The following is a 125,179-nucleotide window of genomic DNA, read 5'->3' as shown; positions in this document are numbered from 1 at the left end:
TTATGGTTTTAGACCGACGCATTGGATTTTTTTCTTCAGATGGTTTGAGGAAAACGGCCGTTGTTTGGGTGAGTCTGAGGCGGCTCTTGTTTATTGAGCCTTCATGCAAGGCACGTGGATGGACGGAAGGATGGTGGGGTGTCTGTCCTCCCACAACTAGCCTTCAGTGCAGTACTTGGCCCGGTGAGGTACTTGTCTGGGTGGGGTGCTTGACCTTGAAGGGTGCTTGGCCCTAGTGAGTTATACAGAAGGCAGAGCACGTGCCACCCCCTGATACCGGGACTTTGTGGCTTCACCTGGAGACCGGGAGCAGCTGTGTCATCTGACTATACGCCACTCACCTGGAACTAATAAGAGTTCAGCTCATCTATTTTAATCCTAAGGTTTAACTGGTAATCCCCTGTCTCTTGATTTAAGCAATACTTCCTTGCTCTCAGGGAGTGGGTATCGGCAAGAGAAATGTTCATTATTCCTTTCTAACCTGTTGGAATCTAAGAACAGGGTTGGGGGTGGTCTTGGCTCCACTCCCGGATGCCATAAATTCCTTTCAACAAAAGCATCTGAAGATGGGCCCCCCAGAGGTGGCTCAGGCCACCAAGTCTGGTGACTTGAGTTTTAGGCTCTGAACCCACAATGGTGAAAGGAGAGTCCCGATTCCTGAATGTTGCACATACTCACACACACACACACACTCGTGCATACACAGGGTAAAAATAAGTTACAGAGAACTTAACAATGAACGTTCCCTACGTGTCCCAATGAAGGTGACAATGAGCTGTTTTCATCCTTTTATCTTTGACCTCAGTTTCAAACAGACTTCATCTCAAGAATTTCAAAAGTAGACTGATTTTTAAAAATTATTTATTGTGTGTGCGCATGCACTCACTCATGCATGTATGTGTGCAAAGGTGTGGGCACCCATGACATGGTATGTGTGTGATATCGGAGGGTAGCTTTGTGGAGCCAGCTCTCTCCTACATTCACATGAGTACTAAAGACCAAACTCGGGTTGCTAGCTTGCCAAGCAGGTCTTTTTATCCTGAGACAACACTGTTTTAAAAGCTCATATTCCCAGCTTTGGTCCCACAAGCTAACTGATAAGACCTTTTGGGGAAATGCTAGTTAAACCCAGTGTCCACGGAAAGCTTGCTCATAGGAATGGTTGGTAAGCTGTGTCCTTTTTAGCTGAGCCTCTGTGTCTCACCAGGGTGAGAGTGAGCCTGCCCACTCAGCAGCAGGTGTACCTTGGCAGGCAAGAGGTTGGACAAGTCTAGAGATTACTCAAGGGCCGGTAGCTTATCCTGGGGCTACAAGATAGGAATGAAGTGGATTCCGGAAGTGGGGAAGAGAGACCTGGAAGAAATGACTCCCGAACTGGTCTTACAACGTTATTTCTTCGGTGTGAGTATTTTGTATTGTAGACTGGGGGTGGGGTGTCCATTTCCTGTGTGACCCCTTAGACAAATAACAGAGGTAATAAAACAGCTTATATTGAAGGGCATTTGGGAGTAGATTAAGAGTCCAGGAAAGCCGGGCGTGGTGGCGCACGCCTTTAATCCCAGCACTTGGGAGGCAGAGGCAGGTGGATTTCTGAGTTCGAGGCCAGCCTGGTCTACAGAGTGAGTTCCAGGACAGCCAGAACTACACAGAGAAACCCTGTCTCGAAAAACCAAAAAAAAAAAAAAAAAAAAAAAAAAAGAGTCCAGGAAATAAATCCATCCTGTTCTGGGGCTGGAAAGATGGCTCAGTGCTTAAGAGCACTGACTGTTCTTCCAGAGGTCCAGAGTTCAATCCCCAGCAACCACATGGTGGCTCACAACCATCTGTAATGGAATCCAATGCCCTCTTCTGCTGTGTCGGAAGACAGGGACAGTGTACTTATGTACATTAGGTAAATAAATAATAAAATCCACCCTGCTCTTCTCTCCCTATGCCACAGGGATGTGTCTAGGTTATAGAAGACTGGTCCCTCACCTACTTGTAGAGGATGGAGGAGGTGGGGCAGACGTGGAAACGTTGCCCAAGAATACTGTTGGGGGCCAGGGACAAGAAGAATATTCGGGAGAAGACTTAGGTCTGGGGTAATCTGCAATGCTTCTACACTGTTTCCTGCTAGTGTAGAACCAGATAATTGCTGGCCCCAAGAGGGATCAGTCAAGGACAAGGGGTGGGGGATGGGTTTACCTTCCACAGCAATGCAAATGGCAAGTTGAAGATATCTTGCCCCCCACCCCCAAGGACCTGGTGCTTAACTACCCTTCCCCTAGTGGCACAACTTGTGTGAAGACTGCATAACAATGAGACAGAGGTAGAATGGCTGGCGCCAGGAGATAACACTATTTGCAGGTGTTACCTTGAGGCGCTCATCTGACCAATGGACCTTTGATCTAAGATCTACTATTCAAGGAGAATGGTTTAGCAATGATTCACCTGGAGGGCTATAGGGCTGGCTAACACACAGGTCACTGGGGTCACTCCAAAGTTCTCATTCTTTAAAAGAGGAGACCTGGGGTCCCGCACTGAGAACAGCTCTTTGGAACATACCTTAAAACACATCCAGAGTCCTTCAGGAAGGAAAACACCTGTCTCTCTGTGACAGATCAAGGCTGGAGCCTAGTGCTAATCCTGAGGAGGAGCAGAGATGATACAAACAGTGGGGGATCCTTTGTTGTAGGCCATGCTGGAAGTCTGGAAGTTGGTGTTAGGGTCTCTAGCACTAGCTGCATTCTTTGAGACCTCTGCCAAGTCTGGAGAGCGGTGGGCTGGCTGCACTTCTGCAGGCTCCCTGGAGAGACACAGTGTTCTGGGGCTGAAACTCCTTCAACTGACTCTCCAAGGGTATGAAGCACCCGTGTGGCCCCTGAATATGTTGTTTCTTAGGGCTCAAGTTGAGCAGGAATTAGATGAGGCTGGGAACTCAGAACACCTTGGAGAGAACCCTGGGCCGCTCAGGAATCTGCGTTCTTAAAACAAGTGTCACTCCCAGTCCAGAGAACTCTGCATACTTTAGGAGTGTGGCCACCACCACGCTCCCGCTGGTGGCTGCTGCTACCAGGCCCTAAGGAGTTCTCAGTCTAGTTCCTTCTCTGGTGCGGTTTGTACCCACCAGGAAACTCAGTCATCCCCAGTGTCTAGGGCAGAAGTTTCTTGAAAAGGGCTCTAAGGGAACCAGTTTCTTTGACCTAAGGCATGGATCACTCGCTATACAAGAACTAAGTTAAGTATCAGGTCATAGGGCGGGGCGTGGTGACACACGCCTTTAATCCCAGCACTGGGGAGGCAGAGGCAGGTGGATTTCTGAGTTCGAGGCCAGCCTGGTCTACAAAGTGAGTTCCAGGACAGCCAGGGCTACACAGAGAAACCCTGAACCCCTGTCTTGAAAAACAACAACAACAAAAAAGTATCAGGTCATTCTCTCTTCTTGGCCAACCTTTACCTGATCCTGGTTTATGAAGGTTTCCTGAATCTGCCCCACTCCTGGGAAACTGGATTTACTCCTAGTTGCATTCATGGGACTCTATGCCAGGACCTCAGCCAGGAAGTCACTTCTGCTCTTCTTCTATGAGTGGGAGCCTGGCTTGAATTCTCACCCACTGGTGTCGCCTAAGTGGCAGAGTGCTCACTGCTCCTGTGAGGTGCCAATTGTTCCTCCTGCTGTCAAAGTCATCTCAAGATTCCAATGGGGCTGAGCAACAATTTCACTTTCAGACTCCCAAAGGAATTTTTGAAAAGCTAGGTACTTGTTTTCCATCACAGAGTTGAATAAGCATCTAGTTGGAGGTGGGTTCCAGAGATATTACTGTTTAGTTCCTGAGCCCTCCCCTCCCAAGGGCAGAGGTGCATATTTTACATAACAAAGCAAACCTGGCCTCCAGGTTCCCTCAGCATCCCTCAGGCCCTACCTGGCATACCCTACCCCCAACCCTGAACTTTCCAGCCCAGGGACTGGGCTGCCCTTCTCCCAGATGCTCTTCCTTATAACTTTATATAATCCAGACATCTCTCTCCTCCCCTCCCCTCCCCTCCCCTCCCCTCCCCTCCCCTCCTCTATCCTCTCCTCTCCTCTCCTCTCCTCTCCTCTCTCCTTCTCCTCTTCCCCCTCCTCCTTCCCTTCTCCTTCCACTTCTCTCTCTCCTTCTCTCTTCCTTTCCTCCCCCTCCCCTTCCCCTCCTCTCCTCTTTCCCTTCCCCCTCCTCTCCTTCCCTTCCCCCTCCTCTCCTCCTTCCCTTTCCCCTCCCCTTCCCTCTCTCCTCTTTTCCTTTCCTTCCCTCCCCCTCCTTCTCTCTTCCTTTCCTCCCCTCCCCCTCTCCTCTTCCTCCTCTCCTTTTCCCTTACCTTCTCTCTTCCTTTCCTCCCCTCCCCCTCTTCCTCCCTCTCTCTTCCTCTCCTCTTCTTCCTCTTCCTCTTCACTCTCTGCATATACACCTTTCTCTCTTTCTCTCTCCCTCCCTGACCCCCTCCTTTCCCCATGGTGACTTCCCTGGGCTTGATCATTGGAGCCAGTGAACTCACCTACCCAAGAGTAGCTTCCCAATAAACCTACCTTTAATATAATCTAATCTGGATTGAACTGGCTCATTTTACAGCAGCAGAGAAATAGCCTATCAATTATAATCCACAGATACTCAAGTCCCTATGGACAATGGGGTTGTATTTGTAGATTGCCTTTAACATAATCCTCCCATGAATTTAAAACATAGCTAGGTTACTCATACTAACTAGTGCCATGCCAATACTATGGTGTTAGTAAATAGCTGCTGAAATATAGTTTAGAGGGAAAGGAGAAGAGAATAATGTCTGTGTATATTTAATACCCACTTCTTTCTGAAACAGGGTCTCACTGTAACCCTAACTAGCCTGGAACTTCCTAGGTAGACCAGGCTGGCTCTGAAATCATGGAGATCTGTCTGCTTCTGTCCCCCTTACACAGGGATTAAAGGAATGCACCACCATGCCCAGCTCCCTAAATATTAATCTGTGGTTCGTTGAACCCGTGGATCCAGAGGACTGACTGAACAAGATGTTGACCCTGTTAAGCATTTCATAAAAAGAAACCAGGTAGGGCTGGAGAGATGATGGCTCAGCAGTCAAGAGCTGGACAGAAGACAGGTGGTACACACATTTAATCCCAGAACAGAGGCAGGCAGATATCTTTGTTCCAGACCAGCCTGGTCTACAGAGTGAGTTCCAGGACAGCCAAGGCTACATGGAGAAACACTATCTCAAAAAAAACAAAACAAAACAAAACAAAACAAAAAAACAATAAAATTGAAAGAAAGAAAAGAAGAGAAAGAAAGTTTGGAAGAATAAGTTCAGAATCATATGCCCTCCTTCCTCTTCTGTCTTGCCTCATTACCCTTATGTGATTCAGTAGTATCTGCTTTGACATGAAGATGGGCTATGATGTATTTCTGAGTCACTGGGAAAATCATGGAGAAAATATGCCCTCTAGTCACCAATACTTGCGTGTGGATTTCCTAAGATTAAAAACTTCCTTCATAGCCACAGCAGAATTACCAAGCTTAAGAAACGTAGCATTAGAACACCTCTCTTGGTCAGGGATGAACGCCTGTCCGCCATGGTGAAAATCCTGGGTTTGATCCTCAGCCTGACCAACAAAGTTCTGTATAAAAACTGTCATGGTGTCTGCCATCTGAAGTCCCAGTTCCTTAGGAGGCTGAGGCAGGAGGATCACTTGAGCCAAAGAATCTGAGGTGAGCCTGGGCAAAGTAACAAACAAGACTCTGTCTCAACATAAAGAAAACAAAACAAAACAAAACATTGCTTTTGTTCTTACTCCATAATTGTGTTATGTCTTCAGAAGATTCCAGAACATGGAGCTTTTCTTTGTCTTTGATGAACTTGGCAGTTCTTGAAGATGATAGGCTGGGTATTTGGAGGATGCCCCTTGGTTGGAGTCTGTGAGACATTTCCTAATGATCAGACGCCGATAAACCTTCCTCCCTCAGTGGCACAGGGCAAGGTGGCATCTTTGTGTATCACCTATTGAGTGCCACCTTTGAGCCTTTAATCAAGGCTTTTGAATTTAGGGCCACCTACAAGGTTGGACCTCTGCCCTTAAATATTAAGTACTTCCCATCGGCACCCGGACTAAAGTGACTTTTCTTCCTTTTAGCACTGGTGTCACTAAACTACACATTCCCAGTCCCCAGACATTTGTTTCCTTCCCAGGAAATAGTCCTTAGGAGGGTAGATGGATAAAGATGCTAGGGATAAGAACTTGATTTTTTTGTTGGGGCACTTTCTTTTCTTCTTTTGGGAGGCAGGGTTCCATGTAGCCCAGGGTAGTCTCACAATGTGGCCAAGGTTAGCCTTGAACTCATGATCTTCCTTCATTCACCTCCCTAGTGTTGGAAATACTGGCACGCCACACCACACCCAGTTGCTGGGGTGGAAGTCAAGACCTCCTGCTTGCTGGATACTTTTCCAGCCCCAAGGTTGAGTCTTCTTGGACAGTCTTTGGTGATTGAAGTGGATCCCTATTGCTGTTGTAGGATAGAGAATGAGCCATTATGTCTTTCTATGCTCCATAAAAGAGGTTGTTATCTGCTTGGAATGATAATGACATTATTCAAATGCAGATAAACAGGCTTCCTTGCTATTCATGCTCCAGGGATATTCTTGACCCTCAAGGTACATCACCGGCTTCACACTGGCTATTCTGGCCAGCAAGGTGAATAGTACGTTTGAAGGGAAGGTGAGGGACACCATCTTAGGCTGACTTCTTACTGCCCCTAAGAAATGCAAGACTCCCTTAGCTGAAGACTGCTGTTACCATAGCAACTCATTGCTTGTTTACATACTGCCTTCCCCCAACTAAAAGGAGAACTTGTCAGAATCCACTTCGAATTCAAAGCTCTCTCTGATGATTTGGGTGGCAAGAGTCACCTCAGTAGGCTGGGGTCAGAGTCGGGCTGGGTTTGCTTTGTTAAGGTAAATACTGAGTTTGTGATTTTTTTTTTTTTTTTTTTTTTTGCATTGAGAGCAAAATCTCAGTCTGGTCTGGAACTTTTGGTTCGATTCCCTCAGCCTTCCCCAGTGCTGGGATGATGGCGTTCACTGCAACTGCAGAGCCATAGCTGAGTTCAAATGGACAGACAAGCGATAAGGAGGTGGACGTTTGTTGCAATGCAGAATGAGTGCAGAGAAGGCTCCCTTTAGCGTGTTCATGGGCCATTGATGTGAAGCGATTAAGCTCCGTTGAGCATCTGGATATGAGAGGGTAAGATGGCCCGGGAGGCAGACACTTTGTGGACATTGGTCCTGGCCCTTTTCTCACTTTATTTCTCTGGGTGGGAAGTGGGCTTGTGAAAATGACCACAGCAAGGACTCCTTGTCCCATAGAATGTGCTCCTTGGAGAAGTGAATGCATACTGAAGGCTTGACCAGAGATACTTTATCCTGCCAGCAGCTGTCTGTCAGGAGGACAGCTGAGTGCCTGTGTCACAGACCCCACACCATCCCACCCTGGAGGATTCCCCTCCCCCTCGGTTGCAAATAGCAGCTTGCACATGGATCGGATCACAGGCCCACAGGTGTGGTGCAGTCCCTTTGGTATAGCCTGGACCCTGCTGTTGTTTTAGAACCTCTTTAGTTAAGGGACCAAGTCTGTTTTAATTTTTTTGTTTGTTTTGTTTTTGTTTTTTTGGTTTTTTCGAGACAGGGTTTCTCTGTATAGCCCTGGCTGTCCTGGAACTCACTTTGTAGACCAGGCTGGCCTCAAACTCAGAAATCCACCTGCCTCTGCCTCCCGAGTGCTGGGATTAAAGCCAGGCGCCACCACGCCCGTCCCAAGTCTGTTTTAATCACAGCTCCGGAATCTAACTGGAACACTCAGGCGGTGTCGGCCAAGAGATGGGTTTGGCCACGACAGGAAAACAGGAAAAGGTTTAGAAGTTAACAAAGCTGGAAGAAGACAGCTTTGTGTGAGCAATGCATGCCCCTACCCAGTTGCCTCCAGGCCATAAAGTGAACAAGGCCTCTCTCCTTGCTTTGCTCATCCCCAGGGGGGGTTTCTTGAAATGACCACGAGGCACCAGGAGGGTTCTGGGGAAATGTTATTAGAATGATCTTTCTGTTTTCCTTCCCTGGTGCGGGGAGTGTGGTCACATAGTCATGCCTAGAATAAGGGTAGCATGCACTACACAAACCCCTGGAGTATGCTCAGCAGTGTGCTGGCTCCCAGGACATGTCAGGGAGCAAGACCTTCAGGTTCCTGTTTCTGAGCCCCTTGAATTCCAAAGAGATAGATGATGGGGCAGATAGTCAACAGTGATAATAGAAAGAACAGAAAGGAATGCCAGGAAGAGAAACCTCAATGGGGGATATCAACGTTCTTCGGAGGGCTAACAAACCCTGGGGGAGGTTCTGCCCTCTAAAGGGGCACAGAAGCCGGACTTGTACAGGGCATCCATTTCAGAGTCTCAGCTAACCTGGGCTCACATCTATCCGCTTCCGCTCAGCCCCCCCCCCCCCCCCCCCCCGTCCCCCGTCCCCCGTCCCCCGTCCCCTGTTCTTTTCCCACTTTGGACTTTGATACAGAAACACGAAGCCCTCAGCTATGCTTGATCCTAGGGTGGAGCTTTGCCCCAGACTTGCAGATTTCATTCAGGGTTGCTGTGTGCTGTGGTTTGGAAGTCGTCCCCAAAGGATTCCTGTGTTGAAAAATTAATCTTCTCTTTGAAGTACTGAGAGGATAAGCCACGGGGTTGTGTCATTCAGAGGTGGGACCTTTGGAAGGCAGTTTGTATATGCGTGTCATGGTGGGATCCTGGTGATTTTATAACAAGGAGAGCCCAGACACATTACACACTATCACGAGCACACACATATACCACACAGCACACAGACACAGCACATACATACATACAAACATTCACCACGCAGGTGTGCACACACAGAGAGACATACACAGACGCACACAGAAGCATGTACACAACCACGTGTACACCCCAGAATCACTGTCTTTTTCCAGGTCATATACCTACCCCCTTGGGATTCTGATGTTAAGAAGGCCATCACCAGACACAGCTCTTGATTAAACTTTATTTTCCTGAAGTTTACCTAGGCTGAAGAATTGCCTGTCCTGGTAGTGGAAAGCAGGGGGACACGGTGTTCAAACAGCCTTTCTTAAGAAAGCACCACAGGCTTTGGGGTGTCATGGGGTGAGGTGGAGGGGAGCTGACATGGGGGTGCATTGTGTCTTTCTTGGCAGGTAAATGTCTCTGCTAAGTGTGAAATTCATCTTTGAGTCAGGATTTTTTTTTTTTTTTTAATCAAGGTTGCGTTATCCTTAATGCAATTGGCAAGAGTGACTATAATCTTGGCCTCTTCTGTATCTTGGCTCTGGACTGTAAGAGTTGCTGCTAGCTCCCCAGTGGCCAAAACAGAGAGGATGACAGGAGGCCAGGAGAGGTTGGAGCAGCCTGGCTTCACACAGGAGCAAGCATACAGTGCTGTCCTGCCTAACCTTTTTAATCTTCTCAAATGTCTCAGGACAGGTGTGACAACATGTTATGTTGGACAGGAAATGAAGACAGACTCTCACCAGACAGTCTGCTCCATCAAAATCCACTTGATAAGGAAGGCTGGCTTTGCCAGTGTGGTGTGGGGATGACCTACCAGCTTCTTGAACAAAATCTATGCCTTAATGAATAATGAAGTAAATGTAAGTGGGTGGAAAGATTAAATGAATTAAGTGCATAGGTCTCCTGACACGTTTTATTTTTCCAATTAAACTGTTCAAAGTAGAATAATAACAGTTAATAATTCTTGAAAGTACCCTTAAGATGTTCTTTCTTTTGTAATTTTTAATTTTAAAATTGCAGTTTGTTTATTAAGTCATCTTTCTGCCTATATGCATGAGCCTTGGCACACGTGTGGAGTCAGAGGACTATTTGAGAGAATTGATTCTCTCATTCAACCATGTAGGTCCTGGGGATACCCAATTCAGGCCACCAGGCTTGGCAACAAGAACCTTCACCTGATGAGGCATTTTGCTGGCCTGGGGTGTGCCATCTGGAAACTGAAAACAGCTCAATAACTTAGTAACATCTTTTAATGAAAAACAAGAGGTTTCTAATTCATATAACCCACTTCCAACAAAGGACAGGGGTGTGGGGATGGGAAAAGGAGGGATCAAATAGGGAAAGGACAGAGAGAGAGAGAACTGAGAGAGAACTGGAATGGGGGAGGCATCTCTGGGACGAGCTAGAAACCTAGGATAATTGAAACTCGCAGGAATCTGTAAGAGTGACCCTAGCTAAGACTCCTAGCAATGGGCAGTACTGAACCTGAAATGGCCATTTCCAATAACCAGGCAAGACTTCCTTTTTTTTTTTTTGGTTTTTCGAGACAGGGTTTCTCTGTATAGCTCTGGCTGTCCTGGAACTCACTTTGTAGACCAGGCTGGCCTCGAACTCAGAAATCCGCCTGCCTCTGCCTCCCAAGTGCTGGGATTAAAGGCGTGCGCCACCACGCCCGGCAAGACTTCCTTTTAATGGAACCCAGCCACGGAACTTTGGACTCCCAATTTTCCTGCCTACATACAAGATGTGCAGGGGTAAAGATGGAGTAGAAATGGGTTGAATAGCCAGCCCATGACTGGCCCAGCCTGAGACCCGTGTGACGAGACCACGACACTATTAATGATACTCAGCTGGACTTGCAGACAGTGGTCTAGCATAACTGTCATCAGAGAGGCTTCACCCAGCAACTGATGGAAACTGATGTAGAGACCTGTATACAGTCAAGCCTTAGGCAGACCTTGGGGAATCCTGTGGAAAGCAGGGAAGAAGGATCAAAAGAGCCAGAGCCATCACAAGGAAATCTACAGAAGCGACTGACCTGGGCCCTAAGGGGCTCACAGAGACTGCACTGCCAACCAGAGAGTTATGTATGGGGTGGACCCAAACCCCCTACACAAATGTAAGAGGTGTGCAGCTTGGTCTTCATGTAGGACCTCTAACAGTAGGAGCAGGGTCTCTTTCTCTCCCTCTCTCTCTCTCTTTACAAGATTTATTTATTTATCATATGTAAGTATACTGTAGCTGTCTTCAGACACACCAGAAGAGAACATCAGATCTCAGATGGCTGTGAGCCACCATGTGGTTGCTGGGATTTGAACTCAGGACCTTTGGAAGAGCAATCAGTGCTCTTAACCGCTGAGCCATCTCGCCAGCCCCCCCCCCACTCCCCACCCCCACCCCCGCCCAGGTCTGTCTCTGACTCTGATGCCTGCCTTTGAATCCCTTTCCCCCTAACTGGGATGCCTTATCTCGCCTCAATAGGAGAAGATGCGCCTGGTCCTACTGCAACTTGATATGCCAGGTGGGTTGATATCCATGGGAGGCCTCCCCTTTTCTGAGGAGAAAGGGAAAAGGGATGGATGGGGAAGAGGTGAGGTGAGAGGGAGGAATTGGGAGGACAGGAGAGAAGGGAAGCTTGAATCTGGATGCAAAGTAAATAAATGAATTAATTAAGAAAAAGAAAAGAACAGGAGCTAGAGAGACTGAGAGAGGAGCTCAGTGGTTAAGAGTACTGGCTGGTTTTCCAGAGGACCTGGCTTCAATCCCAGCACCCATTTGGGAGCTCACAAGTGTCTCTATGTCCCAGGGGATCTGGCGCCCTCTTCTGGCCTCTATGGAGTCTGCATGCACTTGGCACACAGACATACAGGCAGACAAAACACTCAAACATATAAAAATGAAAATAATAACGCCAGAAAGAATAGTGTAATTGTCATATGAAATAATCACCTAATGACTTATTACCATATAATCTCTAATAAATATGTGTCTTTGATAAATACAATTCAAAGAAGTGAGATAAGATCCTGTTCATTTCAGTATTCTTCCCCGTCACCCATCTCCCCTGGAGTTCTTGGAATTGAGCCCTGAGCCTGTGTATGTTACTCAGCTGGTTAACATTGGCCTACGTCCACAGCCTACAGTATTCTTTAATTAGCATAGCTCCTCACAAGTTAAGAGTGCACAGAAATAGTGACTTCCACCTTATTCTACTGACAAGTGCCAATCTTCTAATGATGTATGAATATGGGCTGGAGAGATGGCTCATCAGTTAAGCTCTGGATGCTCTTCTTGCAGATCCGAGTTTCATTTCCAGCACTGACATGGTGGCTCACAACTGTCAGTAACTCCACTTCCAGGGGAGCTGATGCACTCTTATGGCCACATTTTCAATAAGTTTTTATTTTGATTATTAGTATTTTATTTCTAGTTATGTGCATATCTGTGTGTATGTATTTATGTGTGTGTGGGTGTGTGTATGACATATGCAGTGGTGCCAGAGGCCAGAAGGCAGTATTGGATCCCCTGGGGCTGGAGCCACAAGTGGTTGTGGGCTGTCCAAAGTGGGTGTGCTGGGGACTGAACTTCGTTCTCTTGGAAGACCAACAAGTGCTCTTGACTGCTAACCCATCTCTCCAGAGTCTGAATTGGTAATTAATTTATTTTTTTGAGATAGGATCTTGTGTAGCCCAGGCTAGCCTTAAACTCACTCTGTAACAGAGGATGACCTTAAACTCCTGGTTCTCTAGTCTCCTGCTCTGGAGTGCTGGGATTCCAGGCAGGTGCCACATCACCTGGTGTGTGCTGTGGATGGCACTGTGGACTTCGTGCAGGCAAGGCCAACATTCGCCTTGTGAGCACTCCTAGGCCTCATTTATTATTATTATTGTTACAGTTGTCAACGTTTTCATTATTGGGTATCTGTTGTATAATAATACATCTAAACATTTTAGCTTAGACTATAAAAATTGCTCATTTCTGTTTTATACATGCTCTCTCGATCTATACTAGCATCATTCATGTAAAGGTTTTTTTGTTTTGTTTTGTTTTTTGTTTTTCGAGACAGGGTTTCTCTGTGTAGCCCTGGCTGTCCTGGAACTCACTTTGTAGACCAGGCTGGCCTTGAACTCAGAAATCTGCCTGCCTCTGCCTCCCGAGTGCTGGGATTAAAGGCGTGTGCCACCACCGCCTTCCTGGCAAGATACCACTCTGTTATGTTTCTTTTTTTTTCAGATTCTCTTGGAAGCATTTGAAAGAGAGATTATTTTGAAGTGTTCACATAAAAGTACATATGTTTATGCTGTGATATATGTATATATTTATGAGTGTGTATAAGTATATAGATAGATTTATTTATTTTTTTATTTACTTAGGAGTACTAGGGATCAAACTTAGGAACTCATAGATGTAGGGCTCGATGCCACTGCTTATTTACTGACGATACTTCTTCGTAAGTTAGCGCTGTCTGAGAAGCAGGCATCTAGAGACATCAGTGATGGATTGCGGATATATAGGAGGACTTGACCCCTGGCTCACCTGTGGTATATCTCCAGGCTGGGAGTTCCATCTCTTCTGCTACTACATTTGTGATGAAGGAGTCCATCTGTCTATCTTTGAGATGGGGTTTCACTTAGCCTAGGCAGGCCTCAAACTCATTATAGAAGGGCCTGACCTTGAACTTCTGACCCTCCTGCCTCCACTTCCTGAGTAGGCACCGGGATCTTAGGTGAGTGCCACTGTAGTGTTTGTGGTGCTGAGGATCGAAGGCTTGTTTTTGTTCCTTGACTTCACAGGGAATAGGCTCCAGCTGCTTAGGCGCTTCTCTGTGTGCAGCAAGCCAGCACTTCAGCTGAACACGGTGTGTTCTCACTGGGTTCCCTTTTCTGAGCACTTCCCTTTGGTTTATGGAAGCCATCTCAGCTCTCAGGGCCTTCACATGCTCTGTCTGCATAGTAATTCTCCTGTCAAGAATCTCGCCCTTAACTTGCTTGTTTGAAATGCCATCAGCATGCTAGCTCCAGGTTTGCCGTGGGCACATTTATGGGGGGTTCCTTTTTGAAGGATTCCCCTGATGCCTAGAGTGTGATCCTCTTGTCTCACATGTGTGTGGCCAGAGGAATAACACCGTGTTTTGAGAACACAAACAGGAGTCTCCTCTTCCTTTGGTGTCTGTCATTTTGCTGCATCGCTGAAAGACAGCTGTCACAGCCTAAAAGCATCTGTAAGGATTTTTTTTTTCCCCCTGAGACAGGGTTTCTCTGTATAGCCCTTGCTGTCCTAGAACTCACTTTGTAGACCAGGCTGTCCTCGAACTCAGAAATCTGCCTGCCTCTGCCTCCTGGGGTCTGTAAGGATTATAAAGTGTGCACAGAGTGTATATAACTTTTAAAAATTACTTTAGGCAAAACAAAACCTGATCTGAGCTGTGGTAGCACACACCTTTAATCCCAGCACTTGGGAGGCAGAGGCAGGCGTATTTCTGAGTTTCAGGCTAGCCGGGTCTACAGAGGGAGTCCAGGACAGCCAGGGATGCACAGAGAAACCCTGTCTTGAACCAAAATCAATCAATCAATCAATCAATCAAACAACATCCCTGAACCTAAAGAATAGTGTGTGTGTGTGTGGAGGGGGGCAACTTTGTGAAGTGAGGAGACTTCAGTGAAGTGTCTCTTCTTTGAAGGGAGACAGGCTCCTTCAGCTGACTGCTGAGGATGAGGAGGGAGACAGGCAGGTGGAAGGCACGTAGGAAGACTCTGAGGCAGGAAGGACAGTTGGATGGTACTGGAGGAGAGCTAAGAGGGGACCCCAGGAGGTGGTGGAGCAGCAGGGAGCTATAGACACCGACTGTGGGGCTTCTGCATGGAAGGGTTTGAAATGGCTTCTTCGGATGTCCCCACCTGTCAGCCACAGCACAGCTTCTGAACCTTGGCACTGCTGATATTTGGAACTCAATAACTTTTTTTATGAAGTCATGCCCTGGACATTATAAGATATTTAGGAACACCCATGGTCTCCATCTACCAGGTACCATTGGCAGACACCCATTTTCCCATGTAATGATAAAACATGAGATTAAGATTTGCTAAAGGTTACCTGGAGGATAAAACACTCCTGTTGACCCTCCTCTTGAAAACCAGTCAGCCAAGCTGTCTCCTTTGAGAGGATTAGCTTGGGAGACATAAGATTATACAGAGAAAGGACTTGGTGCTCAGTGTTTGTCTTTCAAAATGGGCTCCCTAAATCCTCAGCAATAAAACACTCTGAGACAAGCCATGCTGAGAATATCCAATAGCCTTAAGCATCCTTTCTACTGCAATAGCCAAATCTGGCTAACTTGGATCACAGGGATTGTGCTTAGAGAGAATTCATATGTGACATGGGGCTATATGGTGCTGTCTTCTAGGAAGGACGAATGTCTCTGAGACAGATAACAGAGGTGCTCACAGGAGGAGGATGCCTGGTTCTGCCCTGCCCCAGGCCAGGGTGATAGGAAGAAGATATATCTCAAGAACTTGGATCTAAGCAGGCGTCCTGCTTGTAGAGACTCCTACCATGGCCTTGCATGGAGTAATGTGACATCATTCAAGTTCTCAAGTCTTGGGGAGAGCAGCCAGATTCTTGGCCAGAATGTACCGTGAGCAGAGCAGTCGCTAACTCAGTTCCTCTCTCAGTCAGGGTTTCTATTCCTGCACAAACATCATGGCCAAGAAGCAAGTTGGGGAGGAAAGGGTTTATTCAGCTTACAATTTCATACTGCTGTTTATCGCCAAGGAAGTCAGGACTAGAACTCAAACAGGTCAGGATGCAGAGGCCGTGGAGGGATGTTCTTTACTGGCTTGCTTCCTCTGGATTGCTCAGCCTGCTCTCTTATATAACCCAAGACTGCCAGCCCAGAGATGGTCCCACCCATAAGGAGCCTTTCCCCCTTGATCACTTGTATGTGTGTGTGTGTGTGTGTGTGTTCACAGTTACAAGAACACAAGTAATGAGGGAAACTGGCATTGAGGGATGGGGCTGTTGCTGACTGGTTTGTAAGAGGAATATGGAAGTGTCTGGAGCTGAAAATGCCTTACAGTTGGATCTCATGGAGGCATCTCCTCAACTGAAGCTCCTTTCTCTGTGATAATGCCAGCTGTGACAAGTTGACACACAAAACTAGCCAGTACAGTTCCTAACAGAGTTTTTGTTTTCCTTTGAAACTGTGACATAGGCCTTTGTTGTCCACAGTCTCTCCGTGTTCTAGTCTTCCAGACTCCTTTCTGAGCGGCCCGTCAGGCTGTACTTAGCATCTTCTATGTTGTTTCTAACCTACAGCTCCGGACGCTTCCATATTCCTCTTACAAACCAGTCAGCAACAGCCCCATCCCTCAATGCCAGTTTCCCTCATTACTTGTGTTCTTGTAACTGTGAACACACACACACACACACACACACACCACAAGAGTCAGCTTAAGGGAGGAAGGCTTTATTTTGGATTCTAGTTCCAAAGGATCCAGGGTATTGTGGCAGGAAGCATGTTACCAAGAGCAGCATGAAACATTTGGGGTCTCAGAGGTTAAGAGCACTTGTTGGGCTGGTGAGATGGCTCAGTGGGTAAGAGCACCTGACTGCTCTTCCAGACTGCTCTTCCGAAGGTCCGGAGTTCAAATCCCAGCAACCACATGGTGGCTCACAACCATCCGTAACGAGATCTGACTCCCTCTTCTGGAGTGTCTGAAGACAGCTACAGTGTACTTACATATAAATAAATAAATCTTACATATAAATAAATAAATAAATCTTTAAAAAAAAAAAAGCACTTGTTGCTCTTGTAGAGGACCCACATTGGATTCCCAACACCTACATGGTGGTTAACAACTCTTCGTAAATCTAGTTCCAGGGGATCTGATGCACCCTTCTCGATGCAAACATCAAGCAGGCATGACATACATGCAGGCAAAACACACGTTAAAAGATATATATAAATCTAGTAAAAATTCAAAACAAACTTTCAGGGCCTGGCTCTGCTTCTCTAAGCCAGACTCTATCACCTAAAGATTCTATAGCCTTCCCAGATGGTGCCACCAGCTAACAAGCCATTGCTCACACAGGAAGTGTCTGGGGACATCTGGGGATATTTCACAGGCAAAGCATAATAGTCAAGGCCTGTGATCCTCCTGTCTCAGCCTCCTGAGTGCTGGATTCCTGGTACACACCACCACACCTAGATTCTCTCTCCAATCTGTTACTAAGCACATCCACTGTTACAAAAAAATTCTATCTTTCCTTTCTAAACTTTTAATGATTTTTACATTATTATTTATCTAATTTGGGGGCATATGTTTGTGTGAGCAAGCACACAGGCATGCACATAAGCACAGTAGGTAGAGAACAACTCATAGGCATCACTTCTCCCTTCCCATGTGTGTTTGGGACATGGACTCCAGCCATCGGGCTTAGCAGCAAGCTCCTCCTCCACCCACTGAGCCATCTCGCCTGTCCAAGAAATTTCTGGGTTTTGTTGTTGATGTTGTTTTTGTTGTTGTTTGATTTTTTTTTCTTCCTGTGGCTGCCTGGTCAGTTTTTATAAGCTCTTGTTCTCTTGTTTTAATGGCATTTTCTGTAAATGTCACATGCTTGATATTTCATATTCTTATAGTCTCCATGTTGGAAATCTTGAGATTCTCATGGTGTGCTTTGTTCCTTCTATGGCTCCTGCTGGGATGTTCCTTTCTCTGAGTATTTATGGGTTCTTTATCCTGACCTTATTTATGTTGGTGGGACACAATCAGAAGGGTTCTGGAAACTTCTCACAGGAGGGCTTTCTTCCCAGTAGGCTTACACTGTCTTTTCTAAAGAGACCAACACTGTTACCGTACAAGGGCGCTGTCACTGTACCAGGGTACTGACACTGTCACTGTACCAGGATGCTGTCACTGTACCAGGGCACTGTCACTGTACCAGGGTGCTGTCACTGTACCAGGGCGCTGACACTGTATCAGGACGCTGTCACTGTACCAGAGCGCTGACACTGTATCAGGGCGCTGTCACCATACCAGGGCACTGTCACCATACCAGGGCACCATCACTGTACCAGGGCACCGTCACTGTACTAGAACACACTTGAGCTCCCATCAGAGTCACAGCTTCAGGGAAGAGCCTCAGCATTCTCCCACGCTGACAGAGCTTACAGCTTGGCTTAAGGATCCCAGGGTGCTCAGCTCGCTTGCTGCTGTGCTGTCTGAGTCCTTCCACGTGCTGTCAATTCAGTATGCTTCTCCCCTTCTGTGCTGACCTTGGGCATTACCCTTTTCCCAAGACTCGAGAAGCAGGGATGCCTATGGCAAATCCACCGTATTTCCCAAGGAGGAATGCATTGCATTTTCATTCTTTGGAATGAATCAAGGAGAAAGTCTAGCCTGGGCTGTGTGCTGGGGATTGAACCTGGAGCCCCATGCATGCTAGACCAGTACTCTGTCCCTGAACGGCATCCACACACCTGTCCCTGTGTCTTTAATCCCTCTTTCAGGTCTGTCAGGAGTCTAAACTTAACCAGAAATCAAATTCATTTATTTATTTTCTTTTTGATTCGGGGGATAAAACCCACGGCATGGTCCCCTTTTGGATGCTAGGCTAGTACTCTATCCGCATAGTACCTCAGCCCCTAGAACCTAACTTCATTGCTTCTTCGTTTCATTCTCATGCCCCACCATCCCTGGGTTTTAGACATAGTCTAAACCCATGTAGATTAGGTTAGTCTTGCACTCACAGACGTCGGCCTGCCTCTTCCCCTGAGTGCTGGAGCTGAAGGTTTGTGCCATCATGCCCAGATGTTCTCATCTCCATGCTGTGTGGCTGGGTCTCTGTCTGACGGATCTTACTGGTTTCCCATTTACCACAGTGACATGAAGTATCCTCCTAAGAAGGATTAATTTGTATTTGACAAGTGATCCAGTTTAATGAAATCACTAAATAATAATACAGGCTGTCATCAAACACTTCAGGGGCCATTCAAGAACAAGGGATTCAAAAAACAAAACAAAACAAAAAACAACGAGGGATAAGAAATACTGGCCAAATTGGTATCTCTTCAGCTCCTCAGACCTCCATATAAGTTTCTCTCTCCAGCCTGGTCCAGGGCTTCCTTCTTCCTCTGTGTAGAAGGCAAAAGCTTGAAGCCAACTAGTCAATATGATGATATGGCACGCCCTGTACCCTAACTCACTCCAACACTGAAGCAAACTCCTCGAGGACCAAGAAATCCCAAAGCCAGCTGTCCAAAGCACAAACTTCTTATAACTCGTCAATCTGTGATGGTTAAAATTGTCATCTTGACAGGATTGTGACACACCTCTCTCTGGGCATGCCTATAAGGGAGTTTCTAGATTAGGTTGAGGTACAAAGACCCATCCCAACGGCTAAGGGCAATCCCACCATGGACCTTCAAATGAGGTGTCCTGGCCTGCTGAACATAGCTGGCATGGCCAGGTACATTGTGAAAGCCAGGCTGGGCACTAGAGGTAAAATCAAGAGGAGAAGGTGAGTGAGGAACCAGCAATCATCTCTCTGTTTCCTGACTGTGGAGGCAATGTGACCAGCTGCCTCATGCTTCCTTCTTCCTGCCTTCCTCGCCATTGATGGCCTGCACTCTCAAACAGGGGAGCCCAAATGAAGGCTTCCTTCCTGAAGTTGCTTTTTTGGGGTATTTTGTGATAGCATTGAGGAAAGTAAGCACTGCATGCTTCTCTTTTTATTTCTTATTTTATTTACTTATTTGTTTGTTTGTTTATTTTTCAAGACAGGGCTTCTTTGTGTATCTTTGGTTGTCCTGGGACTGGCTCCATAGACCAGGCTGGCCTGGAACTCACAGAGACCTTCCTGCCTCTTGACTCCTGAGTGCTGGATTAAAAACATGTGCCGCCAATGCCCGGCTATAATATATACTCTTAAGCCATGACTTCTAATCTGTTTATTTCCCCCTCTGTCCCCAGAGACACTACTTCCCTCAAGAACCATGCTCAATACACTCCACACAGCTAGTGTTCATGTGGCAACTGGCCTTCAAATGGGGAGTCCTGGTCTGCTGAACACAGCTGGCATGGACAGGGACATCATGAAAGCCAGGCTGGACACTAGGGGTAACAGCAAATGGGCCAAGGCTTGAGAAGAGGTTTTGGGGCTCTCCTGTGTGGCCTGTCCTCGGCCTTTCATCTGTTTGGGTCATAGAGAAACTCTGGAGTTCTGCTTCTTGCGAAGCGCAATGGAAGCCCACCCCATCTCATGAAGGTCGGAGCTGACGTGTGAGCATAGCACTGAGCCTGGGTGGGCCATAGGGGACCACAGTACCCTGAGATCCCCGATGACCCAGAGATCAGCTTGGTTTCCTTACAGAGCCCTTGCCTAGGAAAATCAACGGCAAGGGAAGGGAACTGTCTTCGTGTCTCCTGCTCTTGGCTTTTGGAAATGAATTATTTATATGTAAGATATTGTACCTCCTTTCAAAAGATTTTTTGAGCACAGGTCTCATTATGTTCCTAGCTAGCCTGTAACTCTCTATATAGACCAAGCTGGCTCTAACACACAGAGATCCTCCTGCCTCTGCCTCTGCAGTGTTGGGATTAAAGGCGTGCGTACCCCCAACCCCCTTTTTTTAGTTTTAACTTTCTGAAGCCTGGAAAAAGCATCACAGACCGTAGCTTCTCTCTGGAACTTTCTATATTCCAACAGTTTTACTTATTTGGGTTTCTTTCCTAACTTCCCTCTGCTTCCTTTTAGGTCAATAGCTTTTTTTCAAGTCTTCTATTTCAACAAATATTTATAAAGCAGTCTCTCTCTGGCTGGAGCTTAAGAGGGAGGTGGTGGAGTCAGACTGACCGGCTTCCGGCCCCATGCCGGCCATCTGTTCACTGTGTGACTGTGGACATACTGAAGGAATTTACTAAGACTGACTTGTCATAGCCATTAAGTGGGGATGGCAACACTACTGCCCTAGTTTGGTTTTTGTTGCTGTGATCAACACTGACCAAAACTCACTTGAAGGGGAAGGGTTGACTTGGCTTACAGCTTCCAAACAGTTCCTCCTTGAGGGAAGCCCGGCCAGGAGCTCAAGCCCGGCCAGAACACTGGAGGCAGAGCGGGCAGGGACACCACCTAGAGTGGGCCGGGTCCTCCCACATCAATTAGTAACCAAGTGAATGTCCTCTGATGTGTCCAGAGGCCAAACCGATGGAGGCAATTCTAAATTGAGGTCTCCTTTTCCTCGGTGACTCCAGCTTGTGTCAAGTTGATAAGAACCAACCAGCACAAGTGGCTGGCACAGGGGATGCCAGTGATGGCGCTCTCACCCATGGAGGAATTAGACTGTGGCTTACATGTTAGGAAACAGTGATGGAGGGGGCATAGGAGGGAGGGGATGATGATGCTTCGGTTGTCACACACCACAATGGTGTTCTGGGCACACGGATGCCAGTGAGAAAGGTTTCTTGATATGATGGGAGAGGAATGACCAGAGTAGACCAGTTCAGTGACGGGAGGGAGGAATGGTATCTCCTGGTGGCCATCTTGATGAGCAGATATCTGTGGGCAGGGCAATCCCTGAGAAGGAAGGAAGGAAGGGCCTGGCTCAGATAGTAGGGACATGATCTGGTCCATCCAGTGTACTCTTGGTTTTTTGTTTTTGGTTCGGTTTTTTCGAGACAGGGTTTCTCTGTGTAGCCTTGGCTGTCCTGGAACTCACTCTGTAGGCCAGGCTGGCCTCAAACTCAGAAATCCACCTGCCTTTGCCTCCCAAGTGCTGGGATTAAAGGCGTGTGCCACCACTGCCTGTCTTCATCCAGTGCACTCTGGGCAGAGTGTCTTACCTTCATTGAGCCTTCTCCACTTTGTTCATGAAGGCTGCCTGTCTCCCTTGGCTTCCAAATTTACTTGTGACCAGGTGGCTAAACATATTTATGTCATAGATAACCCCTAAGGAGTCCTTGTGGCCCAACATCTTGCATGACATCCTCTGACACTAATTTCCAGTATTTATTTTGTTGAGGTCCTACTATGTATCTGACACTAATTTCCAGTATTTATTTTGTTGAGGTCCTACTATGTACCTGACACTAATTTTCCAGTATTTATTTTGATGAGGTCCTACTATGTAGCCCTAGCTAGTCTGGTACTTGGTATATAGTCCAGGGTGGCTGTGAATTTATGGCAGTTCCCCCATCTTGTAAGACCTGAAAAGCCTTACGTCCCAGATGTCCCACTCACAGAGACGCAGAGACAGAGATTGATGCAAAAAGCAAGAGGTTTATTAATCTAGCATGCTGGAGTTGTCCTGAGATCGGTATAAAAGTAACCCCGAGTAGCTAAAGCACACACCTTTTATACAAAAATTTTTAGAGCAGTTTTCAGTCACAGTTTTAGAGCTGGCAGTTTATCACTGGTTAACCTTGAATGACATTAAGGGGCAGGCTTTAGGACCGGAGACATTGTGTGAGCTTTTCTAAACAATCAGAGGACTATCTATTGGTGGATAAACTTAGGGACCAGAGACATTGTGTCGGCTTTTCTATACAATTAGAGGACTATCTCTTGGCACACCTTGCAGTGAGGCAAATTCTGGGAAAAGAACATTTACTTAACTTTTTACAACCGTGGTCATTTTGAGCTACCACAAATCTTACAGTCTCAGCCTCTTGAGTGTATATTAGTAGGTTTTGTTGTTATTTTATCTTGTTTTAAAGTTTGAGACAACCTCTGTCTGTTGCTCAGCTTGGTTTTCAACTCGATGGTGATCCTCCTGCCTCAGCCTCCAAAGTACTAGACTAACAGACGTGAGGCACAATGTCTGGCTCATTATATTTTAAAGCCATGGTTTTGTCTTTCCAACCTCCCTGGCTCTGAAGTGGGTGCCTTCCAAAATGGCACCTGATAATCTTCCATGTCCTTGAGGAATGTCATATTGTATCGAGGTGGTCCCCATAGGAACGGTGACTGGTGCATCACATCCAACTGCTTGCCTCTCCTTCCTTCCAGTCTCCTCTCTTCCCTGCTTTTTGTTCCTACCCCCACTCCAGTCCCTCACCACTTGCTCTGGAGACATCAGCCTCCACATATGAGCTATAAGTCCACGTAGCATATAGTTCATGCTACTAGTCCAGAGAATGCGCTTAGCATCCAATCACCTAGCCTCTGAGGAGCTTTGAGCTCACTGGTCCTGTCTGGAATCTTGTCCACATCCTCCCAGGATTCACTGTCCCATCATTACCTAGCTACTCCCTTTCTACTTTCCTACTTTGGACTACGAGGCAATAAGTGTCTATTGTTGGGGCTGCGGACATTGGGGATATAGGAGCATGGTGTATATTGCTCAACTGTATGTCCCAGCTCCCGGGAGGGCTATTGATTGGCCCCCTACAATGGCAAGAACTGCTAGGATCTGAGGTATAACCTCCAGTGGGATCCCACTTTGCTCTTGGAGAAAATAGCAAAGGGCGTTTGAGAAAGTCCAGGTGTGAATCCTGGTCCCACCTCCCGCTACCAAGGGCAAGTCATCTGTCCTCCCTGGTCATTCATCTTCTTCTTTCAGGGAAGGAAGGGTCATATCAGCCCTGTAAAGCCACTGTAAGGTTTCTATGTGTTATAGAGTGAAGAGCACAGGGAACAGTACTGTCACACTTCAGCTAGTGTGTGTGTGTGTGCATGGTTAGATGCACGTTTGGTGTTTATGTGAACATGCTAAGGTCACTGGCCCATCTTGTTTTGTGAGACAGAGTTTCTCACTAGCCTGGAGTTCCTCAACCAGGCTAGGCTGGCTATTCCCCAAAGCACAAAGATCACTTTGTCTCTATCTCCACAGAACTGAGATTGTAAATAACTAGGATTATAATTCCAGGACATCCATCTCAGGACCCCACGCTGGCAAGACAGGCACATTACCCACTGAGCCTTCTCCGAAGCGTTTGCTCTGGCTGTCAACATCAATGTCTAGCGTGAATTATCAATAGGCATTGGGAACCCCCACCCTATCAGTTATTCACGATGTACGATGGTGGACAGGACAGAAGAGAGCCTTCATTTTTGAAAGCTAACTGGCTGGGCTATGTTCATAAAATGAAATATTTAAAAATCTTTGGGAAATCACTCTGGATCTCACTTTAATCTGTGCAAACCACAGGACACCCCAGTGTGTGGCATGGGCACATAGACAACCCTTCTGACTGACTTTGATGGAGGACGTTTGGAATAACACAGTGGTTCTCAGCCTTTCTAAGGCTATGACCATTTAAGATAGTCCCTCATGTTATGGTGACTGTTATATATTCAAGCCACTCAGGGAAAGCTTAGACTCCCTTTGTAAATGTTGTATACTTTTGTAAACTTTGTATACTTTGTAACCTTAGTAAACCCTCAAGGCAAGAAAGGCCTGGGCCTGAGTAGCTTCAGCTGTCAGGCCCCTCCCCCCAGACCTCCCTAACTGTCAGAACTGTGTTTCCAGCCTCTGTAACAGCCACAAAGGTCATCTACAGCCCCCCTCAATGGGACCCTCCCCAGATTATGCTAATTTTGGATGAAAAGTCTGAACAAAAGCCACCAATCCCTGAACAGGAAATCCCACCAAGCCTGAGCTCACCCAAGCTCAGGGCTTGAAATCCCACCAATCCTCACCCTGGAAATCTCCACCCTAGGAAGCTCCCCACCCCCGCAGCCCCCCCCCCCCAAGATCCCCTATGTAAGCGCTTCCCTTTGTCTGATTCCCTGGGCAGCCACTCCTGGATTCATCTCTCCACACCCTGGACCCTCCAATAAATCTCTTTTCTGACATTTACTGACGGGTGTGACTCTCATTGGAAGAAGACAAGAAGCAATGAGGAGACAAAGGAAAGAAGCCAAGAGGAGCAGGGCCGAGACTACTGAGCACCTCAGTTCAGCTGGGGATCCCTCCTCTGGGAGCTACAATGCTGAGGAGGCTTCCTCTCAGAGCCATAAGGTCTCTGGGTTCCCGTGTCCTCAGGATGCCCTTCCCATGGGACACTATCCCACCTCAGAACTGTTTGGTCCCTGGACTTTCAAATCCCAGGATACCTTCTGATTCAAACAGGAAGACCAACAGTGACCTCTTACCATAAAATTATTTTCGCTGGTACTTCATAACTGTGATGTTGCTACTGTTATAAATTATAATGTAAATATCTGATATGCAGGATATCTAACCTGTGACCCCTGTGAAAGGGTCATTTTCTCCCCAAAGGCATTGTGACACATAGGCTGAGAGCCACTGTGATAACAGGTCCTTTTATGAACAGCCCCCCCCCTTTCTCCCAGGAGTGACAAAGCCTGATTATTTTATCAAGAGTCTGCCTCCAGCGATGTATCTCTGACAGACACACTAAGATGCTTGAAAGCAGGCATAACGAACGCTCCAGCATTCAGCTCACTTGGCTAATTTTAAATCTCTGGACGTCTATCGTGTACTTAGCTCTAAATTACATGTTAAATGTGGGTTTTTCTTAGGCCTCATCCATGCAGCAGGTAGGTAAATAAAGTAGGTTTGTGAAGGGGGCCATTAAAAGCTGTTTTAAAAGGCCCCAAGTTCTGTCACTCGACTGGAGTTGCCAGCTGCGTGTCCACGACAGGTCTCTCCCAGCTACTATTCAGGCAGCTGTGGGATTTCAATGCAGCCAAAGGATAAACAGCAGTCAAGACTAATGGAAGCCACCAGCCCTAGAGGCCCTCACCAAGGCTCACCCTTCTCTAGCTTAAAATAACAAACAAAACAAAACAAAAACACGTATACCTTCAAATTCTACTGCTTTTTCTACTTCGGAGGTCGGTGCGTTCGCATTCTGGCCACAAGGGGGCAACACGGACTCGTTCTGCTAGAGGTATTGCGGCCAGGGAAGCCAAAGGCTTGGCACTTTCCTTCCTGTCCCCAGGATGATGCCTGGAGACAGGACAAATATAGCGTAAACAGTAGTCACAGCCTGCAATTTGGGTGCCACAGCCTTGGATGTCAGCTTCTTCTCCTTTTGTGACTTAAAAAAGGGGTGTTTAGAAATAAACTCTCCTTTTTCAGGTCAAGGTCTAGGCTCAGATTTAAATGGCTGCAGCAGAGCCCTGTTTCTTGGCCCGGGCTAACAAATGTCTTAATTTGATGGCAGTGATGTATCACTGTGGTAGACACTGTGTGAGCCACCAAGAAAAGAGATCTTGGGGCTTGGGAGGGGCTGTGGTCCTTTAGGTAGAGATGCAGGATGAGATTGAGTGTGCAGAATAAAGATCCAGATGTCAAGTACTTCGGAGGGGTGGATGGAGGGGAGGAGGGAAGGGATGAAAGAGAGGAGGGTGTGAGTGGGAACCTTAGGGTGGACATCAGGAGCTGTGGACCGTCAAATGTTCTATCTCCCCCTCCCATTCATTAGTTTTTCTCTGCTGAACAAGATATCTGACAAAAATAAGGTAAGGACAGGTTTATTTTGACAGTCCTTCACCGCAGCAGAAGCAGGAAGCAACTTGTTACACTGTGAGGAAGCAGAGAAAGGTGAGTGCTAGGGGTAGGTTAGAATTGCAAGTTCAAGGTCATCCCCACCCACTTATCAGGTTGGAGGTTTACCAGGACTGCAAGAGATCCTGTCTCAAAAACACATACTGAGCCAGGTGTGATGGCACACGCCTTTAATCCCAACACTTGGGAGGCAGAGGCAGGCGGATCTCTGAATTTGAGGCCAGCCTGGTCTACAGAGTGAGTTCCAGGACAGCTAGGGCTACACAGAGAAACTCTGTCTCGTAAAAACAAACAAACAAACAAACAAAAAACCAAAACACATACTGGCTTATTTTCCTGTTCCTGCGATAATACACCTGACAAAAGCGACTTACAGAAGGAAGCGTCTATCTGGGCTCACAGTGGAAGGGCCAGTCACTGACAGCAGGAAGTGCATGATGGCAGGAACCTGAGGCAGCTGGTGGCAACACATCCACAGTAAGGCGGGGGGGGGGGGGGGGGGGGGGAGGAGACAGAGATAGAGAGAGACAGAGAGAGAAAGGGGGACAGAGAAACAGACAGAGACAGACACACAGGAGACAGGAATCAGAGACCAACGGAGACAGAGAGACAAAGGGAGACAGAGAAACAGAGACAGAGAGACAGAGAAAGACCGAGACCAACAGAGGCAGAGAGAGATGCGGTGCAGAAATGTTCTTGAAGACATCTCCAGAGGTTTGTTTCCATGGTGATACAAGTCAACCATCAGTGTTAACCGGCACAGCCTTCCACCACCATTGCTGAGGTCCAAACTACCATCTGCTGACCTGCTTCCCCTGAGAACCCCCTCACCAACAACCAGCCTTTCGCAGAGTCCTTGCACAAACTTCTAGAGATTTGCCTAACTAGAAGAGACAAGAATGAAGAAATGACAGACAGACCGACAGACAGTCAGGAAAGCCTGATAGGCTGAACCCTCTTATAGGAAAAGCCCCACCACCCTGGAAGCGCATAGTGAATAGGGATGTGGGTGTATGGGATACAGGTTTAGTTAATCTTGGTAGGAGCCGTCTCTGTAGGGGAGGGGGGCCATAAATATCTCCGGAGAGAAAGCTATGGTAAACATCTTCTGCACACAATCAGCATTGACACTCAGACCCCCAAGAAAGTTCTGCCATCTCCCTCTGAGCCTTACCCTGGGAAATGGGGAGACACTTCACCATTTTCCCGAGGGTCTGACATGGCCGTATCGACAGCTCTCCCTTTCTCCCTGTCTTCCAGATACTGCCTCATCCGTCTCTCCTCCACACAACACTGATAATATTTCCTGCCCTCTGCCTTCTACACACACTGTCTTTCTGACTCCAGCGCTCTCTGAGCCCTTCCAAGTTTCATTTGTTCCTCTTTCAGGGCTTGCTTCCTCAGCATGCATCCCACATGGTGGCCCCTTGGAGCTCTGGGCTTAGAAGGACTTGGTGCTGGCTTTAACGTTCTCAGTCTTTGTCGTTGTTGTATTTTAAGGTGAGGTTTCACTATGTTTCTCAAGCCGGCCTTGAATTTAAAAGCCTTCTGCTTTCCCTGGGAACTGAGTGCTGGGAACTAAACCGGGGACATCTGCAAGAATACCAAGTGCCAACGGCGCCTCTTCAGTTCCAGTTCACACTGGTTTTTGAACAAAGCTCTGTGTTTTCATTCATTTTGGGGTTACCCTGTGAATTGTGAGACAGGCCCCACCTCTTACCAGGGCATCCAAAGCCTAAGTCTGCAAGGAGCCAGATGTCCCCTCACAGGGGCCTGTCCCCCCACTTATCCAAAGGCATGCAGCAATCCCTCTGGACCACGAATCAATTCCAGAGTCCCCGTAAGCCCATCCCTGCGTGAATGAATACCTTGTCCTTCACCTCTGTCTATTGTTTGTTTCCTGTTCATACCAGTCTGCCCGCAGGTGTGTCCCGTGAGCCACCTGAAACGCGGTCCTGATGTTCCTGGCCCTTCTGAGTTGAGTGAAGAACCCGGGATCAAGAAGAGGGTGGGGCTGGTGTTCTAATCAGCTGGGCCCTAAGGGATCTGGAGAACCCTGGCTGCCCGATACCCTGGACCTGCTTCCCCCGTCCACTGGTATCCAAGCGCGTCATTGTGTACGGGGCTTCCTACCCGACAGCTGCTCTTCTGTCTCTAGTGAGACCCTGTCTCCCTTCAGCTCCACTCATCCTGTGATCTGGGTTTCTCCAAAGGCTTTGAAGTTTGAGGGTTTTGAGGTTTTAAAATAATCTCTTTTGAGGGCTGAAGAGATGGCTCAGTGGTTAAGAGCACTCACCGTTCTTTCAGTGGTCCTGAGTTCAATTCCCAGCAACCACCTGGTGGCTCACAATCATCTGTAAAGGGATCTGATGATTCTAGTTTGTCTGAAGACAGCTGCAGTATACTCATATATATAAAATAAATAAATCTTTTAAAGAAGATCTCTTCTCATCATAAGATAAAGTTGTATACATTTGATTATCTTTTTGTTGCTGTTGTTTTCTTTTTCTTTTTTTTTTTTTAAGATTTATTTATTATATGTAAGTACACTGTAGCTGTCTTCAGACACTCCAGAAGAGGGCGCCAGATCTTGTTACGGATGATTGTGAGCCACCATGTGGTTGCTGGGATTTGAACTCTGGACCTTCGGAAGAGCAGTCGGGTGCTCTTACCCACTGAGCCATCTCACCAGCCCTGTTTTGTTTTTCGAGACAGGTTTTCTCTGTGTAGCCCTGGCTGTCCTAGAACTCACTCTGTAGACCATGCTGGCCTCAAACTCAGAAATCCGCCTGCCTCTGACTCCCAAGTGCTGGGATTAAAGGCCTGCACCACCATGCTCGGCTACATTTGAATTATTTTAAGACACAAAAATCATGGGCTGGAGAGATGGCTCAGTGGCTGAGAGCACTGACTGCTCTTTCAGAGAATTTCAGAGTACCTGGGTTCAAATCCTACCACCCACAAGCCAGCTCATAACTGTGACTCCAGGATCAGGGGATCTGATGCCCTCTTCTGGCCCCCTTGAGCACTGTATGTACATGTGCACTGATATACATGTAAAAATAGTAAAATAATTTTTAAAAGACACAAAACACAGCCACTATAATAAAACTTCATGCAGCTTTATTTCCGTGTTTGTTTGTTTACTTATTTGTTTATTTGTGTGTATTGGTGTCCATGTGCCATAGCATGCTTGTGGAGGTCAAAGGACATCATTCCAAAGTTCGTTCTTTCCTTCTACCCCAGGGTCAGGCTTGGCAGCAAGTGCTGAGATGCCAACCCCTTGGGGAGGGCACTATTGTTTATTTATTTGTTTATTTTGGTTGCTTTTTCGAGACAGTGTTTCTCTGTGTAGCCCTGGCTGTCCTGGAACTCACTCTGTAGACCAGGCTGGCCTCGAACTCAGAAATCTGCCTGCCTCTGCCTCCCAAGTGCTGGGATCAAAGGCTTGCACCACCACACCCGGCTGTTTATTTATCTTTTATTGGTGTTTGTGAATTTGTTCGAAGCAGAGAAGGCTATGTACCCCAGGCTGGACTTGAACTCTTGCCCTTCACACATACCTGGTGTTCTGAACTGGTTTTCATCCTGGGCTGTGGGTGGCCAGCACTAAAACACACGAAAGCCACCTGGAGACAGGCTAGCTCTTTGTCAGGAACACGGCTGGGTAACTGCTTTACCACAGCTACATTTCTGAGTTACCTGGCTTGGTGAGTGTTTTTATCGCTGTCTGCAGCTTTTCGTTCCTCTGCTGGACAAAATAATCGGCAGTTTCTCCTCATCGCTCCCTTCCCCACCCCCCTTCCTCCCTCTCTTCCTCAGCCCTCTTTCCCTCCCTCCTCTCCTATTTCTTTTTTCTTGATTTTTTTTTTTTTCAAACAAGTTTCTCGTGTAACCCAAGCAGCTAAGAATGACTTTGAACTTCTGATCCTCCTGCCTCCATCTCTGGGGTACTGAGATTAGAGTGCATGCCACAAAGCCTATTTCATGCAGTGCTGGGGACTGAACACAGGGCTACATGCATGTTAGGCAAGTATTCTACCATTTCTTTTGAAATAGGTGCACGCATGCGTAAATATGTGTGTGCATACGAGTGTGTGTGTGTGTGTGTGTGTTTAGCTCTGTAATTCACTATTTAGTCCAAGCTGGACTTGGACTCCTGGCAGTTCTTCTATCTCAGACTTCTAAGTCTTGAGGTTATAGATTTGAGCTATACTATCTGCCATCTTTGTTTTCTCTTCCTTCCATCCTCCCTTCATCCCTCCTCCTTCCTCTTTTTCCTCTCTCTCTTCCTTCCTTTCTGTCTCTTCTTTCTCAGCCCCTCTCTTTCTTGGTTTATTTCTGAGACATGCCCTTGTTATTTGCCCAGGCTGGCAGTGAACCCCTAGGTTCCAGTGACCCTCTCCCCTTGGCCTCCCAGTGTCTGGAGCTGCAGACAAGCCCGGCTTTTCCCTGTAGCCCAGCACTAGTTAGTAATCCAGGCAGGACAGCTCTCTCATGTCAGTATTGCTCCATCTGTGTCCCATTACAGGGCTTAGACCTTCCTGGCACGGAAGGCTGTGAAATTCTAGACCTGAACCAGCCGGAGCAATTTGTCTCTGACGTCAGCAGTTGATCCTCCAAAGCCCTGAAACTGGGGAGGAAGCATTTGCATTTTCTCTCCCAGTTGGAGGTGCTGAGAGACATGGTCCTGGGAGCAGAGAGAGGGAATGGGCGCGGTCCAGGGAGGGTGCCCGTGGATGCTGCTGGGGAGGATGCTGCTGGGGAGGTTGCTTGGCTCTCCGTACTTGCCGGTGCATCTCCAGATGAGCATCATCATCAGTGGAGCTCACTGCACAGATGATATTTATGTTTGTGTTTTGCTGATGTGTTGAGACCTCCTCCTCCTCCTCTTCCTTCTTGTAGAGAAACACCACCAACAACAACTTAAGGCTGATTCTGAGACAGAATTCAAATCTTTTTTTCTTTTCTTTTCTTTTCTTTTCTTTTCTTTTCTTTTCTTTTCTTTTCTCTCTTTCTTTCTTTCTTTTTTCTCTTTCTTTCTTTCTTTCTTTCTTTCTTTCTTTCTTTCTTTCTTTCTTTCTTTCTTTCTTTCTTTCTTTCTTTCTTTCTTTCTTTCTTTTTGAGACAGGGTTTCTCTGTGTAGCCCTGGCTATCCTGGAACTCACTCTGTAGACCAGGCTAGCCTTGAACTCAGAAATCCTCCTGCCTCTACCTCCCAAGTGCTGGGAGTGCGCCACCACTTGCCGGCCGAATTCAAATCTTATTGCTTTGTAATGTTCAATTAAAAATGGCACAAGTTGCCGGGCGTGGTGGCGCACGCCTTTAATCCCAGCACTCGGGAGGCAGAGGCAGGTGGATTTCTGAGTTCGAGGCCAGCCTGGTCTACAAAGTGAGTGCCAGGACAGCCAGGGCTACACAGAGAAACCCTGTCTCGAAAAACCAAAAAAAAAAAAAAAAAAAAAAAAAAAAAAGGCACAAGTTTATAATCTTAGCACTCAGGAGGCTTTAGAAGGAGGGTCTAGGATTCAAGCTACCTGCGTTTCATTTTTGTTGTGGTGGTAAAATCTTCAGACAAAGGTGACTTAGGGGAGAAAGGGTTTACTTCAGCTCACAGTTCCAGGGTACAGTCAATCATGGTGGGAAAATAAGGAACTTCAAACAGCTGGGTCATGTTGAAAGGATGATGTAAAAACCCCATTTGTCTTTATTTAAGGACCAAGCCTGATTTTGAAAAGAAGGCTATAAGGCACCAGTCTCAGGAACAGACCATAAAATCCAGAATCAAGGCCATAAAACCCCCACTCAAAGAACAGCCTGGAGATAACCACAAAAATGGGGAAATATCTTATCTCAGAATGGTCCATCTGTGCCTGGCAGCCCTATCTCATCACATGGTTAAATATTCATGACAAAGGAATGCAGAACACTGACCACCTGTGGCCCCCAACCCCCAACCAATGAAATTTTAGATTACCTAATCCTTCTCGAGAGTTACCTGCTTCCCTACAAGAAGGCCTGCATACCTTTGTCTGGGGACCCATTTTGGAGAATGGTTGACCCCCACATGCTTGTTGTTTCTGCAGAATAAACATTCTCTGTCTTTGCATACTGTCTGAGTCTGGGGTCTTCCTTCAGCTGTTTTTGGACCCTTATAATATCACACCCACAGTCAAGAGCAGAAAAAATTTGAATGCATACCACTTACATAATTCAGGACAGCCGGGCGTGGTGGCGCACGCCTTTAATCCCAGCACTCGGGAGGCAGAGGCAGGCGGATTTCGGAGTTCGAGGCCAGCCTGGTCTACAAAGTGAGTGCCAGGACAGCCAGGGCTACACAGAGAAACCCTGTCTCGAAAAACCAAAAAAAAAAAAAAAAAAAAAAAAAAAAACATAATTCAGGACTTCCTACCTAGGGAATGCTGCTACCCACAGTGGGATCGGATCCTCCCACATCAAGTGACTTAACTAAGACATACTCATAGGCCAACACCTCGTGGACAATTCCCTATTGAGATTCCTTTCCCAGGTGGTTGCAGGTTGTGCCAACTTGACAGTTAAAGCTAACCAAATATAACACAAGGCCATCATAGGATATACAGTGAGACCCTGTCTCACAAGGAAAAGGGAGAGGGTTATTATTATTGTGACAATTGATGACTGACTTCCTGAGACACAGAGGCTAGGACTGTATTCCTCTTTGTGACAAATTCTCCTATCCAGCTAATTTGAGACTACCTTATCAACCATCTGTTGAGCCACAGACTCAGCCTGAGCCTCTTAGGAGAACTGAGAGAGACACTGACTTTTGGTGTGGTGTGTACGTGAACCCTCTGTGGGCTCAACAACTCCAAAGAGAGTCAGGCTTGCTCTCATTTAACAAAAACATCAAGTCCTATAGCAGTGGCTCTCAACCTTCCTTTAAAACAAACAAACAAACAAACATTTATTTATTATTATATGTAAGTACACTGTAGCTGTCTTCAGACACACCAGAAGAAAGCATCATATCTCATTACGCATGGTTGTGAGTCACCATGTGGGTGCTGGGATTTGAACTCAGGACCTCCTCCTGCCTCTGCCTCCTTCAGCAAATCCTACTGGTGTGCGCCACCACAACTGGCCTCAACCTTACTAATACTGTGACCTTTTAAATACAATTCCTCATGTTGTGGTGACCCCCCCAACCATAAAAGTATTTTGTTGCTACTTCATAACTATAATTTTGCTACTGTAATAAATTCTTTTAAAAAAAGATTTATTTATTTGTTTTATGTATATGAATACACTGTAGCTGTCTTCAGACACACCAGAAGAGGGCATCAGATCCTATCATTACAGATGATTGTGAAGCACCATGTGGTTGCTGGGAATTGAACTCAGGACCCCTGGAAGAGCAGTCAGTGCTCTTAACCACTGAGTCATCTCTCCAGTCCCTGCAATGAATTCCAACATAAATTTCTGTGTTTTACGATGGTCTTAGGTGACCCCCCTTGGAAAGGTTATTGACCCCCAAGGGGGTCCCAACCGGTAGGTTGAGAACTGCTATTCTAGAGGCTGTTTGAGCTGTGTATTCAGTTCTCCTGTGCTGTAGTGTGGTTACAATGTATCCTCCAGGGGTGCAGGTGTTGGGAGCTTGGTTCCCAGCCTAGTGCTACTGGTGGAGTAGAGGATGTCGTTCAGTTAATAGAGTGCCCAAGGCAAGGGGAAAATATACCACACCTTGAGCCACCCACACCTAAGTCTGAATTCTCACTTTGCCAGTTCTCACTACCATGACTGTGGGGAAGTTTCTTATCTCCCTAAATGTGATCATCACAGTTTAAGATGGAGGTCCTAGCTAGCGCACAGGATTCTCACAGGATTGTGTTTAGAGTGAAGTTAGATGCCCTGCAGATACACCCCCCTGCTGTCCCAAACTTAGAAGCCTGTCAGTCAACACCCATTATCACCGAAACTGTGGTACCACACAGAGAAATACCTCAGCTATTTTCTTGTTTCTTTTTTTTTTCCACATGTGATTTTTTAATATAAGAAAAGTGGTCACTTTCCACTGTAAAAGCAATAATGTTTAAAGGTTTGTTGTGGTCCCAGCTGTAATTTTATTCCATTCAAGAGCCTGAGTGTATTCCGAGGAGCCATTTGAGGGCAAGGGAAATCATGGAGAAAATGATTTGAACTATAAAAGTTCCAATTTTCAGCCAAGATTTTAGGAACTCATCTCAGCAGAGAGGGACAGTCCCCTCGTGTCCCCTCATGTCCCCTCTGTTTGCTCATTCCTTTCATGGCCCGTCTTAGCCATATGATCGAAAGAGTCGGCTTGGACTCCTTCCTGGGTTTCATCAGCAGAAAGCTGCTCTTCAAGGACTGGGTCTTGTTTCAAGGCTGCAATTAAGCCTTCCTATGCCCCTGCCTCCTCCACTGCATATTGTCATTCTGCACAGAGGCCCTCCCGGCCCAATCTTCACACTTCAAGGGATTGAAAGTCACCGCGGCTCTGAGGCAAGTGTCACCCATGGAGAGCTAGCTCCTGAATAACTAATCAGCAGACGGAAATGAAGTATCTCCACACACAACTCATCTTCTGCTTCAACAGGGCTTGCGATTAAGCTGGGGAGGAGGCCTGGATTCACTCGTGCATGCGTGCGTGCGTGCGTGTGTGTGTCTGTGTCTGTGTGTCTGTGTACACTTATCTGCCTTTTGGCATCCTGGTCTGGTAAAGCAGACATTTTTCCTGTTGCCCTGTTAAATATCTGACAGAAGTAACTTAAGGGAGGAGGGATTTATTCTGGCTCACAGTTTGAGGGTATAGTCCATCATACATGTCATAGGGGGAAAGGCATGACAGCAGAAGTCACGGAAAACACAGCAGGGAGTGCTAGCACGCAGCTCAATTTCGCCATTCATTCAGTCCAAGACGCCAGCCCACAGGATGGTGCAGCCCACTTTTTAAGGTGGATCTTCATACCTCAAGGAACCTAATTGAGGAAAGCCTTTACAGGCACGTCCTCATCTAAATCGGTCCCCGTGGGTGTACCTAGCCTGGTGGCTTACCTTATAGATGATTCGAGATCTACAGTCAGCCACAACCAGATATGCTGAAAAATGGGTGTGAAATTGTGTGCCCCACCCCCTTTCCGGGACACCACCCCACCCCCCACCCCCGCACACCTGATTTGTTCCTATCCTTCTTTCGACAAAATCCACCGTCTTTGGAGGTCATTCACTCCCTGAAGATGAGACAGCAGACTTCCTCTCAGACACAGGCACGTCCAAATCCAGCCTCGCTAAGCTGACTCACGTGGCCCTAGCCGAGTGTTTCCACTTTAAGCGCGGTGCTGATTAAGTACAGTTCTGTAGTAATTGCAAGCACTAGCTACTCTTTCGGAGGAAACAAGTTTGGTTCCTATCATCCACGTCAGGCAGGCAGTAACTCTGGTCCCGAGGGATCTGCTATCTTTGGCCTTCATGCGCACCTGCACTGTTGCGCGCACACTGCCCCGGCCCCACAGTTACAATTCAATATTTGGAGAGGGGGGCATTCTATGAGAATAAACTAGCCGGTCAAATCAGGGCTCAGGGGTGTTGAGAAACTTGGACTTGTGCCTATGGCTTAGATCGTCTGTTCATCTTCTCTCCCCCAACACAATGTGTCTATCTGATCTAAAGCTAGTTCAAGGCCTCTGGGCACCCAGGACTCAATAAATGCTTTCTACTTGGCTTGGTGTTTTTTGTTTTTTGTTTTTTGTTTTTGCAAATACATAATTTGCTCATTTGCTGCACCGAGTTCTTTCTTTGAATGGTCTTTGTCTTTTCTGTGTCCCACTTCCCTTCCCTTCTGCCATCTCTGCTTCCTCCATGAAAACCCAACAGCGCCCCATCTTTCTGGGGCAGAGAATAATGGTGGTGTAGGTTTAGGGAGAGAAGAAAGAGATATTGGCATACAAGCAAAACTTAATTTAGTCCAGTCCTCCTGTTACAGTTTGGATATGGTTTGTTCCTCAAGTCCATGTCTCAGTGTAGCTGGGAGCCTCACCAGACAACGTTGGGACCCTCTGGCTTCCAAAATTATGAGTCAAAGAATCCCCATCATTTTCAAAATTACCCAGCTTTATGCACTTTACTCAAGCAACACAAGATAGACCAATGCACCTCTCCTTAGTGCCCCTTTAAGGAATGCACTGTCCCCTTGGCACTAATGAAGGATTTATGGAAAGGAGGCAGTTTTGTTTAAGTGACTTGGAGGGCCTGGGGAAGAGAAAGCAGATGGGGAGGTGCCTCCTGGGCCATCCTTGATTTAAATTTCCAGCACCTCAGACAGAGATCTTACTCTTGTTCCCTCCTCTGCTTTTTCACTTGCTTAATTTTACTATGAATTAGAAGTTAATGAGGGGGAGAATTGTAATGAGCTCTTCTTGGTAGCCCTCCTCTATTTTTTCCATCACCAGCTGGGTGTGTGATTCCATTACAATATGACATTGTCAGGAAGTGGAGTCACGCCCCACAGTGTTTCAGGTGCTAGGTGTGACTCTCAGGTCTCTTGCAGTTCTGATCCACTGGTTATAAATCTGAGGTTTCTGTTTTCCCCCAGATGCAGGTCCTTTAACTATGGGTTTCCCCGGCCTGCAGTATAGTAACGAATAAACCTCTATTTTTGGGGGGGTATTGTGTTAGAGTAACACAATGTCGTTAACTCTGTGATGTGGCCAGCTGATATGGGTCAGTTCACTTGTCCACCCAGCATTATCTATAGCTCTACTTCCAAGGGATCTGACGCCCTCCTCTGGCCTGTGTGGACATTAGGCTCGAAAGTGGCACATAGCCGGGCGTGGTGGCGCACGCCTTTAATCCCAGCACTCGGGAGGCAGAGTCAGGCGGATTTCTGAGTTCGAGGCCAGCCTGGTCTACAAAGTGAGTTCCAGGACAGCCAGGGCTATACAGAGAAACCCTGTCTCGAAAAACCAAAAAAACAAAAAAAAAAAAAAAAAAAAAGAAAGTGGCACATAGACATACATGCAGGCAAAACACCCATATACATAAAATAAAATAAAATTTGAAATAAATAAAAGCCACCTGGATGGTATTCGAGTGCTCTGGTTTTGCTGAGTCAAGGCCAAACAGCAACTGTAGGCTCGTCGTAGGTCATGACTTCAGCAAAAAATTAAATAAATTCGTTTTATGAGAAATAGTTCAGAATACTCAGAATGTGCAGTAAGGAATATTATGCAAGTTATGATTATATTTAAATCACCAACAGTTGTGTATGCATGCATGCACGAAAAGAAAAGCCAGGAAACACTTCTCATCAGCACATTGCTGGTTCTGACCAGGGTTCAGCCCAGTGAGTAATATGCATCCAAGACAAGCTCCCCAATATGACAGTCTCAGTAGAACGACCATAAATCACCACCGGGACATAACAGGGTGCCGCAGCCCCGAGAGTCAAGAGGAGCTGGCAGCCTATGGGGAAAGTAGGTTCTATTTATTTCCATCTGCCAGTGGAAATGAATTCATTTTCACCACTCAAAGGACCAGCCTGCCGTGTGGATGGATGTCTCTGAAAGACTCCAAAACTCCCAAAGGGAGGCACTTACTCAAGCCTCGGGTCAGCCGCGCACCCAAGAAGACACTGAGACCGGTACTTAAGATGTATAGATAGTAAGATTTAATAAAGCAACGACAAGAAAGCAAACAAAACAAACAAAAAGCACATATACCAGATATCTGGGGTCAGACCTCATGCAGCCTGCAAGGTGCAGAGGAGATCCGGCCCCTAGCCCAAATTTTCACAGGCTTTTATAAGAGGAGGGCAAGGGGGGGAGCAGGGCAGGGAAAATACAGTTTTTACGTCACTAAGTGATTCAGCCAAGGGTTTTTCCAAAGTGCTTTTGCAACCGCGTCCCACACTTTGGCCATGTACTTGATTCATTGGAACTGAGGTTTTTACTCACACCCTTATCTCAAAAATGTCCCTGGCACAGTCCTTAGTTGGGAGGGGTAGGACTGGGTTCGTTCCAGGAGACCCTTATCTCAGAAATGTCCCCGGAACAGTTTTCATTTGAGAGGGGGTCTGACTCTGGTGTGAGAGTTCAGAATGTACTCTGGGGTGAGTGTTCTGGTGGTCAGTAATTTTCCTCTTTCATCTCCTCAGATCTCCTTGCCTCTCAGAGATCAGTCTGGGAGTCCAGCTGTTGGAGGTTTCGATGATTAAACAAAACGACTGCTGCTTCTCCGTCAGAGTAGACTGCTGGGAATTCAAGGCAAAATAACTTGACCCCCAAATAACCCACGAGTTGCTTCTCTGAGAGGTACAGCATCTTCCGGTGGGAGAGATCTGATTGGATGTTCATGAAAGCATAGCAGGCTCTCCCCATCCCATAGAGCAACTCCCCCTCAGAACTCTTTATCTTGGCCAGGCAGTGGTGGCATGCCCCTTTAATCCCAGGAGGTAGAGGTAGGCGTATCTCTGACTTCAAGGCCAGCCTGGTGTAAAGGGTGAGTTTTGGGATAGTCAAGGTTACACAGAGGAAACCCTGTCTGGAAATACAAGACTTGTTTTTCTTTTTTCTTTTTTTTTTTTTTTTTTTTTAAGATGTATTTATTTATTATATGTAAGTACACTGTAGCTGTCTTCAGACACTCCAGAAGAGGGCGCCAGATCTCATTACAGATGGTTGTGAGCCACCATGTGGTTGCTGGGATTTGAACTCTGGACCTTTGGAAGAGCAGTCGGGTGCTCTTACCCACTGAGCCATCTCACCAGCCCCAAGACTTGTTTTTCATATTCTCTTATTTATTGTGAATGTGTGTATGTGGGAGTACATGTACCATGGTGAATGTGTGGAGGTCAGAGGACAGCTTGCTTTGAGTTGGTTCTTTCCTACCCAGTGTGTTCCAGGCATCAGTGCTAAGTTATCAGCCTTGGTGGCAGGTCCCTGCTGAGCCATCTCACTGGTCTGAATTATTTTTTTTAAAAAAAGATGTATTTATTTACTGTGTGTATATGTGAGCTTGGAGGTCAGAGGACACGTTGTGGAAATGGGCTCTGGTCTTCTACCATGTGGATTCGGGGATCAAACTCAGATCATCACGGTTGTGGGCAAGTGCCTTTACTCACTGAATCATCTACTGGCTGATCGATTATTCCTTTTGAGGCAGAACTTTCCTGGATCCCTACGTGGTCCTCCGGGCTCTACCCTCTTCAGAGCTGCACTTACAGGTGTTTGCAGGACTACCTGGCTTGTTACATGATGGGTACTCATGAGGCTGAGGGCAGTCTGAGCTCTGTGAGTTCAAGACTAGTGTGGTCTACATAGTGAATTCCAGGACAGCCAGGAATATATAGTGAGGCCCTGGTTTATAAACAATAAGGGGGCTGGACAGGACAGACTCAGTTTCTCCAAGTTGTTCTTTTAAGTTGAAAGGCCACAAAAGTCACTTCACATGGCAGGGAAAGCCCTGAGAAGCCAAACAGCTGCTCTCTGCAGGTGTGTTCAGCCGTGACCTTGACCCTGGTTGCTATCCGACTTAACGTGGTCTAAGGAACCTTCTGGAACTGAACTCAGAGGGAACGCGTGTCCTTTTATGACCACAGTCTGGAGGCTAAAGTGCGATCATGACTTCACCAGCGCAGCCGAGCTGTTCCCTTCACCTTTGAAAGGGAGCTCGGCTTTCCAGAGCCTGAATTCTGCACTTGGGAGAGAGATCAAACTGGGACAATGAGAACCAGGGAACAGGACGGGGAAGGACAGAGAGGCTGAGAGAGCCGAGGCTTTGGACACTGCAGGGAGGTGGGGTCTGGAGCCGGGAACCACTGAGCAGACCCGAGGAAGCTACAGGCAAGAGTGGTGGGGCTGGTTACCTGGGTCTAATGTTGATTCAAGTGTTAGTGACAAACGGCATATATTTTAATGATTTTAGGCTACAGGATGCTATTTCTAGAGTTTGACATCATAGAGACTCTGCCTGAGTTCCCAGACTCTAATCACATTTTCTCTAAGACAGGGGTCTTCGCTGAGCATGCGCAGTGTACCTCACGGGACTCATGGCTTAAGGTTGAAGATGGACATTAGAGCCGACTCGCAGCTCTGTGAGGCCGGAAGAGCACCAAGCATTTAGAGAAGGATGGGGGGGGGGCGGGGGAGCAGGAGAGGCAGGAGGGGGGGTCTTAGGATGGGTACAACATGCACACATACAGGTGCCCAAGGAAGCAAGAAGAATCACCTGATTTGGGTCATGGGAACCAAACTTGAGTCCCTTAAAAGAACAGCTCTTAACTGCAGACCCATGCCCAGGGTTTTGAAGGTTGAACAGGAGCACAGATGGAGAATCTCTTCCAGACAGAGATGTGCTCCAAAGAGAAGGAAACTTTACTCATAATGGCACAGAGAGCCACAACCAATATTTTAAAAGTGCTCAGTTAAATGATAAAAGTGATATTTTCCTGATCATAATGACTATTATTTGTTTGTTTGTTGTTTTGTTTTTTGAGAAAGAGTGTGCTCTGCCTGTCCTGTAACTTCCTGTGTAGACTATGGTTGACTTTGAACTCCCAGACATGCTCCTGCCTCTGCCTCTCGAGTGCTGAGATTAAAGGCCACCACCACCTGGCTGACGCCTAATTTTTTTTACCCTTCATTTTTATTTTATGTGTATGGGTGTTTTGCTTGCATGTATGTTTACCATGTGCGTGCAGTACCCGCAGAGGCCAGAAGAGAGACGTCCAATGCCTTGGAACTGGAATTAAAGATAGTGTGAGCACCATACGGATGCTGGAAATTGAGTGCAGTTCCTCTGGAAGAGCAGCCAGTGCTCTTAACCATTGAAACATCTCTCACATTCTACGATGGCTATTTTACCAAGGAAGTATCCTGTTTTCCTCAGCCTCTGGGGTCTTCATGAATACAGAAAGGATGTCATATGGAATTAAAGCTTCAGGTAAAGTGTCCTTTACTGAGTAATTTTCTGTTCTGTGAACTCCGTGGGATGGCTTTGGGAAATGCATGCAAATGTATGCAAATCACATACGGATTCACATAAAGTCGTCAGTGAGTACCACCTCCGCATTTACTAGAAAGAAATCCCGTGGCTTTGTACCATGCCACTCTCGGTTCTGTCAGGTGTCTAATCTGTCCTCTCTGAAAGACGCACCTGGTAGGGAGAGGTGTGCATGTGGATGTGCGTGGGTCTCAGAGGCAGAGGGGTTGATGATGGTAGCTTCAGAGCTGCTTAGCAGTGAGATAGGTGCGGCAGGTCCAAGACTGTAGGCTTCAGTATTTGTGCCGGTGGGATGGCTCGGTGGGTTAAGGTTCCTGATGACCTTAGTTTCAGTCTTTGGGACCCACATGGTAGAAGGAGAGGATTGACTCCCATGGGCTTTCTTCTGACCTTCACATTCCCACCAGTGTGCTCCCACACTGTCACATGCACACGTCCATACAAAATAAATATATAAAATACAATTAAAATATTCTTTCGGGATGTGAGAGTGATCTGGTTTTGACAGCTGCCACCCTATTAATCACCAGGATTGATTTGGCGGGTCTGGTTGACTAGGTGGGCATCAGTGCTCCCCGCATGCCCCTCCCAAAGGTGAGTTCTCCATGGAAGAGAATAGTCCTTCTCAGTAAAGGAGGGTGGCTTTTTGGTGCAGGGTATACAAGTAGCTGTGCTCCCCAGTTACAGCCTACAAACAAGCTCTTAAGATCCAATGTTAAAAACCTTCAGCCAGACAGGGTGGTGCACAGCTCTAATCCCAGCACTCAGAAGGCAAAGCCAGGCAGATCTCTGAGAGTTTTAGGTCAACCTGGTCTACATAGTGAGTTCTAGGACAGCCAGGGCTACATCCAAGGACCACGACTCAACAACAAAACAAACAAACAAAGGAACAAAACGACTAATAGTTTTTGCATATAAATGTACATCTCAGGTGTATGTTTGTGCATGCCTTTACGTGTGTGTGTGCTTGTGTGTGTGTGTGAGTGTGCATGCATGGACACCTGAGGCCAGCATCAAGTATCTTCCTCATTTTTTTTTACCACCTTACTTTTTGAGGCAGGCTCTCTCACTGAACCCAGAGCACACCAAATGTCTAGGCTAGCTGGCCAATGAACTCCAGGGTCATGCCTGTCTCTTCACCTCTAGCACTAGAGTTACAAGCCCCCACTGTGCTCGGCTTTTAAGTGGTGCTAGGGATTTGAACTTAAGTCTCCCTACTTGCACTTCACCAACTGAGCCATTTCCACAGCCCCAGCTGGGCGGTCTTATACACAGTGAAGGTGAAGGAAAGGTGGAAAGAAAGGATTAGCACAGAGCCACGCAGCAATCTGGGCAGCAGGAACTTTCAAAAGTAATTCAGTCTTCAAGTACTTGGTCCAATTATCATTCTGGACAGCAGGCTCATTTGTTTCTACAAGCATGCACCAGTTCATTCATTTGACAAAGATTCAGAGAGCAAGGGCTCTCCGATCAGCTCTCTGCAGGGTTCCAGGACATAAGGGCAGAGAGGACACTGTTGTTTTTTATTTTTTATTTTTTTGTTCACACTAAAAGGGATCTTTCCTTGCTGCCCTTGCACACAGAGACTTCTTTTTTATCTCAGAGCTTAGCCACCCAGAGCAGGGACAAATGTATCACCCAGAAACACCATGCACAATTCAGGTCTGGCAGCCTAGACAGCAAGAGATACAGAGGAGGGAAGGTCAAAGCCACGCAGAGGAATGCACTGTGCCTCAAGGATGCACAGGAGCCTGCCAGGTGGGTTGGCAGAAGGGATGCTGTGTGCCAGGGCACAGAAGCATAAAGCCACATGGCTGCGTGCTCCAATTGGGAAGCGTGGTCAATGGTGTCAAGATGTACCTCTCCCTGGCACCCCTGGCTCTTACAAATGCCGGTGACATTTATGGGCCCCAGGTGCTTGCTCCTCAATTATGGTAAACAGCTACTCTGTGTCGTTTGTCCTCTGCTGTTGCCTACGCTTGCTTCATCACGTCAAGGAGACTGAGTCACTGGGAACTGGGGCTATCTCTATCATCTTTGTGTCCCCGTCTGCTAGAGATCCAGGACAGAGCCTTCCCTTGGGTTCTCGAGTAGGAGTTTGCAGAAAGTGTAGGAATAGATAAAAATTCTCCCACCTTCATGATAACCCTCTTCATGGAGCACCCCCCCAGTGACCAGCAGTTGAGAGTCTGTGTATTACTATCTCACTTAATCATCACCTGTGAGTCCCATACTGAGTCCCCACTTTACAGAGGAACCGATGACAATCTGGAGGCATGGCCTTGCTTGTAGAATTGAAGCAGCCTAGGAATGCTGACTTTGGGACTGGGAAGATGACTCAGAGGGTAAATTGCTTGCTCTGCAATCATGAGTACCCAAGTTTGTATTTTCGGTACCTACACAATAACCAAATATGGACGCACGTCCCTGTGACCCCAGGATTAGAACTTGGGGTAGAAGCATGGCGAGAGGAAGATTCCAGAGCCATAATGGTCAGCTAGTCCAGTCAGACGATGACCTCCAGCTTGGGTAAGATACCATGTCTCCAAAAACTGTGGTGGAGAGTGATGGAGGAAGATACCGGAAGTCAACCTCCAGCCTCAACACAGTCATGCATGGATCCATGCATGTTTGTACGTGGGTAGCACACATGAAGACAAATGTTGGCTTTGAATGCAGACCAGCTGGTATGAGGGCCAAGGCTTTGAGCTCCGCTTTACCCAAGCTTACCATTCTCATTTCAGTATGCTTTGTAAAACAGTACGGACTTGATTTATTTGTGTGTATGTGTGTGTGTGTGTGTGTTTATGCACTCTGTGCATTCTGTGTCTGTGGAAGCCATAAGAGGCTACCATATTTCCTGGAGTTGGAGGTGATTGTGAGCCATCACATGGGTGCTGAGAATTGAACTGCTGTGAGTGCTCTTGACTGCTGAGTCATCTCTCCAGGAAGTTCTGAGATCCAGCAAAATTCATTGTGACTCCTTTCCTAAACCCAAGAACCCTTTAGGATAGGGTTGTGTCTGCTTCATCTTTGTACCCCACCTAGCAGAACACTCGTTTTCCTAAGAAGCAGAATCCAAAAGGTCTGGATGAATCTGGAAAGTCAAGTTTCTTTAAGTGCAGGTTACAGTGAGAATCAAGCTGGGCAGAGGCTTTGCAAAAGTTTTGTGGAGGGCAGAGTAAGCTGTGGGGCACTGCCTGCTTGTGATGGAACTCTAAGTATATCTGGGGGAACACTAAATTCCCAGGCTACCACTGGAGTACAACTAGGGCGTTGTCACACACACACACACACACACACACACACGCCTGACGTCTTACAGGACCAGAGCAGAGGCTGTGTTGAGAGACAATGCCCTTGCTCTATCCTGAAAGGCTAAGAAGGTGTCTGTATCTAGGTGGGATGCCACGGGAGTGACGGTGAAAACTGGCTAAGAAGCATCATTTGCCGGTTGGCAGATGGTTCAGCGGGTAAGAGCACTGACTGCTCTTCCAAAGGCCCTGAGTTCAAATCCCAGCAACCACGACCATCCGTAATGAGATTTGACGCCCTCTTCTGGAACATCTGAAGACAGCTACAGTGTACTTACATATAATAAATAAATAAATCTTAAAAAAAAAAGAAGCATCATTTGCAGATGACAGCTGATTAATGGTTTAATGGTTTAACCGTTTCTTGAGTGCCTCTCATATGTTGAAGTGGATTCTGGGAACTGAGACCAAGCATCTCTGATGGTTAATAGTGATTGGGATCTGGAGTCACTGAAGAGGCACCTTCTAGGTGGGTTTTTGAGGATGGCTCCAGGAGAGACAAGCCCACCCCCAAGAGTGGGCAGCACTTTCCAGATATAAAAACATCCCAGGAGAAATCAATGCTTACATTTGACTTGGCTTCTTTCTGGTGAGGGAGTTGGTATTGTTGCTGCTGCCGCTCCACCATCATCCATTGCCATCAGAATTGAGCTTCTTTGGCTTCCTAACCTGGACTGACACTAGCAGCTATCCAGGAATCCACCAGACCTTGGGCACTGGTCTTGAACTTGCTGAGACATACAGCCACAAAAGACAGTGATCAGCTTGAAAGTTCTCAGCTTTTCCAGTGTGCAAGCCAGCCAGTTTTGGACCATAAGACCAAACTGTGTAAGCCAGCCTGATAAATTCCCTTTGTAATATACATTCATTCCATTGGTTCTGTTTCTCTAGAGAACCCTGACTGATACAGTGTCCCATTTCCATTTTAATGAGGGACAACCGAGGGAATAAGTAAAGAAACAGGCAAGTGAGCCTTGGTCTGGTGATAATAAGTGTTTTGACAAGAAGACAAGGGACGTTTAGACTGATGGAGAGGCTGGGATGTAGAGGCAGGACTGCAGCGGAGATGATATGTGGACTTAGAAACCCCAAAGGACAGAATGGTACCAATCAACCCAGAAGTTGTGGGCGTGGTGGTGGTGGGAACATGATGGATGGGTCAGGGTGTCTATATAGAGGATACAGCAAGAGCAATGACCTTGCAGCAGAAACCAATAAGAAGTAACATAAACAGAAGGTCAGGCTAACCAGAGGCTGGTGAACTATAGGCCAAGAAAGGGTCACAAGCCCCAGTGGAAAAGATACATCGAGCCAGCTCTGGTGAGATTTTATTCCAAGTGATTGCATTAGTTAGCTACTGCTCTATAACAAACTGCACCACATTCCCATTTAGTAGCTTAAAACTAATCATGGTTTTATATCAATTTCTCTGGGTAAGAAAGAACTTTGGGTTGGCCTGTGGACAGCTTCAAGTTCAACTTGGAAGGCTTTGCTTTAAGCTCCCGGGGATGTTGGCCAGGCTCAATTCCTCGTGGGCCGTTGCTCTGAGGTCACCCTCCAATCATTGCCTTGTGGGCCACTCCAAGCTGGCAGCTGGCTCCATCAAACTGTTCAAGCCAAGAAGGTGACAGTCTGCTGGCAACATGGAAAGGAACCACTTTTGTCACCCAGTCTCAGATGTGACATCCTTCTCCATTTCTGTCATCCGTCTTGCAGAAACAAGCCACAGGTTCCACCCTCACTCAAGGAACACCTGGAGGTATGATCCTGAGAGATCTTAGAAATCTTCCTGTCACACATGGGAACCCACTGGCAGCATCTGAGCAGGGGGTGACATATTCTAATGTATATTTTCAAAGGTCACTTTGGTGTCCTTGACTGTTGGAATCATGAGTTGGGGATTGGGCAAGAGTAGACTTCTGGTGAGAGTTAGCGAGTTGCACAGCTTGGGTAAGGGGATAATGGGGGAGAGGTCTTGCCAGTGGACAGGAGATGAGGACAGGTGGAGAGAAAGTGGGGGTGGAAACACCAGGGCCTGCTGGGACACATCTTGCCCATAGGATGATGATAATGCCTGGGACTCACTCCCCCCCCCCGCCGGAATGATAAGATGCCATTAGTCCCATCCTCCTCCAGTCCTACATGAGGCCACACACTTGATGGATGGTTGGCTGGCATTAGGAGCACTGGACAAGAATAAGGAACATGCATCTCCTTGTGCCAGGCCAATGGACTGATCCCATGTCCTGAGTCTCACACAAATCCTAACTTGCTCCTGTTCAGACTAACCAAGTTGCTGAGCAAAGAGGAGGGATACTGCCCACTTACTGCACAAATCAGTCAGAGCTGGAAAAGTAAGAGAGTGTGTGTGTGTGTGTGTGTGTGTGTGTGTGTGTGTGTGTGTAGAATATCTGCCTCCATTCCCCCCCCTGGAACCTTTGTGAGCAGCATATAGCACTCCCTGGTGGTGGTGGTACAGAAGGACCAGGAGTTGAGTTGAATCCTTTAGTAAGGGACACAGACATCGGGCTGGAGAGATGGCTCAGCAGTTAAGAGCACTGACTGCTCCACTGAAGGTCCTGAGTTCAGATCTCAGCAACCACATGATGGCTCACAACCATCCGTAATGAGATCTGATGCCCTCTTCTGGGGTGTCTGAAGACAGCTACAGTGTCTTATTATAATAAATAAACAAATCTTTGGGCTGGAGGGAGTGGGGCTGGGGAGAGAAGAAGAAAGTGACTGAAGACTTACAATCTTTAACAAAAAAAGAATAAGGGACACAGACATTTGTATCAAGCTGCTTCAGGAAAGGGATAGAGTATGTTCTCATCCCCAGGGGACAAGGGGATGTCCTCATGCCTCCTGCCCTGGCAGCCAGGCAGTGATCAAAAAGTGATTCACACCAGTAATCCAAATGACATCACCAAACACCAGCCACACTTTTTATGATTCCAACATAGCCTTCGACATACTGGCATCATCTTGCTTACGAGTCAAGGCCTGGGACTTTGGCAAATTTAGATGTCAGTCTGTCAACAAAAGGGGAAAGCCTGTCTGTTGGATTGGTTTTGCTCTCAGGATCCTGGCCCACCCTGGACCTCACCTCCAGGCTAGTTGAGAAGGATGGGAAAAGACAAGACAGAACAATGTCCGAATGAAGATTGGGAAGTACAGGGAGGTTTAAGGATCAAGGGGTGGTGGAGGGGAGGCAGGGCAGGGCAGAATAAGACCTTATATTAATTTGTTTTTAAAAATATTTATTTATTTATTATGTGTGTGAGTACACTGTTACTCTCTTCAGACATACCAGAAGAGGGCATCAGATCCCATTACAGATGGTTGTGAGCCACCATGTGGTTGCTAGGAATTGAACTCAGGACCTCTGGAAGAACAGTAAGTGCTCTTAACCATTGAGCCATCTCTCCAGGCCCCTCATACTATTATTTTTTTAAACATATTTATTTGGAGAGCTGGAGTCATGGCTCAGCAGTTAGGAGCACTGGCTGCTCTTCTGGAGGAGCTAGATTTGATTTTCAACACCCACATGATGGTTCACAATCATCTGTAACTTCAGTTCCCAGGGATCCAAGTCCTCTTCTGACCTCCTTAGGCAGTAGGCACACAAACAGTAGACAGACATACTTGCAGGCAAGCCATGTATACACATGAAGTAAAAAAAAAATTAAAAAAAAAAGTTTATTTATTTTATGTATGTGAGTACACTGTTGCTGTCTTCAGACACACCAGAAGAGAGCATTGGATCCTATTACAGATGGTTGTGAGTCACCATGTGGTTGCTGGGAATTGAACTCAAGACCTTTAGAAGAGCAGTGAGTGCTCTTAATCGCTGAGCCATCTCTCTATCTCCAAGGTAAAAATTTTAATGCAAACAACAAGACATTTTTAGATATTAAATTACATTCCTGTATGTGGTGTGGCAGTGTGTATGTGTACAGGTATATGTGTAGGCACACAGGGACCACATTGTACCTGTGTAGATCAGAGGACAACTTGTAGGGGTTGTCCTCTTTCCTTCCACCATTTAGGTCCCAGGGATCGAACTCAGTTCATCTGGCTTGATAGAAACCACCTTTATCCACTGAGCTATGTTAGAGACCTGAACGTTAGGTTTTTTTGTTTTGTTTTGTTTAAAAAACATCCACCAGAACACCTTTGGTAGTTTATATCCCATTTAGAGTCTCTTGAGTAGGAATCTTAGAATGTTTATTAGTCTCTAAGAGTAAACACAGGAATGCTCCTGACAGACACTCTCTGGAAGTTTCTCCAGGCCTCTTTACTTGCATTTTGTCCTCTCTCTAAGAGGTTTGTCCCACGTGGGTCCAGGGAAAGTGGGTGAGTGGCAAAGTGGGAACCCACAGCCCCGGTCTTCTGTTTCCAGCTCTTATCCCTGACTCACGGATGACCTTGCTCAGGTCATGGCTCTGTGTTTCTCTCCAGAGGAAGAAATATCAGAGATGGCAATGCTTATTTTCCCAAGGAACTGGAGTCCTATAGCATGGGGGTGCTTGCTGACTCTCCTGAGCCTCAGCCTTGCCCTGTTGATATTAATTAATAAAAGAACACAAGTCAGATTAGGATCCAAGGGACTTTGGGAGACACTCAAAGCAAGAAGCAAGGAGCTCCTGACAGGGAGATTTGCGGCCGCTCTGAAGAAGCCATGCATGGCTTCTACAACATTTTCCAAGTCACGTTTCCACACAAATAATTTCCCTCATGCCCTCACGCTGTCTGTGCAAGGGCAGAGGAAACATTTCCTCTTAATTTCAGGACAAGGGAGTGACAGCCAAGGAGAGGCATTTCTCAGGTGTTTTGTTTTCAGAAGCCCCTTGTGTGACTTTGCTATCAGGCATGGACCTGTTTTGTGAATTATCATTGGCTAAATACAGTGCTAGATAGAAAGTGACTGTTGTTGTTGATCAATGCCACTTGTGAGTGAATGCCCTGTTTACTCTGGGTGTCCTCCTCCTAGATAAAAGCCCACCTCTTACCAGGCTAAATTTTAACAGACAAGGTCTGGGATATCTTCAAAAAGATGGAGGAACCTGCCCTATGGTTCTGTAGTCAGTGGTAAGACCGGGTCCAGACCTCAGGGAAAGGATTGGGGCTCTGACTCTCAGTGTAGGACTGCAGCTAGCCAGACCCCTTGACAGGAAGACACCTGAACACATTTAAACCTACAGCTCTGCCAGCCCAGAACAGAACCTGAGGCTGAAAGAGAGCAAGAACGTTCTTTTCAGGATGCTTTTGCAGAGTTTAGAGTGGTGGCACATGCTCTTTCTGGCTGCCTTCTCGAATCCTTTACAACATCAATGTAGCTAAGGTACTTTCACCCACCCTAGTCCTTTCTTACCCTATACTGCCTCTTCAAAAGGCAGAGCCCCTGAAACTGGGAATTGCAAGACATTCTGCTGACCTGGAGAGAATCGGAACACAAGACAGGGACTGTAGGTCTAGCTTGGTGGCCAGGGTGTGTGCAAGGGAAGAGCGATTGAGGGGGCCCAACACCCAGCCCCTCCTGGAATTCATGCAAGTTCTTGGGCCTTTGGCTCTGTCCCAAAGGCTCAACTGCCTGATCCCTGGCTCAGAGGCACCAACTGGCTTCCAAACTGGAAAAAGAGGCCATCCAACTCCCTTCCAAACTGGGAAAAAAATACCCAGACTTAGCTCTGAGGCTTCGGAATAGCTGGCTCCACCAATCCCCAGCAGTGCCAGGGGATGGGGCAGGGTCAATGGGGGCCAGTAACTGACAGCTGTTCCGTGGGTTATTTTGGGCCAGGGGCTGAGCTTCTCGGTTCCAGGGTGTTGGGATTAAAATAGCCACCTGCAGGGCGATTTGCCTGTAGCAGTGTAGGGGCTTTTCCAAAAAGCAAACATTCAAAGCCCGGGCGGAGGAGTAGAATACGGGGTTGGCTTGAGGAATGGCAGGGAAGGAATTCTATCACTGTCTAAGACCAACCTCACCTCTGAGGAGCTGGGCTCTAAGCGTTGGCATCTCTCTGACCAGATCACTTTCCTGGGCCATCAAAATGAAGGGTTGATGGGGAAAGAAGGGTTGGTAACTCCTAAACACAGCTTCTGGCCTTCTTCAGTCCTCAAAGGGAGCGGTGAGATGTCCCTACCCTTGCCTTTTCACAGATGGTTCCACAGGAGTTCAGGGGGCGCTTGGAGGCTCTGGTTGCAGGTCACCAAACTGCCCCAGTGCCTCTTGCTTTGGCCTTGCTTTGAACTACAGAAGATCCGTGCTGGGAGGATAATCAGTTCTATCTCCAAGCTCAGGACCAGCATGGAAAACGCTGACTGGCCCTGGCTATCCTTCCAGTCACAGCGGGACCTTGGCAGCCACCCGCCTAGTTCACACCCTCCTCCTGCAGGAGGTGGGGCAAAAGCAGGTGGGAGGAGGGGGTCGAAGGGAAGCCCAACCGTCCTGGAGCCTAGCCAAAGCTCAGCTTCGCAGCCCCAGGCGGGGACTTGACAGCCTGCGGGCTTTGTCCGGGACTTCGAGCTAGAGTGACCTGGGACCCTTTGGCAGAGATGAGGGTGGCGCTCTGGGCGCATGCCCCGGACACGCCCCATGGAAATCGCTCCAGGGATCCGTCACTGAACTTAGTCTTGAGCACCGCTGGCCAGGTCTGTGCGACAGGTCCCACTTCCCTGCCCGAGTGGGGTAGCTCTGGGCTCCCTCCACGATCTCCACCTGTGCTTTTGAATGTTCCAGAGGGTCAGTTTCCTGTGCGGGTAAATTCTGCGCCCAGCACCTCTCATCTTCCTCCTCCCTCCCCGCCTCCTGGACACCCCGGGTCGCTCTGTCCCCGCCGCACTCTCATCGCCCCCGCGCGCCCCGGCGCAGCCTCCCCGCCCCGCGCCGCTGCCCTGGGGCTCTCGGCGCCCCGGAGCCAGGGCCCCGCTGCGTCCTCCTTGCTGCGAGCTGAGTCCTCCGGAGTCCCCTGGGCCATGAGTATCTGCGTTGCCCCCCGCCATCCCACGGGCGCTGCTGCGGCGCTGGGGCTCGGTAGCCTCTTGGTGCTGCTCGGGCCGGGACGCGCGTGCCCCGCGGGCTGTGCTTGCACCGACCCCCATACCGTGGACTGTCGCGATCGCGGGCTGCCCAGCGTGCCCGATCCCTTCCCCCTGGACGTGCGCAAGCTGCTAGTGGCCGGCAACCGCATCCAGCAGATCCCCGAGGACTTCTTCATCTTCCATGGAGATCTGGTGTATCTGGATTTCAGGAACAACTCGCTGCGCTCGCTGGAGGAGGGCACGTTCAGCGGCTCGGGCAAGCTGGCCTTTCTGGACCTGAGCTACAACAACCTCACCCAGCTGGGGGCCGGCGCCTTCCGCTCGGCGGGGAGGCTGGTCAAGCTGAGCCTGGCCAACAACCACCTGGCCGGTGTACATGAGGCTGCCTTCGAGAGCCTGGAGTCCTTGCAGGTGCTGGAACTCAACGACAACAACCTGCGCAGCCTCAACGTGGCGGCTTTGGATGCGCTGCCGGCACTGCGCACTGTGCGCCTGGACGGGAACCCCTGGCTGTGTGACTGTGACTTCGCTCACCTCTTCTCCTGGATTCAGGAGAACGCATCCAAATTGCCCAAAGGTGAGCCAGAGGGTGGCTGGAAGCCAAGGCTGGGTCTGGTAGGGAACGCTGGAGGAGTCCAGCACGGTCAGGATGTGTGAGGCCTCGTTTTGGGGCTCATCAGAAAGTCCCCTGAACGAGAATCCCTGTGGTGTAACTCCATAAGACCAGCTGTCTGAAAGTCTGGGATATGTTGGCAATGAGTGTTAAAAGAGCACACCCGGAACTCTCTCAAGTTTCTCTTTCTTCACTTATTACCCACCTTTTCTCCATCATCATGGTCCACGTCCTTTCTAGGAGCTTTTAGGTCCCAGGACAGGTGGGTGTGAGCAATGTACTGGTCCCTCCTAGTGGGAAACCCCACGTTGTGTGGGACACTATAGCATTTCCAGACCCCAGAGGTGAGAGGAGCTGGCCAGTCCTGAACGCAATCTAGCTGCCACAGATTCCAACCGGGTCCCTCTGTTCCCATCACTCTTTGACTCTTCCGTCCACCCTTGGTGAGAAAAATTGCCGGTGAGGACAAAGGCAGCCAGCCTAGTGTGGAAATGTGGGATAGAAACCTTCCGGGTGGGCACCTCCCCTGTTTTCCTGCTGCCCCTCCTGATGACCCATACAAATACCCAATTGGCTGATGGGAACACAAGGGCACTGGGAACGCAGTACCAAGGAAGTAAAGGCAAAACTGAAAACTCTAACACTCATGGGGTGCGTGCTAGGACTGAAGGCAGGTGATGTCCTTACCTTCCGTGGAGCCCTCATGTCTACTTGTGAGACTGTGAGCACTGGCCTAAATTGACCTCTCAGAAAAAACCCTTAAAGCTTTGGTGAAATTGGTTGCAGTCCAGTATAGCACACATTATAAAAGGTGGCATAGCTATGAACTTTTCGTTATTCCTGCCATCGAGAGCTGAGCAACACTGTTCCTCTATGTATGGAATTCCTGTGCCCACCTGTTAGTTCCGCGGGGTCACAGGCGCACACCCTGAGCCCTGCTGTCATTCCGGAGTGGGCGCTTTCCCTAATGGCTCTACTATGTAACAGTTCCTAAAAGATTTGGTTTGCAAGGTGCAGAGCCTTCCAGGTTTGAAGATGCCCTTGCTCTCCTGCCTGCCTCCCCAGATCTGCCAGGAGATTCTGAGTGACAGAAATGTCCTATGAAAGCCCTCACTGGAGAGCAGGTCACCTTGTCTTTATTGCCCCTGTCTTAGTGGACTGCTTCTCACTTACCTGACTGTGTATCCAGTTTTCCAGTTGGGGGCAGGAGCTTGGGTTCTGTTTTCAGTGCTGTCTTAGGTAACTGGGCCCTTTATGCTTCTGTACCTTGGCTTCTTGTCTCTTGAGTACTTGGGTTGACCTCTAACGCTTCCACAGAGCCTTAGGTCGGAGTTGGAAGTCCTGGGTTTGCATTTTGCTTTTAAGTCCTGGGCATTTAAGGTTTTTGAAGCTTTCCTTTTTTATGTGTTTTCAAGATCAAAACACAGTCATGGAGGTCTAACCCCAGAGCAAGGGGAGTTATTACTCTCCCAGCGACCATCATTCATGGGAGAAAATGGACAGCAGGTGGACATAGGAGACTAGGGAGGATGGATGGAGAGACAGTGAATAGACAGTGAAAGGGTCTTGATAATAGGGCAAGACTGAGAGGAAGACTGGTTTCATCCAGCCGGGAAAGGAAGGTGACAGCTGGAAGGTACTTCCCGGGGCACAGAGCCAAAGGCAGCTCCAGTCTTGATCCAGTTGCTTACAAAGTGTAGCCAGGAGAATGTCCCCAAAGTGAACCAGAAGCAGGGAGGGTGAAGGGACTGGCTCTGGCTGAGAACTGAATGCAAGACTCCAGTTCTGATATGGACTCAGGCTTATAATTCTGGATAAGCCTCTGACACCCCCAAACCTGTTTCCCCGCTTCTGAATTAAAAATGTGGACCTTGTCCTACCACCTGCTGGGAGGGTTAAAAGCAATCTCTCTGATGAAAGGCAAGATGAAGCCCAGGATTCACTGGATGCTCTGGGGGCTTTAATCCCCACCCCCTCCTGAATCACACTTGACAGTTCTTCAAGCTTTAATTGGTACATGGTAATTGTGTACATTAACAGGGCACATAACCTAATATATATATATATATATATATATATATATATATATATATATATATATTGTGTAGCTACACATTAAATAAGAGGAATTTACACTTTGTATCCTATTAACCATTGATTATTTCCTTGTTCTGGCCTCTCTGAGGCAACTCCTGGCCTTAATAAATTATGTATGTTGATATGGGGACTAGAGATGGCTCAGTTTATAAAGAGCTTGCTTGCCACACAAGCATGAGGACCAAGCCCCAAGCATCCTCGTAAAAACCAGGCATGATGGTGTGTGTCTGCAATCTCGGTGCTAGTGTGGTCTGGGTGGAGTCAAATGAATCCTAGGAGCTCACTGGCCACCCAATCTAGCTGTTTTAGGGACCTCCAGGCTCAGTGAGAGACCCTCTCTCAAAAGAGATGGTGCAGGGGACTAGAGAGCTGGCTCAGTGGTTAAGAGAACTTACTGGTCTTGCAGAAGGTCAGAGTTCAGTTCCCAGCCCCCAGGACTCAACTCCTCCTCCAGGGGCTCCAAAGACCTCTTCTTGCCTCCCTGTCTGCTACACTCCTATGGTGCACATAGCATCCCCACAGCAGGCCCCTATACACATAACTAAAAATAAGAACAAAAGAAAATTTAAAGGTTACTTGAAAGATTAGGCGGAGAGCAACTGAGGAAGACAGGTGACCTCTGACCTCCGTCCACATGCACACTGACAGATGTCTATGTGTGTCTGGCTATACATATGCACCACACATAAACACACAATCAATAAGTAAATAATATAAACCACAGCCACTGGTATATTAATTAAATGAATGAATGATTAGTTAAATAATTAAATATAGGCAGGTGCTGTAGAACACTAAGGTTTATTCCTCCTTGGTATCCATTACAAGGATTCCCTACCCCCCCCCCGCCCCCCCCCCCCCCCCCCCCCGTCTGTCTAAATCTCTCGAAGGCTCAGCTTGGGCACTGAAGTATGCTTGCTTGTTTGTGTGTTTGCCACATGCTCTACCACTGTGTGACATCCCCAGTCTAGCATGGCCTTTCTGTAACTCACTCACCTTATCTGTAAATGAAGATGGTACAGTACCCCCTAGGTAGGCTTCCTGGGAGGCTGGGAGGAAACAGCAGGGGCTTTGTGGGACTTTAAGTAGTGGTGGTTTTAAGACTGCCCCTCCCCACCGCCCCCCTGCATTGAAGGCATGTGTGCAGAGAAGCCACACTCACTGCTAAGCAAGGCTGGGTGGAGCCAGGCTGGATGGATCTTCTGGCTCCCAGCTCCATAGCTACGTGGACCACCCACTTGCTGCCCATGAAAATCAGGCTGCTCTGGGATACAAGCTCCAGGCTCTCTAAGCACAATCTTTGCCTCTTCCTGGGGAGGGAGCACCCAGGCCTGAGTAGAGGACAGCTCCCTCCTGCTTACTGTCTGCACCTTTGTACTCTTCTCCATCAGCCAGAGCAGAGCTATCTCCTTGTGACCTTGACTGCCTCAGCCAGGAGCAAAAATGTGTTGTCTGCCAGGTGAGTCTCCAACACAGCGATAGGGAGTATTCAGTCTCAAAGCTAGTCCCCTAGAAAGAAGAGGGAAGGGGAAGGCTAGGCTGAGGCCTGACAAGAAACTACCCTGCAGGAGGGAGGGCTAGGAAAGCCAGTACCTCCAGTGGCCCGTTAGCAGAAAAGCAAAAGAAGCCAGCAAACCAGTCGAGCAAAAATCCTAGGGTGCTCAATTAGTGTTGAATTTCAGATAAATGAGATGTCCTGTTTTAATATAAGTATGCTATTCTTAAAGCTTTGAAGACCAAACATGCAGTACTTATTTAATGCATATTTAGTATATCCATGAAATGTTATTTGTCTTTTTAATTTGAAATGCAGGCCCAATTGGGCATCCTATGTGTTTAAAGATTTAATTTATTTATATGAGCATTTTGTTGCCATCTTCAGACACACCAGAAGAGGGCATTAGATCCCATTACAGATGGTTGTGAGCCACCATTTGGTTGCTGGGAATTGAACTCTGGTCCTCTGGAAGAGCAGTGAGTGCTCTTAACCGCTGAGCCATCTCTCCAGCCCTATATGTGTGTTTTAATGTATACTTTGATGCATAGGTGTCCATATAAATGCCATAGTCTTTTCAGAAGCTGTCCTCTCCTTCCATTATGTGGGCTAAGGACATAGAACTCAGGTTATCAAGCTTGGTGGCAAGTGCCTTTATCCACTAAGGCATCTTGCCAGCCCATGGTTATTTTGTTTGCTTCTGTGATAGGGTTTTGCTGTGCGGCCTAGGTTGGCCTGGAACTCATCATTCTCCTTCCCGAGCCTCCCAAGTTCTAGGGTCACCAGCATTCACTTTCATGCCCAGCTCTGTGGCAGCCCAACCCAGCTGTCTATAGTTATGGAACACTTGGTCACATCTGTCACTTTTACTTAGCTTCTGTGCTTGGTGGACACCCTCCCTCCCTGACAACTTCCCCAAGAAACAAAAGCAGTTCCAGATAGAGCGCTGGCATAGGGCTGAATAGTTAGTGAATAGCTTAGGTAACCTTGCACTCTGAGATGTATCACCCCAGGTCCCATTCTTCTGAGGGGTATGGGAAGGAACAGCATCTTTTCCCCTTCAGTCCTTAGTTCCTGGGTGACATCAGGCTCTTTCCTCCTCCCAGTCCCAGGTTCTGTACCTACTCTGGTGGTTCACCATGCGATTCCAGGCTCTTAGGTAGTGAGGGACAGTGGGTGGCCAGGGCACAGGGCTAATATCTCTTTAATCGGAAAGTACTCTGGACCTGGAAGCCAGATAGACTCTGGAAATCACCCAGGTAATGGGCCAGGGTAGAGAGAGGTGGCGGAATGTCAGGAGGAGACTAGGAAGCATCTTGTAATGACACCTTTGTCACTGTGCTCCTTAAGACTTCCCTTTGTCATGGTGTCCTTCCCGTCAGCCTGGGAGGTGGGCAGCAGCATCTGAGAGCCACCCAGGAGCCTCATGTTGATCTCTAGGTCCCCAGACCTCTTGAGTGAGCACCAGGGAAGTAGTCTATGAACTGTATTTATTGTATGAGCTCCACGTGGGGCTTTCCTGTACACAGAAGCTTGACGACTGCTTGTGGGGAAGCCTTGGCTCTCTGGCTCTGCACCTTGCAGCTGGGTGAATGTCTTACTTATGTTACTATTGCTGTAATGAAACACCATGACCAAAAGCAAAGTGGGGAGGAAAGGGTTTATTTGGCTTAAACTTCATCATCTAAGGAAGTCAGGGAAGGAACCCAGAGGCAGGAACTGATACAGAGGTCATAGAAGGGTGCTGCTAACTGGCTTGATCCTCATGGCTTGCTCAGCCTGCTTTCTTATAGAACCCAGGACCATCAGCCCAGGGATGGCACCACCCACAATGGGCTGGGCCCACCCACATCAATCACGAATTAAGAAAATGCCCTATAGGCATCCCTACAACCTGTTCTTATAGAGGCATTTTCTGAATCGAGGATACCTCCTCTCAGATGATTTTAGCTTGTGTCAAGTTGACATAAAACTATCCGGCACAGTGATATTACCTAAATTGCTGACAGTCTCTAGGCCTAAGATTCTTCTGAAATCAAGAGAGTATAAGTGTGAGACCCGGAAAGCTATTCTCAAGTAAAAAATCGTGACTTAAAAAAAAATGTTTCTATTCATATATTTTCTTTTCCTTTCTTTTCTTTTTATCTCTTTTCTTTTAAGACAAGATCCACTGTGTAACTCTGACTAGCCTGGAACTTGCTATGTAAACCAGGCTGGCCTTGAACTCACAGAGATCCACTTGTCTCTGCCTCTTTGTATATTACTGTGCAAATATTTTCATAACGATGTGCATGCACCGTGTGGACATGTGATCAGCAGCTTGAGATGTCATCATCACAGAAGGCTTCTTCATCAATGGTTCCTAGCCTTGTCCTGGAGCCATAGTGAAAGAGGCTCACAGGGATTGAGAGCAAGACTGTATGCCCAGCTTTGGAGGTGCATGGAACAGGTACAGCCTACACCAGGCCTAAGAGAATCAATGTCTCATCAGGGATGCTGGTTAGGCCAGGCCTCTTCTTGTGTCTTCCCTTTCCAGCCATGGTCTTGGTGTCCTCCAGAGTCACAGCCCTCAGTACCAGAGAGGAGGTGCTTGACTCTGTTGTCCTATGACCTTGACACTTGGAGATGTAGGCTTCGGGAGGGTGGATGTGGCTGAGCTAAGCGTAAGTGCCTTGTCTCTGCCTCCATCCTAGAGATGACACAACAGATCTGTAGGAAGTGTCCTGGCACTTGGGGGCTGGGAGCCCGAGTGGGCACCTCTGTGAGCAGAGTTGTTCCATGATAGAGTGCCGTGGCAGACAGGGTGCTTATCCAGGCCCTGTGTCATACATATCACTTAACCATACTAACTCAGGGCCGGTGGGGGAGGCCATCCTGAGCCCCAGGGACTGCCTCAATTTTCTGATGTCAGCAGGCTTGCCTCAGGCAAATGAATGGGGATTACTGTCATCTGGATTGGAGGAAAAAAAAAAAAAGCTAAAGCCTGCCTGAAGTCATGTGGTTACTTTCTCTTCGACAACTCCAAGGTGACTCTCTATTTTTTTTTCTAAAAATAAAATAAAAGCAGTTTTGTTTTTCTGATTATAAAAGTAACAAGCTTCAGTTATTAGACCTTTGGGAAGTAGATATATGTTACTTGGCCACAATAAAAGTCAAAGACAAACAATCCAACAAAAGCAAGCAACAAAAACAAAAACAAAACAAAGCCAAACAACAGACAAACAACAACAACAACAAAAATCCAGAAGATGGGGAGTTGGCTCAGCAGCTGAGAGCATTGGCTACTCTTGCAGAGGACCTGGGTTAAGTCATGAACAACATGGTGGCGCACAACCATACGTAATTCCAGTTCCAGTGCACCTGATGCCTTCTTCTGATCCCGAAATGCATTGCACATGCTCCATGCACTTGCATACATGTAGGCAAAAACTCACACACATCTTTAAAAAAGGCAACCACCACCACCACAACAAAACAACAAGAATCCTTTTACTATTAAAGTTCTATGTTAAGCCAGGCAGTGGTGGCGCACGCCTTTAATCCCAGCACTTGGGAGGCAGAGGCAGGCAGATTTCTGAGTTCGAAGCCAGCCTGGTCTACAGAGTGAGTTCCAGGACAGCCAAGGCTACACTGAGAAACCCTGTCTTGAAAAAAAAGCAACAAAACAAAACAAAAAAACAAAAGTTCTATGTTAAAAAAATGTTTATCTGGGTATAGTGATACAGGCCTTTAATCCCAGCATTCAAGAGGCAGAGGCAGGCAGATCTCTGAGTTAGAGTCCAGTCTTGTCTACAAAGTGAGTTCCAGGATAGTTAGGACAATACAGAGAAACCATGTCTCAAAAAACAAACAAACAAACAAACAAACAAACAACCCATATATCTAGGGCATTGTGGTATATGGCTTTAATCCCAGAACTCAGGAGGATATATCACACAGGTGGGCATATCTCTGAGATCAAGGCCAGCCTGGAATATAGTGAGTTCCAGGGCAGCCAGAGCTACCCTGTCTCAAAACACCAAAACAAACAAACAAGAAATAAATTAGACACAAAATGATAAATTCTGTGTTGGCTAGTTTTATTTCAATTTGATACAAGGTAGAGTCATTTGAAAGGAGTGAACCTCAGTTGAGGAAATACTTCCATAAGATCAGGCTGTAGGCATTTTTTAAAATTAATGATTAATGGGGAAGGACCCAAGCCATTGTGGCTACCCCTGTGCTGTGGGTCCTGGGTTCTGTATGAAAGAGGCTGGGGAAGCCATGAGAAGCCAGCCGGTAAGCAGCACTCCTTCATGGCCTCTGCATCAGCTCCTGCCTCTAGGTTCCTGCCTTGCTTGAGTTCCTGTCCTGACTTCCTTCAATGATAAACAGTGATGTGGCAGTGTAATCCGTTCCTCCTCAAGTTGCTTTGGTCATGGTGTTTCATCACCGCAATAGTAACTGGAACTAAGCCGACTACTATACAGTTGGCTCCACATCTAAGGAGGACCAGAGTGATGAAACTCACAGAAAGGAAGGAAGATGTGGGGGTTGCCAGGGGCCAGGGAGTGGTCATTTAATGGGGACAATTTCAATTTGAGAGGTATATGAGCTTTGGCTGTGTGGTGCCAGGATGAGCCCTTGACCTGACACCGTGCATACATCCTTCTCTCCATGAAATCAGCTTATTATTTAATCAGACGGAGTGTCTGCCAGCCGAGACAGGGAGGATAATTGGGAATTTTCCCCTGTGTGATGGTGGATATTTAATGAAAGTGGCAGTAGAAGACAAAGGTTAGCACTATAAGAAATTAGAGCCCACACTCCTTGGCACCTGAGAGCAGCAGCAAGCCTCACGGCGCTATGGGCATACCTTCTGATGCAGTGTTCCTCTCTGGCGCAGGATAGTTCCAGCTGAGGCCACAGCACATACACCCTCTCCAGATGTTCAGAGTGATGAAGAATAGGTATCTGGAAAAACACCAAACAGGGTGTCAGAAGTCTTGGGGGTCCAGGCCAGAGTCTATGTGACTGTCCTAGTTAAACATCATGAAGCCAACCTGGGGGAAAAGAGTTTATTTCATCTTACAGGTCAAAGGCAAAGGGAAGTAAGAGGAGAAACTCATCTTATGGGTTGCAGGCCATCGTTGAAGGAAGTCAGAGTAGGAACTCAAGCAGGGTAGGACACAACACAAAAACCATGAAGGAAAGCTACTTACTAGCTTGCTCTCAGGCCCACCTGTGTAGGGACAGTACCACGCGTAGTGGGATGGGTCTTTCATGCCTGTAGGTCAGAAGGGGGCACCAGATCTCATTATAGATGGTTATGAGCCACTATGTGATTGCTGGGAATTGAACTGACGGCCTCTGGAAGAGCAAACAGTACCCTTAATCTCTGAGCCAGCTCTCAAACCCCTGGGCTGGATCTGTTTTTTATTTTTTATTTTTTTATGTTAATTATCCATCAAGAAAATGCTCCTACACAATCCGATGGTGATAATTCTTTAATTGCAGAGCCTGCCCTCAAGATTAGCAGTCACAGTGACCTTAGGCAAGTTGTCTGATTCCCCTTCACCTCTTATCTCTGTTATGAGAGGGAGCTGGGCAAGGAGTGTCTTCTTACACAGCTAACTTTCTACGGTGTGCTGTGTGAGAACAGACAAAGCCTGAAAGCTGAAAGCCTGGCAGTGTGCGTGAAAGGCCTCAAAGTGCTATTTTCCAGCTTCTTGGGGGACTTGAATGTTTTTCAGAGAAATGCAAGGAAGGGCTTTTACTGGTGTGCCCCCTTTCACCCAGCGGGAGGCAAGAGGAAGAAGCAGGTTTGTAGGATGACTTTGTGAGAGAACAGGCTGTAGCTGCCTTCCTCTAAGATGTGGGAGGAGCTCCTGAGAACTGGAGCTGGAGCTCTGAGGTGAGTCAGTTGGATTGGCTTTACCACACTCCTTCCTCAAGCCTACCTTGTCACTAAGGCCTCTGACACTTCTGGAAGACTGACCACAGCCATTTCACAGGTTTTGGCCCCCGATTATACAATAGAGAATGCAGCTCAACCGGTGACCAGAGAGATACAAAATCTATCGGTGACATTCTTCTCTATGGCCTGTCAGGTTGATGACGATAAGTAGGCGACTAGCCCTAGCTGGAGAGATGGCTCAGCTGTTAAGGACAACTGCTGCCAATCCCGATGATCTGGGTTTGATCCCTGGGACCTACGTGGTAGAAGAGAACTGGTTCCTGCCTGCTGTCCTCTGACCTCTGCAAATGCACTGTGGCACACGCCCTTGACGCAAGATACAAAAATAAAGTGCAATAAAAACTCTAATAGGAGATAAAAGAATCCTGGAAACATCTGGGAAACGAGTGAGAAGACCGTGACCTCTCTACCATAAAGTACCTTGCAGCCATTAAATGTGTATTTTTGCGTGTGTCCTCATGTGGTATATATGCATGTGAGTTATATACTCACGTTGCATGAGTCATTGCGGAAAAAGTACATTTGGAGGTCAGAGTACACCTGATGTCATGGTTTACCTATTGCCTTTAGGCAGGGTCCCTCACAGAACCTAGGGCTAGGCTGGAAGCCAGGAAGTCCCAGCCGTTCACCTGACTCTGCCACCCACAGCACTGTGCTTACAGGTGCGCATGTGGCCATGTCTGCCTAAAAAAATTGGTGCTGGGATTACAGGTACATTAACAATCTCGCCTACCTTTATATGTGTGTGTGTGTGTGTGTGTGTGTGTGTGTGTGTATTCTGGAGACTCCAACTTTGGTGGTCATTCTTTCTCAGCAAGCTCATTTAACCATTCCACCATTTTTCTAGTTTCCAAAGTGTATTTTATTCTATAGTACCAACACTCAGAAGTCTGAAGTGGGAGGATGTCTTGAGCCTAGGAGCTTGATAGCAGCCTGGAAAATATAGTGAGACAAATCCATTAAAGTGGTATTTGGTGAATGAAAAGATATTCTCCATGGGTTATCAAACATGGTGCTGGAGGTATTTCTACCAGACAGATTTGTCTAAGGAGATTTGCTAGGTCCATTTAGGAGAGGACCTAGAAAGGTCTAAACTATTGAGCAAACTGTATTTATAAGTTTTTCCATCTGCCTTCCGTTCGTTTATTGCTGTTGTCTCAGTGCGTACGCAGGATTTGCCTTGTAAGCAGAATTAGGAGAGTAGAAACCTATCTTTAACAACAGAAGTGCTTAGGAGAGCTTGTGGCCAATCGCATTGAGCAGCTAGCTCTCTTGAGGTCAGAGCCTGAGAAAGGCCCCCTGGGAGGTCTGCGCCCAGCCTGTTCCTTGGCGAGGGGCCGGGCCAGGCTTGAGAGATTAATCTCAATCTACCATCTGCTGTGTCATTGTCTATTTCTAGGATGGCAGTTTGTCACCCTCGCCACTCAGGTGTCAGCTGTGGGAAGAAGTCATCATTCAGGAGATGGATCCTGGGGGTGTGCGCGGGAGGAGGACCCCAGCCACTCACGGGAGTGAGGCACCCATCCCAGGAGAGAAGCTGGGCCAGAAGATTGGGCTGGCAGATGTGACGAATGGATAGAAGGAAGGGCCACTACAGGGTAGAAACCAGGAGGACACTTAAGCTGCCCACCGGGACGTCACCCCAAGGCGAGGTGATCTTCACAGACACCTTTTCTATGGTCCTCCAGGATGCAGAAGCCTCCAAGCTGGGGGTTTGGCAGGAAATATGAGCAGCCATAGATAATGTGTGGTTGCAGGGCAGGAGCTGTGAGGACAGGGACGAACTCATCTGTGATTTCCACTTTTCACAATCCATCGCAGGGCCACTGAGCACAGGCCAGAGAACCCAACCCTGGCTGAGTAGACAGGAAGGTATCATCAACAGAAGGATGCCAGCTGATCCTCAGAGCTGAAGAAGCAGGCTCAGGAAAGGACAGGGCTGCAGCTCAGCTGCAAGAGTGCTCCCTCGGCACGAAGGAAGCCCAGGGTGCCAACTTTGGCACTGAAAACTAGGTGTGGTTGACACAGGCCATGTAGGTTGAGGCAGGAGGACTGCCTGTTGGAGACCAACTTTGGCTACCTAGTGAAGCTCTATCTCAACAAACAAACAAACAAACAAACAACCCAAAACCTTCAAACAAACAATAATCAGGAGGGGGGAGGTAGTTTTTGGGCAGCAGGAAGGGTTGCTGGACTAAGTGGGCTCTGCTTTCTTTTGAGGTATTGAACTTTAGTGTTGTTTGTGCTGGCACAGAGAGCTGCTAACCCCATTGTGGTCATTCCCTGGTTGCTGAGGGAAGAGTGGCTGTGTGTGCTCATGTGTGCGTTCGTGTGCGTGTTTAAGCCTAAGGATGACCTTGGCTATCACTTCATAGATGGCATCTGTCCTAGTTTCGTTTCTCTTGCTGTGGTAAAATCCTGACTAAAACCAATTTGGGGAAGAAAGGATTTCTTTGGCTGACAGGTTAGATAGAGTCTGTCACCAGGGAAAGCCAAGGCAGGAACTGAAGCAGAGATTTCCGAGGACACTGCTTGCTGGTTTGTTCCCCGTGGCTTGCTCAGCCTGCTTGCTTATACAAGCCAGGACCACCTGCCCAGATGTAGCAACATCCAGAGTGGGCTGGGCCCTACCCCCACCAATCACCAATCAAGAAAATGTTCCACAGACACACCTCAGGTCAATCTGACGGAGACAGTTCCTCAAATGACAATTCCCTTCTTCTAGGCGACTCCAGACTGTATCAGGTTGACAGAAACCTACCAGCACACCATTCATCCTGTCTTCTGAGACAGAGTCTTTCACCAGCCTGGGACTCTCCAAGTAGGGCTGTGGTTGCCAGCACAGAGCACGGTGCATGGCTTTTTAAAAGTGGACTCTGGGTATTGAAATCAGGTCCTAACACTTGCTATCTCCTGAGCTGGCAAGCAGTTTTAAGGAGTTGCGCTAAAGCACACTGTCTTAGTTGGGGTTTTACTGCTGTGAACAGACACCATGACCAAAGCAACTCTTGTAAGGACAACATTTAATTGGGGCTGGCTTACAGGTTCAGAGGTTCAGTTATTATCATCAAGGCAGGAACATGGCAGCATCCAGGCAGGCATGGTACAGGAGGAGCTGAGAGTTCTACATCCTCATCTGAAGGCTGCTAGTGGAAGACTGACTTCCAGGCAGCTAGGATGAGGGTCTTAAAGACCACGCCCAAAACCACACAACTATTCCTATAAGGCCACACCTCCAAATAGTGCCACGCCCTGGGCCAAGCATATTCAAACCATGACAACATGTGTACCTGCATACACACACACACACACACACACACACACACACACACACACACACACACACCACACACTAAAGCCTATCTTTTACACCTACTTCATAAACTGGCCATCCCTGAAATTCTTTTCTGTGTTCAATCAAACACAGAGTCACTGTCTTCAGACAGACCAGAAGAGGGCATCAGATATCATTACAGATAGTTGTGAACCACCATGTGGTTGCTGGGGATTGAACTCGTGACCTCTGGAAGAGCAGTCAGTGCTCTTTAACCGCTGAGCCATCTCTCCAGCCCCCAAACCAGGATTTTTGTTTCAACACAGAAAAGAATTTCAGGGCTGGCCAGATTATGAAGCTGATTTTTTTTTTTTTTTTTGAGACAGGGTTTCTCTGTATAGCCCTGGCTGTCCTGGAACTCACTTTGTAGACCAGGCTGGCATTGAACTCAGAAATCCGCCTGCCTCTGCCTCCTGAGTGCTGGGATTAAAGGCGTGTGCTACCACGCCCGGCATGAAGCTGAATTTATTAAGGATTGTTTAATATAGAGTTAAATGTGAGAGTCAGAAGAGAAGGGGACTCTTAGAAGGACAGACAGACACAGCTGAGAACAAATGTACTTAAAGAGTCCTAGTAAGTATACCCAAGTATGTGTGGGCTTCTCAAGGAAGAGTGGCACCTCTAATTGGTATAAGTCCTGGTTAGATGTCTGTCAACTTGACACAAGCTCGAGCTATCTAGGAAAAGAGAAACCTCAATCCAGAAAATGCTTCTGCCAGATTGGCCTGTGGGCTTGTCTTTGGAGGCATTTTCTTAATTGATGATTGGTGTGGGAGACCCCAGCCTACTGTGGGCAGTACCGCCCCTGGGCTGGTGTCCTAGGCTGCATGTGAAAGCAGGCTGAGCAAGTCATACAAGCCTGTAAACAGCACTCCTCCATGGTCTCTGGTTCAGATCTTGCCTTCATGCTCATGCCTTGAGTTACTGTGCTGGTTTCTTTGATGATGGACTGTAATCTGAAAGCTAAATGAAGCTCAGTCTCCTAAGTCAGTTTTGCTTAATGTTTTGTTACAGCAATAGAGACCATTCTAGTTGGGGCTGGAGAGATAGATGGTTTAATGGTTAAGAGCACACCTGCCCTCGCAGAGGACCTAGGTCTAGTTCCCAGAACCAACATGCTAGCTTACAACCACCATAGCTTCAGTTCCAAGAGATTTCATGCCCTCTTATGGTGGGTATTGCATGTACATGATGCACAAATATAGGCAAAACACATAAAATAAAATTTTAAAAAAATCTAAGAGATAATATATGCTTTTATATTCAAATGGTTGCTTAAATGAGATACTTTGATTTTTTTGCTTGAGACAAAATTTCATATAACCCTCAGTATATGCTGAGACTACAGCTGAGACTAGCCTTGAACCTTGATCCTCATGTGTCCACCTTTCAAGTGCTGAGGATACAAACACACCTGGCTCCTGGGGACACTTCGAATTGCCCCACTGGCTGGGGTCCTGCTGGCATTTCCTGTAAAGAGGATGGGATGTTAATATCCTAAATCACATGGATGGCACAAGCCGAGGACAAGAGTCCCATCGGACATGCCATCAGTCATGTTTGGGATTAGGAGGCAGCTCAGTTGGTAGCGTATTTGTCTAGTATGCAGGAACCCCTGGGTTCAAAGCCCAGCACACATAAACCAGGCATGGTAGAGTATGCCCATAATCCTAGCACTTCCAGAGGTGAAAGCAGGTGAGTTTGAATGGCAAGGCCATTCTTGGCTACATATGAGTTCAAGGCTAGTCTGGGGTATATGAAACTGAAACTCTGCCTCAAAAACAAAACCCAGGGGCTGGAAAAACAGTTCAGTGGTGAGGACAGTGTATTGCTTTCAGGGAACTGGAGTTTGATTCCCAACACCCACATCAGACAGTTTATAACTACCTGTAATTTCAGCTCCAGGGGATCTGACATGTCTGGTCTTTTTTGTGTGCATGCGCACCCTCCCCCCCCCAACTTTAAGTCAGTCAGTCAGTCAATCAATTAATCAATCAATCAATCAATCAATCAGTCAGTCAGTCAATAAGTAAACCACAACTCTAAATAACTCAGTGGACCACACACAAAGCATGGGCAGCCAGATGACGGTGACGAATGCCTTTAATCCCAGCACTTGGGAGGCAAAGGTAGGTGGATCTCTGTCTGTTTGAGGTCAGCCATTGGGGGTGGGGATGAGATCGGGAAAGGGTGTGTGTATGTGTGTGTAAATGACTACGTGCTATATACATGTAGAAAACTATCAAACTATTGAACAAACAACAGCAATAAAATCCAAACAAAAACAGTGCCAGATTGAGAAACCTGGTCTATGATAAAATACTGTCAAGGAAGAGACGAAAACCCTAAAGCCACAGACCCCAACATGGAAGCCCTGCACCAGTCACGGGTACTGCTGCCGATGGCTCCAAGGGCAGATCTCCACCCTCTTCTGCCTGGCCCTGTAAATCCTGCTGATTGTCTTTGTTCAGTCCCTCTTGTTTGTCTGCCCTCTGTGAGCGCAGGAGAGCCAGTACTTCAGTATGTCTTATCACAACTGAGAGTGCAAGTCCAGCTTCCACCCTGGTGGGTTGCTCAGCGGTTTCCCAAATAAGCCCTTTTCTTCCAGCCACAGAGAAATGTGAAATGACATTTTCTAAAAACGCCGCTTTGTAAAAATGCCAAGGCTAATCTCGAGGCACAAAGAGCTTTGTGGAAATCGGAATTGACTCAGGGAGCTGCAGCCTGGGAAGGGGACTGAGTTTAAAGGTGCATGCTAGGGGTGTGCATGGCTATGGACTCTGAAAGCTGAGCTGAGACCCGCTAGAGCTTGAGGGCTGCGTGTCACCTGCGGCTGTTAGAACCCTGCTCATGCTCAGGCTGGACTCTTCTTTCTTGTTTTTAGGACGTTTGGCTAGAGGCTAGCACAGCTATCAAGAAGAGGCAGACTGACTGATTTTAGCACTGAAGAAAGAGATGTCTATTTCGGAGTCCCACTAGGGAAATCTTAGAACTTCCCTGATGCCCAAAGGCTTTTCAAATGCTCTGAATAAGTATGTTGGAATTTGATTTTTTTAAAAAAAGTGTCGGCCAGGCAGTGGTGGCACACGCCTGTAATCCCAAGCACTTGGGAGGCAGAGGCAGGCGGATTTCTGAGTTCGAGGCCAGCCTGGTCTACAGAGTGAGTTCCAGGACAGACAGGACTACACAGAGAAACCCTGTCGAGACCAAAAAGAAAAAAGAAGTGTGCCTAATTTTTAATATTCGTGTGTGTGTGTGTGTGTGTGTGTGTGTGTGTGTGTAAGAACCTAAGGACCTGGAGGGGATAGGAGTTCCACAGGAAGACCAATAGAGTCAACTAGTCTGGACTCTTGGGTGCTCTCAGAGACTGAATCATCAACCAAAGAACATACATGGATTGGACTTACCTCCCCAACCCCACACAATATGTAGCAGATGTGCAGCTTGGTCTTCATGCCAGTTCCCAACAACTGGAGCAGGGACTATCCCTGACTCTGTTGCCTACCTGTGGGTCCTCTTCTCCTTGAAGCAGTCTTCCCGGGCTGCTTATCTGGCCCCAGTGGGAAAGGATTGCCTGGACTTGATGTGCCAGGGTTAGAATCCAGTGGGGGCCTCCCCCTTTAGAGGATAAGGGAATAGAGGATGGAGAGAGGAACTGTTTGGGTTGGGGGCAGGGAGGAGGAGGAGGTCTGAGATGGGGATGTAAAGTGAATAGTTTAGTGGGGAAAAAGGATGAGCATGGTGGCTCATTCCTGTAATCCCAGCATTTGGGAGACAGAGGCAGGCAGACCTCTGTGGGTTTGAGGCCAGTCTGGTCTATAGAGTGAGCTCCAGGACAGCCAACCCTGTTACACAGAAACCTTGCCTCTAACAAACAAACAAACAAACAAACAAACAAACAAGAAAAGAAAAGAAAAGATTGAACTAAATGGGGCTGGAGAGATGCCCCAGCAATTAAAAGCACATACCACTCACTCTTTCATGTGACCTGAATTCTGTTTCCAGCAACCTATATCAAGCAATTCTAGATGATCCAATGCCTCTGGCTTTCAAGGGCACTACATGTAAACATGCACATAGACACACATGCAGACACACACATACAGACACTCATGCACACATACACTTACAGAGACACGCACATACACACACACACTGTGAATAGAATCAGTAGGATGAACAGAATCAATATACACTACATGCATTATATGAATAGAAAGTCAATTCTATTAATTTATACATTTAATGTGTAATTATGAGGAAGCCAGGTGTGGTGAACACAGGCCTTTAATCTCAGAACTTGAGAAGCAGAGGCAGGCAGATCTCTGTGGTTTTGAAGCTAGCCTGGTCTAGATAGTGAATTTTGGGCCATCCAGGGCTACTGTGCCTCAAAAAAAAAAAAGTTTGTATATGAAAAATCAAAGTCACAAAGAGCTCTGGTTGTCTAAATCCTTGGGTCTATAAAGCAGCTGCATTGATTTCGGGAGAGGTCAGAGTTGCTAGGCAACTGTTCCCTTGGGAGGGATACATTCGTGGGGCAGCTGTGGATGTACCAGGGATGGGCCAGCCTTGAAGGAGGGAGGACGCTCAAATATTCTTTCTCCATCTTTGTTTCTGAGCTGGAGGAGACGAGGCACACTAGTAAGAACCTCAAGGGTGGTTTGTGGGTGCTGGGCAGTGAGAGAGAATATTCTTTGTTGGGCACAAGGGGTCTCATTAAGAAGGTTGGAAGACAACATCCTTACGAAGGGTTGGGGGTGAGCTCTTTGCAGCTTGGAAACACAGAAGCAGAGAACAAGAGAGGCTTTCCTGAATATTTGAAGGCACCAAAGGTAAGCGAGGGTTAGTGGTTGCTAAGCTTCCTGTCAAAATGGTGTCTTCCATTTTCTCCCTGGAAAAAGTGCACCTTATAAATCTCTCCACAGGTAACAGGAAGTCTCCAGAGCTGAAGCCTGGGCTCTCAAGCCTAGATTTGAACCTGTGAAGCTAGGTTACCAAAGCAAGTGTTGTGAGAACTCCTCCCTGGAGGTACTTCTGAGTAGTCATGGGCTGCAGCCTAATCCTCTCTCATTCCACCCATCTCTCCTCAGGCCTCGATGCCATCCAGTGTTCACTGCCCATGGAGGACCGGAGGGTGGCCCTGAGGGAGCTGTCCGAAGCTAGTTTCAGCGAGTGTAAGTTCAGCCTGTCTCTCACAGACCTATTCATCATCATCTTCTCTGGGGTGGCTGTGTCCATTGCTGCCATCATCTCCAGCTTCTTCCTGGCCACTGTGGTACAGTGTTTCCAGAGGTGCGCCCCTAACAAGGACACAGAAGATGAGGATGATGATGAAGATGACTGAGCCACCTCCTCCTGCTCTTTGCTTTCCCACACTCAGCCAGTGGCACCTCTCCAAGGGAGACTGATGCTGAAGACAGAAGCATCGCATCACTCCAGGCAGTAAACGGGATGGAGCTTGCCTAGATGCACCCGCTGGGACAGCCGATCCCAGCGCATAGAATCAGCAGAGTAGAGACGCAGGAAGGATGGAGAGATTCACTCTTAAGCAGAGCCGGCCTCCCAGGCTGGGGGACTCATGTGTGTGAAGATAATCAACTCAGGCTTCATGGCTTACAGCTTTACAACCCTCCCAAGCTGAAGTGAGAGCTCACAGCTTCTGACCTCAGAGTTGTTTGGGCCGTTCTTATTACAAGTTGCACAATGGACCATGAGCCCTCTTCCCCCTGAAAGACAGTAGTGTTCTCAGTGTAGCTTCGTGTCGAGCTCCTTCTCCACGGGAGCAGGAATCCTTTTCTTCTATAGAAGATCCCAGCAGCCTTGAGATGTTAGACCAAGAGCAAACACATCTATTTGCCATAGACAATGTCTGTCTCCCCTGTGTTGCTGCGATAGTATCTCACACCCAAACGCGATGAACGTGGGTTGATGCGCGATGACCTGAGCCCGCAGTACCGAGCTGTCGGGCTGGGGACCTAGACCTGAGGCGGAGGCTCACAAGGGGACCCACTCCTTCAGGGTGTTTTGAAGAGGGCCCTTTGGATATGATTCAGTCTTGAGACCTAGTGCATTTGCTGCCCTTATAAATCAGACTTCGGGGGCCTCCCTGTCCCTTCTATCCAGTGAGGACCCAGTGAGAGGGTCTATGAACCAGGAAGGGGTCTCTCACAGGAACGCAACCATACTGGTGCCCTAGCCTCTACCTTCTAGCCTCCCAAACTGAGAGGAATAAATGTTTGTTATTTATAAACCCTCATGTCTGTGACTGGGGGGTTGGGGGAGAATAGAAGCTCAAGGATACTAGGACACCATCTTTAGCTGAAATGTTACCAAAAAATAAAAGCTTAGGTTTTGTCAAGAGTGCCTGTAGTCTGTTGGTAAAGAGGCTGGGAAAGCATGTGTTGTCGTGTCATGAACTCCAGTCCTTATCCTAAGAGGTAGCAACTTACAGAGGACTGACAATCGTGGTGTCAAGTTGTGATGGCCACTTTGCTTGTCAGTCTTCTCTTTGTAGTGTACCATCAGGGTGTCCTCCCTGAGAGTCCCACCTCAGCCAATAGCTGAGCCTTCCTCTGTGTTGGAGTGGTCTTAGACCTATTAGCTGTAGACGTTTCGGGAAACTCTTCTAGAAGCCAGGATGTCAATAAGGAGGTTGCATTGGGCCACCAAAGTGTTCATTAAGCAAAGCAAAACAAAACAAAAACAAAAAACCTGGGTGTGATGCCACACACCGTTAATCCCAGCTCCCATGAGGTAGAAATAGAGCTCTATGAACCAGGTTCATCTGGAATGCCTCTTATAATTTACTCTGTCCTGGGACTTCATTTATGTCCTTGAAGTCTGCTACTGCTTCCCAAGTGATAGTTTTGCTTCCTTGTATAAACCTTGTATAACCGGTCAGGGTTATATACTACATAATAAAATCCTGCCTTTAAAAAAAAGTTGGCATAATAACACATGCCTATTAACCCAACCAGCACTCAGGAAGTGCAGGCAGGAGGATTGTCTCAAGTTTGAGGCTTGGCTGGGCTACATAGTACAAGTGAGACCGTGTCTCAGAAACAAATGAATAAAAACCTTAACACAGGGAGTTGGCCTCTGAACAACCTCCACCAGTGTCATCAGTGGCCTCGGGGTGTGCATGACATTTCCTTGGAACATAGGCTGTGACAGTGTTTTCTGGAGTGAGGGAGACAGCACTTTGATTCAGAGACAGTATGAAGTAGACATGTCGTGAGCCCCAGTGGGTTAATGCAAGATGACATGTGCTGGATACAGTGTGTGGGCTGGGAGCCAGGACCTGGACCAGAAGGTCCTGAGAAACTGCCAGGATGTTTTAGGGAACCACTCCTCTGTTGTCCATCATGCATACCTTAAAGGCCAGGTGCAGCAGTGCACCCCTATAATCCCAGCACTTGGGAGATAGAGGCAGGAGGGTCAGTTGTTCACAGCCAGTCTGGACTTCAAGCAACCCTGTCTCAATAGGACAAAAAGTTGGGGACTAGAGAGATGGCTCAGCAGTCTGGATCAGTTGTTTCTCCTGCAGAGGACCCTGGTTTGGTTCCTAGCACCCATGTGGCAGCTCACTACCATCTGTAACTCTACTTCTAGGGGAGCCAATGCCTCCTCCTGGCCTCCAGGGAGGCTCCTATATGCACACAGTACACATAAGCTCACACACATACAAAGAAAGAAAGAACAAAGTCTTGTTTCTGTGATTACTACTGAGCCCTTGCTGAATGCCAGGTTCTGGGTTGTACTGGACCACATGGGCACATCACACTGGAAGCATGGCCTTTTCTTTAAAATACAAGGAAGCAAAATGATCACTTGGGAAACAGTAGCAGACTCTTAAAAAGGAAATAAATGAGGTCCCAGGACAGAGAGTAACTCATAGGAGGCATTCTAGTGTGACCGGATGCTGTGTGCATCAGGGATCTCCAGAGAAACAAGGCATACAAGGGACGCCGTATCAAGAGATGGACTGAAGGAACCGGGCTCACATAGGTGGGTGAGGACAAGTACCACGATTTGCAGTTGGCAAGCTGGAGACAGAAGAGTTGATGCTGCAGTCCCAAGCCAGGGCGGTAGAAGGCTTAGTTGAGCAGTCAGGGAGAGTGAGTTTCTCCTCTGCTGCCTCTGTGATTTACTCAGGCCCCGAATGGATTGACTGATACCAACATCATGCTACACAATCACTCGATTTAAGTGTGTTGATTTGGCTAGAAATAGCTGCAGTAGACACACTTGGGACTAAGCACACATCTGAGCACTTTCCAGCCCAGTCAACTTGACACATGAAGCTAACCACAATCTCCCAGAGGCTTCTGTATTGGATGGCTTCAAGCTAAATCTCATGTTCCCTCTTCTCTTACTTCCCTAGCCTCCCTCTCCTCTTTCTTTTCTTCTAGTCAGACTCTCAATCACTCCTATTTTTGTTTTTGCTTTTGTTTTTTGGTTTTTTGAGACAGGGTTTCTCTGTGTAGCCTTGGCTGTCCTGGAACTCACTTTGTAGACCAGGCTGGCCTCGAACTCAGAAATCCACCTGCCTCTGCCTCCCAAGTGCTGGGAATAAAGGCATGTGCCACCACTGCCCGGCCTTCAATCACTCCTTTACTTGCAAGCATCATGGGCTGACTTCTTATCTGGTTTCCAAGGCAACCTCAGCACGTTCAAGGCTCTGACCCTTGAAGGAAGGTAGCCTTCTGCAGAGCAGATCACATAGGCAAACTGAAGTTGATCATCACATGAAATTAGGTGTTGTTTGAACTCTTGTTTGTATATCACAGTTAGCAACGAGTCCTTAACTGGGGAGAGTAAGCCTGAAGGGGCTTTGCTGCATTTGGGCATAATATTGTAATAGTCTCCTCTGCACAGTCTTAGGGGACATCCTGTTGGTCCTTAAGCTGTGAAGCCTCTTGGAGAGAAGATTCCTTCCCTGGGAGATACGTAAACAACATTCACCAGTGACAAACTCAGGTAGGAGGTACAATTCCACCAAAGCTCACTGCGATAACAGAGTTGATTTGGCTTTGTTACCAAGTAACGAGTGAGTGGTTACTTGTGGGAGCATGGGTGACCTTAAAGCAGCCACAATGGGAGACTCTACCACCAGCAGGGATGACATCTTCCCATGGCTGTACAGACGGAGTTCTGCCCCTAGTCCTTTCCCACTTTTATCCCCAAACCTTGAGGCCACTTGCAATGAGAGTAGAATCACATGCAACTGGTTGGGAGGGCAGCCAGGTACTCAGGAAAGGCTCTCGTGACCCTCGCTGCCTATTCCTTCTATGAGAAAATGTCCACAGTCAATAAAGCCCTGCTGTGATTTTTCTTTTGCAAGTGGGCCCAGCAGAACTCCTGAAGATGGCAGCGGTTTGGCCCAGAGGATAGTCCTGTACTACTGGGGTTGTCCAACCTCCTTCCATCTCAGGTCTTTTGCATAGTCCTAGCTTGTCCCAGAGGAGGTTGAGGCTATTCTACCTGACTCCCTCTGTATACTCATTCCCTAAACCATTGTTCCCACTTGGCACCCAAGTCTCACCTCAATATTACCTCATCAGAGGGGCCTCTCCTGTCCAGCCCAGGAACTTCTTACTGGCTGCCCTCTGTGATAACTAAACTTGAGTGTCCTCTTTCCTGGGCTAAAGGATGCCCAGATATGTGATATAGCATCTTTTCTGGTGTGTCTGAGAGAGCGTGTCTAGGCAGGGTCAGTACATGATTTCTTCCTACTTACTTGCAGTGTGGACGAGCCCAGCCCATAGTTGAACGTCCAAAGAAAATAAAATGGTATGCCCTGTTTGGAGAACTGTAATTCCATCTTACACTGTGTTTTAGTTAGGGTTTTACTGCTGTGAACAGACATTATAACCAAGACAACTCTTTTTTTTTTTTCTTGGTTTTTTGAGACAGGGTTTCTCTGTATAGCCCTGGCTGTCCTGGAACTCACTTTGTAGACCAGGCTGGCCTCGAACTCAGCAATCTGCCTGCCTCTGCCTCCCTAGTGCTGGGATTCCAAGACAACTCTTATAAGGGCAACATTTAACTGGGACTGGCTTACAGTTTCAAATGTTCAGTCCATTATCATCAAGCGAGGAACATGGTGGCATCCAGTCAGGCATGGTGCAGGAGGAGCTGAGAGTCCTTTATCTGAAGGCTGCTAGCAGAATATTGACTTCCAGGTAGCTAAGATGAGGGTCTTAAAGCCCCACACCCACAGTGACACACTTACTCCAACAGGGCTACACCTACTAATAGTGCCACTCCCTGGGCGGAACATATACAAACCATAACACTCTGTTTGGTTCTTATGGTTGTCAGCTGGGATGTTGCTTGCTTGTGCACAATCTTTCTGGACTATATCCTAAACTGCAGGAACAAAGTCTACGATTGTCCTTCTTACTACATGCCCAGTGAAGACTTGGCTTGAGTTTCAATGATCCTAATAAATATTTGTGAAATCAGTGGATGGAGGAGATGAACTGATAGGTGGGTGGGTGGGTGAATGGGTGGATGAAATATGGGTGCTTGTGTGGGTTGCACACTGATTCATAAAAATAGGTGGGTTGAGCCGGGCATGGTGGCGCACGCCTTTAATCCCAGCACTCGGGAGGTAGAGGCAGGTGGATTTCTGAGTTCGAGGCCAGCCTGGTCTACAAAGTGAGTTCCAGGACAGCCAGGGCTATAGAGAAACCCTGTCTCGAAAAACCAAAAAAAAAAAAAAAAAAAAAAAAAAAAAAAAAAAAAAAAAAGGTGGGTGGGTGGGTGAATGCAAGAGTGTCCCATCTGGGTGGATGAGCAGCTGGAAGGATAGATAGATGGGTGGGTGGCACATATGGGTGAATAGATATGAAGCTACATGGCCAGGTGGATGGATGAATAGATGGTGGGTTGGCTGTACATGGGTGAGCAAATACATGGGTGTATGGGCAAAGGAATGGGTGAACACGTGGGGCAGTGTCTGCAGATGTCCATCCAGGTGGGTGTATAGCTAGTAGGAGGTGTCTTAGTCAGGGTTTCTATTCCTGCAGAAACATCATGACCAAGAAGCAAGTTGGGGAGGAAAGGGTTTATTCAGCTTACACTTCCACGTTGCTGTTCATCACCAAAGGAAGTCAGGACTGGAACTCAAGCAGGTCAGGAAGCAGGAGCTGATGCAGAGGCCATGGAGGGATGTTCTTTACTGGCTTGCTCAGTCTGCTCTCTTAGAGAACCAAGATTACCAGCCCAGAGATGGCACCACCCACAAGAAGACCTCCTCCCTTGATCACTAATTGAGAAAATGCCTTACAGTTAGATCTTGTAGAGGCATTTTCCCAACTGAAGCTCCTTTCTCTGTGATTACTCCAGCTTGTGTCAAGTTGACACAAAACTAGCCAGTACAGAGGGTTATGGGGAAACATTTGGGTGAGTAGAAAACTGATGGCTGCATGTGGATGGTGAATATACATCAGGGTGTATGGCCAGGTGAGTGGACTGTAGATAGGACGGTTGTGAGTAGGGGGGTGGTTTGAATGGACAGGTGGATGGGTGATATGTAACGAAGCAGACAGATAAGTGACTGATTTCCTTCCGTTTTCTAAAAGGAACCCATACTCTGTGAGGAATATGGCCAACAAGATCAGTGTTGAGTACATTAAAGAAAGAGCCCTCTTTGTCTTGCAGAAGACACACAGGGCACAACTCTGAGCTCAGGGCTGCGGTGATGTCGGGAGCTGTGTTGGTGCTCCTGGCCTGAGAATTTACACATCTCTATTGCAGCTTGGACTGCTGGCTATGGATGTAACCCCAGACCTCACCAGGGCTTCCCCCCTCAAAGCAAGGACAAAGAAGGCCTTGGGTCACACCACTGGGACACATCAGGGCAGCTCCGTCTACTTGACACAAACAGTCTTGGCCTTGTGACTGCGTGCTGAGTGGTTTTCATTTGTGACCATCTGACCCCTAATTACTTCTGTTAATTACTTGGACAGACTTTCTGCACAAAAAGAGCTTAAAACCCAGGGAAGTAGGAAGGGGTGTCCTTCATCTGTCCTTGTCCACCACCTGCTCCCAAAGGAGACTACTGGTTCGGGTTCTTTGGTTTCCCAGGGATTTAGTCTCTCATTGACTCTGTGCCGAAACCGAGGTCAGCCTGTCATTTTGATGGGTCCTCTCAGGAGCCAATTCTTTAGCTAATCCCATGTCTTCTAAAGTGACTGATTGCTTACTGGAGACACATGTGACAGTGGGAAAGGGAGGGGAGGAGAGGGACAAGGCTCCTGGTCATCTGTTCAGTGCAGCATCAACCTCTTGAGTTCTTTGTGCTTCCCTCCCCCTTCCCCATACAAGGAAAGGCCTGTGTGGGGCAGCCCTGTCCATGGACAGGTCAGTACCTCACTGGGTGTATGTAGGGGTGTGTGCGCTTGTAGCCCCAGCTTTTGGGAGGATGAAGCAAGATGATTGCTGTGAGTTCTAGGCCAACCTCAGCTACAGAGTAATACTCTGTCTCAAAAACAAACAAACAAACAAACAAAAAAAAAAAAAGAAAGAAAGAAAGAAAGGAAGAGAGAAAGAAAGAAAAAGAAAAAAAGAGAAACCATCCCAAAGGATAACACGCACAAAGAAGGGTGAGCAGAAAAAGTACTTGTTCCCAAGAATGAAGACTTGAATTCTATCCCTGCAGCCTGCATGGTGGAAGGAGAGAATTGGCCCTTGAAAATCGTCCTCTAACTTCTGCGTGAGTGTTACACCAAAAATCAAAAGTCCAAACAAATACAACCTATGCCTTGCTAAGTATAATGCCTATACTAAAAAGCCTGCAGCATTTAGAAGACAACGAGCTGAAAAGAGCCAGCCTAGGGTGCAGTTCCACAAAGGGTGGGAAACTCAAACCCATCCTGGACAAGGCTGGAAAGACGGCTCAGCAGAACATTTGTCGCTGTTGCAGAAGACACGGGTTCGATTCTTACCATCCACATGGCAGAGCCTAACCACATGTAACTCCGTATTCAGGTGATCTGAGGCCCACTGCTGGCTTTTTGGGACACCAGGCACACATGTGGTATACATACATGGCAGGTAAAACTCTCATTCACCTAAGAAGATTGTTTTTTGTTTTTCAAAACAGGGTTTCTCTGTGCAGCTCTGGCTGTCCTAGAACTCACTCTTTAGACCAGCCTGGCCTCGTACTCACAGAGATCCACCTGCCTCTACCTCCTGAGTGCTGGGATTAAAGGCGTGTACCACTACTCCCTGGCTTACCTAAAATCTTTTAAAAGAGTTATTCTAGCTGTGTGGAGTGGCATATGCCTTTAATGCTAGCACTCACTCACAGGACAGAGGGTGATAGATCACTGTGAGTGTGAGACTAGCCTGGTCTACATAGTGAGTTTCAGGCTAGCCACAAAGAAGCCGTGTCTCAAAAAAAAAAAAAAAAAAAAAAAAAAAAAAAAAAAAGGCATCTTGGACAAGAATGAAATCCTGACATAGAAATAAATACATGAATAAATAGATACATAAAAATAAATAAGAAAGCTATCTTTATCTTCCTAAGCCCCAACTTTTGCTTCATATGAATAAATAAGTACCAGCCAGGCAAGGTTACAGAAGTGAGAAAAGTAACTGACACAAGCCAGAGGCCATGCTAGAGTCTGTTTACCTCCTATAGAGAGCGGGAAAGGTCCTCAGCCCTGAGCGTTCTGCAGCTCCTACCAGGAATCCTTCCCCAAGTCTGATTCCAAGATGGCTCAGCTCTGGGCTCCCTGTCCTAATTTGTCCCATCATCTTGAATGTTTATCTGTTTTCCTCTCTGTTGGGAAACTGATGTTGGATGGATGGGTTGATAGATGGGTGGGTTGGTGGGTGAATGGCTGGGTAAATGGATGAGTGGATGGATGGGTGGGTGAGTGAATAGGTGGATGGATGGGTGGGTGGGTGGATAGGTAGATGGATGGGTGGGTGGATGGATAGATGGGTGGGTAGATGGATGAGTGGATGGATGGATGGGTGGGTAGATGGATGAGTGGATGGATGGATGGGTGGGTGGATGGGTACATGGAAAGAGCTCCTTAAAGGCCTTTGCAACCCCACAGTGCTTGTGGGCACCTGTCTCCCAGCAGGTACTTGCTGGGTAGTTATAGTCATTAAGAGTAATTTGTGTGTCTGTCCCTTAGGGGAGAGGTTGGTGTGGGGGACTTGAAGATGGGCCCATTTCCCCGAGGAAAACCTGGGAAGGTATCTTGTGCCTCAGGAGTGTGTAATTTGCATCCAGACTGGTATCCAGGCAAGGGCACAGAGAACTGACGGAAGTGGTACTGCCCTGTCTAATGGAACTCAGGGAATGAATGAGTGAATGCATGAATGATGTGACCTACCTATGGTGGTTCTCTGGGCTTAGTGTCCTCTCCTATAACCTACACTGGGGCAAGAGCAAAGGCTCTAGAGTTGGGATGCTCACAGTGGGTGTGAGCATCAGCTCTCTTCTTACTGTGCAGCATGGGTCAAGTTACTTAGTCTCCTCGACCTTGATTTTCTCTTTTGTAAAATGGACAAGGTGTATCCCTAACCTCATGTGACTGTTGTGGGGACTCAGTGGGACCTCGGATGCAGGGCACGATGCATGGGGTATGCCTCTGAGGTCCATTTTGATTTCAGATTGAAGACTGTGGAAGATGCCAGGGACCTGCAGAGCCTGGCTTTCCTCCCTTTTACGAATGAGAATCGTCCCTCAGGCAATTCCTGCCTGCTTCCCCCTGTCTTCTCTCCCCACTGACGCCCTTTGAATTCTATTGAGATCCTTCTGCTGAATTCTCTCTGCACCAGTAAAGGAGAGACAGAGGGCTCGTGCCTCTCCCTATGTCAGACAGAAGTCCTTATCTAGCTCTGAAATGGTTCAGGCTTAAGAAACTTCAGAGCTTTCTGTTTTTGCTGTTTTGTCTTTGTTTTGAGTCAGGGTCTTATGGAGCCCAGGCAAGGCTCAAACTGAAGGTGACCTTGAACTATGCTTCTCCTGCTCATACAACCTAACTGCTGGGATGGCAGACATGTATCCCCACTCCTGAATCTGGATCTATTGAACTGAAAAAAAAAACCATAGAGCGTCCTGTATTTAACTATTTAGTCAGAGTTGACTAGGGTGGGCTTGAAGAAAAGTGGGGTTCACTTGCCCCCTACTGCTCAGATGCCCTAGAGGATGCTGGCACCTCCAGCCCCAACAGTACTTTTCTTGTTCCTTTTTCCTCTCCTTCATGACCTCTTCCTTCCCATTCCCAAAGCCTGGATGGGGAGTTCAGTGAAGAAGACTCAGAAACTCTGTTCAGCTTTAGATCCATTCCCATCCTATCCTGTTGTCATGTTAATAAGGATGACCTGGGGATCTAGAGCTGTTGAACCCCTGTGTTTCCTTACAACGTGATCTGAATGCAGAATTGATGGGCTGTGCTAACTGAGCCTCAAAGGAAGCAGCAGTGGTCAGAGACCCACTTTAGGGACTGCTCAGATGATGATGACTGGGCTCTGCCTCCTGGAGCCTGCTACCTGTAAGGAGTCAGGATGTTTAGTATGCTCCTGGTACCCTCTCCTAGAGAAGAGACCAATAAATAGCATGAGAGATGGGAACGGCGGTCAGGTATTCAGAGGTCAGAGGGAGGGCTTCTCTGAGAAAATAAGACTTGGAGGGTGTAGTCACAGGGGACATGGAGGTGGACAAGGAGACAGCAAAGAGGAGAGACCTCCATCCCTCCAACCCCCGTACCTTTGCTTGTCTCCCCATCCACACCCAGCCAAACTCAAGACAGCCAGCTGCTGTTCCCTGAGTCAGCTGCCACTCCAGCCTGGGCAGTCGGTGACTTTCAATCTCTGGGGGAGAGAGGCCCCCTCTGTGTGGCCTGGAGGCAACTCAATGTCCCCCTGTGATGTGTAGCTGGGATTTATCTCTCCCTGACACTCTTCCCAGCCGGCTAGTCGGCTGCAGCTTCAATAGACCCGGAGTGCTCTGGGATGAGCCCAAGTTCATTCAAGAGACAGAAGCCACTCAGGGAGAGAAAAGAGCTGTTGATACCAGAAAAGAATGGCTGAGCCACTGAAAGACTTGAGATACATCCAGACACAAGACATCAGGGCCCTGGCGGAGTGGGGGTGGGGAGCTGCCTGGATAATGAATTTATTTATCACTCTGACCAGACTGTCTTCAAGGCAGTCAGGGACATTGTGGACACTCTGGAGAATCCAGTTTGAGGTCCCGAGAACAAAACCAAACTTTTGGATCATGCTCCTTGATGAAGCCGCAGAATAGATTTAAACTTCCAAGGGCATCTGAATAAACCTAAGTTAAGGAATGAAGGGCATGGGGAGATGGCTCAGAGGTTAATGTGTGTACTGTTCTCTTTAGAGGATACTAGAGAGAGTCTTAGCACCCACGTCAGACGACTGTGAGCTGCCTGTAACTCTAGCTCCAGGTCTGGCATCTTTTTCTGACCTCCATAGGCACCAACACTCATGCAAAAATACACATAATTAAAAACAACAACAACAACAACAACAACAACAACAAAAACCAAAAAATGTTAAGGACAGAGTAAGAGCGCCCACATGTGGCGGTACAAAGTACTGCATTCTGAAGCATCTGACCTTGGAAATGGCATTTTTATTTTTCAGAATTAGCTTTTATTTTCCATCCCCAACCCCACTCCCAGGTTCCATACCCGGCAATGTATAAAACTTGACATGGTGAGCTGGTCAGATGGCTCAGCAGGTAAAGGTTCGAGCAACCAAGCCTGATGACCTGAATTTGATCCCTGAGGCCAACAAGGTAGGAGGAGACTGCGAACGACTGGGAAAGTTGTCTTCTGCCCTTCACACCTACTCTGTGGCACACACACACACACACACACACACACACACACACACACACACACACACATGAATATGCACAGGCACACACACACACAATATAATAATAATAATAATAATAATAATAATAATAATAATAATAATATAACAACAAAACCATCCTGGTTGCCTGGTGTGGTGGGTGGTGCACATCTGTACTCCTAGCACTCGGAAGGCTGAGGTAGGTGAATTGATACCAACCTGCTTTACATAGCCAGTAAGACTCCGTCTCAAACAAACAAACAAACAAACAAACAAACAAACAGCCAACTAACCCCCAAACCCTGCCATGGCCTATAATCCCAGCACTGGGAGGAGAAGGTAGAGAGATGAGGAAGGAACTCAAGGTCGTCCTTGGCTGCCTCTGAGGCCTTCCTGTGCTACATCAAAGGATGCAGAGCTGACAAGGTGGATAGATATGTAGATTATGCTGCAAGCTTCCTGGGAGATGAATGATAATACCATATTTCCGTTGCTGACAGAAGCAACACAGGTGAAAAACAGCAAGGCTTCAGTTTTTAAAGACTTGTTTTTATTGGGCTGGAGAGATTCTTAAAAGCATTGGCAGCTCTTCCAGAGGACCTGGGTTTGATTCCCAGGACCCATGTAGTGGCTCACAACCATCTAACTCCAGTTCCAGGGCATCCAGTGTTCCCTTCTGTCCTTCATGGGAACGTGGGTACACACACACATATATATATATGCAGAAAAAATGCCCATACACATAAAATAAAAATAATTAATCTATTTTTATTTATGTGTACATGTGTTTGTCTGTGGGAGTGTGTGCCACAAATGTATGGGTGTCCATGAAGATGTCTGCCAACAGCATCCCCTGGAAATTAATCTCCTTCCTTTCTTCCCCCTTCCTTCCCCTACCCTCTCTTTTTCCCTGGGGAGGGAGATAACTAATTTTATTTTATATTTTGTGGATCTGGGGATGGATCCAGGACTTTGCATATTCTAGACAGGTGCTTTTTGCTTGAGCTCCATCCCCCAAACTCCCTTCCTTTCCTTCCTTCCTTCCTTCCTTCCTTTCTTCCTTCCTTTCTCTCTCTCTCTCTCTCTCTCTCTCTCTCTCTCTCTCTCTCTCTCTCTCTCTCTCCTTTCTTTCTGTCTTTTCTGGCCAATTAGATGCTGAAAACTATTCAGGATCACCAAGTGGGAGGGGCCACTGCACCAGGGCAGCATCTATGGTCTCTCTCCAGAGGAAAGATGGATTTGAATTTCTAACAAGGTTGAGTCTTCTCTCTGTGGCCACATCAAAGTAGGTCATGAATCTGCTCCCACAGATTTCCCTGTCAGAAAGAGAGCTGGCGCTCAGCCTGGCTCTTGATGGGAAGTTAATAGATTATTTCGCACCCAGAAGCCTTTGGTCTGTAAGGAGATGCTGGGGATAGAGAGTCAGATCACAGTGTTAAATGCTGGGGGGGAGGGGATAGCCTGTTTTGACAGCAAGTTAATTTTCAGACAAACTCGCTGGCACCCTCCTATGAATATGGATGTGTTTAAAGAAAGATGGAATGAGAAGCAATTACCGCCCAGTGCACAGTTTTCTTAAAGTGTCTCTTTCTTGTGATGCACAGAATGGAAGCCAGGGCCTTGTGGATGCTAGACAAGTGTTCTGTGTCTGAGCTGTACCCTTGGCCCTTTCAAATGTTATTTTTGGTGATTTAGTTTTTTTAATTAATTGATTTTATGTGTGTGTTTGTGTGTATTCGGGCGCGCACCTGCCTTTCTGTGAACTACATATGTTCACTGTCTCCAGAGGACAAAAGATGGGTATAGATCCTCTGAGATGAATCACAGGAGGTTGCAAGCCACCCAATGTAGGTGCTAGAAATTGAAGTCAAGTCTGCAAGAGCAACTAATGCTCTAGTGTTGAGCCGGCTCTCCTGTCTGTCTGTCTGTCTGCCTCGCTCTCTTTCTCTCTTTCTCTATCTATCTATCTATCTATCTATCTATCTATCTATCTATCTGAGGCAGGATCTCAGAAAGGGCTCAGACCCTGCTACCAGAATCTGCAGACTAGGTCAGTAGTCTCATGTTCCTGAATATAAATCAGGGCCTTGCCAGGATTTGCACAGGCAATCCTAACATCTGCTGGGGCTGCATCTCTGGAACTAAGAAAAGTGAGACTGAGGCACAGTGACGTAGCTCAGTGGCAGAGCTCTTGCCTAGCACCTGTGAGGCTATGGATTGCTCTTCAGCATCACAGAATATAAAAGAAGTGGAGTTGGGAGTCATAATACCTGGTTGTACCTTGTACAGAGAGGATTTAGATGAGACACTGGCAGTCCAATTAATCAAAACAAGGGGAAGATTCTATAGGCCCTACATAGTGATCAGAATGCCCGGCTCTCGGGGCAAACAAATGCCAGCAGACTAGGTGACTCCAGGCTAAGGCCTGGGTATCTACCTCGTTGAACAAGGCTGTAAAGTGCAGGAGCAAATGTCAGTTTGAAGATGACATTTTTGAGCAGGGGCAGAGTGATCCCCTAGTATGCACTAAATCCTGGATTCGGTTCCCAGCATGAACTTCAGTGTGTGTCTGTGATCCCGGTCCTGGGGAGGAGAAAGCAGGAAGATCAGGCAGATTCTGGTAGCAGGATTCATGCGCCGGAGATTGCTGTGGGTTGAATGGAAGCTGGTTCTGCTCTGCTACAGGCCCTGGTGATTTGACTCTTTTGATGACCCTTATTTCCCCTCCTAAGAACTCCTTTCCAGAATTGGAATGTTCTTACAGAGAACTCCAGTTTGGGGGGGGAATCTGGCGCCCACGCCTGGCCTCAGTTGGTATTGCAGGCCCATGATGCACTTGCATATATTTAAACATATAAACTTTTAAACATATAAACATTTAAACTTGCATATATTTAAACAAATTTTAAAAAATTACCTTTTAAATTATTTTTGTTTGTTATTTACTTGTAGTGCTGTAGATGGAACCCAGGGTCTCTGGAGCCCACTGAACACACCTGGAAAGTCATATCTTTTTTTTTAACTCCTAGAAATGGCAACATGACTATTTATACTCAAACATTTCTTAATAGTGATTGTTTAAAACTGGGCATGGTGGTACATTCCTTTAATACCAGCATTTGGGAGGCAGGCATATCTTTGTAAATTCAAATCTACATAGTGAATTCAAGGCCAGCCAGGACTACATAGAGAGACAAACAAACAAACAAACAAACACCCCTGACTTGTAGCAGTAGTCACAGGCCTCCGCATGACTGGCTCACTGGAAGACTTGATTTTCTGAGTTACTTAGCAAAGACTTGTATGTCTACCTCTGCTCTCAGCTCTCTGCTCTTCCCAGTATGCACGGGCTTCCTTACCCCTTGCTAAAGCCCTTCTTCCTGCTACATAGCTGTCTGCTGTCCTGTGGCAGAACTCAAGGGACACGGAATTCTCTCTCTCCTCCCCGTCACACTTCTTTTCTAGGAACTGCTGAGGTTTGCAGCTTGTCTGCCCTTGAATTTCCCTTTAACGATCAAATTGTCCCTGGCTTAAAAACCCAAGCCCCAAACAACATAAAAGCTACCATGAAAAATAATGGTGTCAGTAAAAACTCAGGCCCTGTGCTCTGTCCAGCAGGTGGCGAGCATAACCTACAACCTAGATTTTTCTCTTTTCTTTTCTCTTCTCTCTTCTCTCTTCTCTCTTCTCTTCTCTTCTCTTCTCTTCTCTTCTCTTCTCTTCTCTTCTCTTCTCTTCTCTTCTCTTCTCTTCTTCTTCCCTTCCCTTTCCCTTTCCCTTTCCCTTTCCCTTTCCCTTTCCCTTTCCCTTTTTTCCCCTTTTCCCTTTTCCCCTTTCCCTTTTTTCCCTTTTCCCTTTCCCTTTCCCTTTTTTCCCCCTTTCCCTTTTCCCTTTTTCCCTTTCCCTTTTTTCCCCTTTTCCCTTTTCCCCTTTCCCTTTCCCTTTTTTTCCCTTTTCCCTTTTTTCCCCTTTTCCCTTTTCCCCTTTTTTCCCTTTTCCCTTTTTTCCCTTTTCCCTTTTTTTCCCTTTTCCCTTTCCTTTCCTTCTTTTCTCTTTTCCCTTTCCTTTTCTAATTTTAAATCTTGGCTTCACTGGAGGTAAAGGTAGAGTTGAATTAGATTGAATCAGTCAGTTTGGAGAGGAGTTTGAGCCAGAACGGCTGAGTTGAACCAGCCAGCCAGAACTCAGAAAGAACAAGAAAGGGTGAGCTTAGCCAGGCGGTGGTGGCGCACATTTTTAATCTCAGCACTTGGGAGGCAGAGGCAGGCGGACTTCTGAGTTCGAGGCCAGCCTGGTCTACAAAGTGAGTTCCAGGACAGCCAGGGCTACACAGAAAAACCCTGTCTCAAAAAAACCGAAAGAAAGAAAGAAAGAAAGAAAGAAAGAAAGAAAGAAAGAAAGAAACAAACAAACAAACAAAGGTGAGCTTATTCAGCAGTAAGTCTTGGAAGTCAAAAACGTTCTAGGCCTAGTTAACATTGTATGAGGCTAGAAGCTTCCAGGACTAGGTCTAGGTTAGCAGTCAGAGGCAATAGGCCCCTGAGATGACAATTACTACAGGAGAATAAAAGTTACTTTTACATATTAGTTAGATCAGCAGGCATGGTGGCGCAGGCTTAACTGTGAGCCTGCCTGCAACCTGGGAGACTGGAGAAAGAGGGCTGCATGCTTCTTGGGCTACATACAGGGTAAGTCCAAGCTAGCCTAGAAAACCTGAAGACACCCTGTCTCCTGTTCACTTCTTTAGATATAAAGAGAGTGGCATCTCCTGGATCTGGAGTCACAGCACTCGAACCTGGGTCCTCTGGAGTCACAGCCAGTGCTCTCAATCACTGAGCTCCTTCTTCATCTGCATGTCTTCCCTTTTCAACTCCCGGCTTCCAGTCCCAGGGGATGACTGAGCATACTCCCCCACCCAGCTCATCCTCAGCAGGTCCTGGATGGGTCAAGGAACTGATTGCATCAAATGTGTCACCTCAAAATGTGCAGGGATTAGGGACTGGGTGAAACCAGTAGCCCATTCATGACCCACTCCATGACCATCAACGCTGACAAGTGACCACATATATCACCCTGAGGCTTGGGGGGCTGCCACCACCACTGACCTCTGCCTCACTTCAGCCTTTGTCCCTAATTCATAATGCTTCCCGACTGTCCCTCACCAAGCGCAGTGTCAGTCATTTCTCATGAGCTCACCCTTAGAGAAATAGGTTGGACAGTGCCTTTTCAAACACCGCTGAGCACAGTGCAGGTGTGAGCCCCTCTTTCTTCTGTGCCCCCTTTCTTTCCCATTCTTTAGCTCAGACACACTCCCCCCTTTTTTCTAAAGAAAGCATTTAAAAATTATTTATTTATTTTATATGAGTACACTGTCACTGTCTTCAGCCACACCCAAAAGAGGGCACCAGATCTCATTGTGGATGGTTGTGAGCCACCATGTGGTTGCTGGGATTTGAACTCAGGACCTTTGGGAGAGCAGTCAGTGCTCCTAACTGCTGAGCCATCTCACCAGCCCTCAGACACACTTCCTATGGAGGAAATCACAGCCTACTCTCTCTAGCTCTGGCTCACCCACCAGGCCTTCTAGTGGGGTAGCTCTGTGTTCATTTCCTACCCCAGTTCGGCCCTCAGCTTCCCAAGTGGTCTTCTAAGACCTCAATTCAGGGAGAACCGAGATAAGTTCCTGCATGCAGAACATATGGGAAGGGCGATTCTGAGCTGGAGATGCTGACGCATGTGAGGCAGGGGAGGATTTCTCGAGCTGAAAGAAGACAGATGAGGAAAACTGCGGCTTGATTTTCCAATTATTTGTTTCTTGAGATGAAGTCTTGCCTACGGCAAACACCAAAATAGATAAATAAATAGATAATAAATAAATAAATAACAACAACAAAATCTTTCCTCCCCAAGAAACTTTCACCAGGGGGCTGGAGAGATGGCTCAGTGGTTAAGAGCACTTGCTCTTCTTCCAGAGGACCCGGATTCGATTCCCAGCACCCACATGGTGATGCACAAGTGTCTGTAACTCAGTCCTAAGGGATCCTATGGCTGGCCTCTCCTGGCCTTTCCTGGTACACACACATATATGCAGGCAAAACACCCATACATTTAAAAAGAAAAGAAAAGAAAAGAAAGGAAAGGAAAGGAAAAGAAAAGAAAGGAAAGGAAAGGAAAAGAAAAGAAAGGAAAGGAAAGGAAAGGAAAGGAAAAGGAAAGGAAAGAAAAGAAAAGAAAAGAAAAGAAAAGAAAAGAAGTTTTACCTAAGTGTGGTTGCACAGATCCTTAGACTCAGCACTTAAGAGACAGAGGGAGGTGGGTCTCAGGCAGCCTGCTCTATTAGGCTTGCCCGGGCTACATAGTAAGAGCCTGTCTAAAAAAAGATAGAAAGACAAAAAGGAAAGTTAAAGCCAGGGGCTGGGAATGGAGCTAAGTTGGTATAGTGCTTTCTTCCATGTATGATCCTAGGTCGGATCTCAGTACCGTACAATCCAGGCTTGGTGGATCAGGTCTGCAGTCCCCACCTCAGGAGGGAAAGGCAAGAGAACCAGGCATTCAAGTCTAAATATGGAATTCAAGCCTAAATATGGAATTCTAGGTTAACCTGGCCTATATGACACTGTTTCCAAAATCTAAAAAGCAAACATACACACACACACACACAGACACATACACACGCACACATGCACACTACCATCACCACCTCAACAAAAGAAATTTGTAGCTGAGTGTTGTGGTGCACAACTTTAATCCCAGTACTCAGAGGCAGAAGCAGGCAGATTTCTGTGAGTTTGAAGTCAGTCTGGTTTACAGAGTGAGTTCCAGGACAGCCAGAGATAAGTAGTGAGACCCTGGTTTTAAATAGATAAACTATATACACACACACACACACACACACACACACACACACATATATATATATATGTGTGTGTGTGTATGTGTGTGTGTGTATGTGTATATGTGTGTGTGTGTATGTGTATATGTGTGTGTGTATATGTGTATATGTGTGTGTGTGTATGTGTATATATGTATATATATGTGTGTGTGTATATGTGTATATATGTATGTATATATATGTGTGTGTGTGGGTATATGTGTATATATGTATGTATAATGTTAAATTTAAACTGGAGCTATGACTCAATGACTAGTAGCACTAGTTTCTCTTGAAGAGGATCTGGGTTCAATTCGCAGCACTTATGTAGCAGGAGTTCACAACCCCATGTAACTACAGTGCCAGGGGATATGGCCTCTGTAGGATTACACACACACAAGGAATGCTTATAGGCACCATAAACATAAACATAACGCCATAAACATAAGGTTAAAAATAAACATGCAAAAAAGAATTTAAAAAAACCCATTTGTTTGTCTGTTTAAGGGGCAGGGTCTCACTGTTTAGCCTTGGCTGGCCCGGAACTCACAGAGATCTGTCTCTCAAATGTTGTGATGAAAGACTTGCCACCCACCACACCTAAGGACGAATTTTAACACTAAGCTTTGACTAGTGCTGACTGAGTACTCAGTCTTACTTTTTACTCTCAAGAAGGGGAGGCAGATGGGTTCTTGCACACACTTAATGAATCTCAGCAGTTCAGGAGACCCAGCCTCAAGCAAAGACATGGCTGGGGACTTGGTGCCTCAGGGCTTTAATCCCAACAGGCAGGGGGAAGAGGCAGAGGCAGATTTCTAGGCTTTCAAGGGTAGCTTGGTCTATATATCTAGTTCTCAGGCCCCTCAGGAGTATACATGAGATCCTCTCAGAAAACAGGTGAGGAGGGGCCTGCAGAGCTGGCTCATTGGTTAAAAACACTTGTTCTTGCACAGGACCTAGGTTTGAGTCCCAGCACCTACAATCATTTCTAAGTTCAGTTCCAGGGCACCTGACACATTCTTGTGACCTCCAAGGCAAGCCCAGGACACACATATATACATACAGGTGAAACATCATATGCATAAAATAACATATTCTTATTTTTAAATTTTAATTTATTTTTCTTTGTATAGATGTTTCTGTCTGTGTGTCCACAGAGACCATAAAAGGAACTGGCATTACATATGATTATAAGCTGCTATATTGGGTGCTGGGAATTGAACCTGGTTTCTCTGGAAGAACAGCCAAGTGCTCTTTGAATCTCCCCTCCCCCCTTTGAAACAGGATCTTAGTATATAGCCCTGGCTCTCCTGGAACTAAGTATGTACACCGGGCTGGCCTTGAACCTCACAAAGATTCACCTGCCTCTGCCACAAGGTAATAATTTAAAAAAGAAAGTTTATAGACAATCTTTTTCACTTTTCTTTCCTTTTCCTTTGTAGTTCTGGGGATCCATCTAAGGCTTCCACCCCTAAGCCACATCTCCAGTTGCTCACCGGGGGATTCAAAGCAAGCTCCCTTCCGACCTCTCAGCTACACCTCAGCGCCAAGCACTTTCCTGAGTTGGCTTTTTATATTTTCCCCTGCATTTGTCTGTCCTGGCTCCTGAATGGCTGGGTATTTGATCTGTAGACCAGGCTAATCTCGAACTCAGAGATCTGCCTGCCGTTGCCTCCTGAGCACTTTGATTAAAGGCGTGCACCACGACTCTGTGAGGTGAGGCTCTTACAGGCCCCAGGTCTGAGGGTGCTGACTTGGGCTCTGGGTTGCCTAGAAAGAGCCCTTAATGTGAAGGCACACACAGATCAACACCACAGGGCAGGGGCAGGGACACAGGCTCTGCTGCCTGACTCTTCCATATTGAGGAGGTACAGCTTGTACCCTCAGTGACTTTAAGACTTGGACATGAAAAAATAAAAACAAGACAAAGGTGAGTACCACCATGTCCGACCTTGTTGTTTGCTGGGTATGGTGGCCCACACCTTTACATGCCTTTAATTCCCAGGGAGGCAGAGGGCAGGGGGCAGGGGGCAGGGGGCAGGGGGCAGGGGGCAGGGGGCAGGGGGCAGGGGGCAGGGGGCAGGGGGCAGGGGGCAGGGGGCAGGGGGCAGGGGGCAGGGGGCAGGGGGCAGGGGGCAGGGGGCAGAGGCAGAGGCAGAGGCAGAGGCAGAGGCAGAAGCAGAGGGATCTCCATGAGTTTGAGGCCAGTCCGATCTACAAAGCTAGTTCCAGTACAGTCAAGGCTGTTAGCTTAGTGTCTCAAAAAAACAAAAAACAAAAAACAAAACAAAACAAAACAAAAACCAACCAACTAAACAAACATACACCTGAATCCGTAGGTCTGGTCCTCAGGGATGTTCTCTATCTAGCCCTAGTGACTTGCTCTCTGTCTTCTCCTCCAACCCCCAAGCCTGTAACTGAGCTGATCTCATCTGAAACACACCCTACTTTCTGGGAAAAACAAGGCATTCTCTGCCTGGAAGGAGCAAGTTGGGTTTAAGCTGCCCTTTCACAACTACTAAGGCTTCTAATATCTTTGTGCAAATTTTGCCTTACACCTCTGTCCTTCCATGAAGCCCCACATCTTGAGGCTGGGGGTGTACCTCAGTTGGTAGAGTACTCACCTAGCATGTGGGAAGGGCGCCATGAGTTTGACACCCAGCATCTCAAAGCCAGGCATGGCGATGCGGGTCTCCTATACTGTGGCTTACCAGCTGTGATGTTTTGTTCTGGGAGTCAATACTGGACAGGCTGAAACAATAGGATCACCTCTATGGGCTAGCCTAGTCTACATGATCTGGATCAACCTGGGTTACATATACAAAGCCTTGTTTCAGGAAGACAAAATAAAAGAGAAAAACCCCCAGAGGTGACACTGGGTATGTGAGTTACTAATGTTTTTTTTTTTTTTTTTTTCGGAGAGAATCTGGTTTTTATCTTTATTATCTTAAAGTTGTTAAAGAATTCTGCAAGAAAAATGCCACGTATCAGTTTTTTTTTTTTTTTGAGGGTCTCATGTAGCCCAGGCTGGACTGTTACTATTGTAGCTCGGCCTGTCCTGGAACTCCAGATTTTTTTCCTTCTATGTAGCTGAGTGGTTTGTGCCCACTATGCCCAGCTACTTTTTATTTTTCTGTGAAATAGACTAACCCTTTGCTATCTTTCTTCCCAAACTGTTGCACTCAACATACTGAAAAATCTGTTTGTGGGGTGAATCCATGACTGAGCCTTGACTTTAACCCCATCTTAATTCTTCCCTTGTGGGGAGAACACAGATCAGACTCAAACACTTTTGTGTGTGTGTGTATGTGTGTGTGTGTCAGAGTGCCTTTATATTGTCCTGGGCCTTGCTGTATAGAGACCTGGATTGCCTCAAACTCATCCTAACCTCCTGCCTCTGCCTCCAGAGTGCATAACCACAGCCCCATCTTCTCTTTTTTTCTCTTCTTCCTTTTCTTCCTCCTCCCCTCCTCCTCCTCCTCTCTTCCTCCCTCCCTCTCTCTCTTTTATAGGCAGGGTCTCATCAAGTACATCAAGTAGTCTAGGTTGGAGCCTGGAAGTCAATATTTTGTTATCCCGGGCCTAAAGTCACAGAGATTCTTCTGCCTCTGCCTCCTGTGTGTTGGAATTAAAAGGTATACACTACTACAGTCCCGCCCTTTGTGTGTGTGTGTGTGTGTTTCATCCAGTAGTCTTGGACAGGGCCTGGAATTTAATATTTAATTAAGTCAATGCTGGGCCTAAAGTCAGAAATCCTCCTGCCTCTGCCTTTTGAGTGAAGAATTAAAGGTGGGCAATACCACAGCCACACTTTAATTTCTCTTTTCTTTTCTTTCTTTCTTTCTTTTTCTTTTTTTTTTTGGAGACAAGGTTTCTCCGTATAGCCCTGGCTGTCCTGGAACTCACTCTGTAGACCAGGCTGGCCTCGAATTCGGAAATCCACCTGCCTCTGCCTCCCAAATGCTGGGATTAAAGGCGGGTGCCACCACTGCCCGGCTTAATTTTATTATTTTTTAAGGCAGGGTCTTATCCAGTAGCCTTGGTTGGAGCCTGGAAGTTGATATTTAGTTAGACACAATACTGGGCCGAAAGTTAGGGATCCTCCTGCTTCTGCCTCCTGAGTGCTGGAATTAAATATGGATGCCGCAACAACGCAGAACCCCCCCTCTCCCCCCCCCCCCCCCCCCCCGCCTTATTTTCAGACATGGCCTCATCCAGTAGTCTTAGCCAGAGCCTGGGAAATCGGTATTTAGTTAGCGAAGAAAGGCTGGGCCTAAAGTCACAGAGATGCACCTGCCTCAGCCTCCTGGCCAACGCTGTAAATCTCCCTCCACATCCGGCTCTAGATTAAAAAAGAAGCGTTGGAGGAGAGAGGGGAAAAAAAAAATCCCGTGCAAGTGGGCGGAGCCTGAGACGTCCAATCAAGTGGCGGCTTGTATGGGGGGGTGGGGCCCGAGCTTATTTCAGGGCGTGGGAGCGGAACGTTGTGTTAAAGCTTCGGAGGCCACGAGAGCGGGCGGCTTCCTGTCAGGTCTCTGGGAGTTTGAGGCCAGCGAGGGAGAGAGAGGGGCCGGAGGGCTCCGGGGCGGCTCGGAGACATCTTGCTTCTGTCCATCTCTGGTAAGCCATTTTGTCCCTCAGTAGCAACAGCAGCAGCGGGCGAGGCCGGAGGATCGCTTCAGCCCTTGGTAAAAAACCAACAAAATAAACGCCCCACTCAGCGCCATCACCCCGTGCTCCTCCAGATACGTCGGGGAGACTTGGCTAACGGCTGCGTTGACAGGATAGGGCCGTTCTTTCTCACCCTGTTTGTTTTTTTGAAGTAGGCCTTCGTCTGTGGCCCGCCAGGAAATCAGTGCGTCGTCGTCGCGGGCCTCCGGCCTCAAACACTTCCGGCATGCTAGGATTAAGTGCCGAGTTATCGAGCCCATGAAGAATGACTTGAGTGTGGCTAGGATTAGGAGTGTGTGCTCGCACACCTTGTTTATCTATGCATTCCATCAGCCAGGTTGCTTCCCCCCAGTCAGAGATTGCTTCTTTTGAACACCCCCCCCCCCCCAAGACTAGCAACCGTTTTAATTCGAAGTTCCTCACTAGATCGGGCCTTCTGAGAGGATGGGGGTAGGCTGGGCCCTTAGGCCATCATCTGGGCATCTGGCCTAGATGGGTGGGTCACATCCTGCGTTAGATTCATTACATTTACGAAGTAGCAATGAAATGCTTTTAAGGGTGTGTGTGTGTTTGTGTGTGTGTGTGGGGGTGTCCCAGCATTAGGAAGGTTTGAGAATCGCTGTGCAAAGCTGGGTGGGTGGGTTGGTGGCCCCAGCACTCAAGAGGCAAAGGGCCAGCCTGGTCTATAGTAAGTCAGACTTGGGTAGAGTCACTCATGACTTAGATTTCTTGTTGGAATACTGTCTGAGATGGGTAGATATTTATTCATATTCTCTCAATGTACTAGGCAGACCAGGTTAGATGGCATAGAGCTTTAATGAGTGGTAGGCAGACTTTTAAAAAGTGGGCATAGTGCCAAATGCCCTTTAGGGAGGTGGGTGGAGATTGGTTTTGGGTTTTTTTGAGGCAGGGTTTCTGTGTATATCCGCCACGGCTGTCCTGTGCCAACACACTGGGCAGCCTGGAGCTTATGTAGATCCCTCTACCTTAGTTTTGAGTGTTCTGCTGATAATGTGAGTCACTGCTCTAGACTTAGAAGAAACTTTTCTCCTACAGAAATTCAACCCTTGGCATTTAAAGTTTTTAGTCAGGTGTGATGGTGAATACCTTTAACCCCAGCACTTGGGAAGCAGAGACAGGAGGATCTCTGTGTTCAAGGCCAGCCTAGTGGATTACAGAGTGAGTTTCAGGTCAGGTTGGGAAACCATGTCTACAAACAAACAAAGAAAGAAAAAACCAAAACCAAAACAAACAACATAACAAGTGATAAAATGTTTAGTTTGAAGTTTAGTGATAGTGGCTCATTAGTAAAAATGCCCTAACATGTATGATACTCAGGTTCAGTGCTAAGTGCTACAGAATAAACATTTACTCAAATATTTCCTTCTTTCTAATAGTTATTGCTATTTTCCCGACCCCATGCTCCCAAAGCTGACCCCCAACTAAATGTATATCTCTGCCTCCTGAGTGCTGGGGTGGCATCTGCCATCCCTACCACTTGCTGCCATACAGGATCTTGAATGACACATTTCCTTCAGAGAGCTGGCGTTTAACTTCTAGGATGCACAGGACTTAGTTCCTGCTGGGAGTGGAATCCATTGCCTAAACTGGAAATGGATGGTAATAAGATGTACTGTGGCTGTGGATATTTGAGACCATAGTCCTGGGGCCAACAGGGAGTGGGATGGTGTTATGGTCAGTGTAGCACAGAGCAGAAGGAACTAGATTGAGGTCTCTGCCACTCTTGGAACAGTGACTATGACCCTGACCTAGCTCCTGTCTCATCCTGTCGGGTGAGGTGAGTCTCAGCACTTATCTTTTTTCTAAATGTTGCCCCAGGAATCCTTCCTGAAGATCCATCAGGATGAGCTGCAAGACTCCACCCACACTCCAGGAACTGGCAGAGAACAGCCTCCTGAAGAACCAGGACTTGGCTATCTCTGCTCTGGATGACATACCCTCACTTTTCTTCCCATCACTGTTCAAAAAGGCCTGCAGAAATAGATATGTTGGGATCATAAAGGCAATGGTGCAGGTGTGGCCCTTCCCCTCTCTTCCTCTGGGGGCCATGATCAGTAGGAAGACTGCCTACAGGAGAATCTTAGAGATTATCCTGTATGGGCTTGATGCTTTGCTTTCCCAGAAAGTTTCCCACAGGTGAGTGAAACCCAGAAGGGAATACAAGCAGAGACAGTTGGGGTCAGGTTGAATGGGGGAGAGAAGGTAGACATAGGATGGAAGGGAGGATTTTGATGGCCCCAGCTTGGAGAGCTACAGGGGCTTTGGCCATTGCTGAGCCATCTGGGAAAGGACTGTGGAGTGTGAAGGGTTTATCAGCAGTGGCTGAAGTACTCTGCCCCTGTTTCCCATGGGGACTGGACTGGATTCATGGACAAGGGCATGAGAGTCATAATGTGGTAAATGCCTAGGTGCTGAGACTCTTCTGTTTTACCCACAGCAGGTGCAAGCTGAAAGTACTGGATTTACGGGTTATGCCTTTGAAGCTGTGGAACAGGTTGCCTGTGTTTGGGACTGCTGGCTGCAGTGAGAATCCAGCAGTGGTGGGCCATTCGGGAACAGAGGTGAAACAGCCAGTGAAGGTGCTGGTAGACCTGGTCCTCAAGGAAAGCCCACTAGATTCCACAGAGTCCTTCCTCGTTCAGTGGGTGGATAACAGGAATGGTTTGGTGAGGTTGTGCTGTTGCAAGCTGCAGATCTGGGCTATGTCCATGTATTACCACAGAAAACTTTTGGAGATTTTGGATCTGGACTCTGTCCAGGAGCTGCGTATGTACTGCATCAGTAATCCTGTCTGCCTGCTTAACTTCGCCCCTTACTTGGGTCGCATGAGGAACGTGCGCTGCCTCATCCTCTCTCACCTCTGGCAGACCTTCTCGATGACCCCAGTGGAGAAGCAGCAGGTTATTACCCAGTTCACGTCTCAGTTCCTCAAACTGAAATGCCTCCAGATCCTGCATCTGGATACTGTCTTCTTCCTAGAGGGTCATCTGGATGAGCTATTCTGGTAAGGAGGGGTGGTCAGGTTTCTCATTAGAGTAAAGCGAAGCCTTGGCATTTAGACATTAGTGGGCATGAGCTCTCTGCAGCTACTGGGAGATTGACATTACCGAGGCATTAGAGTATCAGGGCATTGTTTTGTGTCTGCTGTCCCAGAAAGAGGTGGTCACATAGCCACTAATACAAAGGAGTTTGATGGCCTGGAAAGGGTGTACCTTGCTAGGAAGCCTTCTCAGTAATGAGATCAAGTGAGAATGGGTTCTTAGTTCTTTTTTAGCAAGTGTCTAAGGGAAATTGGAAAAGGGAAAAGGAAGGCATTGAAGAGGGCTGTACTGTACACCTGCACAGTCCCCATCAAGGACAGGCTGGTTTTTGAGATGTGGTCATCACATGTAGTCCAGATTGGGAATAAGATTGGCTTGTACTTCCCATAATCCTCCTGTGTCAGGTCCCTAGTGGTATTATATCACAGGTGTGTACTGCCATATCCGTTGTTGGTTTGACCTCAAGCAGAGGTCAATGAGCAGATGAGAAATGGGACATTATGCCTAGGTTGGTCTTTCAGGTGTAAAAGGGGATTGTAGTCTTGAATTGAGCTGTTCCTATAGTGATGGTGACAGGCCTCAGTATAGATTTGAATGTGCAGAGTCTAGTTTAGAATATCATGGGTATTGTGATTAGAAAGATCTTGAACCAGATGCATATTCCCAGAAATATCTTCTTGTTTGTTTCCTTTTTTTTTTTTTTTTTATAGGTGGCTGAAGACACCCTTAGAGACCCTGTCTGTGATTGATTGTAATCTCTCAAAATCAGACTGGTTCCATATATCTGAGTTCCAGTGCACAAGTCAGCTAAAACACCTGAATTTGAAATGGGTCAAACTGACCCATTTGAGCCCAGAGCCCCTTCGAGTTCTGTTACTAAAATCTGCATCTACCCTAACATCCCTTGATTTGGAGGGCTGTCAAATGATGGACTCTCAACTCAGTGCCATCCTACCTGCTCTGAGATGCTGTACACAGCTCACCAAGTTTAACTTCCATGGGAACTATATCTCCATGCCTATCCTGAGGGAGCTGGCATATAACGTTGTCAAGCAGAAATCCCAACAGTCAAAGATACGCTTTATCCCAAGCTGTAGTCATCATAGTGGTCTGGAGTTTGAGGCCGTTTCTCAGCCTCATATTGTGTTTGTAGATGTGGAGCGGACTACTGGGGAGCAAGAACAAGTCTTGTTTTATGCTATTTGCTCTGGAGAATATGTGTTATGATATCTCTACAATGTATTAGGACTTAGACTCCTATCTAATGAGATACAGATTTAAGCTCTCTTGTGGACACTGGGATGTGTCTGGTCAGTGTATGCACAACACATGCTTTTAGACTGCAGTTGTTGTGAGTGAGAAGAGAAAGTTGATGCTAGAGTGCAAACAAGTGAGAGTATTTGACATAGGGAATGTGGGACACATTGACAGAAGTCATGGGAGTGGGTTCTGGTTGGGCAGGTACAAAAGGGCATTCCTCCAGCCTGGTGTTTTTTGGATTTTTGTGGTAAAAAATGGGACCATTTGTCCTACCTGGATGATTCAAATTCTGTGACTGCTAGGAACAAACTTGTTTTATGCTATTTGCTGGTTCTTCTACTTTGATCTTCTGAGTGCTAAGTATAGGCTTATAGCACCAGACCTGGTTCCCTGTAGTTCCTTTAACATGTGGCTGTACCTCTCATCTTTCTAGTCAAACCCAGTATTTTATATAGTAGCAGTTTTTGTGGGGCTAGAGAGATGGCTTATCAGTTGAGAGCACTTGATGCTTTTGTAGAGTACCTGGGTTTGATTCCCCACATTTACATGGTGGCTCACAGTCATCCAGAACTACTTATGGGGTGCATGAGGCATGCATGTAGTGCATAGACATACATGTAGGTGAAACACTCAGACATGTAACTCTAAAATAATTTAAAAATTGATTTGTACTGATGAGACTGAATGTCTAGTTGAGGCAGCCAGCACCCAGTATTTCTATGACAGACACTGTTAAGTCATGTATTTATACTTGTAAAATGCTACCTATGAGCTTAGCAAATTGAACCAGGAATATATGGATGAGTAGACAATAAACTCTAGCAGGAAAAAAACCCAAGCTTTTATGACAATATTAAACACCCCAGACCACTGAAGGATGCAATCCCCATCTGAGTCATCTAAAGAGGGGCATCAGGTACTGAGCCATCAGACTGGGTTGAAATGAGCTCCCGATTCTGTCCCTAGGCTACAGCACAACTGAACCCCACTGCTGAACCTCTTTAATTTTTTTTGTGGTCAATGTACTGTGTCTACAAATGAGGCTGTGGTTAAACGTCAGGTGTCTGTGTATCTTGCTCTCATTCACTTGACAAGGCTTTCTTGGAACCAGAAGCTTGATGGTTCACCTAGACCTAGGACTGTTAGCCAGAGGGCTCCTATAGGTCTGCCAGTCCCTGTGCTGGAGTCACAGGCTCATGCATCTATGACTGACCTCTTTTCTTCTCCTCCCTTCCCCTCCCTTCCCCTCCCCTCCCCTCCCCTCCCCTCCCTCCCCTCCCCTCCCCTCCCCTCTTCTCTTCTCCTTTTTTCTCTCTTTCTCAATCTCTCAATCTCTCCCTCCCTCCTTTCTCTTTTTCTCTTTCTCTCTCTCTTCTCTTCTCTTCTCTCTCTCTCTCTCTCTCCCTCCCTCTCTCTCTCTCTCTCTCTCTCTCTCTCTCTCTCTCTCTCTCTCTTTCTTTCTTTTTTTTTTTTTGAGACAGGATTTCTATATAGACCTGGCTGTTGTAGAACTCATTAGACCAGACTGGCCTCAGTCAAAAATCCACCTGGATTAAAGTGTGCCTTACACCAGGCTGGCTTCCTTGTTTAATTTAGTGGTTGGAATTGACCTTTCATGTTGTGGGGAACAGCTGTATGACTGAGTTGTATTCCTATGCCCAGATTCTTATTGTACTGCGAATTTCTGATATAGCCCTGCCTCCGGATTGTTAAGATTATGAGTGTAAACGCCACACCTAGTTTATGCTTTATTTGGGGATTGGACCTAAAGCTTTTCATTTATATAATATTTACTCACATGTACAATGGTGCATGTATGGGGGTCAGGATAACTTGTAAGAGTTGGTACTACTACCATGTAGGATTGGGAATTGAACTGACATGTCAATATCTTTATCTACAGAGTCAACTCTGGCCCAAACCTGTAGCCTTTTGTTTGCAAGCATTCTACCCACTGAGTACATCCACAGCCTGCCTCTTTAATCCCCCCCCCCCCCACAGAACTTGCTATGTAACCAGGCCAGACTCAACTCACAGAGATCCATAGCCTTCCTCTGAAGTGCTTTAATCCAGTGCTGGGATTAAAGACCTGCCCCTCCAGCCTGCCATCGCCAATTCTTTCACCTGTCCTAGTTGTATTGTTGCCTACATATCATTTTCTGTAGTGTGATATATGGTTAAGATTGGAAAGAAAGCTTGTTAGTAGCTATGACTCAAGTGAACTTACAGTATTTAGTGAATTATAGACAACAAAGTTGGTGTAGCATGTTGATTTGTTCAATAAATTCTGATGTTATCTACAGATTGTGTCTGTTTCTGAAAAGCAAATTCACTTCAAACGTGTGAGTGTTTTACCTGTTTGACTGCATGTGTGTCATGTGCATGCAGTGCCTTGGGAGACCAGAAGAGGGTGTCATTCCCTGGAACTGGAGTTACAGGTGGTTGTAAGCCCCCATGTGGGTGCTGGGAATGGAATCCAGATTCTCTGTAAGAGCACATGTACTCTATGTCACCTAACCATCTCATGGCTAGCCATGCCCAGTGATTAACAGAGACCCTGCCTCTTCCCCCCCCCAAGACCCCACAAAACAAAACAAAAACCACAACACAAACCAGAGCACAATTCAAGATCTGCTCATACTTGTAAGCTCATCTATTTCAAGGCAGAAGGGGAGCTTCCAGATGGCTGGGTGACTTAGAGCACTTGTGCTCTTACAGGGGATCTGGACAACATGTTGGTTTTAGGTGAGCACCTTCATTCCAGGCTGAGGTTTGAAGGCAATAGATGATGCTGCCATTTCAAAGACTCCCTAAGTTCTAGCCAGGGTCAGCTGGATGAATGGAGCCCATGGAAAGATGGTTGGAAACGGTGATTCCTTTGCTTCTGTGGAAGGCCTGAGGGCTAAGAATTCAAAAAGGGAGCCGGGCGAGGTGGCGCATGCCTTTAATCCCAGCACTCGGGAGGCAGAGGCAGGTGGGTTTCTGAGTTTGAGGTCAGCCTGGTCTACAAAGTGAGCTCCAGGACAGCCAGAGCTATAAAGAGAAACCCTGTCTCGAAAAAAACAGAAAAACAAACAAAAATTCAAAAAGTGCTCAAGAGTACTTGCCATAGTCTATTTACCAGCAAAGGATGGGCCTCAGCCTTCAGTTCTCAAGCAACCCCTCGCCAGTGAGGATAATTCAGAGGAACGGTGGTTGGAATTGGACACAGTAGTGAGGAATGTGGGTACTTGTGAGAGGATCCTCAAGCTATCATTAAGAAGAGTTTAGCCTTGAGACCAAGAGATGCTGAGTGGAATGGGGTAAACTGAGGTCTCCTTCATTATCCTGAGTTGGTTGCTGTGATAAAGTAGAAAACTTTTTTTTTTTCCCAAGAAAAATTTTCAGGATCCATCAGGATGAATTCCCAAGCCACACCCATACTCCTTGTCCCTGGCAGTGCAGAGAGAGCCTGATGATGGATGAGGCCCTGGCCATCTCTGCTCTGCAGGAGCTGCCCATGGAGCTCTTTCCGCTACTGTTCAAGAGGGCCTTCACTGGTAGGCATGCAAAGATACCACGGGCTCTTCCCTGCCTCCCTGTGGGAGTGCTGATGAAGACCACTGATGTGGAGACCTTGAAGGCTGTTCTGGATGTCCCGAATATGCTTACACAGGTTGGGCCTAGGTGAATATGAACCAGGTAGGGAAGAAGAGAGACTCTGGCAGTGCAAGGAAAAGACAACTGGACTCAGGAAGAATAGAGTCAAAAGGGGTCTGATGCCTGATGGCATTACTGTGGTGAACTGTAGAGGTATTGGCTATTGCTGAGCTACCTGCTGACTCTTGGGTATGGAGGAGAGCTTAGAATAAATGCAGCCAGAGTGAAGAGAGCCTATCCATACCTCCTCCCACACATACCAGAAGTGGGACCAGACTGGGTTCAAGAATAATAGAATAAGATTAATATGAGGGTTATAAGAGCCCATACATGAAAATATATACCAAAGGCCGAGAACCATCTTGAAACTAACACCTGTTGGACCCACAGGAGGTGGAAGCTAAGGGTGGTGGATTTTCAGAACATGCACCGCAACTTTTGGTATATTATGGGCTGGAACTGAAGATCATGGCTGCTCATCTCAGGCCTGGAAGACTTTCCAGGATCAGAGGTGAGGCAGACTTTGAAGAAATTAGCAGCCCTTTTCCTCAAGTTCCACAAACTTGATGAATCCCATACTTAACTTGATGTAGTAGGGCCAAGCCAAGGAAGAGTGTCTTGCAGCTCTACAGCAGGATGATGCAGATTTGGGTGCTGTCTGTCGACACTATCCTAGAGATCCTGAAAATGTATGAGCCAAACTATCCAGGAGCTGCCGTTGAATTCATGCAACTGGGAGCCCTGGCATGGTTTGCACCTTACCTAGGCCAGGTAAGAAATCTTCAAAAATTCCTTATGGTAGTAGTCTATGAGAATAAAAACTGTGTTGAAAAGACCTTTCCCAAGATGAAGTATGTCAACAAGTTCATTTCTCAGATTTACAAACTCAGCTTCTTCAGCATCTCTACATGAATCAGGTCTATTTTCCTACTGGCCAGAAGAAACATTTGGTCAGGTAAGAAAGGATAGAGAGCTGTTTCTGCTACCACAGCAAACCTTCCTCTGTTACATTAAAGAGCAGTGGACAACTGATGTTGGCCAGTCACTGTGAGGCATCAGCGCATTTTAAGCACAATCTTATTTCCACTCTCCCTGAATTAAGGTCTCAAATGACCACACCGGAAGCAGAAGGCTGAAAAGAGGAGTTCTGGAGTAGACTGGGTAATATTCTCTGGAGGGCCCCCAGTAACCACATGTGGGCCAGGTGGCAGGGTACTTGGACCTAAAGGGAATGACTGTGACCCCCAAACTAGCTGGTTCCAGTCACTCCCCTGAGACTATTAAGGACCTGTGGAGTCACCTTCCCTAATCAACTACTGTTCCAGGGTTGACTAGTCAGATTCATAGATTGCTCCCCAACTCATCCTCATAGAGACCTGGTTAGTTCAGGGAACAAATGACATCTAATGTGCTTTCTGCAAACTCCATCAATTCCCTGTGTTTACTCTTCTTTCCTTCGGACTCAGCTCGCCCCTTCCTTCCTTCCTTCCTTCCTTCCTTCCTTCCTTCCTTCCTTCCTTCCTTCCTTCCTTCCTTCCTTCCTTCCTCCCTCCCTCCCTCCCTCCCTCCCTCCCTCCCTCCCTTCTCCCTCCCTTCTCCCTCTCTTCCTCCTTCTCTTCCTTTGGTTTTGTTTTGTTTTGTTTTGTTTTGTTTTAAGACAGGGTTTCTCTGTTATGTAATCCTGGCCATCCTGGAACTTGCTGGCCTCAAACTCAGAGATCTGTCTGCCTCTGCCCCCTGAGTACTCGGATTCCCAAATAGTTCTACCAACTGTGCACCAAGCATTCAAACACACGAGCCTATGGGGGCTGTTCTCGTTCAAATCACCACACAGTGGACAGGCATTTTTTCAAATCTTCAGCTTCTTACAGTGTTGTTGGAGCAAGGGTTTTGTCTTCTGGACCCACTCCTTCTTTCAACCTTGGTCTGGATCCAGGAAGTACTCGAAGGTTGCCTATCACCTTCTTAGTCTGGTTCACCCAAGACATGGCATGGACCCTGGCTAGTTCAGTCTTCCTTGAGTCCAGTGAAGAGCAAACCCATCCATTGTTGCAGTCCATATATTTCAGAACTCACGGCAAGTGTTCCAAAACCTCATAGTTTCCATCTGCTTCAGATAAAATAGAGATATCACACAACAGGACAAGACTAATGTATAGACTGCTTGTTTCATGTACATTAGGATGGGCTCTTTGCCCGAGCCTGATCTGTAGCCCTCAGTCTTACCTCCATTCCTTTCCCATGGAGTCCATCCTGATCCTGTTTCTAGTGCATGAGGGAAGACACAGGCATAGACTCAATGCATGTAGGCTGTATCTACTCTAAGCTTTTCTCCATACCCAGTTGTCCCTTTTTGGATGACTCAATAATGTCGATGGCCTCTGAAGTCCTCTAAGCTAGTGCCATTAGAAGCCTCTGATCTTGGATTTTTCCTGACCCAGAGGTGTCTTTCCCTCATAATAGGGACCTCCCTTCCATAGTACTTGGTTATACTCAGTTAGAATCTTCTGTGCAATCAGCACATGCCCTTCGCCTGGTAAGGTAGAGCTGGTAAGGGTACTACTTCCTATGGGGGTAGTCAGCACGGCTCCAACAGGAAGGGAAGTGGGGGGGGGGAGGGGAGAGCCAGGCTCCCATCATCGTCTGTAGTGTGTTAATTTAACTGCCAGAGAAGGTCTCCTTGAACAGTGGTGGAAAGAGCTCATTTAGCAGGTCCTGCAGAATGGAAATGGCCAAGGTCTGGTTCTCCAGCAGGCTTTTCACTGCCAGCTGCAGGAGTGTGGGTGGGGCCAGGAAGTTCATCCTGATGCTTCTTCATGCAGAAGGATTCTGGAGAGGCTTTCGAAATGACAACCCGTTCAGGCTAAGATTTAGGAGCCCTTCTCTCTCATCACAGGATAACATCAGGGCCAGAGTCCCTTTTGTGACATCGGAGGAGACCTCAGAAGATCCCATTACAGTCAGTCTTTAATGACGTCAAAGCTGTGGGGTCTTGCTTGGCAGCATGGTGAACCCAAAGTCTCTCATGTTGTGAGACCCCGACTTAGAGCGTTTCTCCCTGGAAGGTAAAGCCCCTGATCCCCAAGCTTGTTTTCCCTGATCTTTAAAAATACAGCTAGAAAGAAGCTCTTTGTTCTCTATAGCCAGCAAAAGATCTTTTTGTTTCTATACTGTACAACCGGAGATGCCTGCCTTCCTGTGCCAAGGACATGGAGATAGACGCTGGAGAGGAGGCTGCAGCTCACTCCCCCCCTCACCAGAAAGGAGCTGTAGCCAACTCTCCTCCCAACTCCTCCCAACTCTCCTCCCAGCTCCTCCCAGCTCCTCTCAACTCCTCCCAATTCCTCAGCTAGCTGTTAAAAAACCCCTACTGTCACCACTCGGGGTCGAACTCCCCTGCCCTGCACAGTGGAGGGACTTCTGTCCTCAAGCTAGCTGATAATAAAACCTCTTGCAGTTTGCATCAGGTGTGGTTTTCTCTCGGGACACTGGGGTGCTGGCCAGCTCATCCCGGGACTTGAGCGGAGGCCCAGCATCAGGGGCCTTACAATGTGAGCTTTACATCACCATTATTCCACCCAATCTCAATCTCTGCTCCTCTAAACCCTGTTCTACAGGTGGGATACAGGAGACAATGCTGAGCCCCATTCTTTAAGGTGAACCATCTCTGATCATCTCTCACCCCCTCAAAGGAAGGTCATACATTCAGCCTGCTTGCACTCGCTAGTCAACTAATGGGACTGGCTTAGAACAGCTGAGCAGAATCTGTGACATGGGTGAACTTATTAATAAAATTATACCCATGAGTACAGGTGCCCACAGAGGCTAGAAGACACAGTTGAATCCCCTGATGCTGGAGTTACATGTGCAGCTGTGAGCTGCCCAGTGTGAGTGCTGGGAACCAAATTCAGATCACCTGAAAGAGAAGCACAAACGGGCTGTTCATTGCTAAGTTGTCCCGCCGGCTCCTGGTGCCCAGTTACTTTTACTTTCAAAAGTTGTAGAACCTGCCATGCTTGTGCTTAGCTGTATTCTAGCATTTAAGAATCTGAGGCAGGAGGATTGTTAATTTGATGCCAGTCTGAGGACACAGCAAGGCACTATCTAATCCAAGCACAGGAGTATAACTTCAGCTGAATGGCATTTTAGTGTTTTTACATTTATTCACTTCGTGTGTGTGTGTGTGTGTGTGTGTGTGTACTTAAGTCTTTTAATGTTGCTCAGAGGCAAAGCAGTATATGTGTGCTGGCATTTTCATGCCACATCATGCATGTGGGGGACAGAGGGTAACTCACAAGGGTTAGAGGGAAACACTACCATATATATATATATATATATATATATATATATATATATATTCACTTTACCACCCAATAACAACCCTTTTTTGCCTCCCAGTACCTTCTCACACAAATCCTCTATTCCACCTTCCCCTTCTCTTTTAAGAATAGGAAGCTCTCTCTGGGTGTCACCTCTTACACTACCCCCCACCCCATCAAGTCGATGCAGGACTGGGCACATCCTGTCCCCCTGAGGCCAGACAAGGCGGTCCATTTAGGTACCTTTAGCCACCTTTCCTGGCTTCTCAAAACCTTCTCACTTCCCCATCTGTAGTACTGGGATTGCATTTGGAACTCCCACATTTAACTAGAGGGCTGTATTTTAAAAACACCTGTATACAGGGCTATAGAGATGATTCAGTGTCTAAAAACACTTGCTGCTCTTGCAAGAGGACCCAAGTTCCATTCCCAGTACCCACATGGCAGCTTATAATCACATGTAACTCCATGATGCCTTTTTTTTCTGACCTCCAAAGTCACAAGGCATACTTAACTATGTATTTTAAGAAAACAAATCCCTTCAGACGTGGTAGCTTAGGCCTCTGATCCTCAGTACAGTATGTATGGATGCAGTCCCACCCCCTGCACAGTATGTATGGTTGCAGTCCCACCCCTGGCAAAAAGTCACCCCCTCCCAAGATAAATCCCAATCTAATCGCCTTTCTCACTTGACAACAACAAATATAACCTCCCTGTCAAAGAAATTCTGGGGTAGGGTAGGGCTGGGGTGGAGAGAGGTCTCAGCAGTTAAGAATGTTTGCCATGGGGCTGGTGAGATAGCTCAGTGGGTAAGAGCACCCAACTGCTCTTCCGAAGGTCTGGAGTTCAAATCCCAGCAACCACATGGTGGCTCACAACCATTCATAACGAAATCTGATGCCCTCTTCTGGAGTGTCTGAAGACAGCTACAGTGTACTTACATATAATAAATAAATAAATCTTTAAAAAAAAAAAGAATGTTTGCCAGACCCGTATCAGGCAGCTTACAGCTGCTTGTAACTCCAGTTACAGGGGCTCTGACTTTTTTTTTAAATTTTTTTTCTAAGATTTATTTATTTATTATATGTGAGTACGTGAGCACACTGTAGCTGTCTTCAGACACTCCAGAAGAGGGCATCAGATTCCATTACAGATGGTTGTGAGCCACCATGTGGTTGCTGGGATTTGAACTCAGGGACCTTCAGAAGAGCAGTCAGTGCTCTTAACTGCTGAGCCATCTCTCCAGCCCCGGGGGCTCTGACTTCTAACCTCTGTAGACATATATATACACATAGCATACACTCACACACATATCCATGTAAACAATACAAATTAAGACTGTGGCTCAAGTCTTCTGGCCCAGTGTTCAGGTGGTGGAGGCCAGAGGAACATGAGTTCAAGGTCATCTTAGCTACGTATGATGTTAGAAGTTATCCTGAGCCAGGAGACCTTTTTTCTAAATGTCAAAATCAAACTTGCTCATGTGCAAGTGTGCATGTACACACACACACACACACACACACACACACACACACACACACACAATCCAGGGTACTAAAACAAACTGAACCCAAGCATAATTCAGGATGATTGAGCAACTTGGTCTATAAGTCCAGTTACTGGGAGGCTGGGTAAGGGTGGTGACAGGGTAAGGGAGGTGACAGGGTAGGGGTGGTGACAGACACATGCTGACTTCCAGCACTCAGGAGTCAGGGCCAAGAAGATTGCAAATTCTAGCCAACATGAACTACATGATCAGTGCCAGGCCAGTTTAGGCAAGATTAAACAAAACAAAACAAAACAAAACCCTTGTCTCAACAAAACAAAAACTGTTCAAATCCCATCAGGCACATCTCCAAGACTGGAGAGACCAGCCTGGCCTACACAGTGAATTCTACATAATAAATTAAACCTACAAATTAACAAACAGAAAACATTGTGACGAATCAAAGGTTTGTTGGGAGCCAAAACCAACCTGTGTATGAAAAGAACCAGGAGCCAGTTTTCTTTGCCATCTTGGACCTATGTCCCCAGTGGCTATGGTCTAGCCCAGGTGAGATGGGGTGTCCCAATGGAGGTCCAGATCTGGACAATAAAGACTGGTTCCCAATCAGGCAGGAATAGGCTCCCAGACTTCCAAGTCTCTTCAATGCTATCCACCCCTTAGCTGCCTCAGCTTCTAAACACAAGCTGTCATCAGATTGAATGTTTGAGTTTCCACCCAGATACTTGTTGATGATAATGGGGTAGGGGTGGATAGTCTCTTCTGTAACTACTTCCTGCTGAACTGGGGTGCAGTTGTCAGGGTCCAGGAAGGCTGGAATGTTGGTCAAGAGGCTGGGCGGGTAGGGAGTCAGGCTTTCTTGAGAAGCCAGACAATAATAATTTTTGGAAGTTTGGGTGTGTCAAACTGACCAGCTTTTAATGAAGGAAAGATATTGGACTGAGACTACGATGAAGGGCAGTGGACCATTTTTGGGATTATTCCACAAATTCAGAGATTTACTTCCCATCCGAACTCTCTCTCTTACATTTATTTCATGTGTGTTAGTGTGTGTATGTATGTGGGCACACCTGTGCCATAGCATACTTGTAGATGTCAGAGAACAACTTCTGTTTTGAGTCGGGGCCTTGCTGTATGTAGCCTAGGTTGGTTTGAAATTCATTATGTAGCCCAAGCTAGCCCATGAATTTATGGCAATTCTTATGCTTCAGGCTCCCAAAATGCTGGGACAACAAGAGTGAGCCTCAAAGCCCAGTTTATTTAGGGAGCTTTTTCCCCGTTTTGAGAGAGGGTCTCAACATGTGACTCTGTTTAGCCTGAAACTGTAGGCTGGTCTCAGATGCATACTAATTGGCCTGCTCCTGCCTTTGGAGTACTGGGACTAAAGGTGTATAGCATGACCTGCTTAATGGATTTTTAAAAGCTAGTTTTACTCGAGTATGTATGTATGTATGTGTGTATGTATATATATATATATATATATATATATATATATATATATGTATGTGTATATGTATATATGTATTTTATCATTATCTTTCAATGTTGTTCTGGCTGTCCTGGATTTTTGTTTATGTCCTTGAATTCACAGAGATCATCCTGCCTCTATCTTCTGAGTGCAGAGTTTAAAGAACTGAGCCACTGTGCCTGGCTAGGTTGTGTCTTAGATTATTTTTATCATCATTATTATTATTGGTGGTGGTACTAGTGTTATATACGTATTATGTGTGGTGGGGGTGCTTACAAACTGTGACACACAGGTAGAGGTCAGAAGACCTGTGTCTTCTGAGGACAATAGTGTGTGTGTGGTTGGTTGATTCTTTCCTCCCTTCCACCTTTACCTGTCTATATTCTAGGGATCCAGCTCAGATGGCTGCTGAGCCATCTCTCCAACCTAGATAGTAGGATATTAAGTTCCAGGCCAACTAAGAAACCTTAAGAGCGTGAAATGGAGCAGAGGGTGGGAGCTAGGTCAGCACTAGAGTGCTTGCTGTCTGTGTGTGGGGCCCTGGGCTTCGTCCACAGCCTGAGAGGACATCTAGAGGTTCCGAGTGTCATTTACAGTTTGGAATAATAATGGCCGTAGCCCCTTTGGACTGTTGTCTCATGCACTTGATAATGATTTTTTTTTCTCCTGTCCTATGGACTGAATTAAAGCTAAGTGTGTACTATACTTATACTAGCCCCTTGGCAGCAGCTCTGTCCCCAGCCCTTTTGTACCTTTTTGGTGTTACAAGAAGATTTTTCTCAGTTGCCTAGGCTGCTGTGGACTTGGTCTTTGCCTCAATTTGCAATGTTCCTGCCTCAACTCCTGCTTGCTCCAGCCCAAAGATTTATTTTTATTATATGTAAGTACACTGTAGCTGTCTTCAGACACACCAGAAGAGGGCATTGGATCCCATTACAGAAGGTTGTGAGCCACCATGCGGTTGCTGGAATTTGAACTTGGGACCTTCAGAAGAGCAGTCATTGCTCTTAACCACTGAGCCATCTCTCCAGCCCCCTGCCTCAACTCTTAAACGGCAAGGACAACAGAAGCAAGACAAGCAGTTTGAGTATGAGAAAGGCCTGGTCTATATAGAAAATTCTAGGTCCATGAAGGTTACAGGGTGTGACCTGTGTCTCATTTAAAAAGAAATTTGGGTGTGGTGGTACATGACATATGTTCCAGCACCTAGTGGGGAGAGGCAGGCAGGCAGATCTCTGTGAGTATTCTTTTTTTTTTTCTTCAAGATTTATTTATTATATGTAAGTACACTGTAGCTATCTTCAGACACACCAGAAGAGGGCATCGAATCCCATTACAGATGGTGTGAGCCTCCATGTGATCGCTGGAATTTGAACTCAGGACCTCCGGAAGAGCAGTCAGTGCTCTTAACCAATGAGCCATCTCTCCATCCCCTCTGAGTTTTCAAAGTCAGTACACAGTGAGCTCCAGAACAGCCAGGATTATGTAAAGAGACTCTATATTAAAATAAAGCAAAGCAAAACAAACAAACAAACAAACAAACAAACAAACAAAACCAAAACTTTCAGGTGCTACCAACCATACTGCCAGAGAGATACTGCCTTTCTCTACTGTGTGCTTGCTCTCTGATACCCCAGACTGCCACAGCTCCTAACACCAGAGCTTCTAGGTCATTATCACCTAAGTCCTCAGGTCTGATGGCAAGATACCCTGTGGCACTGAGGTCCTGCTTCCAGTGTTAGCTGTTTACTAGAAACTGAGTTTTAGTATGTTGTCCAGGCTAGACCCAAAACTTGTAGTAAGCTTTCTTCAGTCTCCTGAGTGCTGAGATATAAGCTTGAGCTATCACTCTGGCTTTACCTTCTTTTTCATTAAAAAAAAAGGTATGTGTATTTTCTGTATGTCTGTGGGTGTATGTGGAGGTCAAAGGGCAAACCCCAAGAGTCAGTTTTCTTCTTCCAGCACTCGAGTGTGTGACTGAACCCAATAGCCTAGTGCTGTGGCAGGTCTCCTTATCTATGAGCCATTTCACCCACCCCACAGCCCCCACTCTCTATTGCATGTTCTCTAGCCAGTGTGCTGGCTGACACTTTCTGAAGCATCCTCTACCTTCTGGAAAACCTTTGTTCTCAAAGGCAAGTTTCTTCATTGTTTTAGAGCAAGGGTCTATATAGCCTGGACTGGCAATGAAGCTTGCTATGTAGGGAAAAAATGACTTTGAACTGATCCTCCTAACTCTTAACTTTTTAGTTCTGAGATTACAAGTATGCCCCACAGTGTCTGTCTGGTGCATGCAGTGCTTGCTGGACAGTGCACCTTTGAGAATACTGGGCAGCAACTGCTCTATAAACTGAGCTTTCTTCCCAGGCTACTTGCTGCAGTATTAATGGGAACATCTTCCTGCCTTCTGAGAAGATGCCACAGCAGATGACTGGTAGAGAGCATCCAGCTCAGCCCCTGATCCAGAACATATTCGTAACTTTGCCAATAATAATATCAGCTTTAAAAAATGTCTATTCGTCAGGCACAGATTAAAACTCCTATCCCTAGTGACTCATACTTAGAACTAAGTGGGTCACAAATGAATACAATTCCGCCAGGTATGTTGGCTCACAACTGTAGTCAACCCAAGAGGAAGGTGGAGACTGGAGACTGGCTACGAGTTGGAGTTCCAAATCAACCTTAGGTACAGAGCAAGATTCCATCTCTGAAACTCTAAGTCTCAAATAAATGGCTGAGGTGCCTATTTAACATATCAATGTGGACCGGGCTGCCATGTTCTCCCAGTACCCCTTGTTACAGGGTATGGCTGGCACACTCCACCTTCTACCCCAAATTCTCCAGCTTGGGTTGCCCTTCTCTATATAACCCAGCCATTTTTGTTACCTGCTCCCTTTTTACCTTTTGACCTTTTGGTCGCAGCACCCGGGTCTCCTTGCTGGTCTTCTCCACTCCCCTCGGCTTTCAATGGCTCAGGGGTTATGTCCACTCTGAACTCCCCCAGCTGTCTGCCTATGCTTCCCTTTTCCCCTACAATAAACCTTCTCCTCCACCATACTTAGAAGCAGTCATGTCCTTATTTTATTTTTTTTCATTCATGAAAGAAATGCAGAACAAAGTGAATTAACAAGAAAATAAATAAGTACAACAAATACAGAAAACAAACTGAATGGAGTGAATTAACGCATCAGCTTTTGACTTTCACGGAATCTCAGTGTTTTTTTTTTAATTATCATTTTTTGAGTCAGAGTTTCACTATGTAGTTCTGGCTGTATTGGAGCTCTACGTAGAGCAGGCTGCTCCGGACGTCACAGGGATCCGCCTGAATCGATCACAGGAGTTCTGGGATTAAGGGCGTGAACCACTTTCGCGGCTTTCAGGATTTTTTTTTTCCTCGTCTCTGTGAACTTGGCTTTACCTCCCCAGAGATCCGCCTGCATCTGCCTCTCCGCGGATGTGCGCGGTTTTCTAGGCTGTTTTTTTCTTTCTTTTTTTTTTTTTTTTTTTTTTTCTTTTCCACGGAGACTATGTTGTCAATCAATACAGAGACAGAAAACGCCCAGACGTGGCGGAAACTCAGTCATCCAATCAGTGGACGGCTTGTGGTTGACAGGCGGGACTACAAACCGGAAATGTGAGACAGAATACGCGGACCGGGCGGGGGCGACAACAAAACAAAAACAAAACCAAAAAACCAAAATACCAAAAAACGCCGAAAAACAAAAAAATATAAACCGCTTCAGGCCGGAAGTATAAAAACGGAACGCGGAAGTGTGGGACCGGATACGGATGAAACGCTTCAGGCCGGAAGTGCGAGACAGATACGGATGAAAACGCTGCAGGCCGGAAGTGCGAGACGGATGAAAACGCTTCAGGCCGGAAGTTTGAAGTGAAGATGGCTATAAAAGCTTTAGAGAAGCTCGGGAAGACACTCACCAGCACTTGGAGTCCGAGCTTGGACTGACTGCCTGGGCCTGCTGGGATTCTGAGTTCTGCCATCAGTTCTTGTTTCTGGTAAGTCAGTCACCTCCAGAAGGGCACAGTTTTGATTGAGGCCACTTGACCCAAGATGCCAAAGGAACTCTGATTTCTTCTCTTCCCAGGAACAGATCGCAGGCATTGAGTTTACTAATAGTGACGCTTGCCATCATCTTCGACCTTAATTTGCTGGTTTCATTTATTATTTTATTTTATTTGAGGCACGGCCTTACTTTGCTGCCCAGGCCCACCTAGAATGCAGATCAGCCAAGAGTGCTTTTAAATTACCTGGCAATTGTGCGTCAGTCTCCCCAAGCTGGAACTACAAGCTGAAAGTTAATGGAATATCTAGAATTATACCTTGGTTTGTGTCAAGTTAAATTTTTTCTTTGTTTTTTTTTTTTTTTTTTTTTTGATGAGGCCTTAGTCTAGCTCAGATTGGCTTCAGACTGCCTCACCCCTCTGAATGTTAGAATTAAAAAGCTGATTCAATATTTAAGGCTTATTTTAATTTTTCTTTTTAGAGACAGGGTCACATGCAGAACATGGTAGAATTCACATGTTGTCTCATCATATCTGACTTCACATTTTAAAATTTTCATTTCATTTTATTTTGAAATCATAGTCTTATCTGATCCTTTTAATTCCATCTTCTCAGCGTTTGGATTTTATTTATTTACATTCTTACTTTGTTTTTTTAAGGCAGAGTTTCTCTGTAGCTCTGGGTGTCCTGGAATGCACAGAGATCCATTTGCCTCTGCTTCTTGAGTATTTGGTTTTGAGGCATGCACTACCATGTCTAGCTAGTGTTGCCCACTGACTTTAAAATTTCTTAAACACAGAGTCTCATTTAGCTTGGGCTGGTCTCAGTTGAACCCCTGACCTTCTAACTCTACATTTGATTGATTAGCTTGAAATTCCTTAAATTTTACATCATAAGTTAATGTTTTGAAATTTGAGATCTAAATTGAGATTTGTTTTCTTTCTTTCTTTCACTTTTTTTTTTTTAATTTTTCAGAGACAGGGTTTCTTTTTTGTACCCCCTGCTGTCCTGGAACTAGCTTTGAAGACCAGGCTGGCCTCAAACTCACAGAGACCTGCCTGCCTCTGCTGCTTCCTTGGCATTGGGATTGAAGAGGTTTTATGACACAGGACTACAAGTCCCATCTCGTCTGAAGACTGAAGCTGTAGGAATGTAGTTTGTTTAGTCTGGATAATTTGACATGACCTTGATCCAAATTAAAATAAAAAGAATCCAGGTGGGCTGCTTGCACACTTCTGGCTTTCCAGCCCTAGAAACACAATGATCTCCAGTTCAGGGCTAGACTGGGGTATATAAAGTGATCTTGTTTACATAAAATGAAACAAATGAGTTAGGAATGCAGCCTACTGGCAGAGTGCTTGTCTAGTTTGGGCCAGACCCTGAGATCAAACCCAAACAACCTCACCTCAAAATTATTTTGAATCTGTTTTTTTTTTTTTTTTTTTTTTTAATTTTACTTGTGTATGGGTGTTTTGCCTGTATATGTGTATGCACCATGTCAATGTCTGCTGTCCTGGGTGGCCAGAAGAGGGCAGATCTGGTACAAGATGGTCCACCCACCATGTGGGTGCTGGGAACCAAACTCAGGGCCTCTGGAAGAGCAGCCAGTGCTCTTAACTGCTCAGTCACATCTCTGGTTCCTTGTTTGTTTGTTTTGAGACTCACAACTTGGACTGATCAGGAACTCTGTACTGACTAAGACTAAACTCACCTGGATCCCTCCTCCCTCCTTTCTTCCAGAGTGCTCGGGAGACTCAATGAAGTATTTTCAAAGTAGAGTCCAGTAGCCAGGCATTGTAGCCACAACACACAGTCCGTTCCTAAAGATAGACAGGAAGACGGTGAGTTTGCAGGCAAGCCTGGGCTACATATAATGAGTTCCACTAAGGGCAGCTCTGACTTCATAGGTTGTAGCACAAGCAAGACTTTTTTTTTTAACTTTCAAAAAGTAGACGAAAGGGCTGGAGAGATGACTCAGCAGGTAAGACCACTGACCACTCTTCCAGAGGTCCCGAGTTCAATTCCCAGCAACCAAATAATGATGGCTCACAACCATCTGTAATGAGATCTGATGCCCTCTTCTGGCACGCAGGTATACATGCAGATAGAGCATTAATATACATAAATATTTTTTTTAAAAAGTAAGCAAAAAAGTTTATAGCTGGAAGTTTTATTTTTATTTTTTTGTTTTTGTTTTGTTTTTTCCATCTATTTCTTCCCCTAGACTCTAAAACAACATGGGAAATCCTCTTCTGTGTATTCTCTGTGCATCAAGGTCTTCACCTCAAGGTTAGTCTCCTAGATACTCTAAAGACAGATATGTACATGGCTTAAGAACTGCTTGTGAAAGCTTCTTTTACATGCAAGACACTGTAGGCTGGTATGTGTTCAGTGGCTTCCTGCCCCAGTGTCTAGAATAGTACGATATAGCTGAGAATCCCACATCAAGCTCTAAAGCTTTGAAAGTACCAGGTAATGATCACCCACAGCTCACAGATCTCCCATAGTCTTTCCCAGGGAGGTTCAGTTCATCAAAAGCAAAATATTGGGGACTGGAGAAATGGCTCAGCAGTTAAGAGCACCTAATAGCCCTTGCAGAGGACCCAGGCTCAAGTCCCAGTACTTGCATGATGGCTCAGGACCATCTGTAACATAGTACCAGTTTCACGGGATTCAACAGGCACACATGTGGTGCACATAAGTGCATGCAAGTAAAAGAAATAAGTCTAAAAAAATATTAGGGGCTGGTGCATGCAGGCATAAAGTAAAATAAATAAATCTAAAAAAAATAATATTAGGGGCCGGAGAGATGGCTTAGTGGTTAAGAGCACTGATTGCTCTTCTAAAGGACCAGGGTTCAATGCCCAGCACCTACATGGCAGCTCACAAGTATCTATTGCTCTAGGATCTTAAACAGACATACATATAGGCAAAACACCAGTGCACATTAAAAAAAAAAAAAAAAAAAAACAATTAAAACAAGCAGAATATGGGAAGGTTTGCCATGAAACATTCCATTGGCCTTCCCATGAGCATCTTGAGAGATGATCAGTGTCCCCATTGCTGTAAAAGGATGGAGTTGAGCTCTTAGGTTGCTGGATACTCCTTCCCAGTAGAAATTGAATTTGGAGGAACAGTGGCTAGTTGTAAGTAGGATGGTTGGGAAGGTATGGCCCATGAGATGCTTGTGTTATGTGATGTGAACGTTTGGTGGACTGATTAAGAAGAATTAGGAGATGTGGCCTTGTTGGAGAAAGTATGTCAGTAGGGGTAGGCTTCGTGGTTTCAGAAATCCCTCCCAGGCCCTTGTTTTCTTACATGCTTGAGGATGAGATATAAGCTCTCAGCTACAGCTCTAATGCCATGCCTACCTACCATGATGATTATGGATTAGCACTCTAAAACTGTAAGCAGGTCCCCAGTTAAATGGTTTAAGTTGTCTTCATCCTGGCATCTCATCACAATAATAGAACAGTAACTAAGATGTAGGGTTTCTTATGATGTAGCCTCCTGTATGCTTCACCAGGATCCTTGACACTGAAGATCTGAAGGATGAGTGTCCAGGACCCACCCACACTACTTCAGCTGTCAGTACAGAGACTACTGAGGGATGAGGCCCTGGCCATCTCTTCTCTGCAGTACCTTCCGAGGGCGCTTTTCCCACTGCTGTTCAAGGAAGCCTTCAATCACAGACAAACTAATGTCTTGAGGGCCATGGTGGCAGTATGGCCCTTTCCCTTCCTCCCTCTGGGGACCCTGATGAAGACTCCCCACCTGGAGATCTTGCAGGCTGTGCTGGATGGAGTAGACATGCTTTGGACACAGAAGGTTCTTCCCAGGTAAGCAAGACCCAGGTAGGGGGATACTAGGGTACAGGAGAGGGACATTTAGAGTAGGGGAGAGTGGGTCAAAGGTAGATCAGAAGCTTCTGGAGGTGTCATTTTGAAGATTGCAGAAGCAGCCCTAGCCAGTATAGCTTAAAGCAGCTGACGCCACGGTGGGATCAATCTTCCGTTGGCTCTTGGAGAGGTCCTAGAAGTGGAAGAGGCAGAAGTCAAGAGTAACTGAATGGAGGAAGCAGGGCAGGTCTCCAGATGAAGTTAATACTTAGAGCCCTCTTCTGGAGGCATGAGGTGCTATCTGGGTACCACAAACATACATAAGACAGCAGGGAACAGGCAGCGTCAGAGATACAGAAGAAAAGCTGGCCATTGTTTGGTCTTTTGTATTTCCTGACACTAATACCTTTTTTCACTCACAGAAGGAGGAAGCTCCAAGTGCTGGACCTGAGGAATGTGTACCATGACTTCTGGGATGTTTGGGTTGGACCAGAGAATGGAGACCACTCAGCAGAGACTGTGTGTGAAAAGCAGATAGGAAAGCGCCTTCATCAATATGCACTGAGGCGACGTTTGAAGGTGGTCACTGACCTGTGCCTCAGGTTCCATTTGAATGAACACCAAGCATACTTGTTACAGTGGGCCCAGCAGAGAAGAAGTTCCATACGGCTATGCTGTGTGAAGATGCAGATTTGGGCTTTGCCTGTGTACACTGTCAGGAAGGTCTTGATGGTGTTCCAGCCAGACAGCATCCAAGAATTGGAACTAAATACAGGTTGGAGTCTGTCCACTCTGGTGCATTTTGCATCTTACCTGGACCAGATGAGAAACCTTCAAAAACTCCTTTTAACACGGATTCACAAGAACACCTTCAAGGTTCTAAATACCTCCTCGGACATCCAGAAGTGTATCACCAAGTTTGTTTCTCAGTTCTCCAAACTCAACTCTCTCCAGCATCTCTCCATGAATGGCATCTACTTTTCCAGTGAGCACATGAAACAGTTGTTCAGGTAAAGAAGGATGGAGAGCTGTTTCTGTTTTAGAGAGTAGTGGGCAGCTGAGGTCTGTCACCCACTGTGGAGTCACAGTGATGGAGTCATTACAACATCCAGTGTAGTGTCTTATTTCCATTTTAACTGAATTGAGAGCTCAGTTTGTTCCATGACCACTCATTAAGCAGAGGCTGGGTAGGAGATGTAGAGAGAGCAGCCTTACTAGAAGACCAACTCGGTAGATCAGGTGTAGTAAGCATGTGCTGTGTATTCCTCCTTGGGATTCCGTCTAAGATAAGGTGATAGGTTTGAATAGTGGGCCCAGAACTGAAGAGGACCACACTTGCACAGGTCTCCAGGGGACCTCTGGGCTTAGCAGTTCTGTGTCTTCTGAATTCCCACATGTGAAAGACTCTTTTGAGGCCAGGTAGGACCTGAGTAGAAATGGGTAGAAATGTGTTACAACCATTGTAGATGAGAGGCAGGGGTGAAGAACTTTAAATAAGGACAGAGATTGTACTGGGGGAGGCAAAGCATCATTTATGCAAAAGACAGTTCAAGATGGTTCTGGATCTTTCATGGGTTAGTTCTTCCTGTGTGTGCCTTGGGCTAATGTGGCCAGCACAGGTTCTCTCCTTGGTTGTAGCTTGGTTGTAGCTACAGACTCATGGACTAAGTAAGTCCCATACTGTCAGGCCTTTCTCTGCCAAGAATGGTTAAGACTCCAATAATGTCCAGACTCCATCCTGGAGATGGATCTCTGTCATATAGTCACATGACCTGAAGACAAATGGTCACCTTTACCTCTATGCCAAACCTAACACCAAATCTCAGCATCTCTTGGTGCCAGAACTAATCATTGGTCTCTCTCTAGGTACCTGAAGACCCCGTTGGAGACTCTGTCCATCACCATGTGCAAGCTTTCACATTTAGACTTGAATTCCTTGTCCCAGAGTCAGAGCCTCCATCAGCTCAAACACCTGAACCTGAGACTTGTGAAATTGATTGACTTACGTCCTGTGCCTTTCCACGATCTCCTCAGGAGTGTTGCAGGCACCCTGCAGACTCTAGAACTGGAGGGCTGTTGGATGGTAGACTCCCAGCTCATTGCCCTCCTGCCTGCCCTGAGCCAGTGTTCCCAGCTCACCAGGGTCAATTTCTATGACAATGACATCTCCATGGCTGTTCTAAAGGACCTTCTGTATCACACAGCCAATCTGAGCCAGCTGACCCAGGAGCTGTATCCTGTCCCTCTGGAGTGCTATGATGACACGGGTGATGTCCTTATGGGAAGATTTGTCCAACTTTGTCCTGAGCTTATGGAGACACTCATTACTGTAAGGCAGCCCAAGAATGTCTCCTTTGCTACGTATATCTGCCATGAATGTTGCCAGCGCTGTATCTATGGCCTGGAGACAAAACTTTGTCGTTGTCGGCAGTAAATAGGGGCAGGTTGTTTTTTGATACTGAGAAATGAAAGTCTAGGAACAGGTCTTGCATCAAGAGAACCCAAAGCACATGGCCACACACTGCTCATTATCTGGGAACCCAAATGGTGTGCTGGAGGGTTAGACCACAAAGACTGAGCTTATAGAGAACAATGGGACCCAGGACAGATGTTTGTGGAATCAAAAGACAATCCTTCATTTCTTTTCTTTCGTTCATTCTTCGTTGTTTTTTTTTTTCTCTTAAGATTTATTTATTTTATATCTAGGTGGTTTACCTGCATATATGTATCCTTGGTGCCTGTAGAATTCAGATGTGGGCATTGGATCCCCTGGAACTGGAGTTTTGGATGGCTGTGACCCATCATATGAGTCTTCTGCAAGAACAAGTGCTCTTGCCTGCTGAACCATCTCTCCAGCCCCAGTTGAGCACTTTCTAAATAAATGAGTTCTGTCAGGTCATGATAATGAATGACTTTCTCCTTCTCACATGGTAGTAAAATGGCCAGATTTTAGAACCTGGATGTTCTGGTGTCCTTCTCACCAGATTTTTGGAACTTGGTTTCAGTGTTGTTCTTTTCCTATGGCTTGAGCTGGAAAGATCCTGTGCTGTCTGACCTCTCTAGGCATCTGTAATGGCAAACCTCGTTGTCAACCTGACTACTTCTGTAACAACTAGAACCCAAGATGGTAGATATTCTTGTGAGGTGTGAGATTTTCTTCATCAGATTACTTGATGAAACAGCACATACCCTAAATGGTGACCATGCATTCTCTTGGCAGCATTGGTAAAGAGAGAGAGAAGAAGGAAGCTGTGTTCCGAGTTTGTCCTACTTCTTTGGGCAGTATTCATTTTCTTCAGGATTTTAACATAGACTGAAAACCAGCAGCTCTCTAGGAGCCTGGGATTGCAGCACCAGATTGGACTGTAGAGACTTCCAGCTTTATGAATGAACTCCCAGATCCTTGGCCTTTTCATTGTGAGCCAGCCATTGTCAGACTGCGCAGACCACAGCCGGTAAGCCAGTCTAGTAAACCTCATATGTTTCTGATACATCAGAACTGTCAGTTCTGCTCCTTTAGCCTTTAGAGAACCCTGACCACTATAGCATCAAAGTCAAGTGAAAGCAGTCAGATGCCGATGTCTTCCCTCCTTTACTTTTGCCTGGGCATCTGTTATGTCTCACTTGTGTGCTCATTGCTTTAGTATACAAAATTTCAATGTAAAATGAGCAATGCATTCTCCTATGAGGGGTTTGAGGGAATGGTAGAGGAATTCAATCTAGTACACTTAGACTAGGAGGTATTATGGACATATCAAAGATGGCTGAAGTGAAGTCAAAGATAACAAAGAGCAAAGAAAATGGAGGCTAAGCCACTTTGCTTTATCACTATTTTTTTCCTCTCTCTTTCATGGTCACATATTGCCCAGGCTGGCCTTGAAATCTGCCTCCACCTTCTAAATGCTAAGATTACTGAAGTATGGCACCTTGACTAGTTTGTAGTCTACATGTATGTAAGACTCTTTTTCAGGGCTTCTAGCCTCCAGCTGTCCCTTTGAAAACAAAGGTCTCCAGTAGACATCCCTGTCCCCTAAAGGATTGACAGGCCTTAAGAACTGCATTATTGGTGTCCAGGAGTAAACTTTTATTTTGTTAATAAGTATCTAAGTATCTAAGCCTAGCCATTGCAGTCCTCTGTATAATCTGGTTGCAATAAAGAATTTTGGTTCATAACCTCTGTTTCAATTCGTTTGTATATGTGTTAAAAATACAGGGGAGGCCTGGAGAGATGGCTTAGTTAAGAGCATAGTGTGTTCTTGCAGAGGCCTGGGTTCCATTCTCAATACCCACAGCTGCCTAACTGCTGTTCAAGAGGATTAGTAAATAATGCGTAGGAGATAAAGAACAGAAGAGACTTCTGAAAGTGCCTTCTGGTTCATATGTGGGCCAAGACAAGTGCTGTGTCATGCACACACATACACCCCCAACACTAAATATTAAACAATAGATACAGCCTGATGGTCTGCATTTAGTAGATTGGCCTGGAGCTCAGAGATTGTTTCCCTTCTGCCTCTGGAGAGCTAGGATTAAAGACATAGGCTTCCACACCTAGTACTGAAACAGTTTTACCTGGCGTGCCTTGGTCATATCTTTTGTCTGGAGGAAGGTGGAGTGCGGTAGGCAACATGAGGACTGGAAGCTACTGATGGATAGAGCAAGTGGGATTCCAGAGGTCTTTCAGGCTTCAGGGGAGGCTGGAGTCAGGGACCAGGCACTCCTCCGATTCCGATTCCCGCACTTGGGAAGTAGAGGAAGGAGAGTCTGAAACAATAAAAGGCCTGAGAGGAGCCACTGGAGAGGCCTAGAGTGGCAGAGGCTAGGCTACTGTCTAAGCTGCTAGAGTCTGCTCTGCCAAGCTGGTTCCCAGCTCTTCACATAGGGACTTAATGGGGATACAACCAACCCACCCTCAGGCAGTGATAGGGTTAAGGTTAGTTCTGTCTCTCTCTCTCTCTTTTTTTTAATTTAAGACAAATTTTTAACTTTATCATATGTTTCCCCTCCTCCAAGTCTAAAACTTTTAGGTCCTCTCCCCCTCTCTACCTGAGCAACATTAAGTTATTTCTCATCCTTCCCCCTTTCCCCAAATCTACTACTAAACTTTAACCAAGTAAAAGCACACAGAAAATTCTGTGGAGTTCATTACATGTTGGTCAACTAGTCCTGAACATGAGGCCTGCCTTAGAGTGGTTGATATACCCAGTGTCACTCCATTGGAGAAAATGTTATATCCAGCAGGTATAAATGGCAGTTCAACTGTTAACATTTACCCTAGTGGCTAGGTTTTTGTTTATTTTATTTTTTTGTTAATATAGCAAAACAAAATATAAGAAGATAGAAACTATCATATCGAAGTTGGGCAGGACAAACCAACATAAGGAAGAGACCAAGAGAAGGCATAAGAATTGACGACATACTCAGGAGTCTCATAAAAATACTAAACTGGAAGCCATAACGTAAGCGCAGAGGACCTGGTGCAGACCTGTTTAGGCCCTATTCGTGCTGCTTCTGTCTCTGAGTTCATAATGTGCTTAACTCATGCTAATTTAGAGGGCCTTGGTGTCCTCTAAACCCTCTGATTCTTACACCCTTTGCACCTCTTCTGCCAGGTTCCCTGAGCTCTGAGGGGAGGAATTGGATGGAGATGTCCCATTCTGGGCTAAGTGTTTCCAAGGTTTCTTTCTCTGGATAATGTCTCCAGGTCTCCTGGCTCCATATGTGACCACATTGAGACTCTGAGGCAGGAGGATTATAAGTCTGAGAGCAGCCTTTTATCCTATGAGCTCTCTCACCTATTTTATGTGTGTGTGTTTACCTGCATGCCTTTCTCTCTCTCTGTGTGAACCACTTGTGTGCTTTGTTCCCTCAGAGAAAAGTCTGCTGAATAACTTGTCTAATTGCTCACTGCTTTTGGCAGCAGCCTCTATAGGTATCTGGATCCCACCTCCATCAGCAGCTCTAAGCAACCCCCCCCCCCCCGCCCCAAATTGGCTGCCTTCCTCAGTTTATCCTCTGCTGCCAAAGTTGGTCTTTGACAGTCATTCAAGCTAGGTCCAGCTAGGTCCATCAGGAATCTCTGATCCACTTTGACACCATTCCTTCTGGCTATGTTTGCCCCTTGCTTGAATTCCTGCATATGTGAATCTTGCTTACCTGGGATGAATCTTCTGGGTTAGCAGCTCACCCAGCACACCCTCAAAAGGCTGCAGGTGGGCCATCTCCATTAAAGACTCCACACTGAGGCCAGCTTGCCACCATTGCCCTCAGGAGGGTAGGTGGTTTGCCTGTGAATGCATCCGTGGACAGTGGTGGGAATTGCTTCATGGGCAGGTCCTCCAGAGCAGAGAGGGCCAAGGCTTCATGCCTTAGGGGCATGTGCATTGCCAGCTCCAGCAGTGTGGCTGTGGTCTGGAGGCTCATCGTTGTGGATCTTCAGTTTGCAGGCCTCTTGGGAAGCATCCAGGCAAGAATACGCTTTTAGACAGAGGCATAAGAAGCCTGTCTCCCTCATCACAGGACTCAAGTCAGAGCCAGAGTCACTACTCTTCTATGGGTGGAAACCTCAGTTTTCCCCCATTGCACTCACTATCTATTAGGCTTGAAGCCAAACTGCCTTTACTAGCAGCATGGGGGAGCTTTCATAAGCATTCAAGTGGACACAAGTTCACGGTGCAGTTCTAACCGCTGCTCTTCTTAATTCTAGTCAGCCTGAAAGCTGAACCCTATCCCTTTATGGTTAAAGGAAGACAATCCTCTCCCTAGGACTTGAGGACTTGATGTGTAAGGAAGGTCACATGCCCGTCCTCCCCATAGAAAGGCTGAAGAGAAAGTGTACGTCGTGTGCCATTATATCATCATCACCACCACCACCATTATCACCACCACCACCACCACCATCACCATCACCATTGCTTCCTGTTGTGGTGGCACTTGTCCACTCCACCATTTAGGGGCTGAGGAAGCAGAACTGTCAGCTTAAGATGACATGGCCACAGTCACTGTCTCAAAGCCAGTGTGCAAATAACAAACTTTCATAAGTGATAAAGAGTCATATACCTGCACACAGAGCCATCTGGAAAGCTTGAACAGGGATGCTGAGACAGGGTTAGTCCTGTGACACAGGGAGATATCCTGTGCTTCCTTGGGGTCTGGGGTTGGGGTGGGGACAAAGGAGAGACTGGAAAAGAAATCTAGCTTGATTTCTAGACATTTCTTTGTTTGTTTTGTTTTAGACATTTCTTGTTTTAGTCTTCCCTGTGGCCAAATCAACCAAAGGAATGAAGGGTAGCTAGAGTAAAACCATCCCCACGCTTTAGCTCCAGGCTGGGGAGGCAGAGGCAAGTAGACTTCTGTAAGTTCAAGTATTTCTTTGCTTTCAAGTGCTTCTAATTATCTCTCTTACAAATGAAGGTCTTTTTTTGGGCAGGGGATGGATTCGAGACAGGGATTCTCTGTGTAGTCCTGGCTGTCCTGGAACGTACACTGTAGACCAGGCTGGCCTCAAACTCAGAGCTCTACCTGCCTCTGTCTCTGAGGTGCTAGGATCAAAGATGTGTGTCACCACTGCCTGGCTTAAACAAAGGTTTTTATTCCACTATGATCTGGATCCAATTTCATTAAGTGTTTTACATTTTTATAAATAATAATAAAAAAATATATATCTTAATATAGGTACTTTTAAGTTTATGTGCATGAGTATTTTGCTTGCACACATGTGTGTAAGTGTATGTACACATGTGTTTTTATGTGCATGAGTGTTTTGCTTGCACACATGTAAGTGTTTGTATATGTGTGCCTGGTGCCCATGGAGGGCAGAAGAGGACATCTGATTCCCTGGAACTGGAGTTATCAATGGTTATGAGCTACCATGTCAGTTTTGGGCATGGAATCCACGACCTCTGGAAGAGTAGTATATACTCTTAACCATGGAACCATCTTTCCAGCCCCCACCCCCTTTGACAAACATTTCCAAGGCCAAGTTCTACATTAAACCTTTTTTTTTGACCTGGAACTACCTTTGAAGGCCCCAGAAAGTCTCCTGGGACTGATGAAAGAGTAGAATAAACACAGCCATAAGTTTTTTATGTTGGAAAATTTTGCCAGATAAGAAGATTCCACCCCATACCAGTCAGAATGGCTAAGATCGAAAACTCAGGTGACTGGAGATGCTGATGAAGATGAGGAGAAAGAGGAACTCTTCTCCATTGCTGGTGGGATTGCAAGCCGGTACAACCACTCTGGCGGTTCCTCAGAAAACTGGATGTAGTACTAACTGAGGACCCAGCTATACCACTCCTGGGCATATACCCAAAAGATGCTCCAACATGTAATTAGCATGGACACATGCTCCACTATGTTCATAGCAGCCATATTTATAATAGCCAGAAGCTAGAAACAACCCAGATGTCCCTCAACAGAGGAATGGTACATTTACATAATGGAGTACTACTCAGCTATTAAAAACAATGAATTCATGAAATTCGCAGGCAAATGGATGTAACTAGAAAATATCATCCTGAGTGA

At 46.7% G+C, this 125,179-nt stretch overlaps 3 protein-coding genes across 8 annotated transcripts; all 3 read left to right on the top strand.

The window, feature by feature from the left end:
- Positions 1–51,130: 51,130 nt before the first annotated feature.
- Positions 51,131–71,399, top strand: Lrrc38 (leucine rich repeat containing 38). The gene is made up of 2 exons (XM_021161614.3): positions 51,131–52,230; positions 70,239–71,399. The coding sequence occupies exons 1-2, from the start codon at positions 51,168–51,170 to the stop codon at positions 70,490–70,492; spliced, it is 1,317 nt and encodes a 438-aa protein (XP_021017273.2). The 5' UTR covers positions 51,131–51,167; the 3' UTR covers positions 70,493–71,399.
- Positions 71,400–93,389: 21,990 nt separating this feature from the next.
- LOC110293044 (preferentially expressed antigen in melanoma-like protein 1) lies at positions 93,390–99,117 on the top strand. Its single transcript, XM_021160798.2, has 4 exons — positions 93,390–93,493; positions 95,384–95,701; positions 96,003–96,569; positions 97,317–99,117. The coding sequence occupies exons 2-4, from the start codon at positions 95,409–95,411 to the stop codon at positions 97,831–97,833; spliced, it is 1,377 nt and encodes a 458-aa protein (XP_021016457.1). The 5' UTR covers positions 93,390–93,493; positions 95,384–95,408; the 3' UTR covers positions 97,834–99,117.
- Positions 99,118–112,627: 13,510 nt separating this feature from the next.
- LOC110292888 (PRAME family member 8-like) lies at positions 112,628–120,829 on the top strand. 6 transcript variants are annotated; one of them, XM_021160540.3, is made up of 5 exons: positions 112,628–112,810; positions 115,042–115,106; positions 116,344–116,656; positions 117,079–117,666; positions 118,523–120,829. In XM_021160540.3, the coding sequence occupies exons 3-5, from the start codon at positions 116,370–116,372 to the stop codon at positions 119,088–119,090; spliced, it is 1,443 nt and encodes a 480-aa protein (XP_021016199.2). In that variant the 5' UTR covers positions 112,628–112,810; positions 115,042–115,106; positions 116,344–116,369; the 3' UTR covers positions 119,091–120,829. The 6 variants fall into 6 exon arrangements, with proteins under 6 accessions (XP_021016199.2, XP_021016200.2, XP_021016201.2 ...); XM_021160541.3 differs by having other exon boundaries at positions 116,324–116,656; XM_085838704.1 differs by lacking the exon at positions 112,628–112,810 and adding an exon at positions 113,678–114,033 and having other exon boundaries at positions 116,324–116,656.
- Positions 120,830–125,179: the final 4,350 nt, after the last annotated feature.

Source organism: Mus caroli, unplaced genomic scaffold (assembly GCF_978045245.1).
Source record: "Mus caroli unplaced genomic scaffold, Mus_caroli_1 scaffold_6, whole genome shotgun sequence".
Classification (NCBI taxonomy): domain Eukaryota; kingdom Metazoa; phylum Chordata; class Mammalia; order Rodentia; family Muridae; genus Mus; species Mus caroli.
This window is presented reverse-complemented; position numbering and strand designations above follow the sequence as displayed.

Bases quoted from the DNA above. Each gene is read 5' to 3' on its own strand.
- Lrrc38 (XM_021161614.3), top strand. From the start codon at position 51,168: ATGAGGGTGGCGCTCTGGGCGCATGCCCCGGACACGCCCCATGGAAAT. The intron at 52,231-70,238 runs GTGAGCCAGAGG...ATCTCTCCTCAG, and splicing joins CGCATCCAAATTGCCCAAAG to GCCTCGATGCCATCCAGTGT.
- LOC110293044 (XM_021160798.2), top strand. From the start codon at position 95,409: ATGAGCTGCAAGACTCCACCCACACTCCAGGAACTGGCAGAGAACAGC. The intron at 95,702-96,002 runs GTGAGTGAAACC...TTTTACCCACAG, and splicing joins TCCCAGAAAGTTTCCCACAG to CAGGTGCAAGCTGAAAGTAC. The intron at 96,570-97,316 runs GTAAGGAGGGGT...TTTTTTTTATAG, and splicing joins CATCTGGATGAGCTATTCTG to GTGGCTGAAGACACCCTTAG.
- LOC110292888 (XM_021160542.3), top strand. From the start codon at position 116,370: ATGAGTGTCCAGGACCCACCCACACTACTTCAGCTGTCAGTACAGAGA. The intron at 116,657-117,078 runs GTAAGCAAGACC...TTTCACTCACAG, and splicing joins ACACAGAAGGTTCTTCCCAG to AAGGAGGAAGCTCCAAGTGC. The intron at 117,667-118,522 runs GTAAAGAAGGAT...GTCTCTCTCTAG, and splicing joins CACATGAAACAGTTGTTCAG to GTACCTGAAGACCCCGTTGG.